Source organism: Camelus ferus, chromosome 34, assembly GCF_009834535.1.
Source record: "Camelus ferus isolate YT-003-E chromosome 34, BCGSAC_Cfer_1.0, whole genome shotgun sequence".
NCBI classification, from domain to species: domain Eukaryota; kingdom Metazoa; phylum Chordata; class Mammalia; order Artiodactyla; family Camelidae; genus Camelus; species Camelus ferus.
In genome coordinates, this window is record NC_045729.1 from 15,659,563 (window position 1) to 15,803,741 (window position 144,179).

General features: G+C 40.1%; 5 protein-coding genes and 1 non-coding gene across 12 annotated transcripts; 3 read left to right on the forward strand and 3 right to left on the reverse strand.

Moving 5' to 3' along the window:
* Positions 1–6,226: 6,226 nt before the first annotated feature.
* On the reverse strand, positions 6,227–49,355 carry RIMKLB (ribosomal modification protein rimK like family member B). 6 transcript variants are annotated; one of them, XM_032473326.1, is made up of 10 exons: positions 49,202–49,220; positions 48,913–48,994; positions 37,805–38,036; positions 24,550–24,780; positions 22,486–22,572; positions 20,819–21,022; positions 13,132–17,689; positions 10,877–10,954; positions 10,259–10,419; positions 6,227–6,379 (listed from the first exon to the last, which is right to left on the reverse strand). In XM_032473326.1, exons 3-7 carry the CDS (start codon positions 37,977–37,979, stop codon positions 17,226–17,228), a joined length of 1,161 nt encoding a protein of 386 aa, XP_032329217.1. In that variant the 5' UTR covers positions 37,980–38,036; positions 48,913–48,994; positions 49,202–49,220; the 3' UTR covers positions 6,227–6,379; positions 10,259–10,419; positions 10,877–10,954; positions 13,132–17,225. The 6 variants fall into 6 exon arrangements, with proteins under 6 accessions (XP_032329217.1, XP_032329218.1, XP_032329215.1 ...); XM_032473327.1 differs by lacking the exon at positions 49,202–49,220 and adding an exon at positions 44,315–44,417 and having other exon boundaries at positions 48,913–49,195; XM_032473324.1 differs by lacking the exons at positions 48,913–48,994; positions 49,202–49,220 and adding an exon at positions 49,261–49,355.
* A 21,451-nt stretch (positions 49,356–70,806) lies between these two features.
* Positions 70,807–81,737, forward strand: MFAP5 (microfibril associated protein 5). Of its 2 annotated transcripts, XM_014565557.2 has the most exons (10): positions 70,807–71,020; positions 71,526–71,585; positions 72,631–72,666; positions 75,216–75,260; positions 75,575–75,607; positions 76,027–76,062; positions 77,941–77,970; positions 78,687–78,774; positions 79,478–79,551; positions 81,008–81,737. In XM_014565557.2, exons 2-10 carry the CDS (start codon positions 71,528–71,530, stop codon positions 81,118–81,120), a joined length of 513 nt encoding a protein of 170 aa, XP_014421043.1. In that variant the 5' UTR covers positions 70,807–71,020; positions 71,526–71,527; the 3' UTR covers positions 81,121–81,737. The 2 variants fall into 2 exon arrangements, with proteins under 2 accessions (XP_014421043.1, XP_014421044.1); XM_014565558.2 differs by lacking the exon at positions 76,027–76,062 and having other exon boundaries at positions 70,883–71,020.
* A 12,832-nt stretch (positions 81,738–94,569) lies between these two features.
* On the forward strand, positions 94,570–103,418 carry AICDA (activation induced cytidine deaminase). Its single transcript, XM_032473186.1, has 5 exons — positions 94,570–94,718; positions 99,388–99,535; positions 100,858–101,131; positions 101,420–101,535; positions 101,915–103,418. Exons 1-5 carry the CDS (start codon positions 94,711–94,713, stop codon positions 101,966–101,968), a joined length of 600 nt encoding a protein of 199 aa, XP_032329077.1. The 5' UTR covers positions 94,570–94,710; the 3' UTR covers positions 101,969–103,418.
* TRNAG-ACC lies at positions 97,860–97,931 on the forward strand. Its single transcript has one exon. It is a non-coding gene; the product is annotated as a tRNA-Gly (tRNA).
* A 13,017-nt stretch (positions 103,419–116,435) lies between the features above and the next one.
* Positions 116,436–125,476, reverse strand: APOBEC1 (apolipoprotein B mRNA editing enzyme catalytic subunit 1). The gene is made up of 6 exons (XM_032473167.1): positions 125,425–125,476; positions 125,023–125,192; positions 121,408–121,435; positions 119,898–120,295; positions 119,403–119,521; positions 116,436–118,937 (listed from the first exon to the last, which is right to left on the reverse strand). Exons 2-6 carry the CDS (start codon positions 125,036–125,038, stop codon positions 118,788–118,790), a joined length of 711 nt encoding a protein of 236 aa, XP_032329058.1. The 5' UTR covers positions 125,039–125,192; positions 125,425–125,476; the 3' UTR covers positions 116,436–118,787.
* Positions 125,477–135,129: 9,653 nt separating this feature from the next.
* On the reverse strand, positions 135,130–139,979 carry GDF3 (growth differentiation factor 3). Its single transcript, XM_006192151.3, has 2 exons — positions 138,987–139,979; positions 135,130–136,036 (listed from the first exon to the last, which is right to left on the reverse strand). Exons 1-2 carry the CDS (start codon positions 139,252–139,254, stop codon positions 135,210–135,212), a joined length of 1,095 nt encoding a protein of 364 aa, XP_006192213.1. The 5' UTR covers positions 139,255–139,979; the 3' UTR covers positions 135,130–135,209.
* Between the last annotated feature and the right edge of the window lie 4,200 nt (positions 139,980–144,179).

Sequence of the window (144,179 nt, forward strand, 5' to 3'; positions counted from 1 at the left end):
TTAATCTTTCAAATATTGTCTCCAATAAAGCAAGATAATATTCTCTCTTTATTAATATTCTCCATTTTCATTCCGTTGTCTCTTCTGTATCTTTTTAGGGAAGAAGACTGCCCCTCTCTCTTTTATTCTTGTGGGAAACTCATTCTATATCTATTACAAGGGGCTGATCTAGCTCACCAAAACTTATTAGCCATCCTAAAGGGGTGTGAGGTGATAGCTCACTGCAGTTTTGTTTCACACTCCCTTAATGATTTAACATCTTTCCATGTGCTTATTGGCCAATTATACATGTTCTTTAGAGAAATGTCTACTCAAGTCCTTTGCCCATTTTTGGATCAGGTTGTTTTTGTTGTTAAGTTTTGGAAATCCTCTATTCTGGATATTAATCCCTTATCAGATTTAGGTTTGCAAATATCTTCACCCATTCTGTGGGTTGCCTTTTCACTGCTGATATTACACAAATTTGTTTTTAACTGTCCCCAGGAGAGAAATTCTAGGAGAGCCATTTATTTAATATCAGTTATGTTCCAAATGCTACTAGGATTACTTTTAAATCAAAGAAAAACCTATCATTGATCATTCTTGCAGATAAAAAAAAATTGGTGCACAGAGAAGTTAACTTGCCCACAATCACAGAACTAGCATGTGGCAAGGCTGAAATTCAGACTCAGTTCCGACTTGACTTTACTCACTATACATGACAATACTTGTCCAATGATTAGGCTATGGTTATTAGAGACTATTGGACAAATGATAGGCTTGATTGCTCTTATTGATTTACTTCATTGCAAATTCCTTGAACTTGGAAAATAGATCTGCTCTGGGCATAATGCATTTACACTATCCAGTCAGGTCTGTCCAGTGTAGACTAGGCCTAGTTTGAGGCTCTTTGGCAGACATCCCTTACATAAAGTGGTCTGGAATTATGTTAATTCATCTAATTAGACATAAATTGAATTTATAAAATGTTTAACCTGTGCCAACAAACATATATGAAATATTTGTGCCAGCAAACATATTAAATATTTCTTACTAATATGTGGGCATGTGTTTTCACTCAAATGATTTTTCCTATAGATTTAGAGATGGAGTGGAATATATACTGAAATAAAATTAGAGATTAAAAAAATTGTTTTGGAAATATTGAATTAGTTGGCAGCCTTTTTTTCTGCTTTTATTATAATCCCATACCCTAATTACGCCAAATAATGGATTTTGAATATGTTCCCTGTGTGTTTAAATACGCAATTGATCGTATTCAACTGGTAAAAATGACTTCACTATTCCTGTTAGTACTTTATAGTCCCTGGATGTTACACAGACTTGACAATTCCTTCCTCCTAGCACAACCTTATCATGGTCTAGCTAGCCTCCATGAGATCTAGTGCAACTCAGGCCAATCCAAGACGTCACCTGGTTTGTGGAATCAAACTATTACTTTTTTTTTTAATCAACTTTTTTTTTTAAACCATCCTTTGATATTTAATCACGTGACTAAATTGTGGGATATAACCATGTAAAGCTTCTCTGTAGTTTTCCTAGGTACTACTTATTTTTTCTTACCATTAGCATACATATTTTTCCTCCAGAAGGTTAGGTCTTCTAGCAATGCTCAATTTGTGTTCAAATAATTTTCAACTGGTTATTCTAAGAAAAATCCGTCAAAGTTTAATTTCTTGTCCTTGGTCTCTTTTCTTGTATTAGAATTTTTGGCTGCATGTAACAAAAACAAATTTAAACAAGGGGGAAAGATTTATTGGAAGAATACTGGGGCATTTCATGTAACTAAGCCATACTATGGTAGAAGCAAATAACAGAATTTTATGTAGCTGTTTTAAAAAATCAAGGTAGTAGTATACCTACTTGTATGGCAAGATATTCAGTAATATATTGTAAAGTTATGCAACACTGGGTTAAAAATAAAAGACATGCTTATAAATGAACTCAGAAATCCTGGGAGGATATACAAGAAAATAACAGTGATTCCCTCTAGGAAGTAAGGTCAGGAGGAGGGGGAGAGGTGTTGGACTTTGCTTTACAGTTTATTCTCTTCTTGAGAACTATTTGTCTAACATGAACACTGTGGCAGTGACTATTTGACCTCTCCTAAAACTCGTTGTGGAAGACGTAGTTGGCTTGCCAGCCTCTAGGTGGCACTCTTTTGGATCCACCTCAGTATTCTCACCAAAGCCACTTTCTTGCTGGTTTACTCCTAGACAAGGACTACACACAGCAGGGGTACTAGGGCTCAGGTACATAACATGGAACCACTGATTTGGTTAAGTGGATTTTTCCCTTCCTATCTCCACCAGAAAAGACTAAAAATAGTTTGCATCCAATGGAATGAACAATATTCAGTTGGTTTTGTTCCAGGGATTTGTTCATCGTTACACTTTTGACGATACAATCTAAACTACAGGCCATCCGGACATTCCAAAGAACATGACATAAATGGATTATGTCAATGACTTCAACTTATTGGACAAAGGAGCAAAAGGAAGCTTAGCATTCCAGAGGCCTTATTGAGACATGTTTATTTCCCAGAGGGTAGTATCAAATATTTGGGGATCTGCCATTCTTATAAAGTTTTAGGAGACTAGTACTAAGGGGCATCTGGAACACCCCCTACCAAAGTAAAACACAGCTTGCTACGTTTGCATGACCTGCTACATGGAAGCAAGCACAATACCTGGTGGATCTCTTTAGATTGTGGAGGCAACACATTTTGCCTGGAAACACTATCCCAGCCTATATATTGGATGGAATGAAAGGCAACTGAGTTTGAGAAGCCAAGAAAGGGCTCTGCAGAAGTTTCAGGATGTGATACAAGTAGCCCTGCAAGCTGTGCCAGATAATCTGGCAGATCTTATGATACTGTAAGTGCCACTGGAGGGTAAAGATGCAATGCAGTGTTTACGTCAGAGGCTCGTGGAACGGTGGAGAAGCTGCTCCCCAAACACGTGGGAAGAGGTCTGTCTGTGCAGCGTGTATGAGGTGGAATGTGGGTGCCACAGGTGTGCCACTCAGATCTCTTCAAGAAAACCTGATGCAAAAAAACAAAGCTGGAGGCACTGCACCACACTTCCTGATTTCAAACTGTATTACAAAGCTATAGTAATCAATAGTATGGTGCTGGCATAACAACAGACACATAAACCAGTGGAACAGAATAGAAAGCCTAAATATAAACCTGCACATGTATGGTCAATTAATTTGTAAGGGAGGGGCCAAGAATAGACAATGGGAAAAGGACAGTCTCTTCAACAAATGTCGCTGGGAAAACTAGACAGCCTACATGCAAGAAGACTGAAATTGAACCCCTACCTTAAACTATACACAAAAATCAACTCAAAAGGGATTAAAGAGTTGAACATAAGAGCTAAAAACATAAAACTCCTAGAAGAAAAACATAGGCAGTAAGCTCCCTACCACTGGTCTTGGCAATGATATTTTGGATTTGCCACCACAAAAGCAAGGTGGGATTACATCAAACAAAAAAGCATCTGCACAGCAAAGGAAACCATCAACAAAATGAAAAGAAAATGTACTGAACAGAAGAAAATATTTGCAAAATCATGTATCTGACAAGGGGTTTTATCAAAAAAATAAAGAACTTTCGTTCTTCGTACACAACTCAATAGCAAATGAACTCAATATAAAAAATGATCAGAGGAACTGATAAGGCATTTTCCTGAAAGCAACATATAAATGGCCAACAGATACATGAAAAGGTGTTCAATGTCACTTATCAGGAAGATGCATATCAAAACTACACTGAGGTATCATCTCACACTTATTAGAATGGCTATCATCAAAACAAAGACAGATAAATGCCAGGATGTGGAGAAAAGGGAAGCTTTGCACATGTTGGTGGGAAAATGGGTAATTAAGTGGTCAAAAGATGAATAAGTTCTGTGGATGTAATGCACAATGTGGTGATTACATTTAACAGTACTGTATTGTATATTTGAAATTTACTGAGAGTAGATCTTAAAAGTTCTTATTACAAGAAAAAAATACTATGTGAGGTGATGGAAGGTAACTAAACTTGTAGTAATCTTGTAACATACACATACATCAAATCATGTTATACATGTATCACTATACACGTTATGTTATACACTAATATGACATTGTATGTCAATTATATCTCAATAAAGCTGGGGGAAAAAAGAAAACCTGATGCAAACAGCGTGCAGCTCTAACAATAAACTTTTAAAATTACAATAAACAAGCGGGGAAGATTATGCAAAACCATCCACATCTCTTGACCCTACAAAACTTTCAGAAACATAGATTTCAATGGCTTAATCCATGATGTCTCTCAATATTATACCATGTACATTTTAGATGTCATGCGATAGCTAAGTACTCCTGTTGCTTATATAAGCCTGCTTCACGAAGCTCTCACCTTTAAACGATTCTTCCTGTGTGATTAGTAGCTGAGTATAGAACTAAAAAAATTAAACAACCCACCAGGGCCATCTGTAGTACCTAAGTCCTTATCTACTGAGCTTTCAAGTCTTAAGAACTCTGAAAGATTCAGTGCCGTAACACTTTTTGGTCATACAAATTCCACCTTCCTGTTCAGGTATGTCAAGTTAGGCTAACTTTAATAATGGGAATATCAACTCTTTCATCTTCTGTAACTACCAAAGCACCATTCTGGGTTCATTGCACAGAATTTCAATACATCTGTTTTCCTACCACAGCAAATAACTTCAAACTCTACTGCTATCAAAGCCTCAATTTAGCGAAGTAAAATTCACAGATCATTGACTAAAGTATATATTAAAACCACTGCAGTTAAGGATCAGCCTGTTATGTACAATTTATGAGCTAAGAATGGTTTTTACATATTTAAAGGGTTACTTTTTTAAAAAGGAAGAGGCCATATGTGAGTGGCAAGGCCTAAAATACTTACAATTTGTCCTTTGACAGGGTAAGTCTGCCAATCCCTCTGATGGTTGTTGCTCCTCTATCTAAGCAAAGTACAGGATCTGATTGTGTGCATCTGCACTTTTAATCCTTGTTTTAATCTTATTTTTTCCTCTATTTTGGCTTCATACCAATCTTCTTTGTTTTGATACACTTAAGTCTTCTCAAACCATTTTTGGCAAAAGTCATACTATCCTAAATTATTCCTAATTGTACATGGTATACATATCCCTCAGTTAATTCTCTTGGTTTAGGAGTGAGAAAAGAATATTTTTGTTACGAACTGACGGGGAAAAAAACCTGGAAAAAAATGAGATAAGACTTTTTTTAAATTTATAAATATAATATACATAAGGAATTCTAATTTATAGATATATATAATGAAAGGTGGAATAAGGAATAATCAGTCTCTATTAGGAGAAATCACAATCACACCTACACACAATGATCCTACCACAAGATAATGTGAAAGAAACTTAAACAAGAAAACTGAAAGGAAATAAAGAAAATCTTACAGACTTCAATTCCAAGATGAAAAGATTCAGTAGGGCTTGCATAAGATATCAACAACCAAAATTTACAGAATTAAAGGGCAGTATTTATTAAATACTCAACTATGTGCTAATAAGCATTATACATGTATTATAGTTTAGCTAATCCTTACACATTAACCTAGTAAATACAATTATTTCCAATTCTTTTTTTTTTTTTAAAAACACTCCCTTATGGCTTGCAGAGGGTTACTTGTCTAAAGGTCACGTAAACAGTAAGTAATGAAATCAGAATTTTAATCAGTATCTGCTAACAAAGCCCATTCTTTGTCAAAAGTCCTAGGGCTGCCTCTGCATACACATATATATGTAGAAGATCCCCTACAGTTCAAATAAACTAGGTCTCCAGTCACAAGATTTAAGTGTCATGAGCAATGCTACGACAAGTGTGTGCCAGAGCCTTATCAGAGTGAGAAAGAAAAAAGTCTGGTTTTCTTCAGAGACTTAAAAAAAAAAAAAAGCAACAATTATTTTGCATGGACAGATAAACTGAGGTGAAAAGGGCAAGAGAAAATCCACGTAATACACATTTTAGTGCCTATCTTTGTGCCAAAAGGAGTAATCATATCAGAATACATTACAGAGATCAGCCTGTCAAGAAAAAAAAAGGGGTTTCAAAAGAGAAAATGACACATGTGGAGCTAGACATCAAGCTTAGCTATATGGACTGAAGTCAATTCATATAAAATGGAGTGGGTAGAAATAGCTGCCAAAAGAACAAATCATACTCCATGCTATTTCATTTCCAGTTCTGGTGGTTTTATTTTAGAAAACACATGAAATCAAACAGGCTGGAGCTACTGCTTCCTTGTTCTGTGTATTTCTATCCTCCATTTGAAAAAAACATACAGTCAAATCTATCTTCATCCATTCTGTGAGTTCAAAAGAACCTAGGGGGGAAAAACACATACAAATCACTTAAATCACATATTTAAACAGTCTTCATAATTAGGATGAAGGAAAAAAGAAAATTAACTAACAACAATAAAAAATTACAAACTGTCTAAGTTACCAAAAAAAAAAAAAAAAATCACAGCCAGGGTTTTTTGTAATTACCACACTTTATCTTGGTGATTTCAGCTGACAAAGGGTATATACCAAGGTATACTCCAATTCTGACTTGGAAGACATTAAATGTTATCATTAAGAATTAAAAGCTTTAACTTAGGACATGTTTAAAAGAGCAACCTTATTTCCCAAATTTACTTGACTCTTCTTCAGGAGAAGTTCTCCTGTTTTCCTGGATTTGTTCTCTCTAGTAGGTGAAGAATCACCAGTTGAATCTATATGGCTATTATATTACCTACTTCATCAAGATGTTGCCAACACAATAACCAACACTTCTGTCTTTATCCCTGGAGTTCTGTGACTTACTTCAGCTAGCCATCCAAGTAAGCCTATTTTACTAGTGATTGACAAACTGTACTATAGAGATAATTTATATTAAAAAAATATATACCCAATTTTAGACACTGAAGTTCACAATGATTAAAAAAATACAATCATATAAAACATGTGTCAGTAATTACTCCTTAAAAATCCTAAAATATGGGCAATTGTTTTTAGTTAAAAAAAAAATAGTACCAACAGGAAAAAAAGAACATTTCTTCTACAACACCACATACAATTATTGTAGCAAAATGCCTGAACAAATAAAATTAAACTTAAATTCTCTTACTCTAGTGCTCTAGACTACATTTTCAATAAATTATACGATGAGCAGTAAGTTTTGATTCAGATTTTTTTTAACATTTTTTATTGATTTATAATCATTTTACAATGTTGTGTCAAATTCCAGTGTAGAGCACAATTTTTCAGTTATACATGAACATATATATAAATTCACTGTCACATTTTTTTCTCTGTGAGTAGTTTTGGTTCAGATTAAGATTCAAGTTGTTCTTCTTTTTTCAGTTCTAAAGCATTGACATCTCCATATACTAACCAAAATTTGTGATTAAGACAAAACTCTTAAAAAATTTAGAAACTCTAACCATATAAATTAATGTTGTGTAGTCTTATGCTCCAATCTATGTAAAACTGTATTCAGCATTAGGACAAACAATTTTTTTTAAGAGAAGGTGACTTCTTTTTATACCATTAAAAAAAAGAAAATCCACGATGCTTTTAGACCATGATACCATTACTCTTGCTTCATGTTACCACAGATCCTTTATTCCAGGTACACACAATCGTTTCATTTAACTATCTGCTTTCCCCTTTGCTAGCCTAAAAATCTGCAAGAAAAAAAATTTTTTCAGAACAATATAGAGCTGTTTTATCTTTGTTATAGATTAATTTACTTTCCAGAATAGAAATGAAAGGTATGCTAGAGGAGAGGAGTATAATGGATCTAAGAAATCCACTCCTCTTGACCAGAAACTGCAAAGAACCTGAAGGCCTCTGCATCTTCTCTTACCAAGGGACACTTTTTATTACCAAATGCTGTAAATGATGTCCTCATTAATTACACATACAAATTCATCTGAAATGGCTACCCACGGCTGGCCTCAGTATCCTAACCACAAGCACAAACAGTGACAATTTTCTCTCTAACATCACAGCACTCTCACTGCAGAGCACTTCACTTGTTCAGTGACTACAGCAGATTCTGAAGGATGCATAATATATACTGCAAAGAGCACTACACTGACATTTAGCACACTTGGGCCGTAGTCCTGGCTCTATAATCTTGGTTAAGTTACTAAATTCTCGGAACTTTAGTTTACTTACTAGCAAATTCAAGATTATAGTATATGACCTCTAAGTTTTCCACTTTAAAAATTCTAAATTTTTACGGCTGGCCTCTATCGGCCAGTAGCTCAATCTGTTACTACAGATATTAATATATAAATCTCTGCATATAATATATAAATCAGTCAGGGCTCCTTTTCTTTTTTTATTGAAGTATAATTGATATACCTCTTTGTGTTAGTTTTTGGTGTACAGCACAGTGATTCAGTTATACATATATATTCTTTTTCATAAGGACTCCTTTTCTTTAAATAATGATTTCTCTTCTAGATATCCTGTTTCAATCATCTATAAAACTTAAAAACATTATTTGTGTGCTACACAATGAATACTAATGAATATATTGATAAAAATATTTCTAAAATGTTCACATTTATATCCTAGAAAAAAGTTACTTTTAAGTTTCATTTGAAAGACTAAAAAAATTGATTTTTCTCTCCAGTTATTAAAAAGTCATAGGGAAACATATGTACCGCATGGTGACTATATAGTTAAAAATACTGTATCACATACTCAAAAGGTGCTGAGAGTAGATCTTAAAAGTCCCCATCACAAGAAAACTAATTTTTTCGTAAGTATGTATGGTGACAGATAACTAGATAGGTAACTAGTGTGGAGATCATTTTGTAATGTATACAAATATTGAATTACTACGTTGTACACATGAAACTAGTATAATGTCACGTGTCAATTATTGTTCAATTAAAAAACTGATTTTCTCTAGTAAATGTCTATAAAATACTGATTTTGCTCACTTTCTGTTTTCATAGATACTTTAAAAATCAGTCATTTTGATGTCAAAATTCTACATAAGATTAAGAACCATATATGACTTTCTTTCTGTCCACGTAATCTTAAATAGCTTAGCTGCCAGGAACAATAGACACTACAGACATCCGGACAGGTGCACTTTTCCTTTTCTAAATAAATCTTTTAAAATCTTTCACTGCACAACAGAAAAAGATACTACAGTTAAACAAGTAGTTGAGTGATTAAACAGGTCCACATCTTATTATAAATTTAAGAATTGAAAATTATGTTCTTTAATTCTGGGGACTTCAAATACCATTTAATTCTTTCTATTCAGCCTCATCAAATTCTAGGATGTAGAGAATCACAATACTGGAACTCTGATTCACATGTCTGATGGTAATTGTCAACGCAAAGGAAATAAATCTAGTTACTCCAGCAGATACAGACATGCAGGACACAAATGAAAAAGGGGAGACAGACACAGAGAGAAAAACCGGTAGGCAGAGATGAAAAATGGCAACACTGGAAAAGTAAAATCCAGAAGAACTGAGTAAGAAAGAGAAGCATCCAGAAAGACTGAGATGGGAGAGAGAAACCAAGACAGGGAAGCAGAAGCACAACCAAGAAAAAGAGAGGCAGGGCAGAGACAGACCAGCAAGAGAACAGTGAATGGTGAACATGCAGAATGGAACTGATGGGCAGATACAGTGAAAGGAAATAGGACCAGATAGGAGATAGCCAAATGAAGAGCAGATCATTTTTATCCCATAATTGTCAAATTACATACTTCTGTAGTTATTTCTCCAGTGCTCCCACTAAAAAGGGAACAGACTTTTTATATTTACAGAATGATTAACAATGCACATTTCATTTATCTTACAAATTTTTAAAAAATCACATTTACTTTGATAGTACAATTTTGCCATCATGAAGGTCCACGTACTGGATGTGTTAACTTGATGGGGGAATTCTTTCATTATGCATATATATGTCAAATCATCACACTGTACACTCTGAATTTCTTACAATTTTATCTGTCTATTATACCTCAGTAAACCTGGGGGAAAAGGTACACATATATCAATATACTGGGGAGAAATACCTAATTTTACATATTGCTATTTTTTTCCCAAAGTAAGTAATGATCGTACCCTAGTTAGGACAAATTCATCCTGCATCAAGGACTCACAGGCATTCATGATTATACACCACTTGTGGAACAATGGGATCAGACTGAAAACATATTACTGAAATTAACTTACCATTAGAATCAAGATCCACGAATCTTAGTCCTGTTTCCATTTTTCGCCCCTTTTGCTTGACGTAGTATGTCATGCTGTCTCTTCTCCTATGCAGATTTTGTCAATAGCCATTAGTCTGAAGAATTCCTTCTTCTGCAGCCACCTACCAGTTTATTTCTCTGCTGCAGCAGAAGGGTATATAGAAAAAGTTCTTGCTTACTATTCATATTAAACAGAAAAATTCCTTTAACATTTCATAGTTTCACTTACACGTGAACTTGCTGTTTCCCCAAAACCTCCCCGCCAAAAGTTAAAACAATGAAAATCCCAATCACAGAAAATCAAAACATGTATGGATCAATGTTCATGCTAAGCTGGGAGCAGGGGTAGGGGTGGGGGGAGTGGAAAGATTTAGACACTCAGCAGTTGCCATCTCAAGGAGCCATTTCTTTTCTGTTACACTTCCCTTCTTCACTTATCTCTACAATCTTATGAATAAATGGGTAACAAAAATCTTAACTAGGTAGTCTCCAACTCCTGCAAATTTTAAGCTCAGAGACTACCAAAAGACTTGTGGAAGATGCGGCAATAAAGAAGTTTTTCAAAGTAATTCTAGAAACTAAGGGTTAGGTGCTTTACCTGCTTGAGTTTTCAATGTTCTGGACTGCTTACTGACCAATGGCTCTGAATACATTAAAACACGAACACATACGCCACCTACATTTAAAATAGGGTAGCATTTGTATGCCCATATAAACACTGGGTATTTTATTTTGCAAAAGAGTTTATAAATTCATTAAGTCCTTTTAAAAGGACTGACTGCAAACTCAAATTTCCTCAAACTGTATACATACACAGAAGAATTAGGGCGAAAAGGGGAGACAGAGTGACAAACACAACAGCTATTGCAGAACTGGAAATTACCACCACACAAATGTTTTCTGTTTGTTAACATCCTGAGATTCATTTCTATTCCCATTCTCTTCATTATTGGGGTCTAGGTTTCAAACTTATTCTGTATTAGCTACTAAAGAACAATATCCAATAATGAGCTAGCAATAATAATGAACTAGCAGTAAATGGCTTGTTTTTGTTCCACCCTCCCACTACCTTTACCCCCAAAAAAATTTTTGCCAACTTAAAAAATAAAACAAACACTGACATAAGCACCAAAGGCTAGTCAACAGTGGCACTGCAGTGACATTGCTTCTACTTTCTCATTCCTTCCCCCAATCTCAAACCCCACCCTTTGACCTCTGTATATGGGATGAGCCTGAGCAGGAGAGTTGGTGATGTCAGGACTGCGCCGTTCCCACGGATGCTCCTAGAGGCCTGCTGTGCTTCTGGGAACTGGGGCACAGGGATGGCTGTCTGACTGAAACCTAAAACAACAACAATTCACCCCACCCCTCATGTTCCCAAATCCCACAACAGCAGCCAGGCATATACGCTATATAAGGCCCATCTAATATAGTTTGAATATGGTGAAATCTGAAAGCAAGATCATTCTTAACATGTCAGCGATCTTCCTGGGGGCAGCAGAATGGAGGCTGATAAATCCTCCACGTCCCATGCAACCATATAGTGTACACATCTAACGTGAGCCATTCTTATCAGCAAGAGAACAAGGTCCTTCCGTATAAGCCTATTTAGTATACATCATAAATTACTGCAGGAGTGGAGCCAGGATTTGTCAGTAAATGTCATTTCAAGAGATAAGTATTTTTACCTTGAGATGCTTAGGAGCACCCCTACCTCTTATGAGTGAACTGAAGCACAAAACGGGTTAATGATTTATTTTATGCCTTCAACTACAGAAAGAGCATTACAAGCCAGGATTTCCTATTCACTATTTAGTGGTTTGGTGGACTTACAGCCTCCTTAAATAGGACCAAAGAGAAGTATATATTGAAAAGGTCCTGACTATTGTCACTAAAATTCTACCTGAAAGAGGATTTTCTCCCAACATTATAACAACTCACATTAGGGCTAAAATTTTAGGAAGGATAGGAAAAAGGAGGAAAAAGATAGGTGGACTGGGGTAGACAGAGGAGGGGACAGTATATTTAACTAACAGGAATGCTATTAAAAAAGGTAAGTTGTAGTCCTATTCCTGCCAGTAACTTTGTTTTATGGCCTTGAATAATCTGCTTCTTGATCTTCATTGAAACGCCCTCCAATCTACTCAAGCCTGTAACTTTTGAAATGTTTAAGCCATTATTTTATGGCAATCTCAAGCTGCTGGTTATCTACCTCTTTGTCAGAACGAGTGACTCGGAAATGCTAAAATGATTGTTCCTGAAATCTCCCAAAATAACCAAAACGTTTTCTATTATCTCCTCATTCCCTTTCACTTTTACAGTGAAGTCACAGAAAGAAAAGGACTACGGTCAACTGAAGGCTGCGGTGAGTTTTTAACCATTTATATATCCTAGAACCTAGTTTTACCTTTTCAAAACTAGTTTTCCATACCTGTCAACTCCTAATTGATGTCTTTATACTGTGAGCTCACTGTGTATTCGGAACACCAACCCCTGAAAAAGCTTAAGCCAGAGTAGCACAATGGAAGAAACAAACAAACCCAAAACAAAAACAAAGCCAAAAAAGTCACACTCTGAAATACTTAATTATAGACATATATGCAAGGAATGGAGATATCTAAATGGCAAAAGCAAAGCCCCAAAGACAGTGCTGAGTTTATCCCAACAATTCAAACTTTACCCCCAAAGGCTCTTTTACAATCAAATTATTTGCTAGATATATTTATACATTATTTTTTGAAATGAAAGTTATTACAAACCTATGAGTGCCTTCAAAGTACATAAAGAAAGGAAATTTTAAAACGAAAGTAAAGTTAGCCTTGTGATGAAAAAAAGGAGAAAGAATCAAATTACCTGCCAGCAGGCTGGGGCTGTGCCTGAATCCAAACCGCTGCATTTACCATTCATTCTACAGCTGCATTATTGGGGGAAGGGGAGTTTAGAAGGGCACTGACCCCGAAAGTTCTCAATACTTCTCACTCATCATCAGGAAGGGGGAAGAAGGAAAGTTTTTTCTCTGGGTATTTTTTTGTTTGTTTGTTTTTGTTTTTTTGGCTCCTGAAAAGGCTGGCAAAGAACAGTAACAGTGGAAGCAGTTAGAATATTTCTTAATAAACAATTAAAAAATGCAAAACATTAAGGAATTTAAAACACCACATTTTCGTTAATATAGAAAGAATTTTCACTAGAGTTAGGCAGCCACCCCAAAACAGCATGGCAAAAGGGCATTGGTATAAAGGAAATAAAATACCACACAAAAATCCAAAACAAAACTAAAAACATTTCAAATTAAACCTGGAAGACTAGAAGATTCCAACAGCAGATTTCTGTCCACTACTGAAACATTCCAAAATCCAAGCTTCAAAGGGCGCCTAAATGTATCTTAAATGAAACTTTGTTTTGTTTTGTTTTTTAAGAAAAAAAAAAAAGAAACAAAGCAGTGAACCTGGTTATAAATCCTGCAATATATTACATTAAAAATATCCTAGTACAACAAAAACAAATTTTAAAAGAAATTAAACAAACAAACAAACAAATAAATAAAAACAGTAGCAGCAGAGGTTACCTGTCTGAGCACCTACATTTTCTTAGGAGGGGATCGTGTCTCACCAGCCATATAGCCCATAAACCTTCTCAAAAAGAGTGAGCCAGGAGAAAAATGTAACACAAGATTTGATTTCACAATGTCTCTAAGCTCCCCAAACCCCAAACCGGGGATTCACTGAATGAAGAGAATTTCTTTTTCCATCATTTTCTTCTTGAGAAAAAGAAGAGATGATCTTGGAAGTCAATTACTTCTTTCAATGCCTTCGATACCTTCTCAAAAGTCTGATAAAGTGCTTGATGAAGCCAAGTCTCTTGATGGATTTTTCTAATGTTCCAGGGTATTTTCTTATTTGATAGCATATACAGAAATATTTCAAAGTTCAGTGGAGTTAAAGCCAGCAGAAATGATCAATCAAAAGAAAATAACTATTAAAAATTTTAAATGGAATAGTTCATATTTGTGTGTGTGTGTATATATAGTCCACTTTTCATCATGGGTGACATAAAAACAATATCAGAAAGAATTACTTTTAAATACAATTCAGAATTACAATTTTAACAATACACAATAGTGTTACAATATTTCAAATTTTGGCATGATAACGCTTATACATATTTGATAAACACATATTTTTACCTCTCATAATAGCAATAAAGATTATCCAAAAGTTATTCAACAATATGTAAATATATTTTAACTTTCACTTAAATATCTGGGCTGTTTTATTTGGGTTCTTCCAGCGTGATCTGTTCATATCCTTTACCTTTCTTTTTGTGGGAATTCAAGAGGATATTCGTGTTTTTAAAGTCTAAAATAATCATTCCTGACCTTTTCACGCTAACATATGAGTGTATGATCCATAAATAGGTTGGTAAGGCTATGTTTTAATATAATGTGAATACCTAGGATGGATAGCGAGTAAAACTAAAGGCAAAATAATCTCAGATATTTCTTATAATGTAGTTGGTTATTTTGATAACATTTTTTTTAAAGGCCACCTACATATTTCCTGGTGTCTTATCCCACCCAACACAAACCTTGAATTTTTCATCAGGTAGAGAGGGTGTTTTTCTATTTGTGTTTTCAAATTCATTACTCTAAATGCATGTGATATGTAACTACTCAAAGTATATGTATCATAATCTATGTGGCAACCAGATGGTCTCTACACACATATGAATGATTTAATCAAGTGGTTCTTTCTTCCTTGTTTATTTCTCTATCCCAAATAGTGTGCATCTTCCAAAGTACGGTCATTCAGTGACAGAAGTACCAAGTGAGTCAGAGGTACTTACATATTCCACAGTATGTCCCACAGTAACCCTGACAGGTCAAATTCTTTTAGATGAAATTAGAATATCCTAAAATAAATTAGAAACTCCTGTATCTGTTTCTAAGGTGAAATGAGACACTGCACAGATTAGAGGTACTATTCTATTTGTCAACAATCAACCTTTCACTCAATTTTAATATTATTTAATTCTACGAAAAAAACAAATTTTATTACATTCCTTTTTTAAAATGGGGGGAAAACTGTACAAGTAAGCATGATCAAACCTCTGTTAGAGCTCGTTAATACTGATCTTTTAATTATTGCCTCGAAGTCTCTCTAGTAGTGTCCAAGAAATTATGTAAAGGTCCATCTGAAGGAAAAAAAGCACTGGAGAGGCAAGAAAGGACTCGGGTAAAAGCTTCAGAGGATTGAAGGGAGATGGAACTTGCTGTTTAAAAAAATTACGTTGAGCTCTGGAGCATCTCCACTTCTCAACACACCTTCCAAACCATTCATTGGGATAGTTTTACCCACGTTTAAAGGCTCATATTATAGCAGTTTGGGGGCTTTTATAAATTCAGAAATAAAGAAATATAAAGAGTGGAGAGTATTGAAGGCTTCAGAGTAGGGCTATAAGAGACTCAGTACTACTAAATAAGTCCCCAAACAAAAATGTTCAGTCCACCCTACCCCAAAACCTACGTGTAATAGGAAAAAACACACAGCAAGAAGCACTGAAGAAAAAAGCATGTAGCCTTAAATAAATCATACACCGAACAGTCTAGAACAAAAGGAAAAAGCCAAACAACATACATATACAAAAAAGCTAAGAAGCATCTATTCTCCTTATGCCTTTAGGTGAGTACCTCTACCCCCAGGAGTATAATTATGAAAACAACTCATCTGTTTTGTTTTGTTTTGTTTTTTTAAGTAAAAAACTGTTTCCCATCATGCTCCATTTTCTAGAATCTACCCTTTTTGATTGGTTGGTGTAAACAAAAAGCAAAACACGTAAACATGCATGCATGCACGCGCACACACACACACACACACACATATATACCCCCTCCTAAAATGTGAGAAATGCAAATATATAATGCTGGTATCAGAAATCACTTCAGCTTTATACTTAGGAACTTATAGGCCCTTGATTTGCCCCCCAAAAATATTTCCCCTTGTCCTTTTTCTTTAAATGTCCAAACACCAAAAGAAAAAAGGAAAAAATAAAAGGCTTTAAATGCACATGTTTCACGTCAGTGTCTTGTTAACAAAAAAGGTAGCATTTTCTTCACTTTGGCCATTGTTAAAGATGCAAGCATAGATCAGGGAATGTAAAGACTAGCATGTATTAAAAAAAAAATTCAACATTAACAGAGCATATATCTTTCAAAAAAGACTAAAACACTAACAAATACAAGTCAATGCACATATTTTAAACTAGTGTAATTTTATCTACAATGGAGTAAATGTTATTTTGTGTGCCAGACATTGCAATACTGTTCATTTCCCTTTAATCATGCAAACATGCCAATTTTGCCATTTAAAAAAAAACTTTACTGGGTCATTCAAGTTGCCCTCCCACACAAATGAAAAAAAAAAAAAAATGAAAAGAGCCCCTCAAGATTTCCTTAACTATGAAAATAAAGCTGATAGAGTATAGGCAGAATTTTCAGATTTGTATAAAAATTGTAATTTAGGTAGATGTATTCCTTATCCATTACAACACAATGTGAAGTTTTGCTACTCTGAAATTTGTACCTACTGTACAAAAACAAAAGCAAGGGACCATGAAAAAATTATGTTCTCCATGGTCTGCGAGCCTACACATTTTGAGTAATTTAAAAGGGTGACTCCGAGAGCCTGACATTTTCCTGTATCTCACCTCTTCTGCCTCTCTGTTTGCAGGATCTGGAAAGGAAAGTCAGCAATATCTTAATGGCAGAGGTTTCGTCTATCTCCCCTTTCTTTTCTCCTAACTAATTCTCTCAATTTTCTCTCATCTTCCTGAGCATCTTCCATGAACAGCATTGCAAGTTGGTTTAAAAAAAAGAAAGAAAGAAAGAAAAATAGAAAGAAGAAAAAGAAAGTTTTACAAGGATTTTGTTGGTTAATTATTTACCGGTGGAGTCATTCCACCAGGAGTTTGATTTCATTGGCTAGCAGTTGGTTCATGTTGAACAGGCCCCCTGGGAGCTTGGTGAGCAGCTCTCGCTCCGTGGTTTCAGGGTCGCTGTCGACAGAGCTGGAACTTGCGCTCATGTTGTCGACAGCAGTGCTGGCTGGGGGACCCAGCTCCGGCTCACTAGTCTCACTGGCCGTGGACACCACGGAGAGCAGGGACATACGCCGGGTGAGCCGGCCAGAGGGCAGAAGGGAGGCGGCATAATCCGCTATGATACCAGCTACATCTAGATTACAAGCCTTATCAAAGGCGATGAAACCTACATTTGCATTGGCCTCGCAGACACAGAAGGAGCCGTCATCTTTCATCAACAGGTCAATGCCACACACATCCATTCCCAGGATATTAGACACCTGGATAGCTAGCTGCTTCCCTTGTTCACTCAATGAGCACATCATCCCCACACCACCTGGAAAAAGAGAAACAAGGTAAGAAGCTACCAAAATGATTCATTATTGGAGTAGCACTAAGGCTGGCCTTTAAGGCTAACCTCTTCTAAACAGTAGCAAAAACAAAGGTGCTATTCTAGTGTCATTGGGACTCTGAAGTCCAAGCTTCCTTCATTAGGGAATCCCCTTCCAACTAGTCTCTCAACAAATTGATGACTGTACTTTTTCAATATGCTGTTTTTTCTGAAGATATTAAAACTTTCACTGAATTCTATATTACATACATGCAGCAACATGGAATTTTTGTATAAATACAGTTAAACCACTTAATTTTGTTGTTGTTTTTATCAGTTTATCAGTATTTTGACTTGTAAAAACAACAGAGATGCATAATAGGGATAGAGGATAGAATCTAGAGAAAGGGTGACCTGAATATGGTTCCCTTCCTCTACAGTCCTTATTCTAATATATTTGCCATTCCTCAGAGAAAAGGAATCTGGGGCTGAAGGTAGCTGGCTGCATGTAGGTGAGATCTTGCATTTTGCTGGTATCTGAGAGAAAAGAATCAGAACTAGATTTTCTCATTTGGAGACCAGCTTCAGGAAGCTCCAGACAAGGACTAGAAAGCAAAGAATTTTGACAAAACTTTGACTTAAAGAGCTCTGTGTATACACAGGAGGAAAGCTGACATCAGTACTCTGTGAGTATGCCTGACCCCAGACAGGCCAAAAAGTAAATGCACAGAAGAGTAGGGTAGGGGAGTCCAGGAAACAGGAAGGTGTCTTTTAACTACCTTAGTAGGGAACTGACACACTAGTCAATGAATTAAATGACTGCTTCTCAGCATCTGAAGGACTGAGGACTTCTGGAATGCTCCAAATGATCAGAGCAGACTTCTGACATAATGTGACAACAGGGACAAAATAATAGCCACCTACAACTTGAATAAAAGAAGTAAGTTCAAGACTTTCTTCTTTTTTTTTAATTTCTGAGTTTTTAAAAAATTTGGGGGGGGGGTAAATTAGGTTTACTTATTTATTTCTTAAATAATAAATGCTGGCGATTGAACCCAGGACCTTGTGCATGCTACACACACACTCTACCACTGAGCTATACCCTTCCCATCAGACTTTCTGAAGCTAAAACAAAACTATGATTATCTAACTAAAACTTCAAGAGAGGAACTGAAGGAGAATTTATTACTTCCGGGAGTCTAACTTTTAACTCAGAAAATCTAGCGTAAGACATATTTCAAAGCATATACAAAAAATTGGAGGTGAAATCACAAAAGAAAGATTTAAAAAACTGGATAACTGAATCAGAAAAACTCCTCCCCCAGAAGGAGAGAAATAGAGGCAGTAATTAAAGAAAAAATCTTCCTGAAGCTTAGAAAAACTGAGTCTGATAGAAACAACTTGATAAAATCCAGGTTGGACAGACTAAGAAAAGACAAGTATGTAAAAATACCCTGACTAAATAGTTGAGCTCTTAAAAAAAAACCACCAAAAAAGGAGAACAAAACAAAAAACAAACTTATGAAGAATAAATTACCTGCACCGCCCCCTCTCCCAAAAAAAAAATCACAGTAGGTTTGGGCATTCAATTACAAAAGTGTAAACTATAAGGCAGTAGAATTGAAGCAAGACTCACGATTTAAAAACCCTATCTCAGCCAACATACTCTCCTTTGAGAAAGAAAGCAAGCTATGAGATGTCTATCACTCACATACACTATCCAGGGAAAATAATCAACGAAAGATATTAACATAAAAGCAAATGACTGAGAATAGAAAACTCAAGATAGGGGAAGATGTAGATGGGGAGTAAACAGTGATGAGTAATGATTCTGGCAATACAGATATAATTAACTCTCAATGGATAAAGACTGCCTGGGAGTGGATAATGTAAGTGCTACATAAAGATTTCTGAAACAGAAGAGACATATAATACAACAAATTCTAATACAGACTTAAACTAAAACGATTAAATGGTTTCAGCAAAACAATGGAATGTAAAGCCACATGCAGCAATTTCTGTCTGCACTGTTTGATGTTATATACAAAATACTGCTATAATTGTACTCGACACTTGGAGGTACTCAAAAATATTTGTTCAATAAATGAATGAATCAAAAGGAAGGAGTAAGAAAGAAAGTTAAACTGTTGTAATCCTCTCATTGGAGGAAAGGGAACAGAGGTCATGCATTTTGAGAGTAGAGATGTTGAGGCGTTTTAAGGAGTTTGGATATGAGGTGTTAGACTAGAGAGGGGATCAAGGATGACTCCAAGGATTTTGGCCTAAACTAGAAAGACAGAGTTTCTCTCTAAACAATAAGGAGAAAATTGGGTATAACACTTGGGAGGGGAGTTAGATGAGGAGTTCAGTTTTAGATATGTTAAGATTAAAATGTCTAACAGACAACTACTTGGAGATATTGAGAGGAAGTGATTTATATGAGCTTGGTGTTTAGGAAGCAAGCCTAAGGGGGTGGGTATAGCTCTAGTGGTAAAGCACATGCTTAGCATGTACAAGGTCCTAGGTTTGATCCCCAGGACCTCCTCTAAAAATAAATGAACAAACCTAATTACCCACCCCCAAAAAACAAAAAAACAAAAAGGAAGCAAGCCTAAATTCTAGGCTTTGAAAATAACAACATATAGATGGCATTTAAACCCAGGAACTAGATAAGATTACTTTTCAAGAAAGTGAAGTAAACAGAGAAGAAAAAACCCACACCAAGCTCTGAGGCACTTCAACAGTAAGAGAGCTCAGAAGACATACATTTAAGCAAATCAAAATCAGTAATGCTCTTTGGACCAATGGGTAGAATGGGTTAGGACACAGCTTAAACGAACTCCAGTTATACACAAAATAATGTATTACCAAAGAGGGAATCTGGCAGACATTTCACACATGTGTGAACTGGGGTACAAACTGAGCCTGGGTGAAAGCTAATTTAGGTTCCAGAGAAATCCAACTTCATTGCTAGAAAAACAACTCTAGTTTATTTATCATACTCGTGGGAAGTCTATTAAACATATTTACATGTGAAAGACATTTTTCAACATACGAAGTAAAAGGTGAGTTATATACAAATATTCACTGAATAAGCTTTAGTATATCCTAGACAGACAGCTGCATGGCTCTTACCTAGTGAGCAGTTGCTTTGCATCCTCCCATCTGTTGAACAGCGTAACATGGTGCCAACCACACGGCCTCCCACAACAATGACACGTACATCCCTTCCATGAGACTCTTTAACATACTTCTGGAACAGGTATGGGGCTTCATGACGAATAAGATGGCTTAGATCAGCCAAATGGTGCTTATCTCGAGCCAGGAAAACGGCTTTGCCTGTGATCAAAAAAGAAAAAAAAAGAAAGTATGTAAGTCATCAAACTATGAATAGTTAAGATCTATTACCTGCATGTTCTTGTGTTCCAATCTTCTCTTTCAGAACCAATTTTTATTTACTAAGCAACTATTTGGGGGAGGGGTAATTAGGTTTATTTGTTTACTTATTTTTTAATGGAGGTCCTGGGGATCCAACCCAGGACTTCCTGTGTACTAAGCAAGTGCTCTACCCCTGAGCTATATACCCTCTCCCTCAGTTACTTTTTAACCAAAGTAATAGTGCTAAGGTGATTACTAAGACTGTAAAAATTATATAAAGACAAAGTTAACAATCTCCTTCTATCAATCCCTCAATCCTCAAATTCTTACTAGAATCTAGAATTTATTTAAGTATATATTGTGAGGTTGGGTTAAGATTTGTATTCCTCTAGGTTAGCCAATAATACTAGCTTCACTTAACAAAATTATTTTTTCTCTGAGTTAAAACATGTTTGATCTATTAAACAATATATTAAGATACTATATCTGCATATAGCAAAATACCAGTCTATTACTACATACCTTGTTTTATTTCTGAATTCCCTGGCTTATTTCACTATTCATTCCAAATTTTTCAACTTCTGTGCCAACAGAAGTATCTGTTTTAATTTAAAACATGGTTATAAATCCTTTGACATTCTTCCCATCAAGATAGGGGGAGGGGGGAAAGAGGAGGAAATCTACGTCCCAACCTTTGAATGTAAGAGGACTTATGATTACTTCAACCAACAGAATACAGCAGAGGCAATTCTATGTGACATGTGAGGCTAGGTCGCAAAAGGTCACACAGATTCTTTGTTTGTTGGAGCATTCACTGTGCGAGCCATGAGACTTCCTGGCTGCCATACTAGAGAGTCAAGTAGAAACAATGCAGTCAAAAGACCTGGCTGAACTCTGATCTGGCTATCACTGTCGAGGCACCAAACCCTGTGAAATACTTGGATTTATGAATCACTTTATGCCTTAGGAAATCATCACTTAATGTGAAGTTATTCAAACATCTTTATACACCATCTTCAAACTATACAAATTGGTAGAGGGATGATGGAGTTACTGATCTAAGTTCCCTGTACTGTTGAAGAGGAAGATAGAGATATTAACTTCAGACTCAGTCTAAATTAAGAATCCATCTTAAAATCTCCAGGGTAACCAGAAAATGAACAGAAATAGCTTCTAGCTGAACTGAGCAACTCATAGTAGCCTTCTGTAAGTCTGAGGAACCCGGCACCAAGTAATTTCTCTCCAATAATTCTTCAGAAGTTCTGCTTCAAAACCTATAAATTTCAATTGACAGGAAGTCAATAACCATGAGCAAACACAAGGAAGATCTAATTAAGCTTGAAAAATCTATTCTGTACAGTCACTCACTAATTCTCAAGAGCAATTTCAATATTATGTATGGCAGCAACAACTCACAGACACACCTCTATGACCCCGTGTGTTCTTCACCACCATTGGGAACTCCAGTACTTCTGCTTCATCAATCATTTTAGCAAAATTCTCGTGACCACCTGGTTTGAGCAACAAAGAAATTTAAGAAGAACAGCAACAGAGCTGTATTGTGATAAATTTTACCTACATTAAAGTCAGCAAGACAAGGGAAGTAGAAGATTAAGAACCTGATAGTTAAGTTTTGTTTTTCTTGGAGTAAGTAATAAATAAAAATTGGAAGTATAGTTAAATATCAGCTTAAAACAATTACACCTTTTAAAATGTATAAAAATTTTTCTTAAACTGTAAATATTCTAATATCCAACTCAAAGATACTGAAAAGTATCTTTCAGTTAAAACAAAGTTTCCAATTCTATAACATCTTTGATATTTTTATCCCTTATTCCTCCACCAGGCAAATAATAGAAGCCCCAAGATCTACTTTAGTATATGGAACTCCCTGTTTGGATTAAGAAACAGAAGAATGAGTCAGATGAGAAGACTCATCCAAAGTTGAAGACATGCTGCATGCATATGCACGTGCACGCGCGCGCACGCGCACACACGCGCACACACACACACAATTTCTCTTTCTCCATTATAAATCAAAGTTCTTCCTGCACTGAGCCATTCAGTACCCATGGGTTATGTCTTGTTCCTTCTGTTTTTACTGCCCAGGAACAAATGATACAGAAGCAAAGGTAAAGCAAAAATAAACCGTAGTTGTAAAAAATTAACATGATGACACAGAGCAATCAGACCAGGGAAAAATTCATTAAACAACCGCAGTACCCTAAATTTGCAGCTTAGAGAAATTAAGATAACCCAGTCTCCAAATTTTGTATCTTCAACATTAGAGCATAGGTAATATTCATTAATTTGGTTAATACACTTTTCTCCTTTCCATTCTCTTAAAATCAGAACTGTAGACTGATTATACAAGCTACATCATCTCAAAAGCATCAGGAAGAAAGAACTCTCAAACTATTCATATTGTCTCTTCTTGTGTAATTGCTAAAAACAGCAATCGTGTCCACATATGCCACACACACTTGAAAAGTTCCCTTCTTTAAAATATTAAAAATAAGAAGAGGATGGAAATCTCTCTTTTTTTTGGGGGGGGGGGAAGGGAATTAGGTTTATTTGTATGTATTTTTTAGGATGGGAATTTCTTTTTAAAGCCTCATTAACTGTCCAAGCATTTTACTGGACATTTATTTGAAGAAATATTTTAATGAAAAACTATACTGCTTTATAGTAAGTCTGATCCTTTCCAAACTAGGAGACCTGGAAAGGCAGGAAATGTATTAGTGCTGCTCCAGTAATCTATACCTGTTTATGACTTCTTACTGCTATTGATATGTGCCCAGATAAATATAAAAACCGAAAGCACAAAAAGCCTTTATAGCTATTTGGTATTGCTCTGATATTTTTACAGTACTTTCTGCATACTGTTCCACAGCAAACTGGTCTTTTAAAAATTTTAAAAAAAAAAAAGATCCTTTAACACAGATGATTTAGAAGCACTGGCTTAAAGCATACTCTAGTATACTGTCATTTTCTTAAAAAATAAGAAAATATTTATGAAGAATTATCATGAAATGGTAATGAAGATAATCAGAAATTACAGAGATGTCATCAAATTCTATTATCTTTTACTTCAGGGGCTGACAAACCAAACAGATTTGGCATGTAGCCCTTTTTGCGTAATGAAGATTTACTGGAAAACAGCCACACTCATTGTTTAAGCTTTGTCTACAGCAGCTTTCACAATACAACAGCATTACTGAGGGTCACAAGAGAGAACTGATGGCCCGGAAAGCGTAAAGTTTTACTATTTGGCCCTTTACAGAAAAAGTTTGCTAAGTCCATTCTACCCATACCATACCCAAATTTGTAATTCTCCTGCCTAGTTTGTTAAAACTGAAAAGTCACTTCTATAAGTTCTTTCATATTCACAAATGTCCTTACATCACATAACACTATTAGTCTAGTATGGCTTTCAGAACTATTGGTGCTCTAAAATTTAGGCGACAAATTCTCATTAGTGAACTCACCATAAGAGAAAGTATCTGGCAGAGGAACACCATGACCTGCCAACTCTTGAAAAGTCCAGAACTTATTAACACAGTTCAGTATGGCTTGAGGTCGGTTCATCAACCTGCATCCCATCTTCTCCAGATGGCGCAGAACAGTGATGTCACTATCGCTTTGCACCCAAGGGGTTGGTACTCTCACCACCACCACCTGGGGGTAGGCAGTGATTAGTTCTCCGTTGATCCGTAGACCTGAAATATATAGGGATGAAGCCAAAACCATTAAAGGGGAATATACAATAAAACGGAGGAACAGATCTCTACCAAAGCTTGGGTCCCAAAACCAAATGTACTATTTTGCTAACATTTCACTGGGACAGAGAGACATTCCTCCTTAAATTATTGTCTTTTCTAAGAAGAAAAAAATTAATGAGAACTTTGGCTCTAGGTAAACAAATTATGGTACATGTCAATACAATGAAATATTACATATCCATTCAATAAAATGTCACAAATCTATAAGTTTGAAGATGGAAAAAATGTCCAGATACATAATGTTAAGTTTTTTTAAAAAGCAAATAACTTTTGTGTTTACATATGCATGCAAATGTATGACAGGATAACTATAAAAATGGCTTTCTCTAAGGATGAGTGGGTGGCAAGGAAGGAAGAGAAAGGCAGAATAGGGAACTTTAACATTTTGCTCCACAGAACTTTTTATCTTCTTTATTTTTTTTTTAAAGTGAGGACATATACTTTTATAATTAAGAAAAATTTTTAAATATTTTAAATGGTATTTTATCTACTACCATTCTACTTTTAAAGAGGTCCAAAATAATAAGGGAACAAGATACTTGAGCTGCTCCTTAAAACCTATTTTCATTTAAAAAATCAGTATATACATACTTGTAAGATACAAAAATATATAATGTATTTACCATTTACCGTCCATCCAACATCTTACATAGTTAATAGTATGTATTTTCCCCATTGTATCTAAATATAAAAAATATGTAGATAATTTTTAGAAAAGTAAGATATTTTGTGATTATTATTTTATGTCACTTTCTCTCATCACTTCAAATTATACCAGACAGCCATGCCGGTGCATATACAGCTTTACTGGGCTCTACAGAATTGTATTTAAAGATGCATCATATGATCAATCCCTTATTCATGGACATTCAATCATTCAATATATACTAAGCAATTACTACGTGTCAGATTCTTTTCTAAAAGTTGGGAATAGATTCTTAAATAAAGCAGATAAAGTCCCTGACTACAGTCACCATGCTGTACATTACGTACCCAGGACTTATTTTATAACTGGAAGTTTGTCCTTTTTGACCACCTTTGCCCATTTCCCCCACCCGCACTCCCTGCCTCTGGCACCCACCAAATCAAACTGTTGTCTGTATTTGTTCAGTTTTGGTTTGGTTTGGTTTGGTTCCAGATATAAATGAGAACACAATAACTATCTATGTCAGACTTATTTTACCTAATATAATGACTTCAAGGTCCATCTATGTTGTTACAAATAGCAGGGTTTCCTTTTTGTGGCTGAATAATACTCCATTGTGTATATATGTGTGTGTGTAAACACACACCATATTTTCTTTATACATTGATCTGTCAATGGACACTTAAGTTTCCTTCCATGTCTTAATTATAAATATTGCTGCCTCATACATGGGATGCAGATAAATCTTCAAGATAATGATTGCATTTCCTTCTGGTAACATTCAGAAGTGGAACTGCTGGATCCACAATTCTGAGCTAAAAGAGATTTTATCTGTTCTGATTAAGGGAACTGAGGTTATGTGCTGGATACTGCCTGTAGGTATTTTACAACATCCCCACCTTTTAATCCCTCCCTGCATGGCAAGGGCTAGAAGCATTTCCCATATTCTCTTGCCAGTAGGATTCCATTTTGCAAACCCACCAATGAGAGACAATTACACAAATTTTTAAAGATCAAGAGAAGTAGAAGTCATTATTCTCCAACAGCAGCAACAGGCAGAGTTGTGATCATCAGCAGGTGTGAGGTTTTTTTTGTCAGTAGCTTCAGACATTCTCCTTAAAATCACTGGCTGCTACAGGCATCTTGAGATCAGCAACAGCAGATTTCTGCAATCCTATGTTTTCTCATTTCCTTGGCTTAAGCAATGACTTGCCTCAATAGTCAGATCTAAACAGCATTTCAGTTTTAATCAGAAAAAAACCTAGTGACCAAATTGGCAGTTAAGTTTTAAGACAAGGATGTGGAGAATGGGAAAGGTGAAAAGGGAACTCAGTTTAGGGCAAAAAGATGCTGGTTCTGGATGTAGATATGAAAGATTTTGGTGTTAAGGACATCAAAGTAGAACTATTCTGTAATAGTTGAAGTATGGATTGAAACTATATATTTATGTACATCTAATTCATATTTCTTAGTGTGCAGTGTGTGTGTGTGTGTGTGTGTGTGTGTTTATAGGAATCATCCCACGATGTAACAGCTAAAGAAATGGGAATACACAGTCTGAAAAAAGAAAAAGAAAAAATGGAAATACCTAGGACCAAGATTTGATGGAACTCAATTAAGGGACAGGAGAAGGAAGCAAAAACCTGAGGGAAAAAAAAACAAACAAAAACTAAGAAAATCTAGTTGTAAGCAGTACTATGAAAAATAAGAAAAGTCAGTACCATGAGGAGAAAATAATCAAATTCATTAAATGAAACAGAGATAAGAAGATTGAGTTTCTGGAAATCTTGAGTGATCAAGAAAAGAGATACTGTTGATTGTCAAGAGAAAATTCAACCCTTATGACATTATCTTCTTGTTTCCCTAAACTGGAGACAGTTTTGTTCCTTTTAAAAAACGGGATAAAGAAGGCAATGCAAGTGTTCTACTCTCAGTCTGCTGCCAAAGGAAATTGGGAATATGGGAGTACTTTATCCAAAGCAGAGTCAGATCTACACAGTACATTATATGGGTATTAATGAGGATGGAATGAAATTCAATACCTCCTGTAACAGGAACAGACACTTTTCTGCCCAGAAAGAAGAGCAGGTACAGATGAATGTGAGCCAAAAAAGGCAAAGTGCTACTCATCTAAAGTACTCTTGGTAAATACCACACTTATCTTTGATGTAGAGCTTATGAAACCGACATACAGGGAATGACTCTTTCTTAGATCCCTATTACTCAGTATACACATACAAAATTCCATTCTACTCACTGGGAGAACAGCTATTCCAACTGAATGTGCTTTGCTTTCAACTCCACTTCCTCAAGTACATATTTATTGTCTTTTTTACTTATCATCTAAAACCACAACTTATGAAACTATTCATCAAGTCTTGTTTTGCATTGGGATGGAGAATTCAATATAAATATTCTGGATTTAAGTTTCGAATTAAGTGTATCATTAGCCATTAAAAGCCAATGATGAGTTAACCTTAGAATAGCAATGGGATGGGGGAATAATTTTTGCTCCTATATTTTTAGGATAAAAATGTATCATGTATTAAAAGGCTGCTGCAGTTGTAAAGGCACTGTGAGAAGGTGCTAAGGGCTGATTATTCTCCAAGTTAAAAGATTCCTTTGGGATATTAACAATCTCCTCGCCAGTAGTTAAGTGTGGAATCTCTCATGTGGCCCACTGTACACCTGTGCTTTATGAAAGTAGAGTTTGTCTACATGGTTAGGAATAAGTACTAACATTTTTATCTGACTAGCATTTCTTTTTCTTCCATCCTTTAGTGTTCTAGAGGATTTATCAGGACTTCTGGAATCTTTTTAAAGCTAACACAATGTTAACTTTAACCAGGTAATTCTGAACATTTTAAAATACTCAACTCATTATAAATCTATTTTCCAATTAATCTATTATAGGATATTAATAAAAAATATTAATAAAAGGTTTTGGCAAGAGGGCTTAGGTCACAAACTGATGCCTACCATAAATGCAAATCTGTCTTCACATCAGAAATGTCCTCTTAAATGTTTTTCTTTAAAAAAAAAAGAAAAAAGAAAAAATCACTGGCTTGCTTCCCCAACAAGGTCCCAAACAAATAAAAAATGAAGAAAAGTACCCAAATTTTGAGGACAACAAGACAATTGCTAATGGAAATTTGTGGTATCAAGGATCAGATAATTCTCAAAAGAGTTATACAAAACACTAAAAAGTCTTTACTAAGGCTGAGTTAACTCCTACATCTGGTAATTATCAAATATCAAAAACAAGTATAATATAAGAATCCATCCTTTTGAGAATACGTGTGTGGCTCCTATCTGTGTGGCTACTTCCTAAGAAGAAATATTTTATGTTTCTTATCAAAATATCCCTCTTTAACATCCTCAGCAATCCTTTTCCCATCCAATTCGTTTCCAAACCTTATCTCACTATTAATCCTATGTAATAACGAAATTTTTTTTCTTCAGAGGTATGTATGCTCTTTTGAAAATGATGAGGAACCAATAAATTTCTTTCCCAGGTCCTTCATCAGTGGTACAGAAAGAAACAAAAGGAAGCCTACTACAACAGTGTGTCTCATTATCACTGAGCACTGCCGCACTGCAGCTGACAGTCATGTGTTTAAAAAAAGTGAGAGAGAAAAGAAAGGAGAAAGAGATGGGGAAAATAACAAGCAAACAAGCAATCAGATTATGACTGTCTGTTTTAAAAGCATCTTTTATTTTATTGAAGACAATGGCTGGCCGGCTTCTGCTTTAAGTACCTTTAAAAAATACACAATCTTAGGTCAAGATAACCACCTCTATCCCAAAAATTGGCAAAAGGAGGTAAGACATATCAAATGCAGAGAAATGTGATGCCACTAGCTAAAATAATGCTAATTAATCGCCTTAATTTTTATAATTGCTGGAATTCAAGCACTGAACATGAGTACATTCTCTCTACTTTTTTCTATAGAAAGAAAAAATGGCTCAGGAGAAAAAATGAAAGTGATAAACAGATAAAATATCTGTAAAGGTCTCACTCATTTATCCATTCATTCTTTTATTCATTCAAAAACATTTGAACGCCTACTTTTAAGTCGCTCTGAGTCTTGGGATAAAGTCCTAGCCCCACCTCAAAGGTTTTGAGGATGGTGTGGGAAAACGTATGTAAAGTATTCAATAAATGATTGGCACATAGTAAGTGCTTAATAATTGTCAGTCGCTATCAATTACTCTAAGTGTACAATGGTGAGTTGGGGTACACTGATGGCACATGCGGTAACTGTTGCTAGCAATAATCCTGGGAACTTGATTCTTTATCCTATTTTGTTCTCAATTTCCAATCAAACTTGGTTTAATATTTGATGCACAAGGTCTCAGCATAAGAAGCAAGAAGACATATTTCTATTTTGCTAATTTAGCATGAAAGCTTGTTTTTATGACGTTTTCCTTACTGTTATCCATATGAAATACTACATCTAACCTCCCTAAGACAGCAATCTATATTGAAATGGCTAAAAAAACAAAGCTATATGGAAGAAAAGTGGGGAAGTGTATAATTTAAGTACTATTAATGATGCTAGCCATAAAAATTTACTGCAGTCTTCCAGCAAGACTAGTGCAGAAGAGTGGAGAGAGGAGGCGAAGTATCTTTGTGATGTCCTTTAAATGGCAAGTCCCTCTGCCTACTCTGAAAAAGAGTAAACTTTTTAACAGCAGCTCCAGGACAAATATTTATATCAAACTATTCTATCCAACTTTTGGCAATCAAGGGCAGCTGACCTAACTTACATGATCTCTAGAACTTTCTGAATACAGCCAAAAGTATAAAGTTATTTATGTAGATATTTATATAACTATATTTACATATAATTTTAATATATTTATATAAATATCTTTACATGTAATTTTAAATAAATATTAATTTGGAATAAAAGGAAGAATCAATATCAAACTCGTTGAATACTGAAAATTCTGAGAACTACAGGAAAAGTTAATTAAGGTTTTCCCTCAAATGTTTCATTTAGACCTCAAATAGCAAGGTAGATAATGATGAGGGGACAGCAAAGGCAAAAACAGAAAGTGAGCAGACCTACTTGCAAGACGCTCTCTGGCCTGTAACAATGACCCCACATCTGATTCAAATCCTAGCTCTCCTGCTTCTCCATTGTGTAACCTCGGGCTAGTTATGAAATTTTCTGTGCCTCAGGTTCCTCATCTGTAAAATGAGGATAGTAGAAGCAATTCGTTTATAGAGCTGCCATGAGGATTAACTCGGTTAATGTAGTGAAGAAGTGCCTGGCACATAATAAGCACTTAATATCTGCCATCCATCTTCCCCTTTTGCAAAAAAGGGAGACTGAAAACTAGAGTAACTAAAAAGTAAGTTCCCATGACAACTGTATCCCCCAGCACTACCTGGGACACAGTAAGTGTTCAATTATTAGCTACTGAAATTTGCTGAAATTATTATTTACTAAAATATACAGATTTTAAGAAACAAAGCAGGTATTTAACATCTAAAAAGCAAAAGTAGAAGGAAAAAAGTTTTAAAGAGCAGAAATTAATGAACTAGAAAGCAAATTTTAATAGAAAAGGCCAGCCAAGCTAAAAGTTGGTCCCTAGAAAACTATTAAGTGTTTGTAAAAGAAATATAACTTTTAAAGTGAAATATATTATCATTCTTTTTCTAGCTCAACTTAGTAACTACATTCACTATTCTAAGTTCTTCTTTGGTGACCTGTCATTTGAGTATTTCTCAGAGAAGTTTTAAAGAATCCGATCATCCAATTTCGTAACTGTCAAAAGTACTGTGCATAAAAAGTAAAAGAGTATCATGTTTCTCTAACAGTACCATTTACTGATGTTTACTATGTGTCAGACACCATACCACAGCATTTTATACACATCACAAGCAATCCTGAGCACATTATAGAGCAGGCCTTTTGATTTTTATTACTACTTGTCAAGGAGAGAATCTACCAGTAGGTAAATGAAACAAGACGACCAGTCTGACCAACTGCAAACAGCTTAGTTTAATTACTAAATCAGCCAGGACAACTAGATCTATCTAGTTCTGAAGTTGAAGCTCTTTTCATTATGTCACATGAATTACCCACAAACTCCTAGCAGCATGAAAACTCCTTTCAGCAAGAATATACTCTAATGATTAGGTTACACTTATAGTCCTAAATATTGGAAAGTCCCTGAATTCCACGAATTTAGTTAGAGATTTGAGCTCATCATCATTCCTTTGCTTTATAAAGTTCCCCAATGCCTTCAGAAGGCCATTCTAGTCTCATGTTTCCAAATGTTCTGTGGCAGCACCTCCCAGGTCCCAGACCCGTATCTTCAACAAGACCATGGTTCCAAGTGAATAAAGGTAATTACTTAATTACCAGTTTCACCACTGTATACCATGGGTTATTAGATTCCCATTCTGGACTAAGAGAAGTAGTCTTAATTGATTTTTGCCCTATCTATGCCAAGTAAACTAGTCTCTGAAGGTCTACTGTCGGCAATATGCTCTCTGAAATTAATTTCTGTACTGGTTAAGGCTATATAATTTGTAAGCATTTAAAGCACCTCTAGTTAACTTGAGCAGAGAAAAAAAATAATGGATGGATACAGGATTGTGCACAGTACTAAAAAGTATGCTAAGAAAATTAAGCTCAGAAAAAAGACCAGAGCAATTTTGGGAATCTAAGGAAGCAAGAAACAACCTATGTTTCATCAAGGTGCAATGCCAAAAATGATTTGAAACCTTCTCCTCCTACCCTAGAGTCAAAATGCTCAAATTCAAAGGAAAGGGAGACATAAAGACAGACTCCCATCTACTGTCTAACTTGACAATAAAGAGGCAGGACACCTTGTCTAAGAGCTCCAGCAAGACTGCACAACACGTAAGAGGGAATTTCTCAAAAGGAAATCCATGTGCTGTCAGTTTTTTTTTTTTTTTTTAAAAAGAGGCAGGGGATGGAATAGACCATGAAGGACAAGAAACCAGAATGTACCACAGGCCAAGAACTGAACTAGCAATTTTACCTACGTTATATTTACTCCTCACAACTTAATAACAATTAGTAGGACGGTTTGGTTGTCCTTACTAACAGCATTTAAGGGGCAAGAACCAATGATAACTCAGTGTCTTTTAACACTTCATCATTATTTCATCCCATGTCATCACCAAGGGAATTATTCTGACATGGCACTTATAAATCTGCTTATTTATCCGCAGAATATCACATTTCCTAATTTACTTCACTTCAATAGTCTATAATTTATCACGGTAACTTTTATTCATACAGTTATATCCTTAACTTACCGTACTCAACATCGCATATAAAACTACAGCAATTTCCACAGGCAATTTGATCCCTAAATCTGAAAGAGTTTTTAAAGCATTAGAGATACAACTAACCCAATTCCTTCACTTTCCGGAACTACTCTGGAAGGGGATAGGCAATTACTCTGATAAGAGAGGTATAGTTACCTGGTCCTGGCAGAGAAGATAAAATTTCATTCGGGTATCCCACTGAATTAACAGGAAAATGTAGACTGATTTAGCATGCAAACAAATATAATCAAAGCTCCCTACTACTAATAATAAAAGGGAAAAAAGACCTGGGTTCATAAAAGAAAAGATATTTCTTCCTGATGGTTGAAGATACTAACGGTTTTTCCTTGAATACTGTTTTTCTTTGACTACTCAACGACTTATTTTCTGACTTAAGGAAATACCCAACTGTAAATCCCACCATCCAGCTGGGCTGGAAATCACAGTCCAAGTTTCCAACAGACTAAACAGAACGCAGCTCAACCTGATCATTCTTTGTCTAATTAACATCAAAATAAAAACTGTCACATTGGAGAGGATCCTGGAGAAGGGCACAATAATATAAACTTTCTGTAGGACAGTATGGCAATGAACAGTGGTCCCTCTCCTAGGAATTTATGGCGAAGAAATCCTACCTAAGGGTGATGCATATATTCTTCCCCTCACTCTACCCCTGGATAACACCTACTTATCCTTCAGCTTTTAGAGTCACTTACTTAAAGACATTCTCTGATCTCCTAATTTTATTGGTGAACTCTCTCATCACACTGGACTTTGCTTTTGCAACATTTAGTGTGTAACTATTTCTTGAACTTTTGTGCAATGTCCACAGCTCCCGCTTAGTTTAAGACAGGAACCAGTTAGATTATGTCTGTTTTGTCTATTTTACTCTACATCTCCAGTGCTGAGAATTCAGTACCTTGGCACACAGATGACACTGACAAGCAAAAAAAACAAACAAACAAACAAACAAAAAAACAAAACAGCACGTATGTTATGAATGTGTGTGTGTGTTTAGCAGTGATCAGTTTACGAATGGTAATATTTCAGACGTATCTGCTTTAATCTTCACATTTTGGTACAGCTTGTTATCAACTGTATAATTATTAAAATATAAAAACTACCGACATTCTGAAAAAGAGAAAAAAAGGATCTATCTGCCTAGCACTGTGCTTTGTACACAGTAGGAGCTCTCAAACTGTACCTTTCTCTTCCCTTTGAAATTAACTAAAAGGAAACTTCCAGGGGGGTATTTTACAAAAAAGGATGAGAATAAATTAAAACCATTTAATTATATGAAAACCTACGTGTTATTTGGGGATAGGTTTATCTAATGCAAAATGAAGGACCAAATAGCCAAAATTAGCACAATGAATTAGGACCAGCTGAATTCTCAATAACGCCCTTCAACTATCCAAGTCAATTTCATGGGAACATAATAACATTAACTTTAGGGGGCAGGGGAAATTGTGCCTATACTAAAAGCAGGGAATTTATAAATCTACTAGAAATTAAAACCAAAACACCAAACACAGTACATGCAAAAGCAATTTGATTTCTTCTTACAAAACCATTTTTAAAAAGAAGAGACTCTGATATCCAGACTCAATGGCTTTGCAAAGACAAAAATAACACATGAAAAGGAGATTACAAATTGTTTTAGATATGAAATCAGTTTTGGAGAGTATAAATCTGGGCTGTTACCATCTCTGAAGACAGATAATGAAGATCTTCATGTAAAGTGTAAAATCACAGGGTCCCTTCAAAAGGTTAATGCATATGTGCAATATAATTTGTTTTATGAAAGGTGCAAATTACATAAGTATGTATTATACATGCATAGAGCCTAAACAATTATACAACACTATTACAAGTCAAATGTAGTATCTGCCTTGTTTCATGATCTTCTGTGAACTTTCTCAAAGTATTGTGTATTTCCAGGTGAATTAACTAGAGTGACAGAGAAAGTTTTAGTTTAAATCAGGAAATGATTAACAAATTTTCATCAGTTAACTTTCCCTCCATTTATTTTAACTTTTTATTAAGAAAACTTCTAAGCAGAAAATAAAAATATAATGAATCCAATGTACCATCACCTACTTTCATGAATTATCAACAGATGGCCAACCTTGTTAGTCAGGGTAGTCTAGCTCATCCCAGTCATCTTGAACCCTTTTCTCTAAGGGAAACCATATTTGGAAAATTATGGCTTAGCCTTTAATTAACTGCTTTTCACACTAGCAAAAATTACATTCACATACCCATCCTCCCTATAGAAAATGGTACAATACCATATCTCCTTTTCCCTAACAGTAACTTCACTTAACAATGTTTCTATTTTATCAAGTAGATTTTGAGTATGTATCTCAAAAGGAGGACTCTTGGGCACAAACATTTAACTAGGACACAGAAAGCACTAGTCAAAAAATAAAAAAATATAAACTTTACTTAATTAAAATTAAAAACTTTCACTGACCAGAAAATGTCATTAACAGAGTGAAAAAGGCAAGCCACAGAGAGAAGATATTCACAGTACATGTATCCAGGAAGACCTGTTCCCAGAATATAACACAAAACAGCAAAGCGAAAAGGAAAAGAGAGACACCTCTATCAAAAATGAGCATAGGGAGGATGGGAAGATGGAGCAGTAGGAGCATTAAGGACTCTGTCTCACCACCCAGACAACAAGTGGACCATCGTCAGTCTGTTGAAGGACTGAAACTTCCAGGAAAAGACTGGGATGGTAAATGCAGTTAATTTGGGGCAATGTCAGCCCTTTTAAGAGTAAACTACTCATCCCTCACTCTTCAGCCACACTGTGCACTTGGTTCTGGAGCAGCTGACACTCCTTGCACGAGTTAGGGGGTGCTAAAAAGACCCAGCCCTCCAAATATCCAGGATCTCTGCTCTGATGGCTGGGGGCAGCCGAGTGGGGCAAAGCGGCTGGAAGTTTTTATTGCACCATTCCCCTCATTGTTACAAGCTCCTCGCTTTCTAAAATGTTGTGGCATGAACGGCTCTTAAGGATAAAAGAAAAGATGTCAAAGGTCAAAAGGTGATTTTACAGAGACAGAAAAGCTGAAATAAGTAGGTTTTTTTTGGGGGGGGGGGTCGCATTCAGTTTTGACAGATTGGCATGGAAATGACAGTTGAGAATAAAGTAAAGATGTCCAGTAGGTACCTGAGGAAAAAAAATCAAGTACAATCATTTTCAACCTATGAAGTTATTAAAAAAATAGAGATGCTCACTCCCACCTCCCAAACCGTCTAGTACTGTGTCTCTTTGACAGAAGCCAGGTCACATGAGAAACATAGACTCCTGGAAATGTGTACTTCAGTATTCCAACCTTTAAACACAGAAACATCGTAAACGGACTCTACTCCAATTAAAGAAAGAAAGAAACAAACAAACAAACATATACCAAAGCCTGTGGAAGTGATGTTTAGTGAGCAAATGTGTCATATTGCCTTTTAGGTCTCTTCTCACTCAGACTTTAAGAGAATGGGTCCTAACATAACAAAGTGTCTGAGTTTCTGGCTCCAATTTCAACCACAGTTGTATGGACATTTACATTTTTAAAAAGTTGTAAAAGCATGTAACAGATATTGGATTTTAGATAAAAGATTTACCTTAATTTGATCAGGAGCTATCTGTCATCGATGCAAGAGGGTTCAGTGACCTTAATTTCCTTTCAAAATAATTTTACGTTTATTTGTGTGATCACTGATTAATGCTGATATCTAATTCTACACACCATACCAATTAACTAATAAGCACATAGTAAGTACTCAAATAGTATTTAATGAAAGAATGAAACAGGCTCTACCCCAGATCTTTTGAATCTAGATAACTAAGTGTTGGACGTAGGGATATATAGTAAAAAAACACACACACACACAGAATTGGACTGAAAATAAAATGTGCATCTTCCTTATAAATGTAGTAACTACATAAGCACTTCAAACAAAACAACTTAGAAACATTTCTAAATCAGTTATTCCTAAAGAAACAACTGCTGAAAGATACTGAGAATGGAATAAAAAATGTTAAGAGGGCAGAGAATAAAAAGTAATTGCTGAGAGAATCTACTTACTTAAATCCATTTTATCATATCACGCTATTAATCAGGCAAGATTCTAGATCTATTAACTAGCCCATCAGTGAAATAACCCTACAATGGCAGATCTGTACTTTGCATTATTATTAATTCCCACAGGAACCACCTCTCCCCATTTTATTGATGAGAAAATTAAAATATGGGGCCTCACATGATTCCAGTCACAAAGCAAGTAAATGACCTAGATGTATTTTAAGTATTTCTTATATCCTTACCCAATACTACCATTAAACGATGAAGTATTTTCTGAAAGTTAACTAAAAATGTCACTTTATGTCACCATATAATGCTCCCTAACAGAAATGATCAATTTAGCTATAACAAGTCACAACTTTTCCAAAACAAAGATGTAAAGATTCCTGAAAATCAGTCCTAAAGAATTTCTATACATCTCAAAAATATCTTCCACAGTATTACAAAAACAGTATGAACTATCGCCAATACAAGTCAAATCATTAGGACACTTTAACTCATAAAACAACTTTATACAGTATTTTACACTACACATATGAAGTATTTAAAAAGAACGTAAGAACCACAATGGATTTTGATTAGTTGACTAGCAAGACCCCTCCCCATTGTGGAACAAATTCCCTTAGAAGCACCTTATAAACAAGGCATTTTAAAACTAGAAGACAATAAAAATGGAAGAAAACTAGTAAGTTATCTTTAATTTATCTCCCAACTATTTCCTAAATAATACAATGAGGGGTTTAATAAATACTGGTATTTCCATTTCTTCCATAAAACAGTCTAGTTTTTTAGATTAAATGACACTTAGTAATGATAAGGCTATTAATAAAGGCCCTTATTATTTGTAAAACATGCAGATTCATCAAATTCTCAGTAAAAATCCAAAAATTTACTTAACTATAGCCTTACCAAGGTTTCCTTGCTCAATTGTTAGCACCACCTCATCCATCACCACAGCTCGGAAGTCCAGTTCCTCCTCACAACATTTGGCCTTTAATGCTCGTAAGATCTCTTTTTGGGGATAGTCTTCCCTGATTCGACGATCTGTCAAAAACCACAACTTGGCAGCCACAGAGCTACACATCTTGATCTGTAGTCCTTCCTTTCCTGGGATTATGTCCTCCTGAATGTAAACTCTTATCTAGATGGGAAAGAAGATACATATACAATGTAAACTAAGAAATCTGCTCCAATTTTTTGCTTTTAAACAAATAAATGCTGTGATTATATACTAACTATAAAAAAAATAGGGGGAAAAAACTATATCCCCATATCTTTCTGTTACTACAAACTTAAACAAATTATATATATTCATGTATCTGTACTTACTGTTCAATTTTCATCTCTTATTTCATACATGTATATTTTTATTATAAACATATTTATAGGTATGGTTAAAAATGAGATGGCAGCACCTATATTACTGGATAAGCATCAACACTGAATCACTGACATAGCAACTTCAATCAAAATATTTTGAGAACGTGGTAAAAAACTTTAAATATCCCAAATAAATGCCAAAGTTCATCCACCAAAATTTGTTTATTTCAGTCAGGAGTCAGCATGCTCTTACTCAGTGTTTTCATTCTTTCTTTAAATAGAATTAAAAAAACACACACACACAAACAGAGTGCTGCTTCTCAGTTTGTATCATGAGCAAGAGAACTACTGAAAATCATTTTCATGAAAAGAAGCAAAAAATTACAAATTTTACTAACAAGCATAATAGGTGATTTCAATAGGTTTGTCAGATGACACGGCAAACCTAACAGAAGGAAAGGACAAGGGTTAGGACTAGAGGAAGCAATGACCATACAGATGGATGAGGGGGTAGGGTATAACTCAGTGGTAGAGCGTGTGCCTCGCATCCATGAGGTCCTGGGTTCAATCCCCAATACCTCCCTTAAAAAGTATAAATAAATAAATAAACCTAATTACCTCCCCCCACCAAAAAAAAATAATAATAAAATAAAAGAAGGGTCTACAGATGGATGGCTTCCAGCACTGTAGCAGCTGGGTCTAGTCCCTCGTGCACAATTCACGTTCTTTACAAGGTCTCAGAAGGGCCTGCACCAGAAGAATAGGCCAGAACATCATGGGACAGAGGCACTACCACACATGTACACAACAAACAAACACACACCACCCCCTCCCTCAAAGCCTTGGCTTATCCTGCCTACCATACTCACACACCTGCCCCAGGACCCACGGGCTCAAAGGCATCAGTCACTGGAAACCAGTGAAGGAATAAAGTAATGTGGAAGATATGTACAAGAAAGGGGCTTGGAGCTGTGGAAAAGCGGAGGGAGCTGCTCTCAACTGTGGTGATGCATTAGGCAAAGACCCAAGTAACCAGCAAAGCGGATGCCTGATGCCCAGAGCCTCCTGGCCCTCTGTGCCCTTGTTCCACAGCTGTGGTCAAGAACACACCCACTCAAGCTCTAGGCTAGGTATATTAATAACTCAATTTACCCACTAGGAACATGTGATGTGGCCTTAACAGGGCCTTCCAGGCCAACGGAAGAGGATTTCACTCAGAGGGAAAAGCTCCACAAGTCACACCAGAGTATCTAATGTAGAGATGCCCAGTTTCCCTTAAAGGCAACTATAAAAATGCCCTTAAAACGTTTACAATAGGTAGGTTTTGAAACACCCTGTCACTGACCTCCAATACTGCAAAGCCATCTGTGCCTCCCCTGACACTTAGTTCTTGACTACTGATAAACTGCTAAAGTAGCCTTTTTGAAATAAAGAGAAATTCAACAAAGAATTTAATTTTATATTAGAGATAGTCTTCCCATGTAAGCTTTGAGAAACACATCAATTTTTTTAAAAATGCCATCTCTGAATAGTCTAGGCATGGCTAATTAAATGAGAATACCAAATAAAGTGCTTCACTCATTTTTCTTGTGAGGCCCCTTCCCAATGGTAATTATCCCAGTAGGGAAAAAGCAAAATCACAATCTACCATCTGATGATATTAAGGGCATCTCTTACTACTAGAAAAGTTCTTTATTCCAGACAAGATATCACATATGAACTCAGAATCAAAAGACTGAAAAAGAATTAAATATTGGAGGAGACATAAAACCCCAGGGCTTCATTCTTAAGCCCTTCTCTCCTTTTTCTAGAAAAGTCATTCTTAGCCCGGTTTCAACTACTATCATTGACCTACTAAATGTATTTTTCCAACCAGGAGTTCTCAATTGAATATCAGATCCTAATTCAAGTACTAATGGGCTTCCCTAACTAAATGCCACTCACTATTGCCTCAGTTGAGCAAGTAAAATTTTCTCTTTTTACTTCAACACATGGACCTTCCATTGTGATGGTTAAATTTTATGTGTCAACTTACTAGGCAATGCTGCCCAATTGTTTGGTCAAACACTAGCCCACCAGTTACTGTGAAGGCATTCTGCAGATGTGATTACCATCTACAAATCAGGCGACTGAGTAAAGGAGACTATGTGGGTGGGTCTTCAATCAATTGAAGGCCTAAAGAGCAAAAAATGAGCTTTCCCACGGAAGGAAATCTGCACCAAAATCATTAGCATAGAGATCCTGCCTGAGTTTCCAGCCTCTTGGCCTGCCCCACAGATTTCAGAACTGCCAGTCCCACAATCACACTAGCCAATTCCTTGAAATTAATCTCTTCCCACCTCTCTCTTCTCTCTTTCTCTCTCTCAAACTCCCTCCCTCCCTCCCCATATATATATTCCTATATATGTACACATATATATAAAATATATGTATATACACAGTTGACCCTTCAACAACAAGGGGTTGGGGTACCAACCCTCATGGCAGAGTAAATTCCCCATATTATAGCTGGCCTTCCACATCCATGGTTCTCCATCCATGTATTCAATCAGCCACGGATCATGCAGTACTGCAGTACATATTTATGCAAAAAATTCTGCAGATCAGTGGACTTGCACAGTTCCAATGCAAGTTGTTCAAGGGTAAACTGTGTGTGAGTGTGAGATAGATAAATAGATAGATACATATGGTATTATAGGAAGACAGATGCAACAGAAGCAATGTTTAAAGATGTTGAATGATTACGTGCCTTATTAAAATCCGAATACTGGGTTAATTTACTGGTTACTGTAATACCCGAAGTTTAATTTAAATAGCTAATTTCCTGAACACTTTTATATATGCTATTTAAATTAAACCTCAGCTGTTACAGTAACCATTTTACAGACTGAGAAATGGAGGTGAAGAGAGTTAAGAAACTTACCTTAAAAAAATTTTTTAAGAATATGAAAATGAATATATGCATATTCATGTATGATTGAAAAATTGTGCTGTACACCAGAAACTGACACAACATTGTAAACTGACTATAACTCAATATAAATAAACAAAAATTTTTTTTAATTTTAATAATACTAAATAGCAAAATCTCTGGGTTTCAAGAGATTTTCCCAACAGTCTCTTTCCAAATCACACTATGTCCCTACACTGACCTAACAATAAAATTGTACCTTTTAACATTTACTTTGTGATGCTTCAGGTTTTAACCAAGGGTTTGTTTATCAAGGCTTTTCTCTCAACAAGTTCTAATTCTTCCCTGCTCCCCTCCTCAAAATCCAACACAACAAAACCAGTTTGGAGGGGGGTGGAGAGCATAGCTCAATTGCAGGCTGCGTGCCTAGCATGCACAAGGTCCTGGGTTCAATCCCCAGTACCTCTATTAAATAAATAAATTAAGTAAGTAAGTAAGTAAACAAACACAAACCTAATTACCTCCCTCCCCCAAAAAAGTTTTTTAAAAAATCCCACAATTTGGAATATGTATGAAATTTTACCTTCTTTCCTCACCTTGCTCTATCCAATATCTCTACATGAGGTGGAGCAGATTACCGTTAGAAATGAGAAAGAATGGGAATAAGAGATAGAGAGTCAAAAGCATTAAGGAGGATGGGAGAAAGGGAGAAACAAACACCCCAAGGGAGCAGGGGAACATGGTAATTTATTAAAGGTACAGAGAATGAATGATAAAATGGAAATCTCAGAGGTCTCAGAACCAACCAACAGCACTAGTGTAGTTATCCCATTACCCACTATTAACATCCATCAATAAATGATCACAAAAGAAATGTCCCTTTGAAACTTAGGTAGTTCCTCTACAATCTCATCCTTTAGCTAAGATGCCACTTAAAATAATGTCACTGTTTAGGCGCCATTTTCTTTACCACATTAACTTGCAGACTGCAATCCTGTGAAAGAAGGAGCAGGTTAGATATTATTAATCAAAGTTGAGTTTACAGTGACAGAAAAATGTATGACAGTCCCTTCCTTATTCTTGGAAGAGTATATCTCAAAAACGGAGCAAATATGTAATTTTCCGAAGTTTGCACGACATATTCACTCATGCTCTCTTCTTACTCATAGCTCTTTCACCTGTCATACCCTTTTTTTAAAAAAGCTGTATACATGATTTTGGGCGAAAAATGAGAGGATAACCATTTTCCTATCCAAACTCAACGTGGTCCCTTTATCAAAAGACTGACAAAAAATAAAAGTAAAACATTGAGTCTTTACACACAAACAGAAAAGGCAATGAAGGTAAGGAAAAGACTACACTTTGGAATACATAAACAAGTGGCTAAAAATTCCTCTTCTTCACACAAAAAAACACATGCAGGACAAAGGCAAAACAAAGCATACAGGTGGGGTTAAAAACACCCTCCATTTATAATTCACAAAACACATTCCACATGTATTTTCTCACCGAATCTACACGTAATTATGTGAGGAACACAGATATACCTTATTCCACTTTAAAGGAATGACCTGCCCAAGATACCACTTCACAATAATAGATCAAGACTAGGATTCAAGTTTTCTGATTTCTTTATGCTCTTTTCTACTATACCTAAAGATATCAAAGAGAATTTGGATAAAGAAAATACATTCACACTTTGAGTGATTATATGTTCCAAATACTGTGTTAGACAGGTTATTTGTATCTTCTCACAATCATCCCTGGGACACATTATTCTCTTCATCTGGCAAGTGAAGCTGTACTAGCAGAGGTCACTGACTGCCAAAATTCATACAATTAGAAAGTGGTAGAACCCAGAATCACTTCAAATTCCACACACTCTAGGGCAGAGACTGCCACTTGCCTCCCAATATCCGCTTTCTCCTTATTCCTCAGTAATAACATATCTGATAATTAGCTGAGCACAATGCCCTATCGCTAACAGACTATTCCCTAGGCTTTCTTGGAACTAGATGAGTGAAAGTCAAAGACAGGCTGAGTGAAACTACCGCACTCCAGCTTTCAGGAAGCATACTAAAGATAGGAACTCTTCCTTGGCCCTTCCTCCATCCTGCTACCTGGAATGTGGATGTCATGGCTACACCATCTGGACTAAGGACAGGATTCAGCCCTAGGAAAAGCACAGCCACAAGTTCTAAGAACTTGAATCTCTGATAATGGGGTACTGCCATGGCCTAGGACTGCTTACTATCTCTTTTGCACCAGAAGAAACCATCTATCTTACGTAAGTGGTATTTGGAGCATCTTTATTATGAGCCACTGAAACTTATCTTAACAAATACACTCTACCATACCATGCTCAAAGGTTACAGGAAATTATTCACTTGACATCAAGGTTTGCATGTTAGCAAATAGTGGTACTGTTTATAAGTGGGACTTTTTACACTATTAAGATCATCATTTTACATTTGATCATTTCACTTTTGCATTTTACATTGCAGAGATTTTCATAACATTCTGGACAAGTATTTCTAAACCCCGCCCGCCAAAAAAGTCAAAACAGATAAACTAAGAATCTAAGAGAAAACTAAGCATTCCATTAAGTAATACATTTAGTTAATATGGGAGTGCCTACTATGCACTCTACCTAAAGACACCATGGTAAACAAGAGATGTAGTCCCAGCCCTCACAGCTAAAAAGATCTGATGTTAAAATGTCTGAGTAAGGAAAGATGCTCAACATTACTAAGCACTAGGAAAACACAAATAAAAACATGAAATTACCTCAGGCACAGGATGGTTACTATCAAAAATTAAAAATTAAAAAAAAAAAAACCAAAACAGAACAAGTGCTGGGAAGGATGTGGAAAAACTGGAAGCCTTGCAAACTGCTGGTGGGAATGTTAAATGGTGCAGCTGCTGTGGAAAACAGTATGGCGGTTCCTCAAAAAATTAAAAATAGAATCACCATATGATCCGGCAATTCCACTTTTAGGTATATATCCTAAAGAACTGAAAGCTGAGTCTCAAAAAGGTATTTGTACACACATGTTCATTGCAGCATTATTCACAAAAGCTTAAAAATAGACACAGCCCAACTGTACACTGAGAGATGGATAAATACGCAAAATACAGTCTACACATACAATGACTTTAAAAGGAATTTGATTCTGGTAGACGCTTATGACGTGAATGAATCTTCAGGATATTATGCTCCAGTCTCAAAAGTAGTCAAATTCAAAGAGACAAAAAGTAGAATGGTGGGTGTTAAGGGCAGGGAGTTCAGTTCTGCAAGATGAAGAAAAGAGTTCTGGTGAGGGATATGGTAATAGTTGCACAATATGAATGTACTTAATACCATTAACCTGTGAAGTTAAAAATGGATAAAACAGTAAATCTTATGCCATGTGTATTTTACAATAAAAAGAAAACTGGAAAAGGAAAAAAATTGTCATGAGCAAATTAACACGCAAACTTTTACACATTCCCAACTAAAGAGTCAGGGAAATGTTACTTTTACTTAAATAACCTGTAGCTTAGTTACTAAAGTTCCTAAAATAGTCTAGGGTATCAAAAAAAAAAAAAAAATCCCAAGTTTTCTCTGGAATCCAAATGACATTTTTAATGATTTCACTTAACAGAGAAATGTTACATCAGAATATCTCTGGAACATGACACAAAATTTCAAAAATGTTCCTGAGATGCAATGCACAGTACAGCTCAAAGTTCATTTAACATGTTAAATGGTCGGCCACCCTTTCAAATTTTCTTTCTAGATATTATGTTGAAAAGAGTTGGGAAGCTGTTAACATATTCAAGAAAGCTTTACAGATATGGCTAACTGCATCACATGTCAAAAGAATAAGCTAACAACTGAGAATTCCAAAGCATCAGGAAAGAATTCTGGGATTGCTATATTTGAGTAAACCTGCATGAATTTTCAAGATGCTGTTTTCTACTGAAGTATCAAAGTCAGAAATGCTGCCAAATATGGGACAGCAGAGCAGTGAGACAGAACTGGTCTGATCTTACATAGCAAATCCATGCTCTATATTGGAGACTTTATATTTCTAAGAACATGAAGCTAAGTATCAGAAGGGGTTAAAAAAAAAAGTGGGGAGACAGGTAGACAGAGAAAAGGGGAGATGAATAAAGCAAAATCATTTAAGGGGTAGGTTTGGATTTTTTTTTCCAGTTCCAACTTGGTGGTGTTTTGAAAAGTAGTAAAAAATTTGGCATATCAATATTTACACAAATTTTTACAAAGTCACAAATTGGTACACATTTTATAAGAATCTAGTAGACTCCTCCAGACACTGTGAGGAAAAGTACAGGGATCAATGAAATTGGACTGTAAACTTTATGAGGACAGAATCCCCATCTGTTTTATTCTCTACTATTATCCCCAATGGGCAACACAGAGCCTCAGAGAGGACAGGGTTAAGGGTTAGGAGTTACTTTAAAGATTATCAAAAAACCATAGCTATTCTCAACATTCAACACCAAGCAAATGTGTACCCCGTAAGATTTAAACGTAGTCATCAAAATTTTTATTTTTTCAATTTCTCATAAAAAAGCAAGCAACCCAAACCTAATGCTACTTTCCATCATCATCATACAACTGATCTTAAAATAATGACCTTTGTTAACAATTAAAATGGGGGAAGGGGGCAATAATTTCAGTAAGGAAAGGGAAAAAGATTTAAGCAGATGGGTTCCACGCAGACCAGGCTCTAAGGGAGTAGAGCTGGCTAGCTCTGTGGCTTTTGTCCTCCAAGCCAATTTTGAAAGGGAAAAAAACATTGGAAAAGAAAACATTGAAAGTTACCAGTTACTATGAGGCCAGAAAATCAGTCTTTTTCTGCAAACCTATCATGTACACAGATGCGTATGGCACACAAATCTAAAATGCATTACGTACAGATCCTTCTGGAGGTACTATATTATTTCTTAACAATCCTTAATATGACAGGCAGGAAAATTCCCAAGAAATGAAAGACAATTTCCCCAGCATCTGCACCTAATCTTCCCTATTCAACCTCTCTTGAAACAACTACACATGCCAGCTAACATTTAAAAATGTTCACATAACAGCTAACGTTTAAAAATAATACTTTCTTCACTGTCCTTACCACAATCTACTCCCTCATTAAAATAACATAACTATTACAGTTTCTAAAGGTTTTTTTTTTTTTCCCACATGCTTATGACTTAGTCCCACTTGTGGAGAATATTCTTTGTGAACCAACCAGCCAGAAAGTCTCCCTAACAAATCAACATCACTCAAGTACTCCCCCAAAAACAGCTGTCAGCAAGCAACATCCAATAAAACTCCCTCTATATTTGGTTCTCTCTCTCTTCATAGGTTGTTTGTGGGTACAGAAATTTTTCCTCCAACCATTTTCACTCAGTTTAGGTCTCTGTGCCTGCTCCCCAGAGAAAGATGATAAAAGCTATGTCCCAAAGTGTAACTCACTCTGCTCTGTCCCATTTCCCCAATCCTGTCCAGTGTTCATGGTGTTCAGTCTTCCAGTAAGAGGTAAGAGGTTTTGAGAAATCAATCTAGTGACTTACCCCAGTAGCAAATTCCAGATGAATACAAACTGGGGAAAGAACAAATTGGGAGATATTTTAAAAGGTATGTTTCATCCAGTGCCCCAACAAACTAATGCCTGAAGCTTAGTATGTGTTCCTTGGTAAAAGGAAAAAAAGAACAGACACTTTGGTCTGTTTCTTCACAATATGAGAAGGCGTAGAAGATTTATAAGATGTTGCTGGTAATTTCCTTGGTGAGGAAAAGGGGACCAAATGAGAAGGGGAAAGAAAAACGGGGACAATTTCTTGTTGTCACTTTCCCATCCACCCCAAGATGCTATCTATCATATTCAATAGGAAACATGAGAAAAATTTTAAAAGCTACCCAACCAGAAATGAAGATAAGTGGAACTTTAGCTGGTAGCCAAGAGTCTAAAGGTTAGATATATCAGCTCCTTACCCCCTGCAGGGGAAAAGGCGAGAAGAGAAAAGTGGCTCTTGACTGAACAGAGGATTGTATGTGACTGAATTTGCTGTTTCCCTTCTTGGATCTCTGTTTTTATAATCGCAGACTGCCCCCCTCCCTGAAAAGCAGACTCCAGCACCTGGTAGGAGTAAGAGAAGATAAGACAGAAAAAAGGGAGACAGAGAAAGAGAGAAAAATCAACACCATGTTGCCAAACTAACAACTAAATTTATGACATGAAAGAAGAAATTAATAGCTAACCAAGACAGAATGGAATAAACAAAAAGATTACTTCAAAACAAAATAGGCCTCCTCCCCTTTGACACACTAACTAAATAATATCCAATAACTATTAGAGAAGAAATTAATCTATGACTGTATTACGACTATGTTAGAAGTTTTCGTTTCAAAAGTTAGGAAATAAATGGTGAATCTCCGTGACTGGAGTTTCTGAGAGTGTTTTATTCTTAATGACTAAGAGTATTTGGACAATGAATTGTTTTTAAGGAATTGTCTTAAAAACGCACACATAAACAAAAAAGTGACCTTGAAACTATCCAATATTATGAAATAAAGTGAGATTTAAATAACATTTACATTTTAATGGTTACAGTTAAAAATTAAGTCGTCCACAATGAACACATCAAGCCCACAAAAGAGAAATCTTCCACATTAGGCTGCCCATATAGTTTCTTTTTTAAAAAATCTCTCCTTTTTTTTCTTTTTTTTGGTGGAGGAGGTATTTGGTTTATTCATTTATTTTTAGAGGGGATACTGGGGATTCAACCCATGACCTCATACAAGCTAAGCATGTGCTCTACCACTTGAGCTATACCCTCACCCTTACAGTTTCCATACTGATTTCGAATTTAACCCAACTCCACAAAGACGTGGGAACAATTTCTGAAATTAATGGGAAAATAGCACACTGAAAGAATTTACATCGAAGTTACATTCGCCATGGTTAGTACAATCGCCCCCCACCTCACAGAATAGAATTAACGCCCCATTTCTATTCACAAACACAAATGGGAGAAAATACGGGGGATTACAAACCTGCTATCAGAGATAAGGATAAATTAGTAAAGTCAATCTGAAGTTATTCTCCCCTAACTACGCGGGTTTTTTTTTTTTTAAGGGCGGGGGGTGGGGGGTTAAGGAGATTTGCATCACAGTCAAATGCTTAAACAAAAATTAAACGAGACAAGCAATTATTGTCATCCCATTCTTATTCAGAAGGCTGTCAGAGGAAAAAGAGGAAAGACTGTCACACTCTCTAAAATGCACACGTAAGGAGGAAAACGTGGAATTAAAACAGAATAACTGCAGGACCAACATCACCCACTCCGGCCTCGGTCGCACACCACAGGAATCCGTCTGATGGCAGCAGGGCCAGCAGCGATCCCCACGCTCCCGAGGACAGGTTAGCACCACGCGTGTGTGCCTCGGGACGCGCATTCCCAGGGTCACCACACCCCCTCACCCACCGGGGACCCGACTCTCCCCGCCCGAGGCCGCAGCCTCCCTCCAGCCTCCCGCCCCCGGCATCCTCAGCCCCTCCCGGGGAGCACGCCCCGCCGCCCCTGGCTCTGAGGCGACCACCGGCCTCCACAAGCCCCCGGCCCCAGGCGCGCACGGCCCGCTTCCCTCCCGACCTCGGCCCAGCTCGTCCGGAGCCCTTTCGGCCCAACTCGGCCGCGGCGGGGAGGGCGGCGGGGGCGGGCGGGCGCGCCTCCGCCTCTCGCCGCGACCCCCGGGGAAGGACGCGAGGGTCCTGCTCACCTGGCTCCGGCGGCTCCTCCCTTGCTCTCGGCCGGAGGCGCCGGGCTGGGGCCTCCGAGGGCAGCGCGGGCGGCCGGGCGGACTGGAAGTCCGAGAAGGAGAGGAGGGGGAGGGGGTCGGGATGCCGGGAGCCGCCTCCTTTCTCCTCCTCCTTCTCCTCCGCCGCCGCCGCCGCGGCTCCCGCAGCCAGGCCCAGCGCCCTCGCCCACTCGCCCCCTTCCTCACAGCCGCGCGGCCGGCCCGGCTCTCCGTCACCCCCACCCCCACACACACGCACCCCTACACGCACACTCACACCCGGCCGCTCCTCGCTCCCGCGCTCCCGCGCTCCCTCGCTCCCTCACTCGCCTGGCGTGCGCGCGCGCGCGCGGCCCCGTTCACACACAGCGCGCGCGACGCCGGCGGAGGCCGCCCCGCGCTCCCCCAGACCGAGGCGCCGCGCGCCGCCCGCCCGCGTGCTGAGGAGCCCGCGCGCGCCCGAGCCCCGCCCTCCAGGCGCGGCGGCGCGGGGGGCGGGGGGCGGCGGAGCGAGGGGCCTGGCCAGCCGGCCGAACCCGGCCGAGCGGATCTGACACCTGCGTCGGGACCCGCCCCCCGGGCGCCCCGTCCCCACTCGCAGCCATAGCGGGCCCCGCGGGTCGAGGAGAGGCGATGGAGTGCGCGCGCCGGGGGGGAAATGGGAGCGCGAGGGCGCTTCGAGGACGCGCTTTCCCCACCCGCCCCCAAACCGTCCTCACTGAGAAAGGGAAGCGGGTGTGGGGCCGAGGATTGTCCTGGACTTGGAACCGCGGGTGAATCCCTTCCGTTGTACCCCCTCCCGCCCTCACAGGCCCCCCTCGGGCCCCCTTCATCCACACTTTGAACCCTGACGCGAGCCCACCCAGCCTCCCGGGCGCACGCTGCCCCCTGCCTCCCCCTCGAGTCCTCTCAAACCGTGGTCTTCCCTCCCAAGGCAAAGATTTGGGGACAAAGATCCTAAATACCTTTAAGGTCCCCTGTGTGCGGAATAAAGACAATGCCAATGCACATTGTGAGGCAAATTTGGAAACTACATCATATATTTTCAGGTTTTAAGATACAGGCCGGGTAGCGTGGTACAGCCAGCCCCGCCACTTAGGAACCAGTGTCAACCTTGAGCAAATGGTTTACTTAACTTCCTCTGCGTCTTTGTTATGAAAAGAGTATATTCCAAGGTTGCTCTGAGAATGAAATGTAATGATATACTTGAAAGATTTTGTAGATTCTCAAACTCTAGGTAAAAAAGTGTTCACTTAGTGTTTTTCTTCCCAAAATGGCTGAGAAGGGGTAGAAGGTTTGTAAGATGTTGCTGGTAATTTTCCTCTGGTGAGGAAGGTCCAAAAACTCCACAAGGAAGGGTAAAAATATGAATATGTTCAACTATAATAATGCTTGTTAACAGATTTTTCTAGATCATGAAGAATAAAACCAAAGGTAATAGATGACCCTGCTACCTTACATGGGAGATTCATTTCCAAATAACCTCAGTCATTTATTAAGACCAATATCCCAGATGTGAGAAACAAGTGTCCTAACAAATTTGCCTTCTTCAGATCAAATCCCCTTCTCAGTTGCCTCAGTCAACAAATTCTTTTCAGCATTCCTTTCCCAATCTTTAGGGTCTGCTTTTTTTTTTCTGATTTACCTCAGGGGACTGAGAGTCCTCTGAGAAATGTAGCATGACCTGGGGTGTGAATTTATGGGTGGCATCTTAATCTGTGTGATATACTTCTCTGTATTTTTGTCTGCTCAACTCTAAGAGTTAACTATAAAAATATTTTATAAAAAAACTATAAAAATAGTTACCTACTCGATTAAGTTGTTATAAGGAGTAAAAATATGGAAGACTTAATAATGCCTGGCACAAAGCAAGTGATATTCTAAGTGTTTACTGCTGTTATTATATGTTATGATAGAAAGTAACCTATTTTTACAAAAAGCTATTTTTACAAAAGATGGGTTAAGAGGAATAAATAAATATGATGTACTATCCTAAGAAGAAAGGGGGAAGTTCTACAGAAATAAAATGTCGCTGTTTACTCCACCCTGATATTCATCTCCTGGAACATGAAGTACTTCCCTTCAATCTAAAGACAAAGACAAGAATCATTTTGTGATCAAAGAAAGCTTGATCAGAGATATGAACATAATGAGAATCTGGAACAAGAAGCAAATTGGGGCAAAGAAAAGGTTGCAGACCCGCCCAGCAGAGGATCAACAATACCTGTTCTATCCTTCAGTCCCACAGTTAAGGATCCCAGTTCATGGTAACTATGCACCGTCCAGAAAGAGCAGGTTATGTTGGTGAAACTGCATAGAGAGTATTTGACTATTAACTCACTGGACACTTGCCTTTCAGAAATTCAGTATATTGTCACTATGTGCCAGATGCATCCTAAGAAACTCATAACTTTGCTTTTCACTTAATCTAGTCAGGGAAACAAACCTAGAAGTTATTTTAAAAAACAAAGCCAATAATATGGCTATAAAGATAATGATCTTTGGATAATGATCCAATTCATACCTCTTATTTTTGTATGAAGTAATGAGGAAGCAGTATAATTATTTTTTGTATTTCCATAGTGGAAAAACAAGGTCCAGAAAGGCTGAGTTTCTTAGATTCAATCATAATCTTTGTGCTTTCGTGGTAGATATCTGGATAGGCATGGACTTAACATCTCCCTTGGGTAGCAAAGTGTTTTAAGTCGTTTATCTTGGTTTAATCATGCACCATTCATTTTGAACCCATAAACTAATATTTTTCAGGAGGCTCTAAGGTCAGTTGAATCCCTTGAGAAAGCATTATCATGAGTAACTTATCATCTCTGGAGTCAGATGAATCTGATGTATCTGCTTTGAAATGCCAGCTTCATTTACTAGCATCGTGGTTGCTTAACCTCATTAAGCCTCAGTTTTCTCATCAACAAAATGAAGATTAACTACTTCATTAAGTTATAAGGATTAATGAGGTAACTCAAATATAATACACTACATAGTAAATGCTCAATAAATATTAGCTATTATTATACCAAAATAGTCAAATGCCAAAGAGAACTTATACAATATTTAGATCTGTGTGGTAATAGTACAAATAGTTATATTTCCTGAGGTCCCTGTGAGTGTGAGACCAACCCTATCCTGAGTAATATATTTGAGATGAAATTGAAGGGTATCCTTTGCCTAAAGCAAAACATTTCCAGATTTTTGTTCTTATTTCTAGACACAATATAACCAATGAAGGGCTTAAATCAGAATATCTGGGATTGGGGTCCAGATACCAATATTTTGTAAAACTCTCCTGGGAATTCTACTGTGCAGCCAAGCTCAAGAACAAAGTTTAGACAACAGAGATGCTGGGATTATGCGTTTATGACCACATTGAAGTGTACACATTATCTAGACATCTCAGTTAATCAGATTAGCTGGTTAGAATATGACAGCTGGATTTGCAGCAGGTTCTTGGTGGGCAATATGAATAGAGGGAAGGCACGTGAAAGAAGAGAATTTGATGAAAACAAAATCTCCCCCAGCAAAGTTACCCAGAGTCTCTAATCTGACTTGTGTTGCACTGGTGTGCATCTGCCTCAGCGGGAAGAGCCTAACTCACCTAGTGTTATCTAGATTGTGAGCCGAGCAAAAATCTCTATGTACTCCCATAGATACCATCTGGTGCAAATCTTTTCCTCCTGGGTTTAAAGACAAAGAAACTGGGATCTGATCAAAACTAAAGGCCTTAAAGTAGTAAAGAGAAAAACTGTAAATAGAAGTGAATCCAGAATTGTTATCAGTACCTAAAATAGTGTTCTTCTTGGAGTATCTGATGTGAATCATGTGGGTGGAGAAAAGGCAGTGGGCTCCTTGTAAGGGAAGCTACACTAGCAGATAAGGAGCAGGAGCAGGAGCAGCAGCTGCAGGAGATCCAGCTCTCCCCAAGCTTCCTCTCCCAGAGCCTCCTCTCCCAGAGCCAGCCAGCTAGAACCAGCCCAGCAACAACAGTCTTCACAGAATAGCTAAACACTGACCTAGCCTTTCTCCACCCACACCCCCTCCCTTTTCCTCCATTCCATTTCTGTACATTAAGCTGAGTACCTCTCTAACTATGCTAAAATGCCAATGCCAGACACAAAGCAGGATGGGGTGGGGAAAGGGAAGAAAGATCGTATGTTGGCTGAATCAGAGAAGGAAAGGGGGTAAAGAAAAAAAAAAAAAAAAAGACTTAGAGGAGTGATGTGGGTTTCCCCCTCCTTTAATTGTACCTGGTTACTATTTCTTTTTCCCCTACTACATAGAAGTAAACCAGGATGTTTAAAATGAAGATTCTTTGATCCTCACCCCTGACCTTGCACATTAGCCTGAGTATCTATCTGCATTTTTTGAGTCAAACTCAAAGCTTATGGAATCAGCCAGAAGTCTGCGTTCTTAACAAGCCTACCAAGTGATTTTTAGACATATGAGTTTGAGAATGGAGTCTTAAAGAGACAACCATTTGTAAAATGTTCTTTATTTAAAGCACTCAGCATTTATAAATTCATGTTAAGCCTCAAGCAACCTTGCAATGTTGAGCAAATGTTGTTAGTCTCTCCCCTGACAGAAGAGAAGATTGAGGCAATGAGATTAAATCATTGGCAGCAATGTCCTAGCCTCCGGATTCTGGGAAGAAGAGAGAAGGGAATAAGTAAACGTGGAAAGCAGCACATTCTCTTCTAAAGAACAGAGGAAGCCTCAAGTAATAAGAGAAAAAAAGGAAACAAGAACTCTCCACTTGGCGCAGGGAAACGTGATTGAATTGGTAGACATTTCAACCACAGAAATGATAGACTTCAAAGCACACATGGGCTGCACAGATCTGCCACACATCTGTGTCACCAGCAGCACCCTGAATGATCAACAAATATTTCCAGGTTGAATGGAACATGAAGGAATGAGTTCTGGGAGCATCCTAATGACCTGGCACTGTCATGATTGTCCAGAACCACTTTGCCGTCTTTTACACACTCAGAAAGTTAGACTAGGGAGCCCTGTTCATTAGTCTCAGCTCACATAGTCAACCTTGATGCAAAGAAACAGAACAACTTATATCTATTCTGTCCAAATCCTTATCTGCCCTTCATTTTCTTATCTGTTTCTTCATTTTCTTTTGAAATCATTTTTGCTCTCTTGGGTTTCAATCCCATATTGATCATCAAGCTAGACTGTGTTTGTTTAATCTTCCTTGCTTTTCCCATTTAACCTTTCTTCCATCAGTTCCACCTAAACCCCCAGTTTCCTTGATTTTTCATCTCTTTCTCATTGCTTTTCAATTTGGGTTTCATACTAGCAGCGTGATATAAGGTCAGAGGAGAGAGAAGAGAGGAAGAAAGAAAAAAGGAAAATTTATGTTGAGTGACAGTGAAATTACTAGGCGAATCTCTAATATACAAGTTCCAGTCCTTCTTGCTAGTTTCCCAAAACTTTTCTGGACAACCCGGGGAGACAACCTAGACCAAGACAGAGGACCTATAATACTGGCTTCCTTGGTAAATAAATGGTGAATGAAAACTTAGGCATGAGGAAATTGCCATAGAAATATTTGAAACATATATAATTATAACGTGTCCCCAGTTTCATAATAAATCTAACATGTCTTAGAACATGAAATGTTCTCAGAGCCTTTTTATTAAACAGTTTAATTTTCCTAAAAACCCTGCTGGGTTTGAGTGTCTTCCTTTTACAAATGAGCAAAGTGAGGAACAGAAGGGTTGAATAACTTGTCCGAAATCCCACAGCTAGCAAGTGGCAAAAGCATGATTTGAATCCAAACACCAAAGTACATACTTTGGTAGGGAGGTGGGAGGGTGGCTCAGTGTTTAGAGTGCATGCTCATGCACGAGTTCCTGGGCTCAATCCACAGCACCTCCACTAAATATAAATAAACCTAAGCACCACCCCCCAAAAGAGTACATGCTCTTAACCAATTTCTTATAATCCCTCCAAGACTAGACAATTGATTCTGTCTGCAGTTTCCCTCCACTACTTAGTATGTAAAGTTTTATTTAGCTGTGGATGCTGGCTTATGTCTCTAACATCATATGCCAACATTTGATAAATAATGGTACATATATATTAGAATTTGTAGGTAAACAACAAACTTATACTGTATAGCACAGGAAGCTATATTCAACGTCTTGCAGTAACTTACAGTGACAAAGAATATGAAAACAAACGTATGTATGTGCATGTATGACTGAAGCATTGTGCTGTACACCAGAAACTGACACAACATTATAAACTGACTATACTTCAGTAAACATATATATATATAAAAGAATTTGTCACAAAGGATCTGAGTCCATTAATAAGCATATATAAAGCATGTATAAAGATTTAACCAAAAAATACTGTTGTTCTCCAAGTATATATAGATTCTATTGTGATTAACGAAGTACAAATCCATTTGTCATAAATGAATTTGCTAAAGCTCTGGAAGCCTTGTCATTATGCTTTTTCTCAAACTTCAGTTACTAAAAATAAAACTACTGTTTTGTGGGAAACTGAAATGTTTTGAGCTTTAAAAGGGGACCCACTGACATCTTGGGACAGAAAGGGTTTAGCAGAAATTCAGGGTTTAACAGACAAGCCAGGGTTCAGCACCTTAGAGAGAGGGCAAAAGCAGGTCAGTGTCCTTGGCAGTCCCAGCTGGTAGAGTGTGATGTCACCGGAGAAGTGGAGCAGGGAGCAGGGGAGGTGGAATTTAAGGTGGGGAAAGCGGAGAGACCCTTTGAAGGGGAGAACTGTGGGGGCGGGAGAGGAGGAATTTACAGAGGCGGCCTGAAGTCAGCCTTTTATAGGCTGATCACAGAAACAGCTGAAACACCACTTCCTCCTCCCTCTTCCCAGCCTGCTTCTCCCCCGGGGCCTCACACCCTACCTCTGATTCACCATCAGACCCCCTCTGCTGGAGACAAAGACAGCAGAGAAAGGAATGAGGGGGAAAGACCAGCCTGAAAGGGAATAATTTCATTACAGGAGAGAGTGGTGAGGAAAGAAGTGAAGAGAATTTTATTCAAATCCAGGGAAACATGATGGAGAAGAAGAAAAACAAAACAGCAGATGAAAAAATAGTGGGAAGAAAAGGAGGAAAAGATGACTGAATGAAACAAAAGACATTAATGAATGGAGCAAAAGTAGTACTGGAAATACAATTATAAGAACTTCTAATTAGCTTTTTAAAATGAAGTGAGCAAAGAGCTGAGGAAGACATCATAATGTTGCAAGCTGGAATCATCAAAATTTTGTAGTGTTTTTGCAACAAAGCAAAACTTGGATGGTCCCAACTAGGACTTCCCTCCCCAGCCCACATCCAAATTCAAAGCTGTGCTGCCTCTGTGTTTAAGCTGCCGAGATCCAGAAGTTCTCATGACTAAAAGCTAAATATCATTCCAGGTGTAGGTAGTCCCTGTTTAATTTGGTTAATAATCATAGTAATAACAATAACTACCCTTGGAATGTGGAAATCGTGCATTTCAACATCTCTCCTTTTAAAATGTCATACATTTTGCATATTAATCACCCAAAATAAATTCTCCAAACCTGTTCAATTAATCTCTGATCAACATTGAATGTCTTTCCATGATGTCCAATAAATAGCTCTCTCATCTAACAGCAACAAAAAACCCTCTTTCTCATTTAAGTTCCTTTCTGGATGATCCCCTGGTGTAACCAAAACATACATGTAATGTACATGCCAAGATAAGCAGCGTCGAGAAAGAAAGAAGGGAGAAAAACTGCGAAACATCTTACCAAGATATCAAAACTAGGGATCTATCTATATATACATATACATATACATACATATATATATAGTGCCTACATCTGGAAGAACGTTGCCTTTCTTTCCCTCTTTCTTTTGAATTTCTTCCTTTTTTTAAAAAAAATATATATTAATGTGCGATTTTGTTTTTTTAATTTTGTGGGGGAGGGTAATTACATTTATTATTTTTTTTAGTGGAGGTATTGGCTATTGAACCCAGGACCTCATGCATGCTAAGCAGGCACTCTACCACTAAGCTACACCCTCCTCCTTTTCTAAGGAAGGAATTTTTACTGTTTATCTTGTTTTTCTCCTTCATTTCCCCTTTCTCCAAATCTCCCTTTTTCTCTCTTGTTGCAACAACTTCTCTATTTCCATCTCAGGTTGCCCCCGTATTTCCTTCTGACTTTGTTGTGTCTTGGCTTAGTCAGCCAGACTGCCACTAAAAACTTTCAGAGCTGGAATCAGAACAGCGCATTTGGCAAAAAGTTAGTCACACATACCACACAACCACAAACAAGCACTCTGACTGCAAAATCCTTTCAACAATACATTCCTGTTTCTTGCAGTCAGCAGTTCGCATTAGACCCATGATCTGAAATAAGCAACACATAGATTCACATACATTCTGCAGGCACATGGCTTCTGCAGGCAGCTCACAAAGACACAATCTCTGCAGAAAGGTCCCGCAGACAGCACATCCCGGGCGTGCGTTCCCCGCCCCTTCCAGAGTTCTTCCTGACTGGCTCTTTCTCCCAGCCGCCTCCTCCCCTCACGCTGCCTGGCAAGGACTCCCCTCCTTTTCCGGCAGTTCTTGAAGTAACTGCAGTGCCATCCATCACCCTCCCAGCAGATCCTCAGGCAAAGCAATTGTTTCCTGAAGCTCTTTTCTCCGAGACTGGGAACTTGCTCTGGTGAGAAAGGACTGTCAGCACAGAATCTCCTTCTGGAACACAATACTGTGGGCTGGTCCCTACTGCCCTCACTTGTTTCTACACAGAGGTTTTCATTTTGACATGGAAGGCTTGGGAAGAAGGAAAAAGAGGAGAAAGCAGACAGAAAAAGGGAAGGAAGGGGAAGAGAGACAGCCCCCGTAGACACTTCAACGAAAATAACTTGCACAAAAGCAGAGAAACAGACTTGCAGGGGGAAGCAGAGGAGAGATAAAATGGAGCACAAAGTGCAAAAGGCAAAGGAAACAGAGAGAAAAGATAAAAGTATGAAAGATTCCTCTTAACAGTTTATTGAGCTTTTTGTTACCCAGTAAGTTATCAACGAGACCCTAGAGGCAGGACAGAAGATCTTTAGAAAAAAGGCCAATAGGAGAAGCAGAAATAAAGAGAATATAATCTCCTGATAAGATTATATATTGCAATTGTTGAGATACACTTACACGAAAAATGTGTCTGTCGTGTATATGAAATTCAGATGGATTGACCATCCTGCATTTTATCTGGCAAGCACATCCTCAGAGGATTCTGATACACAATCAGTGTATCACATACACATACAGTTTGAGAAATACTGATATGAAGGAAGCCCTACATTTAGTAAGAACACCCAGAGGTATTTGCAAAGTAGATTCTTACCCTCAATACAGTTGTGCCACACTGAAACCCCAAGAAGCTCAATAACCTTCTTTTTGATTTTTGATTTGGATAATTTTGATGCACTGAAGTCTGATAACCCCTGACTGCCCACAGTTCCTTCATGGGGCCCTCCCTAAACTTGAATCCAATTTGTTAAGTTAATTAAACAAGGGGGCCATTGGACTGAACCAGCTCTGATACTGAAACAGCCTGTAAAAGCAAACCAAAATCTGAGCCTGTAAATGTCTCAAGGTTTCAAAATCGACAACTAAGAACTACCAATCACAAACCACCAAATACGCTTTAAGCTACAGCGTCCTTGCTTCGGCCTTTTCCCTACAAAGTCTCTCCCCAACCTCCATGGGTGGGGCACTCCTAACTACAACCAGTTTGGAGCTGCCCAATTAGAATTGATTTTTCACAAAAACTCTTTTAAGGGTTTTTAATTTTAATTTTAATATGCCACAGTGTATCTTTTAACTGTTCTGTTGTCAGAAAAAGGAGCCAAAAGGGCCCCTTCAGTGACCCCCAGGAGCAATGAGGGACCAGGTGTAGGTCCCCACTGAGCCAACTGAGCTCACTGCTCTCACTGTGTCTGGAGGTCACAGGTGAGTTCCTCTTGGATCCTAGCTCTGCAGCCCTTGTGTTGTGAGCTGTCAGACTATCTGAGCATTTTTCCAGCCTGGGTCCAGAAACTAGCCGGAGTCAAACTGGGTCCAGCTTAGAAACCAGATGGGTCCAGTGTGAGGTCTTAGGTGAATAAAATTTTAAGGCTAAACAAGTATGTTAACCTCACCAAAGATTACCTTGAATTACAGTGGCCAGAGAGGGGAACTCTTAACCCAGATCCATTGAAGAGATGCCCCAGAGAAAAAGGGCTCTTAGCCAAGCACTCCCTACAAAGAGCCGAGGGGAAACTGTGGGGAGCTGCTGGGGCTCCTCGCCTCCCCGAGGCCTGCAGACAGGATCCTGGGAAAGCTGGCAGAAGCCAGCCAAGCGTGAGAATTCTGACCAAAGTTAGCTCTCCCAGGTCTCTCTGTGGTGCCTGGCCAAGAGAGGAAGGTAAAATTTCATGTTGTCCTTTCCTTTCCAAATTCAGGCTCTTGTGAATTTGGTTTGGGGGTACCCACTGGTTATCCACCCCTTCTCTCCCAGGGACAGCCATGGCCTTCTTGTCCCATTTTGTGTCCTGAGAACTTGGCTTGGCTCTCTGCCTGCCTGGGACACCCAGGTTGTTGGTTCTCGTGTATGCAGGCACTCAGCCCTACCCCACCCCCGCCCCCTACAAAATGCGGCCAGCCAGAAATGTGGGCTGTGCTCTGTTTGTGGCTAGGGTCCTACTGACTGTTTCTGGCCCTCCCCTTGGGCTATTCTTCGAAGTGGCTCTGAATCTTGGGGAGTTAGTGTCTTTAGCACCCTCGTCGGGGACACCTCTTGCATCCTTGGGGTCGCTCAAAACTACCAGGAGTATTTACTGTTTGCTCCATCTGAAACCTGCAAGATATTTGAAGAGATTTTTTTTTTTTAAGTAGCTCTATGGTCAGAAATTGGCCTCATCAGAAGCTGATATTCAAAGCCTTATAGGAACTGTTTTTTTTTTAGGAATTCTCTAAGTTAAAATGAAACTATGTACCCAGAGGGAAAGAAAAACATTGAGGCCATTGTGGAAAACATTCACAAAAAAACATTCCAAAGACAGGCAGCTCTAAATCCAGAACATAGTTATCTGGATTTCCGTCTTAGCTGGAAATCTCCCTGAAACAAATAGAAGCTAATGTAGGTGGGTGGGTGGGTGGGTCAGCTTCGATCTGTCCTTGCCCGACAAATTAAGTCAAAAACAGAGAGTGCAACTCTAGAAGCAATTCAAAGCCAGAGTAAAACTCAAAAGTGGACTTTATGGAGTCAGTATAGACCCTGGGGTGGGGAGGGTATAGCTCAGCTGTAGAGCGAGTGTTTAGCATGCATGAGGTCCTGGGTTCAGTCCCTGGTAACTCCATAAACAAACAAACCTAACCCCCCCCACCACCACCAAAAAACAACAACCAAAAATAAAGATCCCCTGGAAACACTGGCCTGCTATTCTGTTTACAGGATTCCTGGCAGCCTTACCAGGTGAATAAGGAAGGTCAATTCCTGGCAGGCCCTTAACTCTGGCAATCAGCCCTGAATCTGTAACTAATGCCAGAGCTGCAAAACGAAAGTCCCTAGACTTTCTCGCTAGGATGGTTTTAGTTACTATAATTGCTTGACATTACTTATCAGCTAAACAAGGAGAAATTTGTGCCACAGCAAAGCTCCTCCTCTTGTACCTGGGTCAATACCACTGGTATTTTACCAAATACAAGAGATGAATAAATCAGCCACTTGGCTAAAGCAGGTTGATGACCTTCGGGTACATCCTCTGGTTTAGATGATAACAATTGGTTTGGTTCATGGAAGGTCCTGAACCTTGGCCTAATAATCATCGTTGTTGTTTCCTTGGTGCACTGTGTTCTCTCAAAGGTCTTAAATGCATATTCATAGCCATCAGCAGTACATCAGATGGTCTCACTGTGCTTGGAGAACAAAAACAAGATGAGGAACAAAAACAATCCTACTATGAACCTGACGTCATAATCAGTATCACCATGAAACAAGAGCAACTTAGCTCTGATGGTGACTTAGAGCAGCGCTAATACCAAATTTTTGGTAAATCTCTCATGAAAGAGAGGATGGTCAAAGGAAGAAGTTGTTAGATTAATTGCACAGGGGGCCGTGAGACTGAGGTGGCTCTTGTTCCAAGGCAGCCTACATAACCAAACCAAAATCTAAGCCTTGTAGATGCCTCAGGGTTACAAAATTAAAACCCAAGGATAATCAATCACCAACAGCCAAGTAGGCTTTAAGCTACAGCCGAGCAATAATTTCTCTTGCCTTGTTTCTGCTGTTTTTCTCCGCAGGATGCTATTGGTAGAGTGAGCCTAACCACTTCCAGTTTGGCACTACCAGATTCCAATCCACTTTTGCTCAAACTCAAATTTTTAATATGCCTCAGTTTATCTTTAACATGAACACTGCAATTCTATATATTTATATATGCAGGTCATACTGCATCGCATTAACTTTTTAGAAGGTGGAGGAAAATAAATACAATTTATCAAAATTTGTGAGAAGCAGCAAAAGCAATGTGTAGAGGGAAATTTATGTCATTGAATGCATATATTAAACAAAAAACATCTAGAAACTAGAAAAACGATGCAAATGAAATCCAATTTAAGCAGAGGAAAGAAGTAAGATTCAGAGCTGAAATCAGTGAAACCAATTCTCTACAAGCTCTTCCAAAGGACAGAAGCTTCTACTACTTAATAAGTTACTTCCTAACTTATTCTTTGGGGCCAGCATTACACCAGACAAAGACCTTCTAAAAAATACAACTAACAGGCCAATTATCTCTAATAACAAATATGCAAAAACTCCTCAACAAAGTATTAATGAATCAAATTCAACAATATATGAGAATTATATCCCATGTCCCAGTGGGATTTAACCCAGGTTATGCAAGGCTATCCAAATGTAATCCATAGCATCAAGGCTAAAGAAGAAAAACCACATGATTATTCCCAGAGATGGAGAGAGGGCTTTTTAGCAAAAATCCAACATCCATCGTGAAAACTCTCAGCATACTAGGAATAAAGAACATTTACAAAAACCTGTAGCTAACATCATACATAGTGAGATGCTAGAAGCTTTCCTACTATGATCCTAACAAGGCAAGGATGTCCTGTCTCACCTCTGCTTTTCAACATCATACTAGATGTCCAACTAATGCACGAGGTCCTGGGTTCAACCCCTAGAGCCTCCATGAGGGAGGTAAATAAATAAACTAGCAGGTATCCTACAGTTCAGTTCAGTTTAGCACTATCTACCTGGAGTTAGTGTCAGATCTCACAAGTTAAAAGCTTAGTGCCACAAGACTGCTTCCACCCCAGATGCCAGTTCCAAGTCCTGCCTCCTGTACTTCTGACCAACTGGCTACCCATCAAGGTTCTCATAATCCCTTCCTCAAGTGCATTAATTTGTTAGAATGGCTCACAGAACTCAGAAAGTGCTTTACTTACTCATTATTACCCATTTATTATAAGACTACAAACTCAGGAACAGCCCAAAGGAAGGGATGCTTTGCATTAGGTTATTATTTTTTTTTTTTTTTTTGCATTTGGTGATTTTTATGGAGGCTTCATTACGTGGGGATGATTGATTAAAGTACCAGAATAGACAAGACAATATTGAACGGGAAAAACCAATTTTGAGGCCTGACCCTCCCTGACTTTGAAACTTACTGTTGAAACTGACGGCTGTCATCAGTTGGATCCCTTGGACTCCAACTTGCTCAATAACCTACCTTCACGGACCAAGCTTGCTTTAATTGTCCCTGCAAATTGCATACCCTCCAAGATTCCCAAAGCTTGGACAAAACTTCACAAGACTTTAACAAGCCTGAAGGATGGGCTTTTGATGTCAGAGGACAAAAAACTCCACCCTCAGATCTTTCATAAAGAAGTATGTAACTCAGGTCTGCCTGTGCAAAACACTGATTAGCTCACCTTTATCTTGCCTCCAATCTCAACACCTCGGACCACCCTGCCTCTTTATTCCATAAATACTCCAAGCCCCTCACCTTCAAGGAGGTAGATTTGAGCTATGTTCTCCTCGCTTGCCTGTCTCATGAATGAACCCTTTCCCTGCTGCAAAACCTGACATCTGGCTTGCTGTCTGTATGTCAGACTGGTTTGGTAACATTATAAAGCTACAGTAATTAAGAACAAACACAGGGCCCAGAAATAGACCCACATAAACATAGTCAATTGATATTGAGCGAAGGAATGAAGGCAATACAATGGAGCAACAAAAGTCTTTTCAACAAATGGTGCTGAACAACTGGACATCCACATGCAAAAAAAAAAAAAAAATTAATCTAGACCCAGACCTTATGCCCTTTTCAAAAATTAACTTCAGTATGTCATAGACCTAACATAAAACACAAAGTTGTAAAGGTGAAACTCCTAGAAGATAACACAGATGGCCTTCGGTGTGGTGATGACTTTTCAGATACAACACCAAAGACACTAAGTAGTTGATAAGCTGAACTTCATTAAAATTCCAAACTTACGCTCAGCAAAAGACAACTGCCAGGAGAATGAAAAGCCACAGACTGGAAGAAAATATTTGCAAAAGACATCTGATAAAAGAATGGTTATCCAAAATGTATAAACAACTCTCAAAACTCAACAACAAGAGTTGGGGAGGGTATAGCTCAGTGGTAGAGTGCATGTTTATCATGCAGAAGGCCCTGGGTTCAATCCCCAGTACCTCCATTTAAAAAAAGAAAAGAAAATGGAAAAACTCAACAAGAAAATGAAGAATCTGATTGAAAAATGAGCAAAAGACCTGAACATATACCTCACCGATAGATAGATAAGATGCCAAATAATATATGGAAAAAACACTCCACATCATGTGTCATTAGAGAAATGAGCATCAAAAGCAATGAAATATCGTAATATGCCCATTAGAATGGTTAAAATCCAGAGCACTGATAACATGAGCAACTCTCACACATTGCTGAGAATGCGAAATGATACAGCCACTCTGGGAGACGATTTGGTGTTTTCGTACAAAAATAAATACTATTACCATATGATCCATCAGCTGTGCTCTTTGATATTTACCCAAAGGAAAAACACAAAAAACTGCACAAGGATGCTTATCACAGCTTCACAATTGCCCAAACTTGGAAACACTCAAGATGCTCTTCAACAGGTAAATACATAATTTAACCGTTTTACATCCAGACAATGGAATATTGTTCAGCACTAAAAAGAAATGAACTACGAAGCCATGAAAAGGCACAGAGGAACCTTAAATGCATGATTACTAAGAGAAAGAAGCCAGTCTGAAAAAATTACATACTGTATGATTCCAACCATATATATTATAGAAAAAGACAAAACTATGAGGCAGTAGCAGGGTCAGTCAGGCAGCCTTTTGTTTCAGGGCTTAGATGGGGAGAAGGAATGAACACGCGGAGCTCAGAGTCCTTGGAGGGCAGTGGAACTGCTCTGTCTGATATTATAATGGTAGATCCATGTCATTACACATTTGTCAACACCCATAGAATGCACAGCAGTAAGAGTGAAGCTTAATTCATTCTTTATAACAGTGGACCTCTCTGGTACAGGACGTTGATGGTGGGGAAGGATGTTGGTATGTGGGGCAGGGAGTCTATGAGAATTCTCTGTATTTTCCACTCAATTTCACTGCGATCATGAACTGCTCTAAAAAGAAAAATTTTTTGAAATGGTAGCGGGGAAGCAATGGGCTTAAAACGGGGCATGCTTCTCCAGCCATTCTAGAATTACTTGGGGGTAGAATTCACTGGGCTGGTGGTGATCACGCTTTTCAAACACGTCAATCATTCAGGAGTCTAAGTTTCTATCTCATTTTACACCTGATAGTAAACCTTTCTATCCTCTTAAGCAGCCAGTGCTACTGAGGAGTTCTCAGTTGTTTCTTCACACATCAGGGAATAAAGAAATTTCAGCATCACTTCTCTCTCACACAAGATTCTTGATTCCTCGAACGTAGGAATTGTGACTGATTCACCTTTTTAAATTACCCGTAGTACTTGGTGAAGTGCCTGGCACTGAGCAGGCAGCCAAATATAAATGAGGTACGGTTCTGAGTCATTAGGAGTCTTCCATCCTTGTCGGGCAAAGCTTAAGAGCTGTGCTGCATGAAGCACAACAGTCAGTTCAGGATAGTAAATAGGGTGTAGGTAGGAAAAGGCAACCAGACCGCAAAACTGGTTCGGAGAAGTGATTTGTTGCCCTCTTGTGTCCAGTTTTAGGAACTACAGCCTCTCCGGTCCCCAGACAACATTTCCATCTAACGCAGGGAATGGGTGGGTGAGTCCCTGTGCTTGGTTTTGAGCATGCAACACTGAACAAAGCATCTGCCCACAATCAGCCCACACGGAAGTGGAGACTCTCAGGGAAACAATCCAAAGGGGATATTACCCAAGCTGAGCTGTAAAGGATGAGTAGGAATTAGCCAAGTGAACATATGGGTTGTGGTAAATTAAGGATTGTGATGGGGGTTTTTCAATAGAACGCAGCACGTACAACGGCTTAGAAGCAAAAGAGCCTGGAGATCTGACAGTACTGTAAGTAGTTCAGTGTGGCCAGAAAGCAAGATGCAAACGTGTAGGGGTGGGCGGGCTGGAGAACTGGTGATGAGATATGGAACTAAGAAGGTCCACCCATATTCTAAAGAGAATGAGGCATCTTTAAGGTTTTTAAGCCAGAGTGACCTAATTGGAGTAGTTCTAGAAAAACTGCTCTTAGGGCTTTTTGTTATAAACAAAGTTGGGGAAACACTGAACTGGGAGACCAGTTAAGATTCTGTTGGAGCAATGACAGGACTGAACTGAACTAAAGTGGTGATGGAAATAAAATGGAGGAAGTGGATGGATTTTAAAGATATTAGGGAGGTAAGATCAGCAGGATTTTGGCAACAAAGGGTGTGTGTGGGTGTGTGTGCACGCACATTCATGCAGGCATACTGGGAATCAAGGTGAGGCAAGGAGAGACACTGAAGAAACTGGGGGTGACTCATACTTGCTTCAATTGGGTAACTGGGGTAACAGTAACAACACATGTCCTAGGATGGGATAGACTTGCAGGGAAGATGACTCAATTTTACATATGCATAGAAAAGGCAATTTAGCTTACTCAACATTTATTCAAATGTTCTTTCTCCTTGTGCACCTTCCTCTACTAGAGAGGGTGAAAAACTAAAAACTACATACCCTAGATGCTTCTACAGCTAGAGTTTGGATGGGATTTAGGTTCCAGCCACCATACGCACTAGCATAAGACTTGAATTGAAATCCAAGGTAAATAAAGTAGGAGGCAGGGAGTGAGGATCCATTTTGCTGGTATGGATTCCAGCAGAGCCAGTGTGGTCTGGAGCCTGGGTGGTGACATCACAGCATGGAAGGTGGCCTCCAGAAGGCGGGAGGAACACTAGGGTCTCTCGGTAGTTGTTCCTGGGAGTCTGTTCTTTACATTCGCCTCCCCACTTTTCTTTTTCCTTTTTTTAAGGAGCATACTAAGCCTGTGCTCTACCACTGAGCTATACATCCAACCCCCCTCCCCTTTCTGCTTAAACGATTTTACTCTCTATAATATAAAGCCCAACTGACTGAAGCTGCCAATGGGACATCCACTTGAGATGTGCTATTGTACCTTCAAACACAGAGCATACTGAGGTATAGATCTGGAAGCATAAATCAATAGATGGTAAATAGACACAGGAGTGGAGTAGAGTTAAACGAGAGCTGGCTCAGGAAGAACCTTGAAAACTACCAGCATTTAAGGGGAAGCAGAAAAACAGTAAGAAATATAAGAGAACACTGAGCAGAGCTAAGAGGTAAACCAGGGAAGCAACGTCATAGATGCCAAGTGGAGGACACATTTCAAAAAGGAGGGACGGGAAGGGATAGAGGGGAGGGTATACCTCCGTGGTATAATGCATGCTTAGCATGCACGAGGTCCTGGGTTCAATCCCCAGTACCTCCTCTAAAAATAAACAAAGAAATAAACTTAATTACCCCCCTCCAAAAAAAAATAAACATATCAATCATGTAAATGTGCTACATTCAATGATTATATTGGCTAATATTATTTGTTAATAATTATATACATTGAACGTCCCTTTTTTTTTTTAACATTTGTTAATTCCAGGCTCTGTGTTTCTCTGTTTTTTTGATGGGTAGAATGGAAGATAGAGATTTCCTGTCGATTAATCAATTTCTGATATTTGTCCTATTTTCTTTGTCTATAGCTATTTTTATCAAGAATTTAATTTGTGTGTGTGTGTGTGTGTGTGTGTGTGTGTGTGTGGTAGGTTCTATTTCAGGAAACCTAACAGAATCGTGAACCTGGATCAAGCATCTGATGTTTGCATGGTCAAGAGAGTGTGGCTGTAACAGCGCAAAACTTCCAATGCCATCTAAAAATGTATACAAAGTAAAATGGGGAGACAGACACACTCATTGTTGTTGACAAGAGTTACACGTTTCACATGCACTGATTTTATAGCTCTTCTGCCAAAGTTGATTTCTGGAGTAACTGTTGCCCAGTTCCTCTGTTTCCTATAGTTCTATTCTTCTCGTGTTGGATCAAGACGCTGCTGGTGGTGCTCCCGTTTTCTCTCAAACTCCTTTCTTCTCTACAGCTTTATCCTCTACTTCTTTGCATTTGACTCCGTATTTGAATGTTTCTATCTTGAAATAGGATGTTCCCATTTCAAGTCTTCATCTCAATCAACTCAGTCCAAATGACCAAATTTTGAGTTGCTGTCTGTGCTAACCATGATGTCGGCCAGAGATGAGTGAGACTTCGCCTCTGCAATCAAGGACCTCTCGGTCTAATCCGGAACACAGATATGTAAAAGAAGGGATATCCTAAAGCTGATGCCAAAATTATAAAAAGACACAGAGAGGTAGCTCAGTAGAGAGGATGATGACCTCTTCAGAGGCAGAGGGGACCGGGAAAGGCTTCTGGGAAGAGCAGCATGTAAGCTGGGCTTTGATGTACGTACAAAGCATTTATTTACTAGACTTGGGGAAAAGAATATCTCAGAAAGGAAGAAACAAAGGACACTGCATGGAGAGCACGGAGAACGGGGTGCTGGAGAGCTGCGGGTTACTGAGAGGCGGGACGCTTTCCCCGGCCCCAGTGCTGTGAGGACATCCGTTTGCTGGCTCCTAAGTCCTCCACGGACTCCATCTCTTAAGTTTGGCTGTTACTACTTGATTGCTTCACTCCTCTACACACACTACTCTCCCCCCAGCCCCATCCCTCATATAACCCTCCTCCCTTCCTTTCCTTCCTTTTATGGGATTCTTGCATGTGTGTGTCTAGGCCCTGGATTTAATTTAGTTGGACTGGACTGTAGTAATAACATTTCTGTACATTTGCCCAGAGGCCTTCAGCTAATGGGTGTATTCTTTACAGGCCAATAAACAGATGAATAAACCAGCTTGCTGTCTGCATCTCTGCCTGCCTCCCTCTTTCTTTGTGCTTTCCCATCTTCCACTGCTTTTTCCTGGGTATCTCAGACGTTCGACGGCCTGCAGTAAGTCACTTGTGCACGTGCTAGTCAGTTCCATGCAGGACTCTCCTGTGGCTGGAGACTGTCCCCTCGACCCACAGGAGATCCAGCCTGTGACGGATGAGTGTGTGGACTGCTGCCCAGGGAGTCCTTCCCCGGGGTCAGCGAGAGCCTCGGAACTGGCGCGGCTCACATCTCTGGACGGCAGCTACTCGTTCCTGACCATGGGTGCTGACTTTGATCTCATGTGATGAAATGTGTGCTGGAACAGAGGCTGCCCAAACCACCTGGGAAAAATAAACCAGAGGCCCTCCAAAGCTAGGGGTGGGAACTGTGCTGGAAGGGGCCACCAGAGCAGCCATGAACAGAAATCAACCAAACCTCTTGCAAGCTCACTGCGTTCTTGCATGTCCAGCAAGAATATATGGTGGTTCCTGCTCTTCTGCCAGTTCCCACCTTGTTCCTTCTCCGTTCCGTCTGAGGTGCTGCTCGCTGCCTGCCTTCCCCCTCGGCCTTGATCTGAACATTCTGTTCCTGTTTTCACTGCCCTAACTTCAGACTCCCTCCAGAGACCCCAGGAGAGCGCCCCCTCCCACTGCCTGGGGAGGCTTTCCCTAAACTACAGCCTCTGGCCCCGCCAGCACGTTGAGGTCATCGCTGCCCCCGCCAAGTGACTGGCCTGAGTTCAGTCTCTCCATCTGTCTGTGCTTCACAGAAAACCTGATTGTGGCTCTAGGCTCTCCTCCGTTGCAGGTCCTGCCTTTGTTCTGCTCTGCGTCTGCTTTGGTTGCTCCCCCTACACCCCGCCCCTGCCTTCTCTTTGCCTGACTCTCCCCAGATGGGGGCCACATCTGCGCTCTCACTGTGGAGCAGATGGGGAGAGAGCAAGTTCTGGGCCAGGCAGCTCAGAAAGAGCTAGGGTTTGTACTCAGATTAGTTCTGGGGACTGACCAGAACCTGTGTATCTCAGAGGGGGAGCACAGTAGCTCCCTAAGAAAAACCAAAGTGCTATTTGCTTATTTCTGACTAAGTTCGTAGCTCATCCTTAAGACAGCTAGTTTCCCTTCCTCCCTCCCTGCCTCCCCCTCTTCCTTTCTTCCTTCCTTCCTTCCTCACCTTCCATCATTTATTCTCTTCTTTCTTCTAGCCTGAAGATACTACCAGCTCTGTCTACCTGTTCTCTTCTCTAATTTCGCTCATCAGGGAAATACACAACACAGACTAAACAAAATAACTAGAAATGTATGTACTTATAGTGCACAGAAGGTCAACGTTCTTCAGATTTGAGTTTCTGTAATTCAGCTTTACTCCCTCCCAAGTGGAGACGCGTTTTTTTTTTTAATTGAAGTGTAGTTGATTTACAATGTTGTGTTAGTTTCTGGTGTACAACAAAGTGACTCAGTTTATATATGTGTGTTTATATATACATACTTTTTTTTTTTCATGTTCTTTTCCATTATAGGTTATTATAAGATGTTGAATATAGTTCCCTGTGCTGTACAGTAGGACCTTATTATGCCACCTGGAGATGTTTTAATGGTCTAAGCAATAGGTTTTCTATGAATAAGAGCAAAGTCAAAGTTTTATAACTTTCCTGGATCAGAGAAAATGTTATGTACATATTATATGATATGATGGAAAGTTACTGATCAAAAATAAAACAAGCAGAATGAACTTGGTTCCCAGTTTTGTTTGAGCTTCTGATGGCATTTTGTCCTTAAGATTCCAGAAGCCAAGACTCTTAATGTAAGCTTAAACAAAGCCAAAAGACAAAAGAAGGCTGGCTTGGCCTCTCACGGAGTTCCTCCACGATTCAGAAGGATAAGGGGTCTGTATTTCTCAACTTTTCCTAACCCTGAGACAGTCAGCCCTCCTCTTGGGCACTCATGTGGTGTCTGTGTCTGCTTGGGTGTGGCAATAAATAAGGGTCCCAGGGGGAAAAAAGAAAGAAAAAGTGTGAGGCAAAGAAAAAGGGAGAAACACAAGGATGCAAAGAAACTTTTTGGTGTAGAAGAGATCAATGTTTTAAAAGGCCAAAGAGAGAAAGGGTGATGGAGGATTGATTCCAATACGGAAGACGCCCAGAGGGGGAGAAGCGGATTCTGTGGAGGGTTTTAATGCCATTTAGGTAAGAAGGGACCCAAGGAAAGAGCGAGGCTGGGGCCAGATTGTGAGAGAGCAAACAAGCTCGCGGAAGAAAGGCATATGCGAGCTGGAGCCAGCCCTTCAAGGGAGCACCAGACTTTCCCATCCATGTGGTCATAACCTTTGGAATGAGGGTGTGAGTGATTGCAAAGTCCCGTCCCTTCCCCCAGCCTCACTGTAACACTGCATCAGACTCCTCTGGCCTGGCTTTCTCCCCACCTCTCTCTCTCTCTCTCTCTCCCCCCCGTCGCTCTCCCTCATCTCATTGTTTCAGAGTTGGCCAAATTCGAAGTCCTTTCCAGGGAGCGGCCCTGTTCATCTTACTCTCCAGCCAAAGTGGAACAGAGTGAGAACGAGACAGACACATTCAGCAAGCAAAGGACTGGGTGGAAAGAGCAGAGAACCGTAAACAGTAAGTTGTTCAAAACAGAAGGAATGCGTGCGTGTGCGTGTGCGCGTGCGCGTGTGCGTGTGCGTGCGTGTGCGTGTTGAAGGGCTGGAAGTGGACAACGGGGAATGTCACTGACTTAGAACTGAACAGACATTCCAATTATCCATGGAATTCAAATGAGGAGACACGAAGACGAGCAGATGGTATCAAAAAGCCGCAGATATCAAAACATAAGATTAGACTCTAGGGGTGAGAGGCCACGGGGCGGGGGCAAACGTGAACCATGTAGAGTGAAACCTTCCTCTGACTTGGTGAAAACAAGTAATGAGAGTGAAAATAACAGTAGTTGATGAAAGAACAGAATTTGATGGAGAAACAAATGTTGGGGGAAAGAGGAGGGTTTGAGTCTTGTGGGGGACCAGGAAAGTTCCTGCAAAGACGCAGACAGGGGCCCTCCAGATCTCCTTGCCTGGAAATGCTGAGCATCACAATCTCTACTCCCCCCTCTCCCCACCCCACCTGTTAGACATGCTGCTTCTGGGACCCAAAGTGCTGCTGCTTCTCGCTGCACTCATCATCCCCTCTGGTGAGTCCCCATCTTTTTTCTCTTCTCCCGAAAATGTCAGCTCCTCAGCTATAGATGTGGGTGGAGGTGTCTGTCAGAGGGTGGACGGAAGGCATTTAAAGGGGAACGGGAGGAGAGATGCTTGCTGTTGAGTTCTAGAATTGCCATTAAAAAGAAGAGAACAGATTTTGTGTCAAAGAAGAAAGGGCAGGGATGTGGTTAGCGATGAGCTCAGATTTGGGAAGAGGCATTCTGAGAGTTCTGAAATGAAGGTAAAGCTAAGATTCACACAGAAGCATACGAACCCGAAGAGGGATACACACATGACTACACAAGGAAACAAATACCAAAGGAAAAGGAAACTAATCTATACAAATGCGTACATAAACATGTAAGGACCACCTCCTAAAGTCAAATTTAAACTGTGCAGGAAAACAGTGAGGATATATACACTTAACAGCTAACAAACACTAGCATTTATACGGTAACACCCAACTGCACACAAGCGTTTCCACATGCACACAGAAAACGTGTTGCCCTCTCCATGCACAAGAAAATGATCTTCATGGATTTCACAGAATCTAGCTAGACGATTGGCCACAGAAAGTGAAACTTGGGCTTAAAAGAAATCCTGTCCTTTTTTCTTTTTTTTTTCACCTCATTCTGCCAAATACAGACTGTGAGAAAATAGTTCTTTGGCTTTGTGCAGTAGTGTGGCTGGAGGGATGGCCAGGGCGTGGGGAGAAGGACAGGGCACATCAGAAAGGCTGCTGGCCTGGGGGTGGCTCAGGACTCCACCCCTTACGGATGGGAGGCGAGGGCATCTGGGGAGTGAGGGCACAGCAGAGCACACCTTTATTCTCAAGAATCTGCCGTCTTTAAGTGCTTCCATGTTTGGGTGGAGCACTAATGGTTCGAGTAATTTTATACTGAGCTAAAAGAGAAATAAAACACAGAAAGATAAAGTACAACCATTTTTGCATCATTCTCTGGTTCCTCTCCTAAAAGCTTTCTGGGGTGTGGAGCTACAGTCATTCACATACCTTTTCTGCTTCCTTTGGTACAGACTGGACATCCCTAGGGGTCACTGGTCAACGAGGAGGTAAGTGAACCCTTGGATCTGGACTCTGTTGGGGTTCTTATCAGGACATTGTAGCCAAACGGTCAGGATTAAAGAATCGGTACCACAGCAGAGAGGCATTGCCACAGTGCGGGAAGTAGCATCCTGTTCTCCTGTTCAACAGTCCTGTTAATCCCACGCACAAAACCTTCGTGTTCTTTTTTTTTAACTACTGAACTAACTTTCCCAAGTCCTCCTCTGTGTCCATCCTGTTTCCACTCCCTCAGAAAATGCCCCCTAATCCTAACAGAAAGCATCTTCTCCTCCATGTAACAGCGGAGAAACTAAAGTGCAAAGACAGATAAGAAGTCTTCCCAGTACTATAGAAAAACTGTGGCAAAACCGGCCCAAACCCGATGGTTTTGGCTTCGAGAAAGGACCACTTCCTTCAGCTTGGGGAAGGAAACTGACCAACATCCCCCGCCCGCCTCCAGGGGTTCAGCACAATTACAACTGCTCCCTTACTTTTCCCAGTCCTTGAGAGTGCCACAGTCTGCAACCCATTAATGGGTCAAAAATCAAATTTGTGGGTCACAACCGGTGTTTTTAATGAGTTAGAATAGATTTAAATAAAAATAGAGTGCACTGCAAGTACCTTACAAAGTATTATCTTATTAAACTTGTTTCAGTTTTATATGCATATACTGGGGCGCAATATAATCTCTTTTTTACTGTGCATCCTGGTAAAGAAGATAAAAATATAGGGAAAAAAATGTTTTTCTCTGTTGCGGGTAAAGAGGTCTGAATCCTGAAGTTTCTGAACCGAGATCCTGCTTCGGCACTAGCAAAACTAAAAATCCAGATTCCTGTCTTTGGGCTGGTTAAGGGCCAGTCCTATTTTATGACTTTCTGATGCTTTTCTAGCAGACATATTGACATGATGAAAATGTCTCCTTAAGAGTCCTTAAGAGAACAGTCATGAATCCTAGCCAAAGCCTTCATATGGTGGTAGCTCATGGAAAATGTGGGTAAACAGACACTAGACAGAGAACTAGTCCTCTGCCTGAAATTCTGAGAAGACAGCTGGGTTACTCTCACACTGTGCTCGCCCACTGCCTCCTCCGTCTCTGTGAGTGGTTGGACTGGAATGTAGCTGGAGAGAAAGGGAGAAAGGGCAGGACTGGGTTACACCCTGGAGAGGATCCACTCCCTTCTTACAGCCTCTGGAATGATTTGGGTCAGTGGTTTTTCCAGCCTGAGACTGGAGCACACGAATTCCTTTTCTGAAAATCTGTTATGGGGGTAGGGTATAGCTCAGTGGTGGAGCGCAGGTTTAGTGTGCAGGAGGTCCTGAGTGCAATCCCCAGTGCCTCCATTAAAAAAAAAAAAAATTAAAGAAACAAACCTAATTACCTACCCACCTCGACCCCCACCAAAATGTGCTGTGAAAGAAGAAAGCTTATACCTGACTGTGAAAGATAAAAAGGCTCTTTTGTCAGATTTGATGACTCTCTCTCTGGAATTTTTTTGTAAAGGAGGCAGTAAGCAGTAAGTCCTTCAGAATGTTTTATGTGTGTTTTGCCTCTAGTACAATGATCAATAACTCTGACCTGCTTTATAAAAATGCTAGTCCCACAGGATTTTAAACCTAGCATTTATACACCGAAGTAAAAGCAAACCGTGAATTTACTGACCCCTAGCGGGTAAAATAGATTATGACTATTAGCCGTTTACAATAAAGGTTAATTACAGATGGGATTATTTGTTCGACATTTAGGTCTTAAAACTGCGTTGTCATTTTGCTTTTTAAGTAGACACTGGTTGGGGGAAGGGTAACAGCTCGTGGTAGAGTGCATGCTTAGCATGCATGAGGTCCTGGGTTCAATCCCCAGTACCTCCTCTAAAACTAACTAAATAAACCTAATTACATACCCACCAAAAAAAGCCAAAAAAAAAAAAAAAACCCTATCATCATTACCTTTCGTGAAAACTCTTTTGTGAATAAGCTATCAAACAGATATCATCCCATTATATCCAAATTATAAATATCAAAATCACAGTGTGGTTGAGAAAGACAATTTTTATTTTAAATAAGTATTGTAAAGAGGTCATCAACCCATTGTGATTATTAACAAGCTCTCTGACCTTGGGTAAGTTACTCTCCTGGTGTTCAGTTTTATTATCTATAAATGCAAGCACACAGTCATCCCAAATTAGCTGTATGTGTCATTATCCGTTAGGATGAAGAAGTTATTCTTGCAGTCCGATGCTTAACCAAAGTCTCACTGAGAAAGAGGATGCCTGTGGAGGACTGTCTGATGGGCATGTAGTTCATTCATTCCCCTAAATAAGGGGGACAGAGGAGAAAGGACACTGGTGGGGATAAAGGCTAGGACTGTATAGGTCTATTCATGGAAGCAGTAAAGTGTGACATGTGTCTGGGAAAGGACTTGAGCTGGGAAGCAGATGAAGAAAAGCACCTGTGGGCTCTCCGTGCCCGCTGCCATGCTAGACAGTTTCACTTAGCAGGAGTGCGGGGTGGTGGGGGGACAGAAACGCTCAGAAAGTGTTTTCTGACTGTCTTTCTGCAGATGATGTAACTTCAGTGACTCCAGAAGCATTCACAGAAGATCCTAGTAAGCTACTCTTTTGTCCATTTCTTTGCTTTCATACTGGGGGTGGAAGAATTGAGGATGATATTGGTACAAAGTAAAACGAAGACTTCTGGTCTTCAGAGCCCCGCTGTCCATCTTACATGCCACCAATGGTATAACATGCCCAATCTTTTTATCTCTTCCCTTTCCTTCTGGTGTAGTCCCTTGTATTTGCCCAATTGTCCACATTCTTTCACTTCAGTCTTGCCTCTTTTTAGACCATCCTGCCTTCCTCCTGCTTCCCTTTGCTACTTTGCCTGCTTGTACTTTTCATTCTCTGTGTTGTATCTTTGCAGATCTGGTGAATGATCCCGCGACAGATGAAACGGGTACGTTTCACTCTCATTTCTAAAAATGGCATGATGTTTGCTAATATTCACATTTATTCCAGCTCTTGACTTAATCTCATATTTTTATCGCTGGGAAAAGAATAGAGGGACTGTGGGCATGTTGTTAAGTGACAGTGGGATAAAAGGAAAGAAACCTCCTCAAAAAAAGAGGAAGCAAAGTAGATTAACAGCTTTATAAAAAAAAAGGCATGGATAAACAAAAACTAGTATAATGTCAACAGGCCAAATATTCGCAATTATTCAATTATTTCAATTAACTCTATTCCCTTGGACATAACACCCAAACCCAGCCATAATCTCAACCTTGCCCTGGTATCTCCATCCTGCCCCCTTCCACTCTGCCTTCCCCCTCTGCCAATTCAAAGCCCTCCTCACACCACTGTTTTGTGCCTTTTCAGTTCTGGCCGATATCGAGCCTTCCACAGATGACCTGGGTGAGTTCAGATCTGGGATCCCAGGGCCACCGGGGCCCTGCTGGGCTTTCCCCAGAGCCCACAATGGAAGGCAGTATATCTGGTGAAGGATCTTAATAGGACCACATTATACGTAGCACATTCGTCCAGCAGTTCGATTTAAATGAATAACATTTATGATCCGCTGACAAGCAAAACCATACTGGGGGTTTGATATACAAAATACCAAGATCTGATTTTCCTCTCAAGTTTCCTAGACTGGATGGGCAAAAGGCCAGACAAATATATGAACAAATGTTTGGTGAAGATAAAGGGAAACACTCTAGAAGGAGTAATGGTTGAACTGAATCTTGAGAGAAGCTTTATAATAAGCCAGGCAGTCGAGGAGGGTGTGGGCATTCCAGCCAGAGGGAGAAGCACGTTCAAAGTTGCAAATGCAAAAGAGAACTTGGCACACTGGGGAAGCTGAGTTTTCCGAACGAATAAAGCAAGAACTATAGGGAATAAGTGGTAGGACATGAGAAAAGGAGACAGCAACCAGATCGAAACAAATAGTGACTGAAAGCCTGCTTCTAGGTGGCAGGGATGTAAAGGTGAACAAAAGCCGTCTTCCTCTAGATATGTTTTGTCTAATAAACAAGATAGACAAATGAACGGATAACTATTTAGTTTCCAAAAATGCTGTCATCAGGATAAGCCAAAGAAGCTATGAAAGACTCAAAAATTGTGCTTAACTGAATATTCAGTGTTGAGAGATAGGAAAGGCTTTTCTGGGGGGCACACCGACTGGGTTGAGTCTTGAAAGACAAGTACAAATGAATAGAAGAGGGAAGAGCTTTGAGGTAAAGAAAACAATACGGGCAAAGGCTTAGGGTAGAAATGAAAACCACTCAGAATAGTTCTAAGCATATTCTTCATGTGGAAAACCAGCTGAAGGCTGTTGCTGTGGCCCCAATAAAGGATGACGGCCTGAACTACGTGAGAGGTAAGGCAGAGAATTAAATGAGCTGCAAGGGAGAGGGGACCACTGAGCTGATGTCCAGTTTTCTATCAGGTAGATGGTATCTCAAAGGTGGATGGTGGCACCACTCACTGAAGAACATCTTGAACTGGTAAAGGGAAAGATAAGGCAGTTTGAGACACTGAAGGATCCATGAACTCTTCCACAAAGTGGCAGTTGGATTTGTAGCTCTGAAGCTTATTAGAAGAAAGCTCTGGGCTAGGTTGAGAATTCTCAGCATATAAGCCTGCAATTGAAGCCATAGGGTAGATGTGATCACATAGCATTCCTCCTACAGTATCCTATCAGCAACCCTCCCGCAGACATTTGTACAGGTAACTCCCACGGTTAGTCTATTTCCTCGAGACTCATCTTACCCCTTGACTTTTATTCTCCATCCTACAAACTCGGCTGGTATTTAACTTGCCCCTAGGTTAGGGTTAGCTATGACTATGACCCTCGCTACCCTTTACCAAGTAACTTTTATCAAAGAACCCATGATGGTATATGTAATTTACAGAAGAGATTTCCTTTCACGAGGAAGAGCTTCAGCAGCAGGATAATGGTCTGTTCTCTCCTTCGCTCTGGGATGAAGCGCTGGCTCTTTGCCTTGTGTCCCTACCAAATTTGCTTCTTGACAAAAACACAAAGCTACTCTCCATACAATGAATGTCTCAACTCTCTAGCAGAGAAAGGAGAAAGACAAAACTATACTCCCCATCCTAACTTCAAAATCGCTTTAATTTTTGGATCAAAACACCCCATTATGGGTTTTCTTTTAGACGTTGCTGAAAAGAGTTACTAACTCATCTGTTAACTCTAGGAGTATGGCAACATGACAGTTAAGGGGAAGTGACTTCCAGAACTAGTAATAACTGAATCAAATTTCTGCCTTCCAGCCTCACCCAGTGATAAAAACGCCACCACAGGTATGACTGGGTTTTTGCCTATCTTTTTCTTACGCTTTTTTTTTTTTTCTTCCTGAGGATTCCTTACCTCCTTGTTCTTGAGAGGATACTTGGTACTTCTTCTATTTTATTTCCAATTCTTTGTCAAAGAATATTTGTAGTGCTCTTCATTATCCCCCCACCTTCATCCCACTGTTTCAAGCCCCTGTTCTATAAATCATGGGGGAAAGACAGGACCACTGTTGCAGGGTCCCAGAACAGTCGTCTCCTTAAACTACCTTTGGACTTCATCTGCTGGTTAGTGGGCAGGGAAGTGACCACAAGGATTCCATGTTACTGCACACGTCATGCTTTCTCTAATGTACTGGTAATTCTGATGTGCAGCTGGGGTTGAGAACTATTGGCCCACCTTGGAATCACGTTCTTCAGAATGGGACTGTCGGCATCTCATTCTGATCTTTTATGTGCCCACTGGTATAACCCTAGAAGGACTCTTTTTCCTCAGAGATTATTTCATGTACTTTGCTTCCAGGTAGGGAAGTACCTAAGTTTCACTGTGGCCAGTTTCTATCATGGCCGCGCTTTGGTGAGCAGGAAGCACGTGCCCCCACTCACACTAACCCTCTGCGGAGACTACTTTCTGGGTTTTCCCACATCTCCCCCCCTCCATCCCTTTAACCCTGCGTTCATGCCTGTTTGTTACACTTCTCCCTGCTTTTCACATTGGGCTTCTTCAGAGTGCCGCGATGAGAAATTTGCCTGCACGAGACTCTACTCTGTGCATCGGCCGGTCAAGCAATGCATCCATCAGTTATGCTTCACGAGGTAAAGGGTCCCAGAACACCCAGAGCATCGCCCGTGATAGTGTTTTCATGCCAGTAACTACTTAGTGGGCACCCACCATGGAATTTCCGTCTTGGGGGGGCCAGACATTTTTAGCATAGCCCTCTTAGCTATTCCTGAAGGTGCCAGCTAGAACCTGGAGTCTGATTGGGGTACACAGAGAACAGTTTTTGTTTGTTTGTCTTTTGTGGGGGTGGAGAGATTAGGTTTCTTTATTTATTTTGCCCGAATGGAGATACTGGGGATTGAACCCAGAACCTCGTGCACACTAAGCATGTGTTCTACCACTGAGCTCTACCCTCCCCTCAAGAACAGTTTCACTAACAAATCTAGATGCTAGAGGCCAGTGAAGGTGAGGGCTGGAGGAGGCGTAGCTATGAGGGACACTCTGGGTTTATCAAGTTTAGCACCTCATATAAAGAGGCTGGAGTAAAAGATCCAAGAGTGAAGGTGGAAAATGGTGGGGAGGAGTATTAAGTTTGACTCTGGGTAGAGTGTGCAGTGTCACTGAGAAGAGTGGGCAGGCAAGAAGTCTGAAACGCGTAAGGAAATCCAGACATGGGGAGAACAGATAGGGAACGGCAGGGAACACGGGAGTTGAAGAGGCATCGCCAACCCAGGCTTCTTCTTCCTCTCGCTGTTTTTTCTGTCTCCTTCCTGCACCGTGACGTTGTGACTGTGACAGTTTACGGCGTATGTACATCATCAACAACGAGGTCTGCTCCCGTCTTGTGTGCAAAGAACACGAAGTTATGAAAGGTAAGGTGCCGTCCAGCTTTTCAGTGGGGAGGTCGGTAGCGAGAGAGGTAACTAGGGGCACAGACCCAAAGTCTGGCTTTGGGGGGATTTAGGTTACTCCCTAACTTCCATCAGCACCTGCTCGCCAGGTGACCCCCAATAAACAATCTAAGGAAAGCACTATTATGCTTAATAAATACATAACCCTGAGAAAAGAACGCCGAGATCTCTTTGCAGCCAGACTTGTAACCCCCAGCCTCTCTCAGAGCGTTCTGAAGTTCATTCACCAAGGTTCTAGATGAAAAGGCCAAGTCAGCCATTACGAAGAATAGACTCTACTGGTTTCCAGCCATATTCTTAACTCTAAAAATTAAAAAGAAGCCACTAATCTGGAGACAGCAACGTTTGGATAGGGCTTACAAACAAACCAATAAAAAGTAGACTGGACGCCTAGACACTGACTACGTTATAAACAGTCCGCCCCTCCCAAGACCCATGTACATGGCTTACTGTGACATTTCACAGGTAGAAGAAGGCAGAAAGATTTCACTAAAAAAAAAAAAAACAATGACAAGGGTCCAAAGTGTGTGGTTATAGAGCATGCACGGTGAGAAAAAGCTATTTCTCGCCTTGCCCTGGCCAGCCCCGAACGATGGCTGTGGTGGGCGAACACACCGCAGACTCGGCCACTTCTGACTCATCAGCCGGCCTCGTGCTGAGCGCCTGAGTAAGAGCTGTAGCTGACTTCGCAGAAGGAAACCTGCTGCTTGCCCCCCTCCGGCTTTGTGCAAGCCACCTGCAAGGGAAGCACCTTGACATTGAGGATGAGTCTTTGGGACTCCAGGCACTTTCAAGCGTCTCAGGGGACTTGCTAAAGTTAGCCCCTTGCACATAGTAAACACTTAAACACATACTGAATGACTGGACCTCTCTCTCTTTTTTTTTTTTAATTGCTATTTAACAAGTCCACAATTAAAAGAACTGGGAGCTAGGTACATGAAAGACTCTAAACTTTACTGACCACTTGCGCCAGGGACTCTGAATGCACTCTTTCACGTTAACGCTTTGACGACCACAGTGTTGAGACGCACGTTTTAGTGCTTGTTTTACAGAGAGGGATAGTGAGGTCCAGAAAAGTTGAGAAACTTTCTAGTACGTAGTAGATTACCCTGTGGCTTTTACACAAACATTCTATACACAATTTCAAGGGAAAATAAACTTTAGGTTAGTAATATTAACTACTGAATCTGTCTGCAGTAGATCTTAGGGCAGGAGAAACCATCAGTGTCCCTCTTAGCTAACCACAGATCTTCATTTATGTTCCATTCTAGAAGGGGCAGAGCTGGGCTTCCAACCCAGATCTCTTTCTCTCCAGCCCTTTCAGCACACACCCTGCTGTCTCCTCTCCCCCTGGAGTGCGGGCCCTTGCGGCCTCCTGCGTTCTCATCCCCTCACGCGCTCTTTGCTTCTCTTCCAGATGAGCTGTGCCGGCAGATGGCAGGTCTGCCCCCAAGGCGACTCCGGCGCTCCAGCTACTTCCGCCTTCCTCCTTGTGAAAATGTGAATTTTCAGAGACCCAGCGGTCTGTGATCACCAAGGAAGAGGAAAGAAAGAACGTGTGGGTGGGAGGGAGAGAGTGCTCTAAGAGGGAACTCCTCGTTCAACCTCTGTCAGCCAACCCACGGACATGAGTATTTCTTAAACCAGCGCCTTCGCGATGTTTAGCTTCTGCCCCCACTTCTTGATTTTTCACTCATTTATCTCACTTTTCAGTACTTAAAACACAGCCTCTATTATTGCATGGTTTTGCTGCTTCCCAGTATCATAGACATAGTAAATAAATGATTCCCATGTGGCTTTTACACAAACATTCTGCATACAGTTTCAAGGGAAAATAAACTTTAGGTTAGTGACATTAACTACTGAATCTGTCTGCGATAGATCTTAGGGTAGAAGAAGCCATCACTGTCCATCTTAGCTAACCACAGAACTTCATTTATCTTCCATTCAAGACTTTCCTAGGTTAACTCCCCCTTGACCTCCCTAGTCCACTTTACTCTTATTAACTACTTTGCTGGATTGTCCTAACATCTGCCTGGCAGGGCTTCTTTATGAGAAGGTTATGATGATTTTTGTAATCCTAAAAAATTCTGCAGAGCCAAGAGTTACACAATCCGACTAGCAATATATAATATAAAGACCAAAAATGTTGTCTTTTTTTTTTCCAAAAATGTTGTCTTGTGCTAAGCTCAGAGGCTGAGGCTAGAGAGAGAGGCGTGGGCCAAGTATAAAATTATTCAATTTTTCATGCAGCCGTTCAGTTGGCAAGTAGGACTAGAAAGTCTCATTTACTTACTCATTTCCGGTGGAATTGGGGTTAGCCCATGTCCACAGCTCATGAGACAGTTTAATGTGAAACTGTATCATTGCTCTGAGTTGCCCTGAGTTGTTGCTACTTCTTTCAACCTCACCACTTACCAAAATCTGTAGATTATTGAGCAAATGGAAATGGATTCTGGAATAGCCTGATTTGGGGCCTAAGAAGGGCATTCAGACCTGAATTTTAATAGGCAGGTTGAAAGTTTACCTAATGGTTTACAGGAAAGAGTAACAGAAACACAATATTCAGACAACTTCCATCCTTATCCTGGCTCTGGCAGCAACCAGGAAGCCCCAGATAAGCCATGTTCCTTCATTTCCCCATCGTTAACATGAGACAGGTAAATGTACGTTAGTTCTAAGGCTTCTTTTAATTCTATGAGTTGAGTTTCAAATGCATTATTCATATTTCTTGAAGCCTAGATGCAATCTAATTCACAGCAACCATGTCTGCCTTATAAGGAAGGAAATACCCTGTATTAGGGCAGCAGTCCACAATGCAATAGGACAAAATGCCACCATAAATGGCAAATTATATACTACGGATGCTTTCATCTGAATAGCCCACTAACTTTCTAAAAAAGCCAATGGAATTTAAATAGAAACTAGGGCACTTTGAGACAACAAGTTATGTGTGACAGAATTCCACTTGGTAAGGGTTGGATTCCTTCCAGATTGCTGAAAAACCATCTAAATGAGGACCAGATTCTTGATGTTAAGAAGCCAACTTAGTTTAATAGGATTTGAACAACTGACTAAAGAGAAATGCTAGAAAAAGACCCAGAGCGTATAATTCCTGCCCTAATCTCTGGAAGCAAGCGTGCTTGTAAACAGACAGACACGTTCAATGGCTATTTTGTAGCCACTGTAGAGACAACTTGTAGGCGCAGAGTTCGTTAAAGGGTCTCTTCAGGAACTTGACCCTCCTATGGCTTATTGAACAAGAGGAGTCTTTCGCACCAGAAAGAGACCCAATCCCAAGATTGTATTGCAAATGAAACATTTTAAGTAATTATTTTTTCCAATTTCCTTCTCAGAACAGAGTGGCTGTGCTGTACACCAGAAATTGACACGTTGTAACTGACTATACTTCGATTTAAAAAATAAATAAATAAGAGAGTGGCCTTTCGTCTGGTTATTTCTTTTTCTATATTTAGAGAAACCTGAACTTATGGCTTTTATCCCACTTGGAAAGCTGAGGGCCAACATCGCTCACGTTTCTCTGGGCCTCCTTCCCTCTGCAACTTGACCAGTTTTTCTCCAACATTCCAGTTTGGTTTACTCTCCTCCAGATGGGGCCCCCTCCTCGGTTCACTGGAAAATGCCTTCTCTTTTCTGCCAACTTCAGGCCCAATTGTCTCCTGCTTTACCCTCACTTCTATTTTGTGTGATCACATTCCTGTGCTTGGCTGTTTCTCACTGTGCTGAGATCCTTTGCCTTTTTCACGCTTCCCGATCTGCAAATCAACACTTCTAATTCACTGTCCATCCTTTCTTTCCTCATCCTTACAAAGTCTTACTTTCCCTCAGAACTTTCCTGAGACCAGTGCCAGGTCAGTTTCCAGGGGTTGGTTTTGGTCCTGGTTCCTTCCCTCTGTCCTCTCTTCATTTACAGAATCCCATTCTCCTTTTTGCTCCTTTTTACTCTTGGTCCATTTCAGACCCCCAGTGTTCTCATTTTCTCTCCTTGTTCCTCCCAAAAAAAGATTTGAAAACTTCTCACTAATAGGGTATTAATAGTATTTTTTTTTCCTGCTGAACACAAATGACAACCTTCTTATATTTTGATGAAGAAGAATTATTTGAACTAAATGGATCTGTAATGTTGGAATGAAAAAAAAATCTGGTAAAAGTGTCATTAGGCAGTTTGAGATTAAATGCCTTCCTGGTACCCTGAAGAAACTGCAGTCTTACCTGCCTATCTGTAAGTTTTACCCTTATTTCCTCTTCCCAAACTGAGTTGATCCTGCTCTGAGCCTAACTTTTTCCATATTTCATGCAATTCTCCTTCCTCCTTGAATGCAAGTTCTGAAAATTCAAGTGTGCACTCTCCTGTCTCAACAGAGCTCTGTGCACTTTCTCTAAGTACTCGTTTGACTCAGATGGTGCTAACCCCAGCTGTCTCCCCACTTCTGGCCCATCCTTTTGATGACATCAAGCCGTATATGCTGCCAGCCGCAAGCTCCTCCCTCCTCTGCTTCAGGGTACTTGTGGTGAAAGTTGATGTTTCCCCAATTACTTTACACCTGGTCAGAAGGCACAAGCAACTTGCAAGCTCTCAGGTCCCCCTTCCTTCTGTACCGAAGCAACTGTACCAGTGAAAAAAAGAAATCTGAGAAGAAACAGAAAAGAAGTTGACGAGTACCAGACAGGGGCACAGGAGACGGCAGAGTGATGGCAGGTTGACTTCAGGGCAAGGGAACCCGGAGGCTGGAAAATGGGAATTCACAGCTCTGTATGGGTGAAGGGAATTTGCAAAATGTGCTGAAGAGGACCTGGGAGACCTGGAACCTTACAGGGTAGACAGGCAGGGAGACAGGACAGTCCTTAGTTTAGTCAGCTCAGGGAAGCAAAGATTTGGCTAAAAATACAGCTCTCCAATAAAAATTGAAATCTTTGTACACTTGAGCATTTTCACTAACGAAACACCAGGGAAAGTGACTTGAGTTTCTCTGCGGTGCAGAGAGGAACAGATGGCCACAGTGTTGTTTTTTTCTCTTTCTTTCTTTCTTTTTTTTTTTTTTTTTTTTCTAAAAACCAGTCAACCAGAGCCAGAAGCAGCGGTCAGACAACTTCTGGGCAGAACCAAAGATGGAAAAGCAAATGTTGTTTATATAAATAGAGGTGCAGGGCCCATAGCTTCCTGTTGACAAAACAAGCTTCACTTCACCTCAAACCCTCAAAGGTTTTAAAAATAGCTGATAACGGGGCTTTTTTTTTCTCTTTCAATTTGTCCAATCACTTTCAGTAAGATTCTAGTATTTTCCAGACCCAGTTGTTCTGCAGTTCTTTTCTCTGTCTCTGGTCTTCTTCTCTTTCCTCTCCCTTTTTCTTTCTTCTGTGTGTTTACCTAGCCATAAATCTTCTGTGTAGCTTTTCGGAGTACGTTATCATAACAATCCATGGGGATTGAATTCAGGATGAGCTCATAAATGTGTGTGAGATTCACCTCCTCCCCTCATCCCCTTTTAAAAAGTAATAGATGGGCTTTGAGCAAGTATAAGGAAATATTTTCATGGAAAAAAATCTGAATTACACTTAGTGGATTTAGGGGTATTGAGGTGTCAGCGGCATGATTATATGTTTTCCAAATGGACAAACAAGAGGGGTTATAATGAAGGGTAATGAGAACTGCATAGAAAAACATTGTTTCCTGTTGTATAAAATCACATCCATACATCCATCCAATCTTGAAAATGGATGAGATTTAGGTGGAGGGGGGAGAAAAATCAAGTACTATTAATACAAAAAAGCCTATGAAAATGTGTGCTGTTAACATCAAAATCAATGTGTTGAAAACAAAAATTACTTTGAAATGTCCACGTAAAATCATGAATGACAGCTTCTTAATTGGTTATTAAGAGAAACCAGTTTGTGTATCGGAAAGTGATAACTTGACAATTAAACAACTGTGTTCTTTTCTGTCACCATTATCTCAATCTCAGAGTAACTAGGAAAGACCTGACATCATGTAATAACCAATAATTAAAGTATAATAATTCATAAATTAAATCATGAATTTAATTTATGAATTATTATATGTTCTAATGACATAGAGCAGGAATAATTACTCTTGCCACGTAGAAACTAAAAAAATACTGTACCATCTATGCATAGGGTATCTAGACCCCAAATCACGGTTGTAGGTATAATAAAATACGCATTTATATCATCCTATTCGTTTTCATATGAATGGACTGGTATTAGTTTCAGAGCAGTCCTGACATAGCACCCACTAGTCGTGTGATCCTAAGGGAATAACGTATCAACTGTAAATTGGTGGCAGTACATCTGCCTTACAAGTGATTCTGAGAATTAACATGTATTCAAAGGTTTTGCACCTGTAAGACTATTCAATAAGCCTATGGGACTTTTTCACTATAAGACATCATAAATCAACTATACTTAAATTTAAAAAAAAAATTAAGGATACCAAACAAAGCAACAACAACAAAGACTACAGGACTTTTTTCCTGGGTAAGTCAATTGTCTGTTCCCTGCTTCTGAGTAGCTGACTCTCTCCCTTCTCATAAAGCGAGCTGACCCTTGGCAGTTAGCCAGTGAGTGGGGAGGTATGGGAACCCACAAAGGGTGTACAATGCCGCAGATGCTAGCTTCTCTACAGTTTGGGCTTCCTAATTTAAATTTTAATTTTTAATTGACACAACATTGTAAACTGACTATACCTCAATAAAAAATAAAAATAAATAAGTAAATAAATAAATAAAAATTTTAATTTTTTTTTTTTAGCAAAAATCTTTATAGCAGAGCAGGATCTGGGTTTGTTTTTGTGGCCACAGCTGATGGGTCAGCCCCTGGTGCTGGAACCCGCAGGGCTTGAAGGTAGGGTTGGCGGGGCTGTGTGGGGGTCCCCAAGGCCTTGCCCAGACCCTGGACACCTGGCGGTCTGTGCCAGGACCAGAGGGCAGGACCGTGCCAGCCCTGGGGGTGGAAAGCAAGGATCCAACCTTGGGGATCCAGCTCCAGGCACGGTTGTCAGGACCCCCGCATCATCAGGAGAACCCGACAACCTCAGCTGTTCTGTCTTCCCAGGTAGGAAGCTTCCTTCATCTTCCAGGTTGTCCTGAAAGGGGACGGGGGACAGAGGGGCTAGTTGGGGGCGACTCATGAGCAACCTGTTCAGCACAACTTGGCTGAAGGTGGCATTGGTTGGTCTGGCCAGCTTGACAAAAGGCCTTCAGGTGATGTCCTGGCCTTGGGCTCTCTGCACTGAACTTTTTGGTCCTCGTTGTGGCAGATGACTCCCGTGATGGCACCTACTGCTTAGCCAGGTTTGTATTTTGTTTGTTTGGTTTTGTTTTTTTGGTTGTTGTTCGTTTGTGTTTTTTTGTCAATGGAGGTACTGGGGATTGAACCCAGGACCCCATGCTTGCTGAGCACGTGCTCTAGAGCTGAGCCATAACCAGTCCCCTGTCTGCGTTTAACAAACATCGTCATTCCATTCTGAGAGCGACCTGTGAGGTGGGCAGCAGAGGTATCATTGTTCCTAGTTTTCAGGGAACAAGGTTTATAGAAGTGAGGAGACCTGCCAACTGGATCAAGTTCAGCATGGCAGAAACCTGCCTGAACTCAGAGTCCTAAAACTTCAGTTAATGTTATTCGGTTGCAAAAAGAAGACTCTGAAATGTCTTGTTTAGGAATCAAAAGCAGTTTACCTGCTTGCCAGACTGTAGACTGCAGGCATCCCACACACCACCAGGGAACTGTGCGACTCCGTGGAGACAGCCGGTGGTCCTGAGCCACCAATCTCATTAGAAGGAAGAACGTGGGAAACGCCAAAGATGGTCATGTTTTTCCTCTTCTCCAAAAGATGGAGAATCAGTTTGCTGACTAGTCAGTTTTTCAATCACGGTCTGACTTCTTCAGGAAACAGAGCAAGTGTTCCGGAGCACAAACTCTGGAGCTAGACTACATGGCTGCAAATCCTGACTCTACCGCTGTGATCTTAATCTTTCTGTGCCTCAGTTTCCCCATCTGTAGAAGGAGAGCTCAGTGATACTGAACCCTTGGGACTATTTTAAGATTAAATGAATTTGGTGTTTAGAAAAGCCCTTGGCATGTGGGCTCCCATGTCAGTGTGAGTCATTTTCCTTCAGTCAACAACAATTTCTACGCCTTGGCTGGTGCTGGGGATACAAAGGTGAGTAAGCCATGGTCCCTTCCCTCAGTGACACTGGAGTCACTGCTTTATTACTCAACTTGTTTCTGCTTTGAATAACACCTTTTGCCTCCTACAAAGGCATAGGATTTCTTGTTTTCTTTTTGGGTTTTATTTATTTTTCCTTTTTTTTTCCTGCTGGTGGGGAGGTAATTAGGTTTATTTATTCTTAGAGGAGGTACTGGGGATTGAACCCAGGACCTCATGCACTCTACCACTTGAGCTATACTCTTCCCCTTGGTTTCATTTTTGATTAAAGATAATGCTTTCATTTGCACAACAAATTGATCATGTTTCCTCCTGTTCAGGGACAGAGAGATCCTTAATTTTGTACAGCTTGGCCCATAGCCTTCTGGTAAGCACCTGTTCTGGTCAACTCAGTTTCCCATTTATATCTGAGTTCTTTTTTTCCCGGCCCCATTTCTATTCTTGTCTCTCCTCTGTCCCCGGGAACAAATCACCTTTGCTTCTCTTAGCTACGGACTTTCTCCTCTGCTTACACATCCCAACAGAGAATACCTGTCATCACTCTTGTCCTAAGTCTGGCTGTTCAGACCCTAGACATCTCTGAATTAATCAGGATTTTAAAATGTTTTATTTTGGTGAAATTCACATAGCATGAAATTAACCATTTTCGAGTATACAATTCGGTGACACTTAGTACACACATTGTTGTCCAAATACCACCTCTGTGTATTTCCAAAACCTTATCACCCCAGAAGAAAACCCCGTATTCATTAAGCAGTCATTTCTATTCACCACCGCCTGCCCCGCCTCCCACCTCCACCCCAGCACCTGAGAACCACCAATCTGCTCTCTGCTCCTCTGAATTTATCTATTCTGGATATTTCATGCACTATGTGGCCTTTTGTTTCTGCCATAACCGGAATTTTTAAGATTATCTGTATGGGATATAAGTTATCAGCTGCATAGCATATCCAAGATAATTGTCTCAACAGAAAGAACTTCCTCACAGACATAGAAAACAAACTTATGGTTACGGGGGGAAGGGGTTGGGAAGGGATAAACTGGGAGATTTGCAGATACAAACTAATATATATAAAATAACAACAAGTGATGAACAGGAAGTTCATACTGTAGAGCACAGGGAACTGTATTCAATATCCTGTAGTAGCTTATGGTAAAAAGAATATGAAAATGAATGTATGTCTGTTCATGTATGACTGAAGCATTATGCTGTACATCAGAAACTGACACAACACAACATTGTAAATTGACTATACTTCAATAAATGTATATATACACACACAACAACAACAAAAAAAAGAACTTCAACATCACTTCTTTTTATGTTGTAGCGTATCTCCTTTAAGGAACCTGTGGCTGGAGGTCTAAAGTAACCAGGATGTGTGAGGCAGGGCCGTGATGAATAAATTTACCGGAGCTGAGTGAACTGAATGGGTCTCTAATTGTGCTGAGGAAGTAGATTCTGCCTGTCCCCCTCTGGTAACAAAGTGAAGAGATCTTGGTGGTACTTCAAGTCAATGTGTAGATGGGATGGCGGGATGGCAGAGGGGGAAAGACATGGGGGTCCCGAGGAGGGAGGAAACCAGGCTCACTTGCTCAGGAATTGGGGGCTGTTGATATCAAGTACCTGTTTCTCAAATCTCTAAGATACTGAATTAGTTAAATCACAAAGAGGTATGAAAAAAAGAGGGGGTGGTATGATCAAATTGGTAGTGATGAAATAATTATTGTAGAAGAAATTTGTATCAGCACAGACAACCAAGAGGTGAGAATCAAGGAGGAAGGATTTGCCAGGAGGGTGTCAGGACTTCCTCAGGAGGGTGACCTGATTCCCAGTAACTGTTGGTGACTATTTAGACAGAAACAGAATGCAGAATGGCAAGTCTACAGGTAACATTTTAAATCTGCGATCCTTACCTCAGGAACTGTCCCTAATCCATCTTAGAGCTATTTTTTTATCAACATTTCAGTCAATGAAATCACATCACTCCTTACATGACATCATTCCTTATATCACTGAGCAAACAAATACTCTGAAATTTGGTCTCTGGCATGCAGATACCCGCCAAGAGGAGAAAAAGACCTGCATCCTATTTGGAGCATTTCTAATGTCCCTTGGCACTTCAACTGCTTAATAAGCAAACAAGCACACACATACACACAAATCTTTCAAAAGTATATAAAGTCACAGAATTTTAGAGCTCGGGAGGGACTTTAGAGTCCTTCTAAGGCAATTTTAACTGACCACCTGCTTGGAATTAATGGGTGTTTGTCAAAAAGGCAAAGCCCTGGGCTGCACTCCAGAATTACTAAATCAAAATCTGTAGGGATTAAACACCAGAATATGCAATTTTATGCACTTACTCATAAGGAAATGAGAACCTCAAAATTACTCACTCCCATTTTATTACTGACCAGAAAAACTTTGAACCATGGGAACAGATAACATTTTGATGAACATAATTTATATTTTTCAAATATATCAGCTGTTATATTTTATAAACACAGTTGTTCTTTATAGAACAACTTCCATTTACTAGGCCACATGCTGAATGACTTCTTCATTTTTAACAGCCTTAAGATAATTGTTTCAACTCTCTGGACCTCAATGGTCACATTTTAAAATTCAGATAATAGTTCCCAGCTGTTAGACTTAAATGAGATAATATACGTGACATGCTTCGCACAGAACCTGACTGAAAGTATGTTCACAATAAAGGTTAGCGATTATTACTTTTATTTATTCAAATTCTATTCATGGAGGGACTAAAACATGGCAATAGGCAGTACTCAAAGACGATCACTAGGAAGCGGTGAAGACAATTTAAGTCCTCATGTGTTTGATTACAAAAACCTAACTTTTCCCTCTATCCTATACTTTGTCTTATATGTGCACAATCAATGGAGCTTTAATTAATTTTCCTATCAAAAATGACTCTTTCTTTAGCCTTTTGACAGGCCCCAGGCTTTTGATTAATACTTATTTGCTCTCTCAACCTCTAAGTCCCAGGCAGCTGCACAGCAGAAGTTGAGTAATTCCTGTATTTGTGTAAAAGATCTGTCCCTCAACTTCTTCACGCCCCAGAGAAATTCAGTAATATGGCTGACAGTCAACCGAGAAAAAACAAAAATTGGGAAATGCAGAAGTTGAGGCACCCCAAAGACCACACTTTAACCCACGCGGAAACATCTTTGGGCTCGTTTTCAAAAACAACAAGGTATCATATTGAACAATCTACCTGGTGTCCAAAAATAGAGGCCTGGGGAGTCATTGTCTGAGCATCTTGGCTCTGAGACTGCAGGAATGTACATTCTGGAGAATCCCAGGGGGCCTTCTGGCCTCATGCACTGGCCATAATGAAACCCCACCTTATGCTTCCCATGATGAAGGCTAACAGTGGTGAAGTCCAGGTGTCCAAGCCTTAACTCAGCTACCAGGGGCACAATTTCCAAGCCACATTGTTTGTTAAAAGTAAACCAACCAGGCTGTCCTGTGGTTTTCAACTTTTCAAGAGAAGCTGGTGAGGGGGAAAAGGTAGTCAGTAAGGAAAATAACTTTTAAAAATAACTGGAAAAAAACCCCCACAGAATTGTTTTTTTAATCTGACTAACTCCAGATCTCCAGGAATGAAAAATGCTATTGTCACTCTAAGAGATGTGCTTTTCTTTAACAGTAGAAAGGTGAGCAGGAAATAAGCTTTCTCAGAAATAGTTATGTTCTTATGCTGTGTAAATCATGCCTCTTTAACAACTTTTTTTTGCAGCCATTATGCAAGTTATTTTGTTAGAAAGCTTTCCTTAAGAAGCTTATGAGAAATCTGAATAGCATCTCATTTTTGTCTGTCATCATTATTTGGTTAGGAGGCATCACTCAAACCAGAACAAGCCACTCATTGTTGCTAAAACTTAGGAAGCACGTCTTTAGAGTCCTGCCTTTGCTCATGCTGTTTCTGACACTCGGGGCAAAGATGAGAAATTGTATTGAGCACGTTCACATATTCCAGATACCCTGCTGTCACACGCACACACAGTAAAGCTAAGTAGGTTCTTGGAATGACGCTATGGGGAAAGAATTCTTTCCCAATGCCATGCCTCTCATATGTAAAAGGTCTAGAGCTAGGGCACAAGTTCATCTGCAAAGACTGTCCTCCAGGTGGGTGGCATTAGCTCAGTGGTAGAGTGCATGCTTAGCACTGGGTTCAGTCCCCAGTACCTCCATTTAAAAAAAAAAAAAAGACTAGCCTCCAGAAAGTCTCTGCTGCATACACTTTATTAAAATTTTACCCATTTATCAAGGTCTCATCAAGCCCTAGGTCTATCGTGAAGCATTAGATGATGGATTCTTCTGCCTCTGAACTCACAGGCACTGAGCGGGCGGCATGTGTCCCGTTACTGGGATTCTCTAAGAGTAGGAGACCACTGCTCGAAATACCTTCGCAAGAATTCTCTGTAGAGAATATGGAACTCAGTTTGTTTTTCCCATTAAATTGCCCTACAAAGAAGAGAAAAATAAGAAACGCTAAGAATCGGAAGCTATAATCCCAAACCACCCATGTTACGCTGAAACTTCCCTGGAATCTGTGTTTTGTCTTTAACATGTACGTGATGCTCTACTGACTTGTGGGCCTGCCAGATGTGGGCTTACTCTCCAAACAGGGAAAATAAAAATTGCTATAATCTTCCATGTTGTGAGGAATTTTACTTTTTATATGAGGGTGAGAGAGGACAACGAGGAAAAGCTGTAAGTCTAGGGACTAGGGAAAACTAATGTACATATTATAATATTCTACTCAAGATAATTTTAAGTAAAAACAGTTTCGCCCTAATCTTTGGAAAACCTTTATGTTATAGAATAGCATGACCTGTTGATCCTGTCGTTTTGATCCAGATTCAGGCATAGCTCCAGATATGCCTATCCCATTTTGAGATGCACAGGGCTAGGTGAATGCTAAGATTCCTTCAACTTCAACTTCAACTGCTATGATTCTGTAATTTTAATTTTAGTCTTTTATTGACATTTAATTCTTTTATATTGTCATTTAGTTAAGCTCAGCCTCATGCTTTCTCATAATAAGCCTTCCGAAGAGAAATATAAATTAGGGGAAGAGAAAAGGAAATGCCAGGGTGGTGGGATAGAGTTGAAATTGTAGATACGGGGACAAGGGAAAGCTTCAACTACGAGGGAGTATGTGAGCAAAGACGAGAAATAAACACGGCATGAAGCCATAACGATGTGCAGGGAAGAGCAACCCAGCAAGCGCAAAGCTCCAAGGCAGGCGTGTGAGCAAGGAGAAAGCAAGGCAGGCTGGATGGTAGAGGGTCTCATGAGCCCTTGTGAGGATGCTGGCTTACTGAGAGAATGAGGAGCCGTGGAGAGTTCTGCCCACACGAGACGTGATCTGAAATGTTTGGAAGGGATTGCTGTGTGGAGAAGAGACTGTAATTGAAGAAAGGTGGAAGCAGGAAGACCAGTTAGTTGAGAAGCTAAACGCAATGATCCGGGTTGCTCAGACCAGGAGGTGGTGAAACGTGATCAATGCCCGGATTGATTCTGCAAGTAGAGTCAGTAGGGTTTGCTAACGGACTGGGCGCGGGTTTAAAAGGAAGAGAGCAAGCAGGGAGACGGCCAGGTTGAGCCCTAGGAAGAATGCCATTGCCCGAGACAGGGATGGTGGCGGGGTGTGGGGAGAGCAGGTGCTCCGTGTGAGCCATGTTTGAAAAGCCCATGAGACACCCAGACGGAGGTGCAGAAATGGAAGGTGGACATACCTGCCCCGAGTTCGAGGGAGCGCTCTGGACGAGGACTATGGATTTGGGGATCGTGGATGTATAATCGGTATTCAGAGCCTTGAGCAGGCAGACAGCAGGGGCCCTCGCCGCTTTGCTGACTATTTGTATCCCCAGCTCCTAGCGGAGTCTCTGTCATCTGGTAGGTATTAAATCTCCATTGGATAAATAAATAGAATGCAGACGGACTCGGGTAGGAGAGAGGAGCACCACCTTCAATAGACCGGCTTGCAGGAGGGAAGGAACTTAAAGCCTCTTGTTTGAAAAGCTCAACCTGTTTTCCAAGTTCAATGCACTCATTTAGATGCTGATTCTGTCTGATGAAATAAACAATTTTTTCTTATGTTGGAGAGGCTGCTGCTTCTGAGTTCAAATTAATACGGCTTTTGTGGAAAAGATGGGTTTTAGGCAAAAATTACTTTCTGGTGTAATCATCGAGCCTTCAAAAATTTTTTTTTTTAAATAATAGATTATTTTGGTTATGCTGCCATAGACAACAGGTGCCTGTGTGAGCCTAGCAATTTTGGAATGCAGTCAGAGAGAGAGGAAAAAAAAATTCAGGTTTGGAAGGCAAAATTTCTATGTCCTCTACAACTGACTGAGCTGGCTTGCTCAGTCTCAAAGCAGGAGCTGGTCTCCACTGAGGCTCAGAGATAATTGTGTAATTAAATGAGGGAAAAGATGCTTTTGGCTTACAGAACACAAGATGGTATTTAAATAAGCATTATTATTACACTTTTAAGATTAAAGATATTGTCTGTTAGCATGAGCACAAGTTACAAAGGGTCTACCCCTCCTGTCTCCTTGTCTTTATTACCTGTGGAACACAGACTGGATATTTCCAGAAACAGCCTTAAAGGAATCTATACATTAAGCAGACCTCAACCATTTTACCTATGGGATTCTGCCTCTGACAGCCCCGCCCAGCTTCACTGGACCCAAACAGGAGGAAGGCTGCTGGGGTACCTGGTGGTGGTGATGCTCTTGGGGGAGGAGCCCAAGGGGTTAAGTTTAAATTTGAATGTGAGGGGCCAATGCACTGTCAGTCATTGCAGCAGCAGTGAGGAGGCAAGCTTTCCTTGGTTTAGGACTGTCAAGGAGCAAAGAGAGCCACCCTGGATTCCACCATGGACAGGTAAAGCAGGCTGCTTGCGGGTGGTTGCCTTGGCCTCTGTCCCAGAGCCAATGGGAGTACTTTGATGAGTAGCTGGTCCTTTCTCCCCTGTCACTGTCTGACTCACAAGATCTGCTTGGGTCAAGGTGCACATTTTTTTCTCTGGATCTGTCTCATCTTCTGTCCAGATATTACCTGCTCTCAGCCTAACTCTCCCTTTCTCTCTCCTTGCCACATTCAAAAGAAATTTTATGCACCATGTGTCGACATATCCTTGCACTTAGAGCTAGTTTATGATAGTCATACTAACCCAGCAAATGTTAAGAGACTCAAATCATGAAAAGGTCACAGCACCACTGTACTAAAAACAGTAGTGGTAATTGTAATAATTCTGTAAACCTTTAAGTATAAAACCCCTTAAAGCGAAGCTTTCTTAGGGAGACGTTACTGAGTAATTATGCAGTAAGGAAATTATTTTTAAATGTCAACATTCATAATTAATTGCTTGCAAGTCACTATGACTGTGTCTATCATATTCAGTCAAGCAACTTATTTAATATGATAGGAACAGTTGTCAGGCAGTTAGTGACATTTTTGCTATTTGCCTAGTCTTTCAATTCCTTCAGACATAACTTACTTCTTGAACATGTACTCTGTAAGATTTCCACAATGTCTTCACGTGAAGTTTATGACACTTAAGTTATTATCACAGAACTTTATTTCTATTTTTATGATTACTGCAAATGCATGAAAATTTACACCAAATCCTTGTATTTCATCTCCATTTAATTCTTTTGCAAAGAATTTAAACTATACAGCTAAGAATCTTCATGGTAGATTAAATGCTCTTCAGAAAATTTTGAGGGCAAAATGTCCAATGTCAGCTGAGTTTACAGTGAGATTTTGAAAACTAACCTGAGGTACTGACTGAGAGAGGAAAACGGCTCAGTGGAGACGCTTGTAAATAATGAAATGCAAAGCCATGGTGAATCTGAGTTGACATTCAGAGAAAGTCAAAGGAGGAGGAAAGATGAAATTCAACAGGAGAAAAAGGGAAATGTATGATTTTTATTCAGGAGAATCACATCAGCAGAGCAGAGACGTGCTGGCACGCAGGGCAGGAGAGGATGGCTTTGTACGATTATTTTTAACCCGTTTGTCTCTGGTTTGCATTGACGGGGATGTAGCTCGGGTTCTGCCTCAGGGAACACAGCTGTCCTGAGCAGCTGTCAACCTGTGGGCCTGAAAACTGCCTCTGCTGAGTCCTTCGAACTCTAAAGAGAAAGCAGAGGGAAACAGGTTGCTGGGAGCAGGCTCCCAGCTACAGCCAAAGGGACGTGATGGATCAAGAAAGTTAACAGGGCAGTCATGCAATTCGCCTTGCTGTGCCTGGTAACTTCTGATGGATCAGGACGAGTGTATTTTCACGGTGGGAAGGAGGTAGAAAGCCATCTCAGCCCCCTTCCCTACATCATGTCCTTTCCCACACTCCCAGAACACTTCCTCCTCCTCCGGGTAGCAGCGCCCCCCCACCAGCAGTGCGGGCTTCAGTTCCCCACTGCCCCCACCGCTCGTCCACACAGCCTAAGTGGGCAGGTTAAATGTAAAAGGCATTTATTGCTAAGAGATGATGTTTACTCTATTTAAACCTGACTGCACCCCAAAGAAATATTTTTTCTTCCTCTTCAGTATTTATTAGGCATTTTTTGTTTGTTTGTTTGTTTGTTGGTTTTTTGGAAGGGGGGTAATTAGGTTTATTTGTTTATTTTTTTTTATGGAGGTACTGGGAATTGAATCCAGGACCTTGTGCATGCTCAGCATGCGCTCAACCACTGTGAAGCACTTGCTATGTATTCGGTTTATGTAATATGCTGAGGGTGAGTATATGCTAATTAGGTAAAAGCAATTATAACAGTGGTAGCGCTGTGCTGGTTACCATCGTAAATGCTTATCCCTTTAAAATAAAGCCAGTTTTTATTAAATCTTTGTTAGCATCCATTTCAGATCCCTGCCAAAAATGCATTCTTCATTCTAAAATAATGTGGTTGATTAGTTTTTATATGGTTTGATATACATAATGTGTGCACTGGTGATATATCTAATTCTCTGCCTGAGGTTTTAAAGAGGATCCCAGTAAGTTTCACGTGTGTAAGGAAGATAGTCAAACTGCAAGAGCTTTAAAATCGCTTGTCCTTGCTTTATCTATTTAATAAGGGTGACATTTGGGTCCTTGACATGAAAATTTAGGTACGTTTTCTGTATCCCATTAAAATATCAATAATCAACATGTGTCCGTACATAGACTGGTATTTAAATGTAAGAAGCTTTATTCACAGTAGCCCCAGAGTGGAAACAATCCAAAGGTCCATAACATGTGAACAAATAAATGAAATGTGCTGTATCCATGCAATGGAACATTGCTTTGCAGTTAAAAAAAAAAAAAAAGAATAAACTATGCTGAAACATGCAACACCAGGAATGAATGTCAGAGTCACAATGTGCTTAGTGAAAGAATTCAGATACAAAGGCGGAGATAACGTGTGCTTTATAGGAAATTCTAGGAAATAAACAGTAATTTCTAGTTACAGAAAGCAGATTTAGTGTCGCCTGGGAGAGAGGGGAAGAACTGAATGAAGAGGTATGTGAAGAAACTCGGGGGGAGGGGTGCCCTGAAAATGTTCTGTATCCTGATTGTGGTAGCAGTTTTGGGTGTTTACATCTGCCCATATTCATAGAACTTTACATTTTAAATGGGTGAAGTATGTAAATTATACCTCAATGTAAAAAAAAAAAGTTGTAAAAAGTTTCAATTCTCTTGCCAGCAAACCGTATTCAAATGACTGACTAGGTCATCACTTTTACAAGCCCCATGCACTTCTGATCAATGCCATGAGATGGCGCACAAATTGGATAAATACATTTCTGGAAAAGACTAGGAACAAAAACCAGGGTGCTTTGGCCTCAACCACACTGTATCCATGTTCACAACCGCAAAGAAACTTGTGGTAGCAGAGAGTATATTCACAAGTTCAACTCAATTTAGAGCTTATGATTTGCAAGACACTGTGCTAGAAAACAATGAGGAAAAGCAATCTGTCCCTATGTGCAAACAACACAGCAAGGTATTTATTTTGCCAAGTTTAAGAAGCAGCAGAGTATGGGGAGGGTATAGCTCAATGGTAGAGTGAGTGCCTACCATGCACAAGGTCCTGGGTTCAATCCCCAGTACCTCCATTCAAGATAAATAAATAAGAACCTAATTACCTCCCCCCGCTAAAAATAAGAAAAAATTTAAATTTTTAATTTTTTAAAAAGCCCTAAGAAGTCCTGTAATTAAAAACCAGCAGAATATGAAATTGCAGATGAAATCAGTGTAATCAAAATCATGTAAATATATGCCTATAAGAAAACTAGAAGGAAAAACCAGCATATTAACAGTAATTATCATTAGATAGTATGTCTAATTATCCTTGAACACTGGTATTCCAAACTTTTTAATTCTTTAATATTTAATTTTTTTAACTTTCTACTTTTTGTTAGTATTCAGGTTGACAACAGTCAAGGGTCGCTCTTAAACACATGACTCAAAGAGTGACACTTCCTGACTCAAAACACAGAAAGTCTAATTGAGAAGACAGAAATGTCAGCAATCAACTGGTAACAAAGGTTGACTGCTTTGACAAAGATAAGTGGGAGAACATAGAGAGCTCCTGGAGGGTTTTTCGTTGCTGTTAGTGTTCGATTTTTGCCTAGAAATTCTGGGATAGTGGTGGTGAGGAAGGTCTTCCTAGAAGAGCTGAAAGGTGGCTGGACAGAGAAAGCTGAAGGAAAGGAGACTCGGGCCAGGGGGTGGAGAAAAGAGGAAAAGAACCAGGAAATGAGGCTAGAAAGGCAGGTTGACGCCCAAACGTAGAAGCTGGCCTCAGTAAGTACCACATTGAAGAGTTTGGAGCTTATTCCGTGGGAAGAAGTTAGGCGCTTTTCGGCACAGGGGTGACAGGCTCATGCCTGGGGTTTTGTGAGCTCTGTCAGGTGCAATGTGGGAAATGTTACTTTGAAGGGACTGGAGGCAGAGAGACCAATGAAAAGGTTGGGACAATGGATAAAGGGAAAGATTAGGGCTTAGACTGAAGCAGAGAACAGAGAGGATAGGGCAGGTGCACACCCAGAAATATTTGGAAGTTTGACTCATTACACTTAGATGATTAATTAAATATAAGGAGTGAAGGAGACAGAACCAGATGATCCCCAAGCTCTTGGCCTGGTTACCTGGGGTGGAAAGTCAGTAGAGGAGGCAGGACAGAGGGCTAACTGAGGACTACTGTTTTGAGCACATTGAGTTTGAGGTACATGCTGGACATGTAGGTAGGGACTGGAAAGGAAACCTGAACAGATCTTTATGGGACTGGGGAACAGGTTTGTAATTCCAAGCTGTCAGCAGCTACAAGGCAGCCCCGGGAGACTGTCCTGTGAGCTCATGTGGCTTTGGGATTCTTGCTGTGTCTCAGCTGGTCTTAAATACAAGCATGAAAAGGGGTTTGTAATGGATTCCAAGCTCAGTGAGTCTCAGGCATCCAACAAAGGAAGCAAGAGCATCTTCTCTGATTTGGCCCAAGTATTACAGAGTCTTCTAAAAGCTGAAGGAAAGCCAGAAGCAGCCTTTCACTTTCTCCCCGCCTCTCGCCCACAGCCTCCTGATGAAGCAGAGGAAGTTTCTTTACCACTTCAAAAACGTGCGCTGGGCTAGGGGCCGCCACGAGACCTACTTGTGCTATGTGGTGAAGCGGCGAGACAGTGCCACCTCCTTCTCACTGGACTTCGGGCACCTTCGAAACCAGGTATCAATATTTGCTTCCCAGGCAGTTGAAAGCAGAGCTGAGGGCACTTTTAAAGCCACCTGCTGATGGCACTACTTTCAGCCTGTTTCCTTTGTGTCGCCACTAGATTCCTCAAATCTCTTTTCTTCAATACTAAGCGGACTTGCTATGTCTCAGTATTGTGGTTATTATTACGGGCATGGGGATCATACAAAGAGCAAACACATTACTGGTGGACCTCGGAGATATTGCAGGTTTGGTTCCAGACCAGTGCAGAAAAGCAAATATTGCAGTAAAGGCCCACGAATCTGTTGATTTCCCAGCGTATATAAAATATATATACTATACTTTAATTCTTTATGCAGTAGCATTAAATCGTTAAAAAAAAATGTACATACCTTAATTTTTTAAGTTCATTAGTAAAGATTGCTAACCATCATCTGAGCCTTCAGCAGGTCATAGGAGTAACAAAGATCACCATATCAAATGCAATAATGGAAAGTTTGAAATTTGCAAGAATTACCAAAATGTGACAGAGACACAAAGTGAGCAAGTGCTATGGAAAGAAATGGCCCCGGTAGACTTGCTCGAGGCAGGATTGCCACAGGTCTTCAAAACGCCGTATCTAGTCGGGGAGGGTATAGCTCAGTGGCAGAGCGCATGCTTAGCATGCATGAAATCCTGGGTTCAATCCCCGTGGCCTCCATTCAAATAAATAAATACACCTTATTACCTCCCCTACCCACTGTTCCCCCTCCAAAAAAACGCAGTATCTGCAAAGTCCAATAAAGCCAAGCGCAATAAAACAAGGTGTGCCTGATTTAATGGCTCTTAGCCCAGAGCAGTGCTGGTTACCTGTCTTGTACAACCCCCCTGTTCGCCACGTCATAATCTAAATCTAGTTATCTGGTTGCCAACTGTGAATTCTCGGACCTCCACCTCGTGGTTCGGTGTATTTCTACAACGTTACGTCAGCAGACACCCCCAAGCCATTTTCCTTCCCCTCAAAGGCAGAAAAAGTAGCTTCACAAACGTAAATTAAAATCTCCACTGAGGCAGCGTGAGGCCTTCATCCACTCAACTCGCTTCACCCCCCCCCCCCCCCCCGCTCCCACAGAAAACCGCGAGCCTTTTCCCTCGCTAAAGCCCCAAGGGCAAGGGCTATGGGGCCCACCTACCCCTGTGCTCGCTTCAAGTAGTTGCTTGGCCTTCCTGTAACGCCGCGGAACTGCCGACACTCCAGACCCGGCTACCGTGGGAGGGGGTGGGATTAAGCCCCTAAAGCTCCCGCACCGCGTGGACGTCGCAACCACCACCGGCTGAGCCCCGCGCCCTCCCCGCAGGCGGGGTGCCACGTGGAACTGCTCTTCCTCCGCTACATCTCCGACTGGGACCTGGACCCCGGCCGGTGCTACCGCGTCACCTGGTTCACCTCGTGGAGCCCCTGCTACGACTGTGCGCGGCACGTGGCCGACTTTCTGAGAGGGTACCCCAACCTGAGTCTGAGGATCTTCACGGCCCGCCTCTACTTCTGCGACAAGGACCGCAAGGCGGAGCCCGAGGGGCTGCGGCGGCTGCACCGCGCGGGGGTCCAGATCGCCATCATGACCTTCAAAGGTGCGCGGGGAGGGGCCCTTCCGCCCGGCTCGGAAAAGCGGGGCTTGCGATTCAGACTGAGAAGAGTCAGTGGGGGGAGGCAGAGGGGAGAGTCCTAACTGAGTTCTAGTTCGCCTTTGGAGCCAAAACTTATCCACTAGAATCGGAGGAGATGAATCACTGGCTTTCTTGGACTCGAGGCCTTGGGGGCAATGAGAATTAAAAGGGGTCGGGGTAGGGACAGTTCTTTCTTTCCTCTTGATTTGAGATCTGAGCCATCTTCTACCCCTTTCCCTGTCTTTTTTAAAGATTATTTTTATTGCTGGAATACTTTTGTGGCAAATCGTGAAAAAACTTTCAAAGCCTGGGAGGGGCTGCATGAAAATTCGGTTCGTCTGTCCAGACAGCTTCGACGCATCCTTTTGGTAAGTAAGGCCCTTCTTGGCTTATTTTCTTACTCTCTCTAAAGTCACCTTTTTCTGGAGCTACTAGTATTTTCTTTTCTTATATTTCCTACATTTTCGTGTGTGATTCATTCTCTCCTATTTTTCCTCTGATAAAAATATTTTCTCTTCGTCTTTTTGTTGTCATTTCTCCCACAATTGAGTTTAATCTTCTGTTGTTTTAGTTCAGAGCCCTCTGCTAAGATTTCTTTCCCTTCTCTTCTTTCCCCACTCCTGACTCTTCTCGAGATCTGTCTCCCTCCTGGTAGAATTCCTTCCTGTCTTCCTACTTCCTGGCCCTCTCCCTCTCAACTTCCTTCCTTCGGGAAACATTACAGAACCATTCACTGTCTCTCCACAGCCCCTATATGAGGTGGACGACCTACGAGATGCATTTCGTACTTTGGGACTTTGATACCAAGCTCCAAGAACGTCACGTATCAAGAAATATCTCTGAAGATTGTGGGTAAAAGAACGATCCTTCAGGAATTCTGTTTTTCTTCAACTCTCACTCTGAGTTTAGGGGAGAAGTATTTATATATGACTTTAAAAAGATGTCTTTAAAATAGAGAAGAAACGCAGACCCATCAGGGTTAATGCCGCAACTGGTGCAGGCTTTAAAGGCAACACTGCCCCCTACTGGGAAACGACAGAACTGCAGGGCCTGGGAGCATCTTAACGTCAATATTGTTGACTTTTGAAACAGGAAGAAAGAAGATAAATGCTTAAAAGTATGGTGAGAGGATCAAATGTTTTATAACCAGTATCCTTTAATATTTTATTCTTTCTGAGTTTTCAGTGGTGTTATTAATAAATTTTTCTACTCTTTTCCTTCGGGGTTCACTTTTTAAGTGAACAAACTTCTGTCAGGCTGTGATCTATAGAACTTCCTAATGAGATAATCTGCGTGATTGTACCAAACCATCTCTTCAAAGCATTAATATCCAAGCACGTGCTGTATGTACTCATTGTCTGAAGCATGTTTTTATGTTTGTAAAAGAGGATTATTTTTCTTGGTATGGAATACACAGGGTCACAGGTTCTTGTATAATAACGGACCTTAAAATGAATCTGAGGGCTGTGAAGAAGACACTCTAAAAGTGAATTGATGCCCCAAGTAACAAATCTGCAAACAGATCCTTTTAAAGTCACAGCTTTGAAACCACACATTTCCCATGTAACTGGAGAATGCTTGGAAGGCAGTTGCTTGAATGTTGAGGAAAGGAAAATCTATTCTCTCTGGTGGATCTTTGAACCTCAGCGATGCCAACCAGGTCAAGGTTTTCCTCCTTTTGCATGTATATGTCGCTTCTCTCAAAGAAATGCTGACTATATAAGAGACAGTGACAAAAGAAAGTAATTAGGAGGGAAGGATGACAGAGCATTGCAAGGAAATAGTATTGTATCCAGTAAAACGGAGTGAGCCCACATGTCAAGATCATGCCTGTGTCCCTAACAACGCTCCTTGACTATGCGAAAACTACTCAGAAAAACCTGATCACTGTGCAGTGATTACTTAGCAACCCTTGCAATGCAGAGAAACAGAGCCACAGGGCAAGCTGAATGCATAATTGTACCTTCTTACCCTTATTGTACCTAGTTTGTGAAAGAGTTAAATGTAAAATCCTTATTCATGTATTCATTCTTATTGTATGTTATGCTATGTAATGTCCAATATTTTTATCATAATTTTTCTGATATATTGAAATGGATTCCTAATGTCTTGTAAATGTATACCTTTAGAAATGATTCTACTAGCAAAATACATCATTCTAACATAGTCTAACATGGTAACAACATTGCTATGAAACCATTCTCCTGATTCTTAGTTAATTTTTCCCACTGCAAATTTGATTCTGTTTTACTTCCATCAACTGAATAAATGAGAAATAACTTCAGAAATCTTGGAGATTAAATGCCAAATGAAAATAATTCCAAAAGTGATTTTTTAAAAGTTAAATTATAAAGTCAGTTTGATGGAATGGACTTCAGAGTCCTGTGCATCTGTGTTCAACTGACTTCTGACAAGGATGCCAGGAATATTCAGTGGGAGAAAGAACTCTTTTCAACAAAAGGTGCTGGGACAACTAGATATTCATATGCAAAAGATTGAACATGGACCTCTACCACATGCAAAAATTAACTCAGTGTATCAAATATCTAAATCTAAGAACTTCCCTAATTAGTACCTGCTTCAGTCTGCTCTTTGAAAGTCAGGAAAAGCCTAGCAAATGACTGCCTTTTTCTACAAACAAGAAACAGGGGTCCCAGAGGAGCTTTTGTACCCAGGAGGGCTCCTTTCAGTTCCCCCTTTTCTTTGATATTCCTTAATCCTGAGAGGAACGAGGGTGGGACACAAAGGGAATAAGCTTTGGACCGAGAGGTTAATCATAAACTCGGCAGGAGAACTTTCAAGGGGACTCGGTTTGAAATTCACAAAACAGGAAAAAAAAATATTAGCAACTATTTTATCCAGTAAGTCTAGTATCCAGAATATATAAAAGACTCTTACAACTCATAAAAAAAGACAACCTAATGTAAGAGTGACCAAAAGACTCAAAAAGACATTTCTCCAAGGAAGATTTACAAACGGCTATTTAGCATATGAAAAGCTCGAAGTCCTTAAGTCCTTAGGGACATGCAAATCAAAGCCACAATAAGGTATCACTTATACCTACTAAGGATGACCATAAACACAAAAAAACAATAACAACTGTTGTTAGTGAGAATGTGGAAAGATTAGAACATATATTGGCTGGTGGAAATGTAGAACGTGCAGCCGCTATGAAAAACAGTTTGTTTCTCCAAAGTTAACATGTAATTACTGGATGATACAGCAGTTACACGCTTTGTTCTCTCTCCAAAAGAATTAACAATCTATGTTCAAACGAAAACTTGTACATGAATATTCTTGCAGCATTATTTGTTTGTAGTAGCCAAAAAGGGCAAAGACCCAAATGTCCCTCAGCTGACGCAGGGATAAACAAATTCAGTACATCCATCCATCCAAAAGCAATGAAGCACTGATCCATCCTACACCGTGGACGAACCTTGAAAACACGGTGCTAAGTGAAATAAGCCTCTCATAAAAATGCACGAGGCCGGACCCAGGCCGGCGCTGTCTCTGCCGCCATTTGGGCTGCTGGCTCCCTGCTAGAGTGCTTTCTTTCCCCCTCCAGCGCTTTTCTTTCCTTCTCCTTCCTCCAGCATTTTCCTTCCTTTACCTCTTTTGAGAAATAAAAGCAGCTTTTGCTCTGTCCCTCTGCCTCAGCTATGAATTCTTTGCAGCCGGCACGCAAGGTCCCACACTTTGGTGGACTTCCTAAGTTGGAGGTCTCACAATCCGCTAGCATAAACAGACCTTTTCTTTACATCTCCGTACACATGAACACATATACATACGCAGGTATGCTCAGCCAAACCCAAACTATTAGCTGTGGTTCTCTCCAGAGAAAAACTGGGTGGGAATAGGGTGGGAGAAGGGGAACCGACAATTTCTACTCAAGTTTACTTCTGCAAAAAAGTATAACTTGTAAATTTTTAATAATTAAAATTGAGGAAGAGAAAATACCATTTCAAATCTAGGTCTCAGTATGAATTCATGATTTTCTATTCTCCAGCGTTTACTTAAAAATATACAGAATATTCCACTGCCTTAAGAAGGAGTTGAGAAGATTCTAGTAAAACAAGTCTAGCAGAGGATACAAGGGTCTGTGAGTCTCTAAACATTTTTCTTCTATTACCAATGATTTATAAAATGCTTTGAGAGCTGGCCAATCTGCAGGAAAGAGAGTCGCTCAGTCGGGGTTTAACCAGAGAGAGAACCAGTAAGACGTACGTATTACAGAAGTGACTCACGTGGCTGCAGGGGTTGCACCAGTATCTGAAACCTGCAGTGCAGGCTGGCGGGGAGGGCAGACAGGGTTCCAGGGCAGAGCTGCAGTCCGCTGGTGGGCTCTTCCAGGAAAGCGTCTCAGTCCTGTTCTTATATCCTTAAACTAATTGAATTAGGCCTACCCAGATTATGTAAAACACTTGTAAGGAACGGATTATTGACTATAAACGTATCTACAAAATACTCCAGGACATCTAGATTACTGCTTGATTGAATAACTAGCTTGGGCGGGAGGGTATAGCTCAGTGATAGAACGCATGCCTAGCATGCCCGAGGTCCTGGGTTCAATTAAATAGATAAACCTGATTAACACCTCCCCACCAAACAAGAAGAATAACTAGCCAAAATCGACAAAAAAAAAAACCCAAAAAACAAAACAAACAACAAAAAAAAACACGTGTCACAGCATCTATATGTAAAAAACAAAACAAAACAAACACATCATCACAGAAAATTAACTTTTGAGGGCACACTGCATGCTTGTCATGCTTTACCTCACCCAGCTAACCTCATGGTGGATTTAAACTTACATACCTGTGACTCTCAAAAAAGTCTCTACACATTTAGCCGCAGATAACAGAGATCAACTCAAGTTACTCATTAAAAAAAGGGGGGGGGGTATTTTATAGTCACATGTAGCAATAACTCGCTAGTGACTAAGGTTTCCAGTGACTGGCTACTTTTTGTCTTTTTCAGGGACCTCGTGGCCTGTGTGTCTTAATGTCTCCTTTCTCCCATAAGGGTTCCCTCTGTTCACCTCCCTGATTAGCTGATTTCCTCTTCTTACCCAACGTTGCTGCCCCCTAATACCTTAGCTTGCAGACAACCCATCACGGATGCTTCTGTCTTGTCTACTTTTTACTCTTAATGCTTATCGCTAATTGGTAATTTTTTTTCAAATTCCCCAAAGAGGGGCAGTTTAATTGCCCCAACTTATCTTTTGCGTCATTCAAAGTATGTTATTACTAAGGCAGTGTCTAGTGGGAAATAGAAATGAGAGGCCTGCAACACTTCGTAAAGCCAATTTGAAAGGGTGAATTACTAGGCTAGACTAGAGAGTGAATCGAAAGCAAACTGCAGGTTTCTACGCTGACTAGAGCTTTGCTCCTTCAGAACAGTTGTACTTGAGAGGAATATACTGCACCTGAGCCCCTGGGTCTCACTAAATGACCCTCCCTTGGCTGATTGGCTGTCTCTCCTACCCCTGGTCCCATACGCCAGGTGCGTGTGGTCAAAGACGGCTTCCTAAGCAGGCTATCCAGGAGGTTAATTTTTCTTTAATTTTTTAAAAATTTATGTATAACTTTATTTAATTCATTCATTCATTCATTTAATGGAAGTACTGGGGATTGAGCCCAGGACTTTGTGGATGCTAAGCATGTGCTCACCACTGAGCGATACACACTCCACCCCCAGGAGCTTAATTTTTTTTTTAAGTTTTAAATAATTTTAAAATTAAACCATTATGTACATAGAAAAAAAATGCATGAATCCTACGTGACAGTTTGAGAATGAATTTTCATGAATGTATAACAAACACCAAGCTCAAGAAGTAGAACATGACTAGCATTCCAAAAGCTTCCCTTTAAAAAGATAAATACATAAAATAAACAGGAAAAAAAAAAAAGGAAAAAACAAAAAACCCACAAAATCTCCCCTTACTCCTACCCCCAGCACTCTTGCTTAATTTAAATTAGTGAAAAGTGGTGAGCATACACTTGGCCGAGAGAACAGCATGTTTGAAGACTGAGAGGTTTAAAGTAGCACAAGGTTTAAGGGGCTGCCACTAACGGTGGTGGGAGGGGAGGGTGGGTCAGGGGTGGTGATCACAAAAAACACTTTATTACGTTGAGGGGTTTAATTTTAAAACTGAAGGCTGTGGAGAATATCTGAAAGGGCTTTTTGAAAGAAGAAATTACTTGATCCAATTTTCCATTTAGAAACATTCTGGCAAGTGTGGAGGAAGAATGAGAGGCGAGCCACTGGAGACTGGAAGGTTTCTCAAAATTGCATCCTGCAGAAAAGGGATGCTGGCCCTTTAAGGCAGGGCTGGAGTCATGGAGAATGGAAGGAGTAGTGAATTCAAGGGAGCAGCACCTACCTTCTGCTAATTTGTTGTGGAAGAGGTTGCGACTGAGGGTGATGGAAGAAATTTTCACTTATTGATGTATGGGAAAGTCATGCTGGCTTACGCACAACTTAACTTTATGCTAACTAAAACAGCCTGTTCTGTGGCCTGTGAAGCATGCATTGAACATCTGCTTTAACCATTAAAGAAAAGAATGCGTTTAAAACTCAAAATGGGGTAACTGTGGTGCAGGCATCCCAAATGGAGCTGGTGGCCATGGTGGCTGTGGTTTCAGACATGTTCCCATATCACTGAGAACTTGGATTTTCTGAACTGTATCAGACTCAAGCCATTATCAAACCAACATCCACTAGCAGCTGCCCGCTGCAACCTTTTGGCCTCAAGGTCTCCCCTTGTAAATAGGCAACCATTGCGGACTCCAACCAACCCCTGCTTGGTGTTATCCTCATGAATTGCTCATGCTACCGTGTACTGTATCGCCAGCCCGGGAAGAACTGCAGACCACCCACGAGCTTTTCTACTTGACAAGTGAAAGCATCAGTACCAAGAGACACCAAGAGATAATCCAAGCTGGAGATACTGACCAGTTTGCTTCTTGATATGTCTCTCTCATCTCTGGTCCAAACTAGAAGACTGCTTCCCCACCCCTGCCTTATTTTTTTTTAAAGCTACTGAAGATGATGGAGTCAATAAGCCCTTTGGATTCCCATCTTCAACAAGCCTTCTCTGTTACAATACATACTTCCTGGACCCTGTAGCTCACAAATCAGCATCCAGCCCCAACAAAAATTAAAAAACAGAGTTGATGCCTGGAGGAAGGACTTCCTCTGAATCCTTGAGCATCTCTAATACTTGGTGCTGTGGGAAGAGCCTGTGACATAAAGACGGGTTCTGGGGACTTGCTCTCCAGAGCTAGGTACACAAGAGTTGCCCCTAGGTTCCATTCCATACAGGTGTCTGCTTTATTCCTGGCTCTATAAACCACAACAACTCACTAATACACACATCCATGTGCTTGTCCACAAATATAATCAACAAATATTGCCAATACCTACAAAATCTGGGAAGAGCAAGAATGTGTTTCCTATTGATTTCATAAACACAGAATCCTGGCAAGAACACTTTTAACTATTTACAAGGTGAGGAGAGAGTTTAAGGAAGCCAAAAAGAGGTAATAAAGTGCCCTGGGGCTAGAACAGCTCAGGAGCTGTCCCATCTCTTGGCTGAGGGGCCAGAAAAGGTGTGATTACCAGGATCTGGAAGAGTTAGGTGTGGAAAGAGAGGGCCAGCTCAGGACAGAACTTGTCTGAAGTCACACACCATCAGGGAGACAGGCACAAAGTCTGGCTGGCTCAACGCATAACAAGCATTTCTAATCTTCGAACCATGAAATCTACACAGTCCAAATAACCACCACTGAGTGTTAAAATCAAATAAATTCTGCCCCTAGAGTTTTAAAGCTGTCATGTTCCATGAAATTTGGTTTCTTTTTCCTTCTAATTTAAATCCCATGGGGGCTTCATGTACCCTTTATCATAGATGAGATCTGAGTTGGAAATTAAGCCAAGAGGAATCACTTATACTAAAATCAGTGAGCTACAGAAGTTTGCAAAGGCCTTCATAAAGATTGGTGAAGTTGAACTAGTCTTAAAAACACAAAATCAGTCAATGGTAAAATAAAATTAGAAGTAAACTATGGTGATCATATCTATGTGAAGTACAAATTCCAAGACATTTTTTTTCCCAAGAAGGTTTCAATGGCTATTCCTAATGAAATATTTTCACACTGGTTCACACAAAGATAAGAGTTCATAAGTATTTACTACAAAATAAATATGGCCAGTAACTTTTCAGCAACAGAAAAGAGCTCGGAATTCCGTCCTGTGTCCCAGGATGATTCAGCCCTCCATAATTTTAATTTATTCAAGTCACTGCGAATCTTTCTTTGACATAACGCCAAGGGCTCTCATTCAGGCTCCTGTAGACATTGAGAATTCTGTTATAAAACAGTTACTCCAGATGATTGAGCATATGCTTATATGAAAGGTTGTAATTTCTCTCTGATAATATAAGAACCTCAGTTTGAGAAACACTGCCTTGGCCAATTTCAGAGGATGTCCGTTCTCAGCAAGTATAAAGTCTCAGTGAAGCTAAAGGACTGTCATGAAGACTGGAAATGTGAATGGCACTCTTATTATTATATTGTGAAAAAATTCTATACTTTTTCGTAGGCAGCTCAAAATTTATCACCCACGTCTGTACACGGATACACATACTAGTGTTCACTCACTCTGAGTTCTAGGATGAGGAGGTAGGTGTACAGGAAATGATTCAAGTGTGTTGGTTCCTTTGTCTCTGGCTCCTGTGGGGTAAATTATCTCTAGTAATTAGTCAATGAAAGAACGGCTGTCCAAGCACATGTAGACTCTTCTGTCTCAGAAAACTCATTTTGTACTTTAAAGCGGGTAACAGATCTTTCATGATGATGCTTTAAAATATTATATCAGAAAACATGTCACACTAAGGTGCTGATTCCAGGTATAATGAAAGGACACGTTGCACTAAACAGCGGAACAAGGATCCACACAGCACGTTTCCTCCAGGGGATAGTCCTGAGTTGTAAAATCTGGAGGGAAATAAATCTGCTGTGTAAGGAAAGTTGGGAGAAATGCTCGTTTTGTCATAAAGGACTGCTTCCCCTGTGGTGAGGCAGTATCATGGCATGACAAGAAGCCTCAGCTCTGCAGGCAGAGTGGTTTAAGACTTGGGAGCTATGTGATCTCAGTCAAATTATTTGCACCTATGTGCCCCAGTTTCCCATTTATAAAGTGGGTATGATAGTATTTACATAGTTGGGGCAATTGTTAAGATTAAATGAGTTCCCATACATACTCCACTTACAACAGTATCTGGTACATTTATATATATATATATATATATATATATATATATATATATATATATATATATATATTTTTTTTTTTTTTTTACTGTTTTTATTATTTCTCCCCATTCAACCCAGTACATATCCTCGAGTACATATAAAACTTGATCGCGCTGTTTGTCTACAAGCCTGCCTCTACTAACTAGACTGAACCTTGTAGGTTTCCCGAGAACCTGTGGTATATTTGGAAAAACCACTTAATCTGTAACTTCAAAGCTCGGGGAGGGGGGGGGAGTCAGGATTAGAGACATACTTATGGAATCACAAATAATAATAACTATCATTTATTGAGTGCTTATAATATTCCAAGCTGTTCTGAAGGCTTAACAGATACTATGTTATTTGACTCCTATAACAACTCGATGATACAAGTACTTTGTGATTCTCATTTTACAGAGGAGGACACTGAAACACAAAAGGTGAAGAAATTTGCCCCAGGTCACGCAGCAGAGGTAACAGAGCAGGAAGCGGAGCAGCCGGGAGGTTCTTCTACCTAGCAGACACCGCGTTATTATAGAACATTTACATGCTGCACATTGGGCTGACATTCATCCGTACAACAGAGTGCGGACAGGCTGCCTGAGTGGCTGATGCCCTGTTCTGACTTAGCTGGTACTTGAATGATTCAGCTGTTACTGTACTGTGATGATCAGTCCTGATTACAGGTGACAGTTGAAGATATGGAACTAGATGAGAAGTCCTGGGAAGTGTGTTTTTACAGTATGAGAATTCATGGATATTCGAGCACCATGAAAGCAAAGACGGGGTCTGTTTTACTCACGGCTATATTCCCAGAATGGTTTTACTCAATCTATTGAATGAATGAACAAGAGGTGATAATATTACGAAACACCAATGTTTCAGTGATGGACAAAGTAAGACACGCCTAAGAAGAAAACTGAGAAGCAAGAGGCCAGGAGACAATAGGTCATGGATATCAAAGATTTCCAAGCATAATGTAGTGAAACACAAAAACGATGCAAATAGGTACAGGAAGATGAAGATTGAAGAGAGCCCACTGGTGTCCTTAGCAAATCTTTTACAAAGGAGTTGAGGAGCAGACGATAAGGAGATAGAATGAATAGAGCTATTGTTTCAAGAAACGTGGCTGGGAAGAAATGGACACTTCAGCGTAGCACATAATTGGAGAGTGGAGGGAGGGTTACCGTTTTTTATCTGGCACCATTTTCATCAGTGACATTTTACAAATTCTGATAGATCTTTAGGAACTTACACAAATTATTCTACAGTTTATCTCATAGAAGAAACATACAAGAAAACCAAGAAAATTCTGGAAAAGAAGAAGAACGATGGAGCTTACCTCTTAGTTACTTGACCTCCCCTTTCTGTTATTCTGCTCGGACTCAGCCGGACTCCCTTGGTCATTATTCTCGGCGATGTTATCAGTTGTAGCTACTTCGCTTTAAAAATAGTTAACCTGTTCTATATCTGACCATAATATACTATTCTTCAAGCTTGATTGTTTAAATACACCCACTACAACTATTTAATGATCTTATCAAGATTTCCAGTTCATTCACCTCTCTGACTTTTCACAATCTACCAACCCTCTCCTCTTTTCATTCTCTTTCTTTCTTTTTTTCTTTCTTTCTTTCTTTCTTTTTTTTCCCTCCTGGGGTGGGCAGATAATTGAGTTTGTTTATTCATATTTTGATGGAAGTACTGGGGATTGAACCCAGGACCTCACGCATGCTAAGCAGGTGCTCTACCACTGAGCTACACTCACTCCCTTTCATTCTCTTTCTTATCCAGCTCAGAGACTGACTCATCAGAGAAAACTTTTTTGCCTTCATTCTTTTTACTGCTCCCATCTACCAAAACCCTGAAACTGGCTGTCAGCCTTCTCCATACCAGCACCTTAGCCGCTAGTGCAACGAGAAAATGCCACACAATAGGGCAGATTAAAGACCATAAATTTATAACTAAATATAGTGAATCTACTTGATTTCTCTTGTCAACTCACTCTCCCCACCTTGAGTGGAAGGGGATGGAGATGAGGGAATATATTTATACTTTGGCAGAGGGAAAAGTCTAAGCATTGTCAAATAACAAACATAAAACAATCCAATAACCAGTCAGAGGTCCTTTACTCAAGGGAAAACAAACCATGGATTGGAGGCATACAGTGCCTCACAGGCAGGGGAGAACTCTTCCCCAGGGATGTTTGGGCAAGAGCGAGTTTATGGAGTGTTACAAGTAGCAACTTGGAAGCAGGGCATGCACGAAATAGGGCATGCACGACTGGCCAGGAGGTCAAGGCTGTCCTTGTAAGGCTGGCAGGTCCTATTTTCTAGCCAAGAGAGAATCGTGACTGGTGTACGTTAGGTTTCTGGGACAGTGAGGCATTTCCTGTTTAAGTGTGGACTGACTGAAGTTAAGTGTGGACTGACTGAAGTTTGGTGGCTTGGGCCAGACTCCATTTTTGTGGGTCCCTAAATTAGGTTCTGAACCTTAACACTGCTAGGAAGAGGTTTCCTGCACACACACCACCAAACAATGCTCAGGACACCAGCTTGGTGTCCTACAATTCAACTCAACTCTAACACTACCTACCTGGGGACAGCATAGGATCCCACAGGTTAAGACTGCCTCCCACCCCCAACCCCACTGCTGGACTTCAGACACCAATTATAAGCTCAGATTATGTGCTTCTGACTAACTACACACTGAAGGTTCCAACAACCCCCTTCAACCTAGGATGCCAATTGCTAAGTCCAGATTGTCACCTGGCTATAAATCAGAGGTTTCCACAACTCCCTCATCAGGTTTGATTCACTAGAGCAGCTCAAAGAACTCAGAGAACCACTTTACTTACTGGATTGCCAGTTAATTATAAAGCATATAAATCAGGGGAAAATAACCAATAAAAGTGATGCATAAGGCAAGTTATGGGGAAAAGGCACAGGGGTGCCACGTTCTCTCAGCCCCATCCCTTCCCCGCATCTCCATGTATTCACCAACCTGAAAGTTTTCTGAACCCTGTCCTTCTAGATTTTTATGGAGACCTCATTACACAGGCACAATTGATTAAATCTTTGGCCATCGGCTCAACCTTCAGCCCCTCTCCTCCCCCAGAAAGTCCAAGGATACAACTGAAAGTTCCAAACCTGGGGCTGTCTCCCCTGGCAACCAGCCCCCATCCCTAGGTGACCCAGGGGCATTCCAAAAGTTACTGTCTTAACATAACAAAACACCTTTATCTCTCTCACCACTTAGGAAATTCCAAGTGTTTTGGAAGCTCAGTGCTAAAACCAGGACAAAGCCCAGCTATATATTTCTTATGATTATTCACAATATCCCAGTCCTGATATACAAATCATCTTTATCAGCATGCCACAGAAACTAGAAATCATATATTTGACCACATACAATTTTAAATTTCTCTTAAAAAAAAAGTCACATTACCGAAACGAACTTGGGTCCACTCGCTGGTCACGCAGCAAATCCAATTTACTGACACCGGGTTGTGGTGAAGGACGGTACAGCGTTTACTGCAGGGCACCAAGGGAGGAGAATAGGCGACTCACACTCAGATGACTCGAACTCCCGGATGGCTTTCAGGGAGCGATTTTTAAAGACGACATTTGGGGTGAGGGTTGCAGAGGGCATGACTTTCTTCTGATTGGTGGGTGGTGAGGTCACAGGGTGGTGTTTCAGGAATTTTAGTTATCAACCTTCTGGTTCCAATCACTGATGTCTACCTGCTAGTGACCTATCTGCTTGTAGTCACAAGGGATCTTTTTCCTCAGAGCAAGTCAAAGATAGCGTCAGATTGTGATGTGTATCCCTTGAGGGGGAATCGAATGCTTTATTGCTACACTATTGCTTCTTGACTGCTTTTTCTTATTTTCTGCATTCCCTCACTTCCCTAAGTAGTAACTTTTGGAGTCTGCTCTTTGTAAGTTTAGGGAGGCCTAGGAGACTAAAGCATTTTCCAACAAACAAGAATCCAGGGGACACAGGGAGGCTTTTGCACCCAGGAGAGTCCCGCAGGGTCCAGCTCAGTTTCAATGAAGTCAAAAGACTGGGGAAAATGCATCTGAGAAAATTGAATGTTTCTCTAATGGACAAACCTCTCTTACAAATTAATAGAGGAGAGAAGGCAAACCAATAGAAAAAACAGACGAAGGATTATAGAGGAGCAAAATTTGCCACTCCTAAACATCTCTTTAGCATGTGGGTTATTTCGAGGTGAACACAATCAAGGCCCAGAAGACACAGAAAGAAATTTTGACATTCCCCCTAACTACCTAAAAAAATTTAGACAGGACCTGTTCCCAGAACAGAGCTATCCCTAGAAATATCTGCATAGAAAATGGGCTGAGTGTGGTGAGGGAAACTGGGCAGAGATCAGAGTCCACTCTGTGTCCCATTGTCCCTGCCTGATCCAGCAAACCTCGGTTTATCATTTGCTTTTCCATCTTTGTGTGAATTGTCTTCCTCCTCTTTGAAGTCCCAAAACACTACCCCCAGCATCCGCATTTGTCTTTAGCTGAAGATGGTATTTACAGTGAGGACTTGAGCCATTTGGATGAGTTACTCAGTTTTCCTGGATCTCTCCCTTGTATACGTGGTTTTAAACTTTTGATTTTCTCCTGTTATCTGTCTCATGTCAACTTAATTCTTAGATCAGCCAGAAGAACTTAGAAAAGGAGAGAACAATTTCTTCCTCTCCAACAGCATAACACAATTTCCAGAAGAGCTGTAGACGGTCATTGCCAACACCCGCACACAAAATGCTGAACACCACAAGTTCAAGAATTAGAAATTAGGGTACTAGTGTTGATCATCAGACTGTCAAAGATTTAAGAGCTTGAGCATACCCAGTGTGACACTGTGATTTACAGTCAGAAATATATGCTTAGTCTTCATCCTGTTCCAGGCACAAAGTTCCTAAAACCTTTGGAATTTCCCAAGTGTTGAGCACAATAAAGGTGTTTTTTGTTGTGTTAATGAGGTGCTTTTGGAATCCTCCCAGATCACCTAAGGCTGAAGTCTTGTTGGCTGGGGGCGGGGTGGGGGGGTTGGAAATCCACCCTGTGACTAGAAGGCTGGAACTTACAGTTCAGCCCCTGACCTTGGGGGAAAAGAGCCTGGAGAAAATTGAGTTGAATCAACCAGCAGCCGATGATTTAATCAGTCGGGCCTATGCAATGATGCCTTTGTAAAAAATTCCATGTCCCAGGAGGGTAGCTCACCCCAAAGTCCACCAGGACAGAAAGCTCCTGTGTTCAGGACACTTCCAGGTCTCTTGCCCTAGGTATCTCTTTATCTGGCTGTTCATGTGTGTCCTTTAAAATCCTTTGTAATAAGCCAGCCATCTAGGACATAATTCTGTGAGTTGCTCTAGTCAATTAAGCAAACTCCAGGAGTGGATGGGGGGAACCTCAAATTTATGCCCAGTCGGTCAAAAGCACAGGTAACAACCTGGACTTTCATTTGGTGTCCTGGGGGGCTAAGCCTCTAATATGGGGGGTCTGCCATGAGACAGCATCAGAATCGAGTTAAATTTGTGGGCTATCTGGTCATGTCCACCAAGGATCAGAGAATGGCTTGATGTGTGGAAAACCCACGTATCTGGTGTCAAAAGTGAAGGAGTGTGGTTAAAGCCACATGAGAGTAAAGGAGAGACCCACAGAGGTGTGTTCTTTCATGATCTAGTGTTGGCAAGGATGTGGGAAAACTGGAACTCTACTTTTTTTCTTAGATCCATCCCGCTGGATCTCTACCCTCTTGCGTCAAACTAGATAATTACCTCCTATTACCCTAGGATCTTTCTTCACTACCATCCAGGCAATATTTTTTTCTCTTCTCTTCTGTGTTGAATTACTTGTGCCTGGAATTCCAAACATTCTCCTTTTATGGTTTGGTTCCTCAATTTGATGTAGCAAACCCTCCCGTGGCTTCCTGAGAAAGCCTGGGAAATCTTTTTCTTTTTTTTTTTTTTTTTGATACTCTGCATGTTGAAAATGTCTCCTTCCCAATTAGCACCAGAGAGCTGGGCTGACTGCAGAAGTCAGTGGAGAAAAATTTTACCTTCGGAATCTTAAAATCACGGGTCAAATGCCTTCTAGATTTCAGTGCTGATCGTGAAAAATCTGACAGTAATCTTTTTATCTTTTGCTTGTAACATTCTGCCCACCACCAGCTTTTAGGATTCTATTTTTAAAGCTATGTTTGAAATTTCACATGGATGACGGGCATTTGTGTGAGTCTTTTTTTTAGCCAGAAAGCTGGACACTGGGTGTCTGCTCACATGCAGCCCGTAAAATCACATTTTCAGTTCTAAATTCTATGGAATTCAATCCAAGCAAACCAAACAGAAAATCTACAAAATACTGAAAAAGCTACAAAAAAGTATGTAGGGTCCTTTTGAAGTTAGATTTTGAGAATGGAGTTAGATTTTTGATTGTGGTGGGTAACAAATTACTTTTCTTCCCCCCATTATTTCACGTGCCTGTGGCTCCCATTGCATTCAATGGGACACTCCTTTTCTGGGTGCTGGAATTACCTTAAAGTTTCCCTTGTCTGTAATGGCAGAGGGATAACTTATAACTAGAGGGAGCACGATTAGAATGAAAGTGTTTGTCTATTAAAGAAATAAACTTTATTCCAGCCATTCAGATGGTTGGTTAACTTCCTGATGTTCCTGAAACATGGACAGTGAGTACGGATTTCTTGACTCGTCCTCATCCAGCTTCACCTGATGTCTGAAAGTTTGCTTGGGCAGAACTTCAGCACGAGTAACAGACCTGCCACCTGTCAAACATCTGCAGCTTTTGTTAGTGTCTCAAATTCATATCATTTCTGCAGGAAGTGGGTTTCCTTCCCAGGTTTCTCACAGATGCCGTCCGTTTCTCAAAGTGTGTTTCATGGAACTCTATTTTTACATGCGTTTCAAATATATGTTTTTTTTTAAAGTATCTTCAGTTCTTAAGAAGTTGGGAAATTCTGCCAGAATCTCTGAAAAGTTCCTATTTTAAAAATGAATGCCCATAATAAATTTTTACGAGAGTCGAGTCAGCACAGGACACAATTTAGCAACTGCAGGCTTGGAAGGCACTTTTTGATCTTGATCTTGATATTTATTTGATGAACTATCAGACAGATATTCACCATGTGTCTTATGTCAGGGGATAACACTGCGATTGCACAAATAGTTCAGTCAAAATATAAGTTAATCCATCACCTTTCTTAGTTTGAAATCTTAATAACTCTTTTGACCATGCTAATTTATCTCTAGATCCACCATCTTAGCCTGCCATCACCTCTTGACCATCCTACAGTGGAGGGAAGGCGGGGTCTGACGAGAGAGACATTCCTAGACATCTGTTTTTTTGTTTTGAGGGACCAAGTACACAGAATCAAGAATATTTAATTTTGAAAAATTGAGTTTGAGTTGCTTGTGCCTCTGGGAGAGAGACCAGATGTTTTACAGGAAATGGTCTCAGGAGGAAGGCCCAACTGAAGATGCAGATTCAGAAGATGTCAACGTACTGATGATAATGGAATATAGAAGGTGTAGATTAGAATTCTTAGTGAAAAAAAAAAAAACCTGATTTTTAGTTCCACTCCTGCCATGGATTTACCTATCTGATCCTGGCCAATTTGCATAATGGTTCCATTTCCCAGTTTCATCCTTGTGGTGGACACAAACCCCATTTCCTTTTCTTCCTGGACACAAGGCTGGACTATTTCTTAGCTTCACAGTTGGCATGGGGGCTACAACACAACTTCCTGACTGTTTTCATGTCTTGCTATTGTAAATGCTGCAGTGGACGTGGAAGTGCATCTTTGAGATAATGATTTCATTTCATTCACATATAGAAGGACTGCTTTGGCTCTTCAGGGTCTTTTGTTGTTCCATATGAAATGAGGAGTGTCTTTTCATTGCTGTAAAAAATGCCACTGGAATCTCGATAAGGATTGCATTGCATTTACAGGTGGCTTTGGGTAGTAGGGACCTCTTAACAATATTAATTCTTCCAATCCATGACCATGGGATATCGTTCCATTTTATTTTTGTCTTCTTCAATCTGTTTTGTCAATGCCTTATAGATTTCACCATACAGATCTTTCACCTCCTTGGTTAAATTAATTTCTAAGTATTTTATTATTTTGATGCTATTGTAAATGGGATGGTTTTCTTTCTTTCTTTTCCAGATAATCCGTCTTTAGTATATAGAAACGCAAACTGAAATTTTCTAGATTCTAATGGCGTTCACTCTTTAGTGGGTCATCAGTACTGGTTCATGAAACAGTAGATACACAAGGAATCATTCTATTCATCTCCAAGTCACAGGAAGCTGTATCAATCCTGTAGCGAAAAGGATATGGGGCGGAATCATTCGGTAATGGCAGTTCTGAACCTCAAGTCTGAACAATGTAAGCTGATTCTGACGTCGTCTTGAAATCTTTAAACACGGAGGGAGACTCTGGAATTTAACAACAACAAAAAAAAGTTATGATAATATTTTTCTTAATACCACAAACACTTTAAAACATCAATTGGAAGACCACTGAACTACTTTCAAGGGAATACAGATGGGACGCCTACATTTCTTCAACAGGATGACACACACCAGTAAGGGAAAGTAGAAAGGTGCAATTCTGTGCGGCCAGTGTGACTGGTCACAACAGCAGTGATAGTAATGGTGATGAAATCTAATTACTATGGAGCCCACCTAGGTCTTAGGCCAGTTTATCCATTCCTGTCTCCATCTTATTTCCCACAAAGAGATTGTCTTGTTCTCGCCTCTTTTAAGATAAGTAAATAACTAAATAGCAGTGTAAGTGGCAAACTGATGGTGAGGAGAGTACATGTCAAAATTATCAGTAAGAAGTTCGAAGAAGGATGCTTCTTTTTGCATCAGAATCTTTGCCCCTTCTGGGAAGCTTACTAGATTTATGCAGTGGAGTTCCAGTGCATACAGCTTCATCCACAGAGGTGGGTATCTGGGCCAGTGAGCTTCTTTCCCAGGGGGGTAGTTGACGAAATTCCTCCAGCAGTAATCGTACGCTAAGGGAAACACAAATCTTGGTTCATTCAACACATATAACAGAAAGTTAAAGAGAGCCCAGCTTAACAATACACCCTATCTAAATTCCTCTGGCCTATCTGCTGCTGGTGATGGGTTAGACTCTTCCAGAATCCCTAAAAGGAACACAGCAGTTCATCTGAAGATGGCTGAGTGGCCACAGTGACAAAAATGGAGGACGGAGTCATCTCTCTGATACTTTCCTTGCTGTGAATTTCAGACCTGGTCCTTTGTTGGGCTATTCTGGACTTTCATTTCTGATACTTGCAGTCTGGGAGAATCAGTCTCCTGGCCCAGAAACACACCACCACCACAGCCTCTCATCAACACTTAAGACTCTTGGTTTACTGTTTTCACCTGCGGCTCCCATAATCTGGACAGCCACGCCCCTGGTGAAGAGGTCTCTGAGTCCTCGCCGGTTCTGCGGGTCCATGTGCTGGAAAAGCCGTGCTACGTGAATCACTAGAGTCACTCTCGGGTGTTGGTCCAAAAATTCTCCAATCGCCTGGGAGCATTTCCAGCAGGGACTCCAGGACAAGAACCAGGTGATGGAGCAGCTGACGGATGGGCGAAAATGTCTTTCTGAAGTGAATTTTTCTATAAAATTGTGTTCCACGTGCTTGGTGGTGTTTTTGCTGGAATGTCGCCAGATGCCACGGTTGCTGCCCCACCGGATTTCATAGAGCAGACAGGCCTCTTTCCGGAGTTCTCGGGGGTCAAAGAAGGCTTCAAATTCCCAGGGTTCAATTCTTCTCCTGAAATATAAAAAGCACCCCCATCTTGTCACACCACCTTGAGATGCGACCTTGGATGTAATGTCATGTTCTCTTCTATAAGGCACACCGAAAACACGGCATCTCAGAAAACTTTTTTTTTTTCTATTCTATATCTCAAAGTTATCTGGGGAGATCCATCTGAATTACCAGTTTCTCTCACAAACATAGGGAAGAGATTTTTCCCAACTCAGGTTATTTGGTTACCACTCTCTGTACCACTGCTTGATGGCTTTGAATTCAGGTACAAATGTTTCCTTGTTTCTCCTTTAAAGGTTTCTCAATATATTCTAATCTTTCTGTCTCACACTTAGAGGTGACGTGTCCCACTCATTAATCTTTGTCATGCCTCAGTGAACTCTAGCTAGATTTTTTTTCAGGTGTGGAAGCCTCAGATTGCCAACAGGATTCTATTACCAACTCTGAGAAGAGAAATTTAGTCTCAGGATTCTTCCACATTAAATTTCATATACTAGTACCTTATAAGAAAGAAATTCAAATTTCCCACAATGGCAACATTAGCTTTAACACTCTACGTGTATCAAAGCTGTGACTCAGGGAAAACTCAGAGCTATGCTTTATTTAAAGCAGTTTATTATCGTCTTTCGAATGTGGTTGAGTCATAAGTTTATTACATCTGGTTATTTTCCACTCATTCCTAAAGTGTCAGTTCCTTTATCATGTAGAGCAGCCCTTCCAGTGATCATGAAATAATATGTTCCATGATAAAAGTCTCCTATTACATCCAGAAAATGGGCGTATAGTATAAAATAGGAAGACGAAATCAAAGTGACAGACGAGTTCTCTGAACTTGTAACCAGTGTCTATGAAAACTTGTGCCTTAGAGAGAGAAGAGACTATAACAGCACAAAGCTGGAAGGTGATGTTTTTCAATAGAAACCAAAAGCCATAGGGGCAAAGATAGATAGAAAAAGCAATAATAATCATAGAAAATGGAGTTGGAAAAGGCAAAAAGAAAGCATTGGAGCATGATAAGAGAGGAAAAAGACAATAAGGAAAGTGGTAGTTGTCCAGCTCTTAAATACCCACCTATTTGGGGTTGAATTAAATGTAAACTGCAATCATATTCTTACCTTAAGGTGGCATCTCCAGCTGCAGGACCTGTTGACCGAGAGATGATCATGTCAAACTCCACCATATACAAATAAAACTATTAAGAAAAAATGCTCTTTTCTTCTGGCTTTGCAAACCATATCAGAAAATGCGGTTGAAAGATTGTCTCCTGGATTAATTGGATTGACCAGTTCATTGGACTGAGAAAAGCAAGATTTTTAAGGGTTCTGCTGAAATTTATTTGCCCAACCCCAAACCAGGTAATTCTCTTTAAGGCTCCAACAAGAATGTTTCAGTGCAAAGGAAAGCTAGTCCTCAGAGGATCCTAGATGTAATTTCTGTGCGCCCCCAGAGCACCCTGAACTTCCTTCATCAGAGCAATTATTATGCTGTATTATGATTGCCTGTTTACATGCCTATAAAAACACTGATTCATAAATTATATGAGCTATGGATTTTGTATATCTTGTTCCAGACCCTATCACACTGCCTGAAACATGTTGGTTATCAATAGATACTTACTGAACAGATGAATGAAATTCACTACTCTCCACTAAGATGAAGTATAGGTTAATGACACCAAGCAGAGAAACTGGATCTCTCATACCTTGCTGGTGGGAACGTAAATTGGCACAGCCACTCTGGGAAACAGTTTGCAGTTTCTTAGGGAAAAAAAAGTAAAAATGCAGCCTACCATACAACCCAGGAGTTACTCTCCTGGGCATGTATCTCCGAGATGGGAAAACATAGGTTCACACGAAAGCTTGTACACAAACGTTCACATCAGCCTCGGTTGTAATAGTAAAAGCTGGAATGAGCTCAGATGTCCGTGCAGTTTGAGACACAGAGCCTAAGGTTCCCCCATGTGATACCCCTTCTCAGTGGGTCAGAGACAGAGACAGAAGTCATTTGTCCCTCTGGGGGTGAGGTGTCGGTGCAGAGCTGCAGGCAAGAGGTTCCATCCCACCTCCCAGTAAGACCTTAACTTGGAGGAGCTATTTTTGAACAAAGAAGAGTCACGAGAGCTGGGAGATACTTCCTTCAAAACAGGAGGTGCTTTGACCAAGGCTCTGTGCATGAATGTGTGTGTGTGTGTGTGTGTGTGTGTGTGTGTGTGTGTGTGTGTGTGTGTGTGTTGAGGGGTCCAGAATGTGGCACTGAAGCATAAAAATTAGTTTGGTCTTTAGAGATTTGAGAATAAACTCTCCTCTTCCCCAAATCCCTTATTTTTCTATAGGCAGAGCCTCCCAAAAGAACTCAAAAGGAAATCAGTTGCCATCAATCTCATGGGGAGATAAATCAACCAGAGGAGATTGACTCTTACCAACTGAGACGCTCACTCAGACATTGTCCCAAACTGTTAAATGCCATCTATTCTCCTAAGGGCTCATCTATCTCTCCTAAAAGTCATTTGTTTTCCCATAAGGGCTCTTCTGCCTCTCCACTTCTAAGATGTTAGAGAGAGGGAAAAAAAAAAGATGGTATGGAAAACAACCCAATTCTAATCCAAGTCCTTGAGCCACATATCTGAGAATTCCTGTGTGTAATTTTGTCTTGCTTGCTTTTTTTTTCTTTCTTTTTTTTTTTTTTCTAATCTGTCTTTTGTCAGTTTAATTTGCAGTCCCCCAGAAATGAAATCTAAGAGGGTAGAAGAAACGTTTTTCCTCCCCAACAATGTGTGTGTGTGTGCGCGCACACTGGGGGGTGTTGTGTACCACACAGTTTCCTGTAGGTGGAAAATGGTTCTAGCTGGGTTGTGAGGCTGAAAAAATCAATCAGCCAGATATCTAGGAATGAGGACAAGAATCAGAAAATACTATCCTAAGTGTAACCTGAAGAAGAAACCTCATCCTTAGAAGAAAATGCGGGGAGTTTGCATGTGAGATGGAGGAGGAAGGGTGCCTAACACCTTGGCATGGGCCCTGCTCAGACCTCAGTCCAACTTGGGGCATTTGAACCAGCTGGTCCACTCAGAGGGGGACAGTCACTGATGACAGGGGACCTTCCTCTGAAGAAGCTGAAGCAGCAGTGAGAACTTGGGGAAGAGACAGTGAGATAAATGCTCATGACCTACCCCAGGGGTGCGGGGCAAGAACACCAGCCACGTGGGTGGGGACGGTTTGAGGGATAAAACACATCACCTTCAGGGGACGGTCCGGGGAAGTTATCCAGCTATTTCAATTAAATAAAGTCTTTAGTCTTTTCCCCAAAATACCAGTCACAAGAGGACTTTAATAGAGGGGAAATATAATGGAGAAAAAGATACTGTTTCTTGAAACCTGAGACTGACACCTGTGCTGCGTGCCGTCACCTCGTGAGTGTGGACCCCTTCAGGACTCCTCTCGCTGAACCGCCTTTCTTCCGGTTGTTTCTGCTTCCAGTCAGAAAGTCAGCAAGTGCCGGGTAAATGTGCCTAAAGCACTGTTTGAGTTGTGTCTGCGCTATTCACAAATTCTCCAAAGATTTTCCTCTGATCGAAAAAAATCAACTTGAGACTGGCAGTCAAGGTCCTCAACAATATCACCTCAAATTTGCTTTCTAATCTCACTGCAGATTACCTCCAAAACTCTCCTGTAGCCTAGCCAATTGATTCATTATATTCCAAGCACGGTCTTGGTAAAGTCTCTTGAACTCTGTGCCAATCAACCTGGAATGGCCTCCTCTATGTCAATCCAAATTCTGCTCTTTTCGGGTCCAGTTCAAATCCCGCCTCACTTGAAAATCATTCTGTCCCACAACACAAAGCATCCTCCCTCCCCCATGAGTTTTTCTAATATTAAGTAAAAGAACCTTAAATTATCAACTAAGATGCCCTTGTGTGTGTATATATATACAATGGAATACTACTCAATCATAAGAAAGAATGAAATACTGTCATTTGCAGCAACATGGATGGACCTGGAGATCATCATACTAAGTGAAGTAAGTCAGAGAAAGGCAGATACCATATGGTATCACTTACATGTGGGATCTAAAAAAATGGCACAAATGAACTTATTCACAAACAGACTCGCAGACATAGAAAGCAAATTTATGATTACCAAAGGGGAAAAGGGTGGAGGGATAAATTAGGAGTTTAGGATTAGCAGAAACAAACTACTCTACACAGAACAGATAAACAATAAGGTCCTACGGTATAGCACAGGGAACTATATTCAATAGATTTTAATAACTTACGAGGAATAATATGAAAAAGAATGTATATATGTATAACTGAATCACTATGCCAACACAACACTGTAACTTCAATTGAAAAAAAAAGTGCCCTTCGGCTGTCACTTCTGTGGCTATCTTAAACTTCTATTTAACAACTGTATTCTTTGTTAACTTAATTTTTTCTTATGGTGAAACAAGCATTAACTTAGTGTCATTTGCTCAAAGTCATTTGTGGATGCAAACAGTCGGTATTAACAATAATAATAATAACAAATCTTGCTTGAGAATAATAATATAATAATATATTAATAAATAGAAAAGTTAGAAAACGTCCAGGAATACAAGCGTAAGCAGGACACACACACATACACACACACACACACACACACACACACACACACACACACACACGAGTTTTTGCATTCAAGAATATTGAGTTTTCAGGCCACCTCCCCGCATCCCGACCCCGGCCATCTCACCTCTGTCAGAAGCCATGGTGCTCTGCCACTGGACTTTTTCCTCTGGAGCTATATATTATGCTGCTGCCAGCAACACGCCTGGACATTGTTTCTGCAGGCGTGACCACTGCCGCCTGTTTCGCCAGAGGATGACTCATTCCTGAGTCTCAGGCAGGTACTGGGCATCTAGCCTGTACCAACAGGTAGCCGGTGAAGACGGAAGTTAGTGTGGGGGTTGATAAGAAAGCATATGATGTGAAAAATTTATCTGGTACCATAATTCCCTGAGAACATTCAAATTTCAAAGTTCTTCCTTGATGACATCTGAATGTAGTCATCTTTCCCTTTCCTTTAAATTAAAGGCAAGACTGACCCATCATTCTTTACTGGAGAAAAGAGAGGAAGAAAGCAAAGAGAACTGACCTGTAAAGGTGTTCATTGTTACCCGGTGAAGACACTGTGGCCTTGCCCTTTAGTTATTATTCATTTATTTCTAACTTCCTCTTATTTCGCTCTTGGCCCCAGATCAGCGGGGAGGGGCACTGTTAGATGTAAAGTCAGAAGGACTTTGGTTTCTGAGTCAGGAAATTAGTGTACAAGTCTTGGATGATTTCTCTTGCTTCTTGAAGCTGAGGTTAAGTGTCTGACCCAGTCCACTTGTGCTTTTTATCCTCCTTGAAAAATCGGATACTCTGTCCCCTATTGTCATTGCCTACTATTGCCTGAACCCTGGATCAGGATCCTCTGGGTTTCGGCACACGCTCCCAGGCCACTCTCAAGACCTAAGTCTCCTTCTAGGATCTCAAATCTAGAGCCCCTGAACTTTGAGTCTCAAATCCCGTGACACCTACCCCTGAGCCCTAAACCTAAGACTTTCCTTAATCATGAAAGTTACACTGGAGCCTGCAGCAGCTGTTCGGAGTAGCAGGTGAAAGTTTTGAAGAAGGGGCAGAAGTGACATATTATAAATATAGGTTCTTCAGAAGCCAAATGTTACAGCTAGGCATGTGCGGTTGATACAGAAATGGCCCCCCAAAGGTGCCCACTTCTTAACTCTGGAACTTGTCAGTGTTTCACCCTACAATAGCATAATGGACCTTGCAGATGTGATTAAGTTAAGAATCTCATGGTAAGAAGATTATGCTGGATCATCTGGTCTCAATCTAATCTTTTTCTTTTTTTAAAAAAAATTTTTAGGGGGGCAGGTAGCTAGTTTTATTTGTGTGTTTATTTAATGGAGGCACTGGGGATCGAACCCAGGGCATAGTGCATGCTAAGCAAGCACTCTACCACTGAGCTAGACCCTCCCCCCTAGAATTGATTGTTGTATATTTATCTTATAACTTTGGGAAGGAAGAAATTTTCCTTTAATTTTTTAGGTTCTTCTGGCTGATCTAAGAATTAGATGGATGAGACAGACAACAGAAGGAAATCAAATAGAAGTTTAATAACCTGTACACATGGAAGAGATCCAGGAAAACCGAGTAACCCACCCAGATGGCTGAAGCCCTCACCATGTACAGCATCTTCGGGGAAAGACAAAAGAGGATGCTGAGGGTAGTGGTTTGGGACCTCAAAGAGGAAGAAGGCAATTCACATCGAGATGGAAAAGCAAATGATAAATGAATGTTTGCTAGACCAAGCAGAGACAATGGGACACAGAGTGGACTCTGACCCCCAGGCCCTGCCTAGTTTCCCCCACCACACCTAGTCCAGATTCTTTGCAGACGTCTCTGGTGACAGCTCTCTTCTGGGTATGGGCCCTTTATCTAAATTCTTTAAGCAGCTAAGGGGGGGAAGGTCAAAGTTTTTTCTTGAGTCTTTTTGGGCCCTGATTGCTTTCAGTTCAAAATTATCCACATGCCAAAGGTACAGTTCAGCAAATTTTGCTTCTGTACATAGTCAACCTGTGAACTTGTTAAATTAATTTATTTCTAATATTTATTGGATAGATTCCTTAGGATTTTCCAGGCACAGGATTATGTTGTCTGTAAATAAAGACAGTTTGAGGGGGGAAGGTATAGCTCAACTGGTGCAGCATCAAGGTCCTAGGTTCAATCCCCAGTACCTCCTCTTAAAAAATAGATAAATAAGTAAATCTAATTACCTCCCCCTCCAAAAAAAAAAAAAAAAAAAAAAAAAAAAGGACAGTCTGACTTCTCCCTTTCCAAACATGTGCCTTTTTATTTCTTCTTTTTGCCTGATTGGAATGGCTAAGAACGCCAATAAAATGTTCAACAGAAAAGATAAAAGTGAATATCCTTGCCTTGTTCCCAATTTTCAGGGTGTTAAGAGACAAAATTTGAGTAAATTTGAAGATCTAATTGGCTTTATTAAAAGATTCATGAACTGGGTGGCACCCCATCCTGTCAATAGAAAGGAGCTCCAAAGAGTTAAAGAAAAGGAAGGATTTTGAAAGGCAGAGAGGAGGTGAGACAAGGAAGTCATAAACAAACAAACAAAAACGGTTATTTATGGCAACCTTACCTTCCTTTGGGGGACAAAAGGGTCTATGAGGCAGATTACCTGACTGATGCTGACCAGGAAATTCGAAACTGACCAGTTAAGATTACATTTCTGGGCAAGGTTGAAACTGCATTGAGATTAAGCAGGTATCAAGTCTTGGTTTGATGACGCGGGCTTAGCGCAAGTGACTATATTTGGGGCTTGTTGTTTCTTCTTTTAACAAGGGGAAGCATTCAGTTATTGATTTTTAAGTATGAGATTAACTCTAGGTTCTTCACAGATGCCCTTTATCAGGCTTGAGAAGTTTCTATTTTGTTGAGACTTTTTGTCATGAATGGTTGTGAATTTTGTCATATAATTCTTTTGCCTCTATTGGGATGAGTATATAATTTCCCCCTTTATTCTGTTAATATTGAATTGCTATATAATATTACCTATAAGTCTTCTAAGTTTATTCCTATCTGTGGTTTTGTTGCCGAAAGATCGGCCCCCATCCCTGACGAGCCAAATAACTCAGAGACAAGGTCTTGGAGTTTAGAAGAAAAGAGGCAATTTTATTGTTTTGTCCAGCAAAGGGGACTCACAGCAGGCTAGCGCCTTCCAAACTGTGACCCCACCTTGGGGATGGGGTGGGGTGGTTATTGGGCCGTAGCTTAAGCAATAAAGCATAGACAACAATCAACAGAACCATTTTCTCATCAGAAGACTTAGAATGGCGTCATGATGCCTCCAGGCCTCCAATTCTATAGAGGCCAGCAGCTAGACAATAAGCACTCAAGGTGTGGTCTTCTTGGTAATTCAGGCTACTTTGTAAGGTTGCAGTCCTGTGACCTTCTCCTTGGAGAAGGACTCAGAGACCAAGCTTGATTATTACTTTCAATGACTGGAATAAAGTAGAAATAGTAAGATCGATAGCTTCAGTTTTAACAACAGGCCTGGAACCGTGAGCAGCAACCCGTCCGTCAGGTCAGTTGACCGTTTTAAGGGCGAACATAAGAAGAAGCAATCTGTTAGCCTAAGTGCGGCCATTTTATTAATCCTCCTTCAGTTTCATCGCCTTTCTCTTAATTTTGATTTTTTTTCTCTTTTTATATTTTGAAGCATACACAAGACTTCTGCACAGAAATAAACCCACACATCTAAGGTTAATTTATTTTATTTATATAAAAATGTTTTAATTGGAGCAAAAAAACACATAACAAAATTTAGTATCTAAAAGGGGAGGAATAGTAGCTGAGGGCAAAGAAATGAATAAAGGGAAAAATCTGATATTACATGAAACCTCAGAAAAAGCTCAGAGCAAGAGATAATAGTGTCTCAAAAAAAAAAAAAAAAAAAACCCACAAAACAGAAATCATAGTGTTTCTTAGCTCAATTATACCAGAAATCTGAAAGGATAAAGCGGGAAGTGTGCTGAGCTCACTCCTGCTTTGGGGATCTGACAAGATCTCCAGTGGAAACCTGCAAACCTGAGTCTCCTCCCCCTGAGACAGTTTCATATGATATGATAATGGACTGGACTAACTCTTAATGACTTAAGGGAACTTTAGTAAAGTGCCCATAGGTTTTGATTTTTATGACTGTATTGCTGAAAGGAACCCAAGTTTGAAGAGGGTGGATATTGTAATATTGTGGTTTATAATAAATATATCTGTGGTCTTTCTCCCTGCTTCTGGCACAGAGCTTCTAAAACCCTTGGAATTCTCTGAGAGAGGAAAGCTATAAAGCTGTATTTTATTATGTTAACGAGGGAGATTTTGGAAAGTCACTAGGTAACCTAATGTGAGGGGCTGGTTGCCAGGGGAATAAACCACATGATTAGAAGTTTGGAGCTTTCAGCCCCATCCCACCACCCCTACTCCAGGGAGGGGAGAGGGGCTGCAGATTGAAGCAATAACCAATGGCCAGTGATTTACCAGTTATGATTATTTAATGAAGCCTCCACAGAAACTCAAAAGGATTGGGTTCTGAGAACTTCTGCGTGGACAAGAATGCTTCAAGAAGTTGTCAGGTAGCCACACAATGGGATATTATTCAGCTATAAAAAGGAATGAAGTACTGATACCTGCTAAAACATAAATGAAACTTGAAAACATTATCCTCAGTGAAAGAACTCAGTTGCAAAAGGCCACATATTGTATGATTCCATTTATATGAAATTTTCAGCATAGGCAAATCCACAGGGCTGGAAAGCATATTATCATTGCCAGAGAATGGGGAGTGAGGTGGGGGAGAAGGCTCGGAGGGGATTTCTGTTAATAGTTATAGGGTGGATTGTGGGGGTAATAAAAATGTTTGGGAGTTAGATAGTGTCGATGGTTATACGCCTTGTGATTATAATTTTTAAAACTACTGCATTTTATGTTTTAAAATGGTGAATTGTATGGTACATGAATTACATCCCCATTTTAAAAAAAGGTATTTAAAAAAAAGGTTAATTGGAGTACAGCAAGGCAAATCAAAGCAGAAGTGTTCCAAGGTCAGAGAATTGTTTTGCCTGAGGCAAGAGAGAATTCATTTCCACAAAGAGGTGACATGAACAGAATTCGGTCTTAGAAGTACCACTATAACTACAACTAAGAGAACAGGTTGAAGGGGCGATTCTAATAATAAACCTGTCATGGAGATACCAAAATGGAAAGAAATAGATGATGTGAGAAATCGGTCCCTTAAAAGGAACTGAGTATTACAAAAGAGTTCATGTCGGGGGAGGATACAGCTCAGTTGTAGAGCCAAGTGCTTAGCACGAGTGAGGTCCTGGGTTCAATCCCCAGTACCTCCATTAAATAAATAAGCAAATAAATAAACTTAATTGCCTCCCCACCAAGGTAAAAGAAAAAAAAAAACACCGAAAGAGTTCATATGTACTTATACACATAGGGCTATAAACAGAGACTGCCCCCTCCTCCGGCTGCCCCCCAAAAAGAAAAAAATATCTGGCTCAAGAGAAATGTGTTCTTCACAAGCTCAGAGTTTAGACGGCAGGGATTCCATGAAACAACTGAAATTATACGCAAAACATTGTGTGTTAGGGGGCAGTGGGTATAGCTCAGTTGGTGGAACGCATGCTGACTATGCATGAGGTACTTGGTTCAATTCCCAGGTCCTCCACTTGGGGAAAAAAAAAAAGAAGAAGCCAAAATACTGTGTTTTTATGTGGATTATTTTCTGGGGGAGACTCCATATGTTTTATCAGTTTCTCAATAGGAACCTTGATCCTCCAGATATAAAGAACCATACATGGTTTAATAAATTTGCCCTTCCCTGTTTCAATCAGCAGAGGGCAGAAAAGCAATACAATTAGCAGAGCAACCGCCAATAAATAATTTTCTAAGCCTCCTCAAGTCCTGTCTCAGTTCCTGCCATCTGTTTCCTGCCTTTGCTCTCCCTGTTCCCTAAGCTAAAATTCCCTAACTGCAAGCCCCCTCTTCCTCTGCCAACCTCCTGCGATCTCTGACTACCCATTTCAGTGCAGCCCTACTTCTTTAATTTAGATGGGGTCACTCTGCCTTTCATACTCCGCTTGCATTCTGTGTACACCTGTGGTCGTTACAGTCTTCCTTTCAAAACAGCTATTAATTTAATGATTATTGTTGGGGGTGGGGGTTAAGGATGAAAATAATAGACTGTGGCTAAAACAATCATTCTTAAATAATTTTTCTCTAAGAACTGTGTGCCTCTATCTCAAAAAGATACATTTCCATCATTGCTACACGACAAATGTAATGGGTGTCTTACTTTTTTTCTTTGGTCCAAAACAGTCATACCAGCTTACTGCTTAATGTTGCCAAACAACTGAACAGGCAAACAAAAAAGAGTGGGAGAATGCTATCTGTTCACCAATCCCACTTAAAATTCGGGAATGTATGTATGATTGCATGTATTTTGCTGATCAATTCTGCCCAGAAAAAGTGATAAAAGCAACAGATCCCAGCCATTTTTTATTCAAGTAGATGCCTATTTTCTTTTTATTTTATTTTTTATTGAAGCGTAGTTGATTTACAGTATCAGTGTCAGGTGTACAGCAAAGCAATTTAGTTTTACATATATATATATATATATATATATATATACATATATATATATATATATATATACATATATATATATATATATATATATATATATACACACATATAATTTCATATTCTTTTCCATTATAGCTTATTACATGACATTGAATATAGTTCCCTGTGCTAGACAGTAGATGCCTATTTTCAATCAAACTCTCCTCCAAAATCAGCAGATTCAGATCTTAGACATGTGTTCCACTCACAAGCAAAGCACAGAAACCTTTGCGGTAATAGTTGAAGTGCTCAATATTGCCCTGAGTAGAAACTAAAGTGGTAACGAAATAATCCACGAATAATCCTTGGTGTCCTGATATTTATGCCTCATTTTCTTGTTTTAAAAGAAACAATATTGAGGCCTGACCTGATTTGGGGATGCATTATTTGATGACAAACTACCCGAAGGCAGAATCTGTGCCTTTCTCTCTACCTTTCAAGGCATTCAATAAATGTCAAATTGAATTGAACTAAATTGATGGTGAAATTTCAAACTAAACCAGCCTGTGGCATGTGGATGCGCCTGTCATTAAATAAGATCATGAATCTTGAAAGGTTCTGACATAGCTGTGCTATATACACATTGTGTATAATTTATTTATTTTTTGGAATTTATATTTCATCCCATTCTGCCCAAATTGCAGTATATAACTTGACTTACCAGGCACATGTTTATTTATAGACTCATTTAACTGGACATTTAAGATTTTTAAAAAGTACGTAAGATAAATAATACGGGAAGGAAGCCAGAAGGCTTGTAATGCCTGCTCCTCTCCATCTTCAGGTGTGATGACAGCCTCAGCAGACAATGTGATTGACTTAGGAGTGAACAAACCTGCCAACGACAGAACTACTGGGGAAGGAAACAGCCACTGTCTTTTTTTTTTTTTTTTTTTTTTGAAGAATAGTCAGTTACAATGTGTCGATTTCTGGTGCACAGCATAATGCCCCAGTCATGCATATATATACGTATATTAGTTTTCATATTATTTTTCATTAAACATTATTACACGATATTGAATATAGTCCCCCATGCTATACAGAAGAAATTTGTTTTCTATCTATTTTTATATATAGTGGTTATCAGCCACTGTCTTTTTAGTGACTTTTAAAAATAACATGAATATTTTAAACATAGACCCCACCCTCCCAAATCAAAATCTATTTCTTCGACTCAGGAGATCTGTCAGTAACAATTCTGTTCTGCTAAGAAATAAATTTAGCAATGCAACCTCAGAAATTGTGGTCAGTTGGGATCGTGCAAATCCAGTCATCAGCCCAGAGAACTCAAGGTTTAAGTTTCCTTCTTTTTTTAGATGGAGTGACTGGGGATTGAACGCAGGACCTCATGCTTGCTACTCATGCGCTCTACCACTGAGCTACACCCTCCCCCCTACTTGTGCACTTTTAGTTTTCATCAAACCCAGTATAATGGCTGGTCCTCCTCCCTTGGCACCTTATTGTAAACTCACCTACTGATAACTGGTTCACGACTGAAATTTTATGACTTTTGTTCATGCTAGTCAGACTCCCATGTTCAAATCTGAGATCGTTCCCCCAAATCCAGGGCCTCCCAAACAAGAGGACAGGGCTGGGACCACAGAGACCCCACCAAAGCAAAACCACCATCTATCTTCCGTTATATTAATTTCTTAGCTCTTTCTTCAATAAATAAGAGTCTGAAAGTGCTCTGTAAACATACTGCTGCAGATTTTTGTTGGCATCATCCTGATTGTTCCACTAAATAGTTCTGAATGATGATTTGTCCAAAGTCCATCTCTGACTGATATTGGTAGAACAGTGTTTCTCATTCAAACATGCTGGACAAGGTGAGTATGTGTGGTTTTTTGTTTTGTTCTTTTGCAGGGGGAGGTAGTTAGGTTTGCTTGTTTGTTTATTTATTTTTGATGGAGGTATGGGGATTGAACCCAGGACCTCATGCATGCTAAGCACGTGCTCTACCACTGAGCTATACTTTCCCCCGAGTGTGTTTTAAAGACCCATTTTGTTTGTGTTTAAGGATGTGCATTGAGTCACTGCAATCTCTGTATCCTTTTCTCCACTCTCCTTACAAATTGTCCATATTCACTGCTGCCCTACGCTGAAGTCCTAGCTAGACAGATTGCTGAGAGATTTTGTGTCCATTCTATAGAAATGTTTGAATGTCCTCAGTGTCCAGTAACAGCATAATGGGTAAATCAGTGTAACATGCACATAACGGATTACTTTTCAGCAGTGAAAAATATCAGTTATATTCATACCTGTATTAACCTGCAAAAATCTCTGAAATACATTGAGAAAAAAATGGTAGAAAAAATCCTGCAATATTGTTTCTATAAAATTTACATATTTGCGGACTAATGCTTCATAATGTTTATGGATCCAAATATATGGAGTGAAGCTATGAAGAAATGAAGGGAAAGATGGATGCCAATGCAGGATGGTGGTTTGGTCAGGAGGATGGGAAAAAAAGATTGGGAGGGTTATGCAGGAGTTTTTGCCTGTATTTGTAATACAGTTAAATTATAACACTCAACGTTTAAAAATTAAAATAAAAACAAAAGATCAGGTTAAAAATAGTAGCAATAATCCAGATGAGAGTGGTGAGGTTGATTTAAGGTAGGGACAGTTGGAATTAAAGACGGGGCTAAATAAAGCAGTGATCCACAAACTTTTCCTCTTTCGTTCTCCTAACAAGAGACGTAACCTACCTCATACTACCTGACATAACCCCAAGTATCCTACCAAGTCTAGAGTTTTATATTTGAAGTCCATGTGAATTTTGCATTTTACCCAATAGATACATGTTCAAGATCAGCATGTTTTATATTAATTATAGAAGAGTCAACTTATATTTTTAACTCTGTAATTCCATGTCTGAAACTTTTCTAAGGATGTGGGGATAAAATATGGAGAATGATTCATGAACAATGACTCATAACACTATTCCACTGTGAAAACTGCAAATAAAACCATGTCCAGCGATAAACGTTCTTTTAGGTAAAATATGTATCTGATCATTTCATGTAAAATAGCCATTAAATTAACTATGTAGACGTTGGGGATGTGAAAAACATTCCCATGATATGTTAAGTGAGTGCAGAGAGATAGAAAGCTACACGTACACTGTGATCTTAGCTATAGGAATCAGACAGAATCAGGTACCCTTTTTGGTATATTTGTCTACATTATTTTACATTTTCTCAAATTTTTTAAAGTAACATTTAGCATATGAGATCTGGCAGAGAAAGCTGAGGACTTTAGAAAAATAGGTTATTCAGTTGCTCTAAATCTCAGCTTCTTTATCTATGAAGCCTAAATATTAATGCCTGCCTCAAGGAGCAGTGAATTATGTTTATAAATAACTCATATAATGTTTGCCCATAATAGGCAATCCATAAATGCCAGGTTCCTTCTATCTAGGACCTAATATACTGTCATGTGGATAATGACTATGCAGAAAGTAACTAGTCATTAAGGCTGTGTGTGTGTGTCTCTGTGTGTGTGTGTGTGTGTGTGTGTAACTAAGGACATCATTAATCATGATGGATTTTCCAGAAAGACAGATTGAACATAAATACACTGACAATTCAGATCCAATAGCTCATAAACCAGACATATCGTTTTATTCTAGCATTTACCGGAGAACATGCCTCCTGTTCTGTTTCTGACAGACTACCCACACCCACACTCGTCAACCACCATGTCTTCATAATGCCGGAGAATGACATTGTCATCGTTGTCCTGATAGAGCATGGAAATGGGGGACAGCTTGGTGGGAATGCACACAGCCTGCGGAACCTCCGGGTCAACCGCGTGCATCAGCGCTTGCATGAAGGCGTAATTGGAGCTGTTGAGGGCAGTGGTCAGCGAGAAAGGACAATCTCCATGGCAGTAATTTGCCATGAAGCCCTTGGGGGCAATGATCCACTTGTGCCAACCCAGGTCCCGGAAGTTGATGAAGAGCTGGTGCCGATGGCAAAGGCTCTTGCAGGAAGCCCGAGAGGCAGGGATGGCCGCCCTCCTGGTGCGGGAAGAAGGGCGGCACTGCTCCGGGTGGAGGGTCACCACCAGCAGGGAAGCGTGAAGAGAACGTCTCAGTCCGGCGCAGGTGTCCTCAAGCTGAAAATCCTCCCCAGAGGCTCTCTCTCCTTTGACCAGTATCTCTAGGAATAAACCTAAGTTCTTCCCAGAGTGATGACTCCTCTTGGTCACATCCAGCAGGTTAAAGTGAAGGACCCCTTGAGGCCGTGGTACCGACTGCAGTACAAACACTTTACCCATCTTGCGGGTGGCCTGGCCCCACACGTGTGACTCCTGCACCAGGGACAGAGCCAGTTCCAGTTCTGGTCCCAGGTTATAGTAAGTGTTGGGCCCCAAGTCCAGGCCCAGCTGGGCCATCGTGAACTGCTCCCCGCGACTAATGGCAGACAGGTTAAAGGAAAGAAGCTTCTTTAGGCAGGAGGAGGCTTGAGAAGGGCTCTTGGAGTAAAGAAAGAAACCTAGTTGGGAACAGAGAGATGTGAGAGTCACCATAACATATTTTATTTCCCATCCACCTACACAGTACAAATGTCCAATATTATATGCTTATCCACACACACAGAACCAGGGCGGGGAATTACCAGTTATATCCAAGCCCTGCCACGTGGGACAATTTGTTCCACTCACTCATTTATGGTTCTTATCCTCATATCTGCAGGTCCCTGAGGGGTCCTGAATAGCATTTAGAAGGTCTGTAATCTTGCATGGGAAAAAGAATTATATCTGTATTTTTGCTAAACTCTAGTAAGTGGAATTTAGCATTTCTTTGAATTATGAATATAACTGAAAACAAACAGGCTTTTGTTTTCAACATATAGGCTACAAATCCCAATAATATTATAAGGGCCTGAGACACTGTCAACCAATAAAAATCATAGGCATGTTCATACATTAAGTTGTTACAAATTATCTTAAAATAACATTTATGCTCAAACTACTTTTTTTGATTTATGCTCAAACTACTTTGAATAAACGGTATTCCCTAGATCTTATCTGTTGCATTGATAAAGCATCATACACGTTACTCTACGTACATTTGTTTTTAAAATATTTTTGTAAATGTATTTCAATATTTAATTAATTTCTTTCAAAATTCTAAATATTTTGTCTCAGTCAGGCAAACCATTAATCTGAGAAGGGGTGTGTTGGCTTCAACAGAACTGCCAAAGGGACCCACGGTACAAAAATGTTTAAAAACATTCAAATCCCTTATGTTTTATCTTTAGGTAATTCTTACCTAAAGCCCACAGTTTTCAATGGCGATAATTTCTAGTCTTGTACCTTTGAATACTACTCCCATCTCACTGAATATTGAGATGCAATGTGATTCTTCAGTTTCTCCACATGGACCCCCTTCTCTGTATCTTTCTTATTTGGGTTGGTGGGGGGAGGTAATTGGATTTATTTATTTTTAATGGATGTACTGGGGGTTGAACTCAGGACTTCATGTATGCTAAGCATGCCCTCTACCACTGAGCTACACCCTCTCCCCACTCAGTAAGTTTCTATTTTTAAAGAAATTACTGTCAAAGTGTGGGGAAGTGGGAAATTCTCATATACTCCTGGTGGGATATAAATTTTGGAGGACATTTTGCTTTACATCAAAAGTATATATGTTTGTGTGTGTGTGTGTGTGTGTGTGTGTGTGTGTGTGTGTGTATACTTTTTTTAATGGAGGCACTGGAGAAACATACACATGCATGCTAAGCAGGTACCCTACTACTGAGCTATACCCACCCCTCCCACATCAAAAAGTGCCTAGCAGGGAGGGTGTAGCTCAAGCGGTAGAGTGCCTGCTTAGCATGCACAAGGTCCTCAGTTCAATCCCCAGTACCTCCTCCAAGTATAAATAAACCCAATCACCCCCTTCCCTCAGTAAAGTAAAAAGTGCCTACTATTTGATTAAATTATCTTCTAAGAATTTACCCTAGGGAAACAAGAGAAAAATTGCACACACAGACACACACAAAACGGATATAAATCTGCACTATTTATAATATCTATTCCCATCAACAGGGCATCAGTTACATAAATTATAGCATGTCTGTGTAATGGAATATCATGTAAACATAAAAATGGCGGTAAGTTGACTATTTGTTCTGGCTTGTACAACATGTTTATAATATTGGAGGAATATACGGTATGATCCCATTTATTTAAAAAACAAGTTTATATTATATATATACAAAGAAGAAAATTCTGGAAGAATTATTATTAATGGTGGTTTTCTCTAGGGGGAGGGTTAGGGAGGAGCGATGATGAGATTGTGAGATCTTTTTCCTGTACCATTTGATAGAATTTTTATTGTCACAAAAATCATGTTCCCCCCCATGGGGGAGGGAAGGGAGTAACCTCAGCTACTTCCTGCTCTCTCCTTGGAAACCCTTCACAGCTAGCTCCCCTGACCGCATAACCTTCCTCCAGGAATTGTCCCTGAGTCCCCAGCCCCAAGGCTTTGAACCTCTGACATGATACTTAGCACAGTCTATGGAAGTCATCTGTTTGCCCTCTCTCTTTTATAAACTCTTAAAGAGCAGACTTTAATCTCTGCTCTCTTGGTGTTACACCGTTCCCAGCACTTAGGAGGTATCCGGATCAATGCTTCTGGGACAAATTAGCGCTCAAACCTTATTTCCAGTTGTTGTAAACTGACCAACCAGGGCTCTCAATTCCACATCTGAACCCCCTGGGAGGCTACATAGACATGCAGATTACAACACCCATCTCGGACTCTGAATAAGAATCAGGTGGGAGAGGGAGGCTGGGGACTCCGCCTCTAACAGCTGACCTGGGTGATTTCTGGTGGGTGGTCGGGTTTGTCAAATTACTGAATGACGCTCCCTCAGGTCCTCGTCTGAAGGGTAAGACAATGGTGTGTATTATGGCTCTATATTTACAAAGCCAGTATCAGCCTTTTCCACCCAGTAAAAGAAATGGGGAGGTGTGGGGAGGGAAAGCGAGACTCAGGCAAACTGAGCTCAAAATTCCAGTCCCCTGCTTGCCCTACCGAAGACACCACGATGTGAAAATTGTGGGCTGAAGAGTGGGAGCCCAAGCCCTAACTGCATCCTCACCCCTCCCACCTAAACGGTCGCACAAAGCTGTCGATTCAGAAAAAACGCATCCTGAATCCTGGCTTTGTTCAGGCACCAGCGGTATGATCTTGAATAGGTTACAGGTTATCCACAGTCTGAGCCTCAATTTCCTTATTGTCAAAAACTTAATAAGAATATCTGCCTTCCTCTCAGGGCTGAGGGTGGGATTAAATAAATTAAAATATGTAAATAAGATAAAATACGCACAGGGCCTTCCACGAACCTCTCAGTAATTGTTACGTCCCCCTCCCCCCTTCCTTCGCACCCACCCCCCCGCCAGACCCTCGTCCGGGAAACACTCGGACACGCTTACCTCGATCTGGGAGAAGCCGGAGTACGTTCCCACGGACACCCAGCTCCTGCACGGAGCATAAGTCTTGAGAGACGCCAGTGGTTGCTGCTGCCTCTTGATCCTGGAAAATTCTCTTCAAGATAGAAGGCACAGGCTGGAACTTCTTGGGTGAAGGCACCTTGTCTAAGCCTAAAAACTGGAGAAAGACATGTTCTTGGAACTGGAAGGTCTGGCCCAAGGCCAGAGCTAATAGGAGGCCGAGCGCCAGGCCTGGCAGGGCAGGAAGCATGGCCCCCGAGCTGAGGCAAAGCTGGCTGGTCGGGCCGGAGGGAGCTCTAGCGTCTGACTGCCCAGCAATTCAGGTGCTGCTAATTTATCTGACGTCAGATAATCAGGTGTGAATTGCTCTCTTCCCAGCTCCTCAAAGGCAATTGGATATGAAAGGACAGAATTTTTTTTCTCTTCCCTAGCTCTACTCTTCCAGGGGAAAACAAAAAAAAAAAAAAAAGATTACCAATGCACAGACCTAACTGCAACAATCGGAGATTGTCAGCAGGAGACAGAGCAGAAAGGATACATTTGTTAAGCATCTATTATGCGCAAGGCGCTGAGATGGGTACCAGGAACAGATGATTAGTGATGGCAAGTCTTGTCATGCAGTCTAATTAGACAAACCCACAGGTAGATTTCCACTAGACAATATCCACAGCCAGGTGGGAAACCAAACCAGGGAGAGGGAAGTCCTCCCAGGGAGGTCGATCTACCCTCCCCATCTGTTTTTAGCTATTAAGAGGGAATGAATTCTCTTCGTCTGACTTTGGCCTTCTCGAGTAAAAGTCAGAAGTCTGACTGGATTATTTCTGGTTTCATTACTCATTAGCTCTATGATATTGGCCATGTCACTTAATCTTCCTAAATTTTTGTTTTTTTCAATCGAAAAGAAAAACTGACCTTCTAATTTGCCATAGGAATGTGATGAGATAATGTGTTTAAAGCACTCGGCACAGCGGCCTGGCCAATGGCACACACGGTGTTCACAGAGGAGAAAAACTTCAACGCTTAGTAGGCATTTTTCAGTAAGGCATTCGGGGCTTGAAGGAACTACCCCTGAAACAGCACGCAGGTTACTGAGCAGTTGAGTATGGTAGCATCTATCAATTTCTGCTTTGGTTTTTTATTTTGTTTTGGCCAAACTCCTATAAAATTTTTCAAACGCTGTAGGAGAATTAGCTTGTCTGTGCCAAAATAATTTTCAAGCTTTTTGAGAACAGGGACTTTATCATTTTGTATACATTTTATTTTATACCACCTATTATAAGAACTTATTTCCCCCCAAGGAAAAACAACATGTTGCATCTAATATGTAACAGTTTCCCACCAGCTACAGCGTAAGATCTAAACTCCTTAGCCTGACCCTTGAGGACTTTCTAGGTTTGGCCCCCACATCCCTAGCCAGTCTCATTTCCTAACACCCACCATCATCTGCGATAATGCTTTAATTTTTTTTTCATTGTTTTTTCCCTCACTTTTTAAAACTGAAGTATAGTCAGTTTACAATGTTGTGTCAATTTCTAGTGTTAACGCTCTATCGATACTGATGTATTTTTAGTTCTCCTAGGAGCTCCACTCATCTCAGAGCCTTTGCACAGCCCAAGTTCAAAGGTCACTTCTACTGCAAAGGCTTCCCTGACTCAACAAAACAGATTTAGATACTTCTTCTTTCTCCCACTGAGCTCTGAGTGGGCATCTGAGACAGTGCCGGTCACAGTGCATCACACTGTGTTTCTCCTGTGTCCCTCCCAGACAGTACACTCGTTGGGGGTTGGAATCATGTCTTTTCATTTAAGTATCTTAAGTAACTTCTATTTAAGTATCTTTCATTTTAAATCTTAAGAATGGGGAGCAGGGAGTTATTGTTTCAAGGGTACAGAGTGTGTGTTTTGCAAGATGAAAACCGTTCTGGAGATGGATCTCAGCGATGGGAGCACAGTGTATAAATGTACTTAATGAACGTGCTGAATGCCACTCAACTGTCGCTTATGAATGATTAGATCAATCAGTTTTGTGTTGTGTGCATTTTACCACAATTTTAAAAAGTGAATTTAGAAAACACCCCTGTCCTTTGATCAGCACTCCACTTCTAGAATATTATTCTATGCCACTAGGATATAAGCTACAAAAGAGCAAGGAAAAATGAGGTGCCTTTTCCACCAAGTATCTCCACTGTGGAGGAAAGTGTCTACCAGGTAGGAAACATTCAGTACCTATCTGTGCAACAAATAAATGGAGGAATGAATTGGTGCTACTTCCGAAGGTTTCCCTCTTCTAGAGCCACGTTTTCTCCATTCCCACTTCTCCCATCTCCTCCTATTTGCATCCTACTTAACGCTTTTAATCTACAATCCCCACCTGTTTTAGTGATAAGTGTGGGTTGCATTTTGATTTCCTTTGTTTAACTTTTCTGATTTAAAGTCAGAAATCAGACTAACCGGTTTAAATTCTGGTTCCATCACTGATTAGCTGAGTGATCACAGGCAAATCACTCAACTGTGAAGTGAGAAGAAGACATTCTTTGCTAAGGTGCTGAGGGGATCTGAAGAGCTAATACCTATGCAAAACTCAGGACAATGCCTGCCAAATGGTGAGCACTCACTACGAGCTAGGTGATAGTCATTATTATTGTCATTATTATTTATTAAAGTGGCATTTGATCAAGGGAAAGAAAGCAATAACTGAGTGTGTGCAGACACCCCATATAGCAGAAAAAGCAAGTAGGGGTGGGGGGAATCTGAGTTAATAAGTCACCCTGTATTTCTTGGAGGATTCATTCAACCTTTTTGATACATACCCAGGCGTTTTACCTATAAAATCTCAACACTGAATCTGACATTTTTGTGGGTTTTTTGGTGGTAGGGGAGGCGATTAAGTTAATTTACTTTTAGAGGTGCTGGGGATTGAACCCAGGACCTCCTGTATGCTAACCACGTGCTCTACCACCTGAGCTATCCCCTCTCCCCTGAATTTGACCTTCTTTAAGGGTTCTACAAACAAAAACACTCTCATTCTGGATTTTCAGCCCAAATTAGAAAACCAACAGTGAGACAATAGAGCTAAATAATATAGACCCAGTTCTGAAGTCATGGACCTAGACAAAAACCCCAGCTGATGGACTATGGGGTCCTGGACAAATTGTTTCTCTGGCCTTCGGTTTTGTAATCAATAAAATGAGGACTCTATCAGTCCAGCAGAATTATTGTCATCATAAGCATAAAAAATATTCAAACTTCATAGTAAAAAAAAAAAAAAGGCAAATTAAAGCAATGAAATGTCTTTGTCTAACCAATTAGCAAGATGAAGACAAGACAATAGCTTGTGTAGATGAGGAAGCAAGGAAATAAATGTTGAGGGGAGGCTATGGAGGGTATAGCTCAAGTGGTAGGGCACATGCTTAGTCTTCACAAGGTCTGGGGTTCAATCCCCGATATCTCCTTAAAAACTAAATAAGTAACCCTAATTACCACCATAGTAAAAAAGAAATTTTTTTTAAATAAACAAATATTATTACAGTTAGCTGGAATATACATTAATATATCTTACCTAGAATAAAAGTTTGCAATATATAATAAAATTTTTTTTTAATGGAGGTGCTGGGGATTGAACCCAGGAGACCTCATGCATACTAAGCAAGCACTTTACCACTGAGCAATACCCACCCCCTCTTACATGAGGGACCTAGAGTAGTCAAATTCATAGTGACAAGAGCAGAATAGGGGTTGGCAGGGGTTGGGGGAGGAGAGGATAGGGAATGAGGAGTTATTGTTTAATGGATACAGAGCTTTCGTTTTGCAAGATAAAAGCAGTTCTGGAAATTGATGGTAGTTATGGTAGCACAATGTGAAGGTACTTAACGCCACTGAACTGTACATTTAAGAACGATTTAATGATTATTTTTATATTATATGCATTTTACCACAATTTAAAAAATAAATTAAAAAAATACTCGTCCCCTTTGATCAGCAATGCCACTTTTAGAATATTATTCTAAACCACTAGACTGTAAGCTACAAAAGGGCAGGGACAAATGATGGATACTTGGTAAATATTTGTTGAGTGAATTAAGTAATGGGAATGGATGAAGAATTACAAATGTATTATTTTAGTATTATTCATTTATTTATTTATGTGTTTATTTTAATTGAAGTACAGTCAGTTACAATGTGTCAATTTCTGATGTACAGCATAATGTCCCAGTCATGCATATATATACATATATTTATTTTCATATTCTTTTTCACTAAAGATTATTATAAGATACTGAATAGTATTATTTATTATAGAGAAGACTTAGAACCAATCTGACTGTACAGTAGTTAATGCATTATGGCACATCCATAAGTTTTATTATTACTCAGCCATAAATAACACTGTAAGAGAATATTTAATAGCATAGAATCTTAGCCATGAAAAACTTATCCTTAATAATTTAAGCAAAGAAAAAAAGAGCAGAGTTTGAAATATATAGAAAATAATCCAATTTTATAAAAAAAATTCAGAAAAAAATCTGGAAAGATCACTATCAATACATTAATGATTGCTATTTCTTAGTAATTTTTTGTAAATTTCTATATTTTTCAAATTTTGATAAGAAGTGTTTTTTAATTTTATTATCAGAAAAAAAGTTACTTAAACAAACAAAATAACGTAGTCATGCCCAAGGAGTCAAAGGGGGCAGAACACAGCCGTTAAAGAAATGACACAGTAATTAGCACCAAGATGGCAGAAAAGTCAACTTCCAATAGAACCTGAGGCCCAAGATGGCGGGAGATTTGACCTCCAGTGGCCCTTGAGCTTCATTATATACATTGTAATGTACTAGCATGGTGAATGACACACCCACAAGTGCCAGTTCCAAAACTAACTAAAGGAGGTCAAAGAAAGGGCGGTGGCCTAATTCCTGGGAGTCCCCACCTCTTCCCCAAAGTAGTTGAAATAATCCTCTCACTGGTTAGCATACAAAAACTAGTAACACCTGAGTGCCTCAAGGTCTCTCTCTTTTGCCTTCCAGGAAGCCATCTCTCTGTTTATTGTGTATCTGCCTTTACTTTGACCAGCCTCCCCACCTCCCGCAACCCCGTGTACATCTCTCTAAATAAAGCTACTTTTACTCAACTATAGCTGGCTGTTGAATTCTATCCTGCAAGAAGCTAAGGACCC

What these genes read in the sequence shown, in the direction of transcription:
- APOBEC1 (XM_032473167.1), bottom strand. An exon ending in GCTGGAGATGCCACCTTAAG is followed by an intron (nt 120,296 to 121,407) that starts GTAAGAATATGA and finishes TTTATATTTCAG; the next exon opens with GAGAAGAATTGAACCCTGGG. An exon ending in CCAGATTATGGGAGCCGCAG is followed by an intron (nt 119,522 to 119,897) that starts GTGAAAACAGTA and finishes TGTTTCCCTTAG; the next exon opens with CGTACGATTACTGCTGGAGG.
- MFAP5 (XM_014565557.2), top strand. Translation starts at nt 71,528, where the DNA reads ATGCTGCTTCTGGGACCCAAAGTGCTGCTGCTTCTCGCTGCACTCATC. An exon ending in TGCACTCATCATCCCCTCTG is followed by an intron (nt 71,586 to 72,630) that starts GTGAGTCCCCAT and finishes CCTTTGGTACAG; the next exon opens with ACTGGACATCCCTAGGGGTC. An exon ending in CATCAGTTATGCTTCACGAG is followed by an intron (nt 78,775 to 79,477) that starts GTAAAGGGTCCC and finishes TGACTGTGACAG; the next exon opens with TTTACGGCGTATGTACATCA.
- RIMKLB (XM_032473324.1), bottom strand. Translation starts at nt 37,979, where the DNA reads ATGTGTAGCTCTGTGGCTGCCAAGTTGTGGTTTTTGACAGATCGTCGA. An exon ending in GAACACACGGGGTCATAGAG is followed by an intron (nt 21,023 to 22,485) that starts GTGTGTCTGTGA and finishes TTTTGATCACAG; the next exon opens with GCAAAGCCGTTTTCCTGGCT. An exon ending in GCAAAGCAACTGCTCACTAG is followed by an intron (nt 17,690 to 20,818) that starts GTAAGAGCCATG and finishes CTCTTTTTCCAG; the next exon opens with GTGGTGTGGGGATGATGTGC.
- GDF3 (XM_006192151.3), bottom strand. Translation starts at nt 139,254, where the DNA reads ATGCTTCCTGCCCTGCCAGGCCTGGCGCTCGGCCTCCTATTAGCTCTG. An exon ending in CCGGCTTCTCCCAGATCGAG is followed by an intron (nt 136,037 to 138,986) that starts GTAAGCGTGTCC and finishes GTTCCCAACTAG; the next exon opens with GTTTCTTTCTTTACTCCAAG.
- AICDA (XM_032473186.1), top strand. An exon ending in TCGGGCACCTTCGAAACCAG is followed by an intron (nt 99,536 to 100,857) that starts GTATCAATATTT and finishes CCCTCCCCGCAG; the next exon opens with GCGGGGTGCCACGTGGAACT. An exon ending in CGCCATCATGACCTTCAAAG is followed by an intron (nt 101,132 to 101,419) that starts GTGCGCGGGGAG and finishes TCTTTTTTAAAG; the next exon opens with ATTATTTTTATTGCTGGAAT.